Genomic DNA, 144,179 nt, shown 5'->3' with positions numbered 1-144,179 from the left:
GTTTTGGGGCGGAGCCTGAGGAGGGCGGGGTTTGGGGAGGGGAGGGACTTCGATGCCATAGAGTCCAATTGCCAAAGTGGCCATTTTCTCCGGGTGAACTGATCTCTATCGGTTGGAGATCAGTTGTAAGAGCAGGAGATCTCCACCTCGTACCTGGGGGTTGGCAACCCTATCCACAGCATGCATTTTCTGTAGCGCGCCCGTGAATGGCTTTGGAGTCAGGAGGGATTTTGCTTTCATGGGGGGGGGGGAAATGTAGAGATATCTCAACCCAACGCCGATTCCATAGTGTTTATTGATACATTTATTTAGAATATTTCTATGCTGCCTCTTCAGGTGTCTTGCGATTAAAGCCCACCGTATAAAACACTGGCTGTTAGACATCCGCAGTATAAGATCCAGACAACAGAGCGGAGTATTGAACCCTTTATTCAAGCCTGGGTTAAAAGCTGTGTGTTGGCCTGGCACCTAACGGGACACAAAGTAGGCGAGCATCATTGGGGGGGGGGATGTCTCTTGCCCTCTCACCTCTGAAAAGCAGTGGGGGGCACAGACAGCAGGGTTTGAGAGACAGATCTGGAAGCCTGAGACCCCTGGAGAGCTGCTGCCAGCCAATGGTGACCTTGATAGACAAATGGACCAACTCACTATCCGGCAGAGTTGTGTGTTCACGCTTGCTCTTGGTGTCATACACCTTTCAAGTCTCTCTAGCCTCCATAGCTGGCTCTCGGAAAACTCAAGAATGCCCTCCATGGTGTTTCCAGTGATTCTCAGAGTGTTATCGCTCTGCACACAAAGCCGGTGGCTTTTTGTGTCCCACCGCTGCTGGAGATCTCCGACTATAGCTGCAGGACATGCAACCCCAATAAGGGAAGATATCTTCAGAACATGCAGCTGATCCTCTTACCTTCTGAAGGAAAGCAGAGAGGGATTTCAGTGGTGTTCAGTGCTGAGCCCTGAAGCACCTTCTGAGGCTGCATTCAGATCTCATGAAGACACTTTTGGGCCAAAGTACACAACGTGTTGGGTATGGGTCTGCCCCATCTCTTGTCAAACAGACATGCGTGGGGAGCTCCATGTGCACAACTTTATTCCCAGTCATGTGCAGGTCCAGTTCGGACGGGGACTGTGGCAGGTGGGGAGACGGGTGAAAGGCTTTCCCTGGCATCCTCTTCCCAACTAGGGTTGTGCAAAACAAAAAACAAAAAACACAGTAAATTTTGGGTTAGGGTTTATTGGGCCCAATTTTTTTTTTTTTTTGGTAAACCCGGAATAAACCGAATACCCATTCTGGTAAAGGGGTATTTCGGCTTTATTTCCAGGGTAACCGGGGGAAAAATAGGTCCTTTATAGTCTATAGGGATGTATTCCTGAAGCTCCTGTGGGGGCATTTTTGGAGGTCAAGTTCCCAAATGTTCAGGGTAGCTTCAAGGGACTCTCCTTGCATGAACCCCCAAATTTGGTGAAGATTGGGTCAGGGGGTCTGATTTTATGGGGTCCAGAACGGGTCACAAATGTGTCCTCTGGATGCCCTTCCCCCATTTTATCCTGACAACAATTCTGTGAGGGCCGTCTGGCTGACAGTGTGTCACTCACCCATGGTAACCCATCAAGATGTCATGGCAAAGTGGGGATATGAACCTGGATCTCCCAGCTCCAAGTCCAAATACCTATTGGAGGGTCATGATGCTGAAGGAAATCACTCGAGTCAAAACTTACAAAACTTGGATGTGATGAAGAATACTGTAGTGGGCCAGCTAAGCTCTGGAAGGCTCCTGACCAGTGTACTGAACCAGTGGTTCAACCTAGCTGCTAAACCAGTGTAATGGTTTACATTATGGACTCAGACTAGAGTTCAAGACTCCAGGAAGCGCACTGAGTAACCAGGGGGCAGTTGGTCTTTCTTGGCCTAACCTGCCTAAAGAGCGCTGATGTTGAAATAAAATAAAAACTCCATGGAGGAAGGGATGGAGAAAAATAGGATAGATGCACATCAAAGCTGCTTTGGCCGCTGACTGGCAGTTGCTTGTGCAACCATAACCACCGCTGGCTAAAGTCTGTTGTGCTTCAGGGAGGCTCGTGGTAGAGCATCTGCTTGGCATGCAGGAAGTCCCAGGTCCATTTCCAGCATCTCCAGTTAAAGGATAGTAAGTGATGTGAAAGACCTCTAAGACCCCAAAGAGATGCTGCTAGTCTCAGTAGACCATACTGATCTTGCTGGACCAAAAGAACTGTTTCAGTATAACGCAGCAGCTGCTGCTGCTGCTGCTGCTGCTGCTGCTGCTGCTGCTGCTGCTGCTGCTGCTGCTGCTGCTGATGATGATGATGATGATGATGATGATGATGATGATGATGATGATGATGATTCTCCTCTTCATTTGAAGATGCTCTGGGGGCCAAGCAATGTGTGCTGTTGTTTGTTTGTTTTTTTGTTCTTGCCTTGTTTGTTGTATGTATTTATGTGTTCCTGTGTTTGTGAACTGTGATTGTATTTATATCTGTTAACATATATATTTTAAAAAGCAATAAATAAATAAATCCTGGTGGCTTCTTCATTTAGGGTACTGGTTCTCAGATCAGTGAGGGGACACTGTTGGGACATTCCACTGATGGTGATCTTGACAGGATGCTCCCTCCTCCAGGGTCCCCTTTCTCCTTGGACTTTGCAAGCCCCTCATCTCCTGGTCTAACATCCAAACACCTTGAAATGCTCATTTTTGTCAAGCCCAGACGATCTCTTGGTTGCCTTGAAGAGTCTCTCACCAGCAGTATTACATCTGAGGGCTTCCAGCTCCAGGCTGGGAAATTCCTGGAGATCTGGGAGGTAAAGCCTGGGGAGGGACCTCAGGGGAATATAATACCACACAGTCCAATCTCTAGAGCAGCCATTTTCCCCGGGTGAACTGATCTCTCCTCTGAAGTTCATTTAAATTCTGGGAGGTCTCCAGCCCCCACCTGGAGGTTGGCAACTCCTTCTGTGTAGCTGTAGCCTTTGGTGTGAGGTTCAGGAGCTGAGGATGGTGCACTCTTGAGTACTCTGCTCCAGCTCATTCCAGGATCTCTCTTTATAAAGCACCTCCTGTAGCTGGAGGAAAATGCCCTCGCCTTCGCGGAAAGGACCTGCGGTATCCAGCTCAATGTGCATAGTCAATAATTTATATCCACTTAGAAAGAAGGAGTAAAACCGGGCTTTTGTCGTTTTAACAAGGAAAGCCGGTCAGGAGAAGCACCTTTGCCCACCACAGCAAGACGTTCAAAGCCCTGGCTCCTTTGGCCTCAGGATTCTAAGAAAAGCACATTAAAAACTCACCAAGGAACAAAAAGGGGCCGCTAAGTTACAAGTCACCACCACTGCTCTCGAAACGCCTTTCCCATCTCTGAGGGAACAGCAGAACAACGGGAATTGGCCTCCTCTGCAGGAGTCCTAGAACAGAATCATAGAGTTGGAAGGGACCACCAGGGTCATCTAGTCCAACCCCCCTGCACACTGCAGGAAATTCTCAACTACCTCCCCCACACACACACCAGTGACCCTTACTTCATGCCCAGAAGATGGCCAAGGGGCCCTCCCTCTCAGGATCTGCCTAAGGTCATCGAATCAGTGTAGCTGACAGATGGCCTTCTTGCCTCTGCTTAAAAACCTCCAGGGAAGGAGCACTTACCACCTCCCGAGGAAGCCTGTGCCACTGAAAACCTGCTCTGACTGTTAGAACATTCTTCCTAGTGTCTAGATGGAAACTCTTTTGATTTAATTTCAACCCGTTGGTTCTGGTCCGACCTTCTGGGGCCACAGAAAAACACCCTCCTCTACATGACAGCCCTTCAAGTACTTGAAGGTGGTTATCATATCCCCTCTCAGTCTTCTCCTCTTCAGGCTAAACATACCCAGCTCCTTCAGCCTTTCTTCATGGGACTTGGTCTCCAGACCCCTCCCCATCTTTGCTGCCCTCCTCTGGACATGTTCCAGCTTGTCTACATCCTTCTTAAATTGCAGTGCCCAAAACTGAACACAGTACTCCAGGTGAGGTCTATCCAGAGCAGAGTAAAGTGATACCATCACTTTGCGTGATCTGGACCCTATACTTCTGTGATGTCGACCAAGATCACATTTGCCTTTTTAGCTGCTGCAGCTCCTTCAGTTTTGAATATCGTTTTGCCCAATTTTGAATACAGGGCCTCTTTGTGCAAAAGCAACCAAGCTGCCTTCTGCAGCTAGAGCTTGATTTCAGGGCCTCATGAGGCCTCTCATGGGATCTTCACAGCATTTCTGGACAGGGCAAAGGCAGAAAGGGCCCCACCGGTCCATCCACACATCTAAACATCTTCCCTAGTCCAGAACCAGCAGACTGGAAGCCTCGCCAGAGAGTAGACTATGAGAGAGCCGGGGTGGGAGGGTGGCCAGTTCCCTCTTCACCACCGGCGGGAGGTTTTTGGGGTGGAGCCTGAGGAGGGCAGGGTTTGGGGAGGGAATTTGATGCCATAGAGTCCAATGGCCAAAGCGGCCATTTTCTCCAGGTAAACGGATCTCTGTCAGCTGGAGATCAGTTGTGATAGCAGGAGTTGGCAATTTATATAATAAATACACTAAAATGACAATATAGAAAATAAAAAGCAATTAGCCCCATTGGCATTAAGTTAATAAAACGTCAGAACAGCAAACATCAATTTAAGTAAAACATCAGTTTAAATAAAAACAAACCAATGGTGCTCATTATTAGATCATCGAGACCGCCAAAGGGCCTAATAAGCAATCAAAGCCCCCCCCCCCCATGTTAATTCTAACGGGAGAGAGAATAGCCCATGGAGTGGTGAAAGGCTGTGTGTGTGTGTCTGTGTGTGTGTGTGTGTGTGTGTGTGTGTGTATGAGGGAGGGGTAGGGTTGCCAGGTCCCTTTTTGCCACCAGCAGGAGGTTTTTGGGGCAGAGCATGAGGAGGGTGGGATTTCAGTGCCATAGAGTCCAATTGCCAAAGCAGCCATTTTCTCCAGGTGAACTGATCTCTTTCAGCTGGAGATCAGTTGTAAGAGCAGGTGATCTCCAGCTCGTACCTGGAGACTAGGAACTGTAGAGAGGGGGGAGGAAGGGAAGGAGGGATGAGCGAAAAGGAAAATGCCCATGTCTCGCTGTGAATGCCTGTTGTGTTTTGAAGAAGAGACAGTATGTGCAAGGATCAAATGGCTTAATTTCATATTTTTAATTTCCTGGTTTTGTGCTTGTTTTCACAATGTGTAGCCCGTGGCTAACCCTGGATTGTCCAGCAATTTGTCATCCATCCTATTGTCCAGCAATTATGTTATCTGGTCCTTAAAGCAAAGCAATGATGTCACGTGGTCTTTAAACCAAAGGACAAACATGCTCTTTGTTTATAAAGGAAAGCAGGCTACAGTTTGGACTGACTACAGAGCCTCCTGGGGAGGGTGATGGGGAGGCCTTGGGCGGTGATCATGTGTTGTTGTTATTAGGGTGTCCCTGTTTTCATCTGGGCAATGCTGGGAGGCATACTAGTACCAGTGATATGGATCGGCCGATCCCTGTGGTTTACCAGCCTGGGCTGATGCGAAATAACAAGCCACATTATCGACTCCCACAAAAGCAGCTCCCACTCTGATAGCAGGACACCAGCCTATAGATAGAAATATCTGCTTTCCACCTCTTCTGGTGAGGCATGAACCTCGAAAGGTGGTGTTGCACAGGCACTGATGCTCTCCTGTAAAAACGACCACATCCCATCACCAATCACGGCTCATGACGCGTCTGTGTCTACCGTCTGCCCTTTTCATTGAAAGAGAAGCAGAATTAGGTTAACTGCTGGATCTGTAACAAGATCGTTCAGATCAGGAATGTTCAACCCCGCTTTTCTCTTCCTCCTCATCTGACTTGTTTTTGATCTCCGAACTGAATAAAAGATTCCCGAAGGAATGCCATCTGCGCACAAACTGGCTCGCTTGTTCGTGCACCACATATTCGTGCACCACATATTCAAACTACTACTGAAGCCCCTAGAAACTCCAGAGGCACCCTGGCGGGTGATTGGGATGGATTTCATAACTGATCTCCCATCCAGCCAGGGGAAGACAGTTCTGTGGGTAATCACGGATCTCTTCTCTAAGCAAGTTCATCTCGTGCCGTGCGAAGGAATGCCATCTGCGCACAAACTGGCTCGCTTGTTCGTGCACCACATATTCAAACTACACGGATTTTCGTGGAAGGTGGTGAGTGATAGGGGCTCCGTATTTGTGTCTAAATTCTGGAGAGCCTTTTTAGGACTTGTGGGTGTACAACTGGGATTGTCTTCTGCCTATCACCCTCAGACGGATGGGCAAACCGAAAGGGTTAATGCAGTGGTAGAATGCTACTTGCGTTGTTTTGTTAATTACCACCAAGACAATTGGGTTGACCTGCTATCTTTGGCAGAATATGCCTACAATAACTCGATACACTCTGCAACCGGTATCAGCCCATTTAAAGCGGTCTATGGGATGGATTTCGGACCCTTGGGGGAAGTACCCCCCCCCCCGCCGCCGGAAGGCGATCCACCCGAGGTGACTAGATGGGCCAACACAGTGAAGAACACTTGGCCCTGGCTTGTAAAAAACTTGGAACAGGCCAAAGACAGATACAAGGCGCAAGCAGACAAACACAGGGCACCCCAGTGGGAACTGAAGGTTGGAGAGAAGGTGTACCTCTCCACCAAAAATCTCAGGTCTCTACGCCCGTGCAGAAAGCTAAGTAAAAAGTTTGTGGGACCGTTCCCAATCGCCCGAGTTATCAATGAGGTTACTGTGGAGTTGGAACTACCCAAAACCTTACAAGGGGTGCACCCGGTGTTTCATGTGAGTCTGTTAAAACCCTTTATACCGGCCCCCGAGTGGCACCCCAAGCCAGCAACTGCAAACCCGGTCATGGTGCAAGGAGAACAGCACTTTGAGATCTCCAAGGTGTTAGACTCTCGGGTGCGGAGGGGGCGACAGGAATATCTTGTACATTGGAAACATCTGAATTCCAGTCATGATGAGTGGGTGTCTGCGGTACACGTACAAGCTCCCACCCTAGTAGCGGAGTTCCATCGGCACTACCCTGCCAAACCGGGAAACCCCGGGGGGGTGTCTTTGGGGAGGTGGAGTGTCAGCAAGGGCATGCAGTCAAGCCCTGGATAGCAAGCTCAATGATTTCCCCTCCACCTTTTCTTCCCGTGGGAAAGTCTCTTCAGCTTGGGAGAGAGGTGCGATACCTAGAGACCCCTTGAATCCCCATTTCAAAGTAACTTCCCTATTGTAAATTCTGCTCTGATCTCAAGGTGTGAATTCACGGGAATCCGCTCTCTCTTGATGTGGAGATCTCTCTGATGTTTTGCATTTCAAAGCGTTTACGTGTAAACATTCTAGTGTGTGCATCCTATAAAACTGACTTCCACATGTATTGTATCATTCTAACCTTAAGTTCCTTTAGACTTCTGTACTCGTTACGTTTGGGAATAAAGCCTTTTAAACTCTCTGCAAACGTCTGGAGTGAAGTTGATAATTCCTGAGATGCAACGGAGTATAGAGTCTGACAGTCGGGGACCAAGATCTTCCTCCCCCTTTTATTTCCTTTTTAGAAAGCCATGCTTCCCCTGGTGTTTCTGGCCAACCCTTTCCTTCTATTGATCAGCCTCTCCTTTCCACACACACACCCCACACACACACCCGCAGTTGACCGGCTAGAGGAGCGCATCAGCCGCCTGGAGCAGCAGGTGTTCGGCCCACATTAATGTCTCCTGTTTAGAAAGTTGAAATGTTAAACAAAAAATTAACAAAAAGAGTAATGATTGTTTACCATTGTTGAACAAGTTTACATTTAAAACAGAAATTTTTTTTAAAAGGTATGGTTGTGAAGTTGATCTGCTCTTAGTACAGAAAGTTTAAACAGTTGAAATGTTAAGAATTTAAAATGCTTGCACAGTTTTCTAAAAATGTAAAATGGATGTTTATTTTTCTATAAAGTTTCTATGGTTGCACAGTTTATTAAAAGGTCAATGGGAATCAAGCACAGATCACCAAACTTCATCTGTTACCTTGATCTCAAACCCCCCCCCCCACATCCACCAAAGTAGTTTGCAGGAAGCTGGCAAGTGGCAAACTCCCTCCCCCCCCCCAGAAACAGACAGAAAATCCAACAGTGGCCAGGAATGCCAGAACAGCACACAAACCCACATTCTCCCCATGGAAGGAAGGCCTCAGACAATGAGAGGGAGGGGTTTGGTCGCACCCAGATCCTCTGCTGTCTCGCACACCACCACATGGCCCACCAGGTGGAAACTGTGACTCTGCGGCTGCCTTTCATCATCATTGGCTCTCCTATTCCATTTCCCACCTCCCACCCCTGAAAAGAAAAAGAAAGGTAAAGGGGTGCACATTATACATTTCAAACAACCTTTTTATTGGCACACTGCTGTTTTGTGCCTTGGTGTGGCATGGGCACTGGATGAGTATCAGCCACCACCTTGCGGACTGATGTGACCTCCCGTTGGGAGCGGCGCAAGCAGGATGGGGGAGCTGGGAAGTCACCTGGATGCGAGCCACTTGGTGGTTCTTCCCCCGCCACTTGCACTTGGCGTTATGAGTTTGGGAAGGGGAGACAGTGCCAAAGGGCCAAATCAATTGGGGGTGTGACCTGACGCTTCTTTGTGAGGCTGCTGAATTTTTATTAGGGGAAGAGCGCTTCACCCAAACCTCCCAAGCCAGGCCCCGAGGAGATGCCGGCACAAGCACGTGCTCACCTCATGCATCCTCAAAGTCCAGGTCTGGGAAACCAAACAGAGGCAAGTTGATCTTGAGGAATACCAACTGCTCTACGTGCCAGGGTGCCAGGCTAGCGCGATGTGGGCTGAGCACGTTGCCCAAATGCGAAAAAGGCGCTCGCTCTGGACGCTCGTCGGAGGGCAGGAGAGGAGCCTCTGGGCCACTACAAAGAGGTCTGGCCAGACCGACTCCTTCATGGCTCAGTAGCTCAGCGGACAGGTGGTCTGCGACTCATAGGGCTCCTCAAGGTACTCCCTTACCATCGCCTCCACCGTGTCCTGTCTTGTGTGTCTCGCCGACCCCCGGCAGGGGCCAACTGCCCACCCGATCATGTCCATCTCCATCGTCATCGAGGTGGTTGCCTGGGGGGGGCAGGTTGGTGGAGGCGAGGGCCGAGTAGCAGAGGAGCTGCTGCTTGGGCCCCCTGCCTCCCCCTCCCCAGTTGAGCTCCCCCTTTTGGCTTGGACTTGCTGCACACGCCAGGAGAGCTCGTCTCGCCAGTGCAGCAGCTGGTTTGCCCGCTCAGCGATGCTGCCCTTGATGCGAGGGTCACACATGCTCGCCAACATGTAGACTGGCTCCTGGGCGACAGGCAGCAGACGGGTTGTCACACCGTCTTGCAGCCTCCGCACCAGGTCGCACACTGCTGGAAGCAACTCTGCACGTCCATCAGCCGGCTCCAGAAAGGCGCCCAACTTCACATGAAGCCTATGGGCCATGGGGGTGAACAGAGCCAGCATCGCCATGTCAGAGGAGAGCATGTCTGTGCACTGCTTGAAGGGCTCAAGCACCGTGACAGTCTGAGATAGGCAGCCACTCGTCGTGGTTGAGCAGCCTCTCAGGCCCCAGGGCTTCGTTCTCATGGAACATTGCCCTGAGGGCTCTCGTCTGCTCCACCAAACACCTGAGCATGGCATGGGTGGAGTTCCAGCGCGTGTCAGCGTCACCCTTCAGGCGGTGCTCTGGCACGCCTTCTCGGGTCTGAATCACACGCAGTGCGTAGTTGTCCTTCGTACTGCTTGAGAAGTGACTCACAAGCTGCCGGCATTTCATGATGACAAGCCGGAACTCCTGAGCCGCGACATCCTGCCTGGATTCCGCAGAGCCCAGGCCCAGGGCATCCCTCACCTTGAGGTGGAGAAGGTGGGCCGCACAGTAAATCCATTCCTCCAGGCCCAATGCCGCTGCTGCCGCCCAGATGTTTGCGCCGCCATCCATTACCATGAAGCCTTTGGTGACATCTCTGCCTACCCACGACTCTAACTGTGCCTTCAGGGCAGCGGCGATGTCCACCGTGTGCTCCTCCGCGAACAACTACGCGTGGAGCATAGCCTGGTGATAGCCGGCCCGGCGGCTCTCTCCCTGCCTAGCGCTGCTCCCCATGCCCCCACCCTCGAGGTCGTTGGTTTGCCACCAGCGCGCGGTGAGGGAGAGGAACTCGTGCTGCGCATGCTGGCTTGTCCACAGGTCGGATGTGAAGTGCACAGTCCTCCTGGCAGCGCGGGACAGCTGTACCTTCACATATGCCCTGGCGGCCCTGTACAACAAGGGCACAACGGATTGTGCCATCGTGGAGCAAGCTGGGAACTAGTACCAGGGCGCCAGGTAGTGGATCAGCCTCCGGAAGGCAACCTTCTCCACTAGATAATAGGGCAAATCATCCATGGCGACTGTCCTAACCCCACCTCTTGGCGTCCTACTGATGCCACCCTCCCCACCAAACAGCTCGGAAAGATTAGCTTGGCATGCCTTTTCTACTGTGGCCACTGCACGGGGTGCAGCGGGGAGAGCACCAGACGATGGCGGTGTGCTGGCTCCTGGCCCTTTGGCCAACGGAGAACCAGCCTCTCTCTCCCCCTGAAGCAGCACCGCATTGTAGTGCTTCCGGACATGGTTCTGGAGTGCGGAGGTTGAGAGATGAAGGGGGTCTTTCCCTTGACTGACCCGCTCCCTACAGAGCTGGCAGTCAGTCAGTGTTGGATCATCCTCTGACACCTGGAAGTACTTCCAGGCCAAGGATGTGAAGTGGCTCCCATGTGGCTTGGCCACTGCGGGTGACACGGAAGCAGCCTGCCTAGAGGTGCTCAGGGCAGACATGCCATGTCTAGAGAATGGGGGGAGTGGCGGCGGGGGAAGGGGTTGAGATGGCAGGCACACCTCTGGGTGCACCTCCTCCATCTCTTCCTCTTGCACCTCCTCCACCCTCTCCTCCCACGCCCCCATGGAAGAACCGCTGCTGGGGAATGAAGAAGCAGGCAAAGTCGACGGGGAGTCCAGTGACCGTGCAAGCTCCATCACCACCCTCTTTGAAGTGGGGGTGAGGTTCAAGACAGTCGCATCCAAGAACCTCACACCCACTCCCTCCCCAGGCTGTCCCTCCTCTTCCTCCTCCTCCTGCTACTGCAGGAAAGACTCCACAACAGCAGCAGCAGGAGGAGTAGGAGGAGGGACAGCCTGGACAGCAGCAGCAGTCCCCCGCCCGGTGCCAGCAGCACCTGTCGTCACCTGTGCAGATGTGGCAGCTCCAGAGGCCCCCTCAGGAAAGAGGCACCACCGCTGGATCTTGGAGGGCACCTCCGGAGCTGCTCCCAGCGCAGGTCGGGGGCGAGCTGAAGCCCTCCCCCTCCCCTCCACCCCTCTAGTCTTCTCCTTCACTTTCCCCCCACGACCCCTCTTACCTGCACCTCTGCCACTCATTGTTCCCCTGGGCCAAACCCTGGCTACCTGTACTGTGGGGAAGTTTAACTGTCTAGCTACCTGTCCTGGCCTAGGATCAGCCCCTGACCTGACAACTTTTTATGTACCCTCCCCCAAAGATAACTACGGGATTTTCTCCCAAACAACATAAGAGGCCCTAACCTAACCTTAAGTTAATTCTGGTTTGTTTGGTTAAAAAAAAAAAACTAGTTGGTGAGCCTGGCCTAAAGAACCTAAGTTGAACCAGTCACACTGCCCTGGAGATGGATTTGTAAACTTTTTTAAAAGGGGGAAGAGATGCCTAGGAGATTTAGCCTATCTAAATCTGAGCTCCAACAATGGATCCCTCAGGAACCAGGAGGAGGAGTTTTCTTTTCCCTGCAAGGTCACTCTTCCCTCACCGTTGAATACTACATCTACTGGCAGCAGGAGGCTGCCCCAACAACTCTTTGACCTTTTAAGCAATTTAAAAATCAAGATCCCTTGCCCTTTTAAAGACCTATCTGAGCCTAGTTGTTGAGAATGAAGCTGACCGGCCCTACCCCTACAGTTTAAATGTATGCCCAGACACTCCCTAACAGATCTTATTAAACAGAGGGAACAAACACAGCCCTGGCAGAGAGACAGAGACAACCCTCACTCCAGGCACAGTTGGCAACCACCTACAAATGACCCAAGGAGGGGGTGGGGTGGTTGGCGAGTGAAGGGAGAGACTTGAGCAAGCGTGCACCGCCGCACGGGCTCTACTCCAGGCGAGGACTGGCCAGGCCACAGGCCACGGGCAGAAGAAAAGCAGCAGAACGCAACCTCCCGCAGAGGCGAGTGGGCACAAACACAAACACACGGCAGAACCGGCACACCCCTCCCCCTCAAACCAGTACGGCTCGGCTCAACCCCAAATAAAGGCGAGCGGGCACCAAATCCCCCCCCAAGCCAGTACGGCTCAGCTCAAAGCACCTACAAAAGCACAACGCTAACTCCCACAGAGGCGAGCAGCCACAAACACAAAGCCCACAACAGAACTGGCAACCCCCCCTTTGGCTTCCCCCCCACCCAAAGAAACAGCTCCCCCCCCACACACAGAGAGAATATGCTTTCCCCCTCCCCACACATGCACAGGAGAAAAGGTACAGAGGAAAACCTCCAAAATCAAACTGTGTGGATGTCTTCCAGCAGGAGCAGGGACGAGAAGTAAATCCAATCCGGTCCTATTCCAGTAAGCAGGAATCGGGATCTCTCAGAGTCAGGAGCAGCATCACCAAAATGGAAGGAATTCCAGACTCAAGTGGGGGTGGGAGGATGGGAGTTTTTATACTCTTCTCCTGGCTAATTCAAAAGGGAGAATCACTGTTCTGATTGGTCAGGAGAAGACCCGGCTTGGCCACCATTGGCCGCGGGAGAATGCTGCTAGTTGCTTACTAACTGATGGTTATGCTGCTGGTTCGGAGCCCCTGAATTTGCTGAATTTATTCAGCGTCCGTCCGAACTTGCTGAATTCGGCTCATTGTTTTCCCACCTTTTTTTGAATTCGGTTCCATCCGAACTGGAAACCGCCGAAACAGGAAAAATTCGGCTATTTTTCAGTTTAGGACGAACCAAATTGACAGCCATATGCAGAACCACTCCTTGCTGAGAGTGGCACAACCTCAACAAGAACCATATTGGCACTACAATAGGTGACTGATGAAAGAGAATAATGAGACAGAAAAACTACACCGGCAACCTGTATCGCCTGATTGTAGAACTGTTCTTTTTTATGACAGTACCTGGAGACTGGCAACCCTGTGTTAGAGAGATTAATGGAGGAGAGGTCCATCAGTGGCTACTAGCCCTGGTGAGTAAAGGGAACCTCCACATCCAGAAGCAGTGAACTTCTGAACCCCACTGCAAGGAGGCAACATCAAGGAAGGCCTTGGCCTCTGTGCACAGTTTGTTCAGCCCTCCAGGGCAACTGGTTGGCCTGTGTGTGAAACAGGATGCTAGATTAGACAGACCACTGATCTGATCCAGCAGGGCTCTTCTCATGTTCTTATGTTTCAACACATGGTGCAACGATAGAGATTACCTATGGTAGGCAGCATCTATGTTGGATAGTTTAATTTTATCTCTCTGTTTGCAGGAGGCAGATGGGGGCAACATCTAGAGAAATTTTAGTTTGTTTCTCTTGTTTGAGAGCCAGCGTGGTGTAGTGGTTAAGAGCAGAGGACTCTAATCTGGAGAACCAGGTTTGATCCTCCACTCCTCAACAAGAGCGGTGTACACTGATCTGGTGAACTGGGTTGGTTTTCCCACTCCTATGCATAAAGTCAGCTGGGTGACCTTGAGTTAGGCACAGCTCTCTTAGAGCTCTTTCAGCCCCACCTCCCTCACAGGGTGTCTGTTGTGGGGAGGGGAAGGGAAGGTGATTGTAAGCCAGTTTGATTCTTCCTTAAGTGGTAGAGAAAGTCAGTATATAAAAACCAACTCCTCTTGTTCTTCTTGTTGTTGTTCTTCTTCTATATGAGAGCATTTTCTGGTTCTGACCTGGTGATTCTGCAATTCCATTTTGTGCTCATTGCCCCCCCCCCTTCAAAAGTGAAATCTAAAATACTTTGTTAGTATAGTCAATATATACATTAGCACAAGGTGGTTGGCTAATTGGATTTGGGAGCTGATACCTCTGGCTTCTGTTTATACATGTAATTCCTCTCTAGACAAAAATGTCTTTCAAGGCTGCTGCATTTTTAAATCACAGCACACCATAGTATATAGCATACCAAAAGCCAACAACAGCTCTCAGTGGCAAAACACAGCACTGAATTTTTTAGGACAAGAAACAAAGAGTGACATCTAGTGACAGAATACAGCATTAGCCTCTCTAAGCAGAAGAGAGAGATCAAATTGCAAGGAAAAAACAGTTTGCCAGATACCCGAAGAACCTTCTCTGGGAGTCAGATTGGGCTGCGTATGCCTGTAATGTAAAGCTGAACAGGAGAGGAGAATCCACAGCTTACAACTATAAGAACAAATATATGTAAAGGCCTCTGAAGAGTAAAAAAGTTCAGAAGTTAGACTGATTCACTATGCATCTAAAAACTCTGTACTGGAATGACTTGTGTGCCTGTATTAAGGGTGACCGAGGCTTCCCTACATCCAACACAGAATCCCAGTATGGCAAGAACAGCAGCTGACGTTTCAGTACAATATCTTTTTTTAAAAATTATTTTTATTATTTTCTACAATTCAACAAAAATAAACATATCTCAACAATATATTCAGTTGTAACTACTTGTAACAAAAAAAAGCTCATTGCTATTACTGAGAATATGTTATCTATAGTATTCAATGCTATCTGCTATATATGACTTCCCCGCATCTTCTTCAGTCACTAATTCTACTGGTTAACACTTTTGCATTTCAAATTGATTTCTAATCCTTATTTTCTCTCATACAGACTTGCTTTAAGCTATCTATACTACTTCTATAAGCAATTTCAAGTCCTACATAGTTATAATATTATCATCATTGTCTCTATATAAAATTCTATTATTCTATAATGAAGGGATTAGATCAATACATAAACAAATTTTTCCATTTAAAAATTCATCAAAGTAAATCCACCGTGCCTCCCTTACACCCCAAAAATAAGCATCATCTTAGCCATTATCTTGTTTTGGGAGGGGATCTACCAGTCCTTCTTTATTTCCCAATCTCCAACCCCCATTTTTCAGTATAGTAGCTGCAATTCTGGCCTCTAAAAATGTAAAAGAAGATCCCAGTAAGTGTGTCCATTGGCTTCTTGTTAAAATTTCCAGCAGCTTTTTGGTAAGATCCTTCGTCATGTCTCCCTCCATCGCTGGCTGCCAGGAAGTGTTTTCTTGGGATAATAATGTTCCTCCTGTCAGCAGTAACTCAGACAAGTAGATTGTAGAGGTATTGAATTCTCTCATGTTGCTCTCTCTCATTGCCAGCTGGTCATTTGCAGCTACCTCTTTAAGAATAAATTGTTCTCCAGATTTTATCACCATTTCCACATAGCATTCAATAGCCATCTCCTTAGCAGAACCTTCTATTTCCATTGACATAATTGTTGTCATATCTTGGGTCTTCATATCGTGGATCTCCTCAATAATTGTATCCAGTTTTCCATTAATTCCATTAATTGATTTAAATAGGATATTCATCATCTCAGCTAGTTGAAATACTTGATGTGAGAGCGCTTGTTGTTTTTCAAAGACTAAATCTTGTTGCACTGCAAACATGTCCATTTGTTTGAGTAACATCTCTTCCATCTTGTTTGACATATCTGCTTGTATTCTTTTTTTTTTATATAAATTTTTTTATTGCATTTTTATAATAAATCAAAACCAAAAAAAAAGTATACATGTAAAAAGAAAAGAAAAGAAAAAATACATATACATATATAGAGCGTAAGTTTCTATTATACATTGTTATTCATATAAAACTAAATATTACGCCCTAGGTCAAAAACCCTCCCCCCACCACTGTGCCCATCACCAATGGACTTCCGATGAGGTGTCATGACAAAGATTAATAAATCACATTGTTATAGATTAGTTAAAATCACTTTATACTATAATTCGTTAACTAAATTCTTAAGATCCGTTTTTGCCGATTTATCCCAATATGCAGTGGCCTTTGACCATGTAATTTTAAATTTCTCCATGTCTTTACCATGTAAAGATGCTGTAATTTTGGCCATCCGCATATACATCCATAATTTCTCTCTCCATTCTTTAATTAAAGGTTTATTTGTTTGCTTCCATTTTTTAGCAATTGTAATCCTTGCAGCTGCAAAACTATATTGACATATGACTCTGTCAGCTTTATCCAATTCTTTTTCTGGAATGCCCAATAAGCAAAAGGCGGGATCTCTCTTAATTTTTATTTTAATCAAATTATTAGTCTCATTCAAAACTAATTGCCAAAATCTCCTAATTTTTTTACAATACCACCAGCTATGCATAAATGTGTCTATATCGGTACCACATTTCCAGCAAAAAGCTTTATAATCTTTTTTCATTTTATTTAATAATGCTGGAGTTATGTACCATCTATAAAACATTTTATATAAGTTTTCTCTTATTTCATTCGAGATTGTAAACCTAAATTCATTTTTCCATAATTTTTCCCAAATCTCCAACTCTATATTATATCCTAAGTCTCTCATCCATTTCAGCATAACTGGTTTGACCCTTTCCTGTTCTAATTTCATTTCTATAAGTACTTTATAAATCCTTCCTATCAAACCTTTATTACCCTTTGATAATATTATCTCAAGTTTAGATTTGGATCGGTTAAATCCCAATCTATTATCCTTATCAAAAATATCTTTTAATTTATAATACATAAACCAATCTTTTATCTGTAGTTCTTCACGTGTTTTCAAAACCCATATCCCATCTCTGTAATCTATCATTTCTCTATAAATATCACAGTCCAAATTTAAATGTGCACCTCTTCTAATAAATGCTTCTATAGGATTTAACCACCCAGGGGTTTTACTTTCTAAAGCATCTTTATATTTATTCCATATCTGTAATAAATTTTTCCTTATAATATGAGAATTGAATTCTTTATTCACCTTCTGTTTTTCATACCATAAATAAGCATGCCACCCGAACCTTAGCTTATATCCTTCTAATTCTAATAACTTTGGATTCTCTAAGAGGATCCAATTTTTGATCCAGGTAAAACAGGCCGCATGATAGTACATTTTTAAATCTGGTAAACCCAAACCTCCCGTTTCCTTCAATTCTATTAAATTGTTATATGCTATCCTATGTTTTTCTTTACCCCAAAGAAATCTCATAACATCTTTTTTCCAATCTTCAAATATGTGTGCACCTGTCACTATTGGTAAATTTTGGAACAAAAAAAGCATTTTGGGTAATAGCATCATTTTAATTACTGCTATTCTTCCCCATAATGATAGGGGTACTTTTTCCCAATTTATCAAGTCTTTTTTTATTTGTTTCCATTGGTTTACATAATTATCCTGAAATAGATTGAGATTATTATTCGATATCCATATACCCAAATATTTAACTTTATTTTCAATGTTGAGTCCCGTCTTTTTACTTAATATTTGTTGCTGTACACGAGTCATATTTTTCACTAAGATTTTTGTTTTAGCTTTATTAATTTTAAAACCTGAAAGCTTTCCATAAACCTCCAAAATGTTATTCCATCTATCAAACTGTTCAATTGGATCAGTCAAAAAACATACTAAATCATCAGCATATGCTTTAAGTTTATAATGATTTCTCCCTATTCGTACCCCTACTACATCATTAGACTTTCTAAAATTATTCAATAATATCTCTAAAACTAAAATAAAAAGTAAAGGGGAAAGAGGACAACCCTGTCTCGTTCCCCTTTGAATTTCAATCTTTGGTGATAATAGTCCGTTTACAATCAAATTAGCTGTTTGTTGTGTATATATACCTTTTATAGCAGTTTTAAAACTCTCACCAAAATCCATAAACTCCAATACCTTAATCATAAACTGCCAATTAACATTATCAAAAGCTTTTTCAGCATCCAAAAATATCAAGGCTATTGGTGTTGTGTCTTGTTCCGCATATTCTAAAAGATCTATTACCACCCTTACATTCTGACTAATCAACCTCCCGGGTAAAAATCCAGCCTGATCATCATATATTAATTGATTCAATACTCTTTTTAACCTATTAGCTAAAATTGCTACATATAATTTATAATCAATGTTTAATAATGAAATCGGTCTATAATTTTTAACTTCCAAAATATCAGAGTTATCCTTTGGTATTAATGCTATGTTTGCTTGTTTCCATGTTTGAGGGATAATACCTTTTGTCATGCCTATATTCATCACTTCCAGAAGATAAGGAATTAATTGCTCTTTAAATGTTTTATAATAATATGCTGTAAAGCCATCTGGTCCAGGGGACTTATTGAGTTTACTTTTACTTATTACTTGTTCCAGTTCCTCCGTAGATATTGGAGAATCTAAGAATTCTTTATTTTCAATTGTTATTTTCCCCCAGACCGATTTAGTAAGATAGGCTTCCATCTCTATCTCTGAAACTAAAAAATTTTTGTATAAATCTGTATAAAATTTCACAAACGTATCAACTATCTCCTCTTTAATTCTTGTTATCTTACCATTCCTTCTAATCTGGGTTATTGGAATTTTTTTTCCTTTTTGTTTAAGTTGCCAAGCTAACATTTTACCCGGTTTATTCGCGTGTTCAAAAAATCTTTGTTTGTTATATATAACTTTTCTTTCAATCTCTTCAGCAATTAAAAATTCATATTGTTGTTGCCAATTTCTAATCTTATTTTGTTGTTCCTGTTTAGCCCCTTTATCCTGCATTCTAGATAAATATCGTTCCGCCTGTTTTATTTCATCTAATATACATTTTTTCCTTTTCTCCCTTTCCCTATAATATCTTGTATTTTGTTGAATCAAATGTCCCCTAATTACTGCCTTACTGGCATCCCAAACTATATCTTCACTGGTACCTTTATTTATATTTTCTTTAAAATAATTGGATATTTCCACCTTCAATTTGTTAACTATTTTATTATTTTTTTAAAGAAAATCATTAATTCTCCAGGGCTTGTAACCTCTATTTTCCATTTTAATTTTAACTAAAACCGCATTATGATCTGATAACACCCTAGGCAAAATCTCTGAGTTCTCTGATTTCTCTACCAGACCCTTTGACATCCATATCATATCTATCCTGGAATACGTAAGATGTCTCTGTGAAAAAAAGGTATATCCCTTCTTGTTACCATGTGTCAACCTCCAGACATCAAACATATCCCACTGATCTATAAGGGCATCAAAATTCCCTGGTAATTTTCCTTCATTAACTGCTTTTTTCTTTTTTCCTGATCTGTCAATCTTAGGTACCTTAACTCCATTAAAATCCCCCATCCAAATCATTTTTTCAGTAGCATGTTCCGCTAATAGTGATGTTAATTTTTCATAAAAAAACCTTTGATTTATATTAGGTGCATATATTCCCATGAGCAATATTCTTTGAAAACCATACATTACTTCCAGCATCAAAACTCTTCCCTCTATATCTTGATAAATAACTTTTGGTTGCAATGAAACAGGTATATACATAGCTATTCCATTGGTTTTCTTACTATCATTACATGCTGTAAATAGGGTACCCAACCTTGTTTGTTCCAACCTAAATGCATCCTTTGGGAGTATATGTGTTTCCTGTAAACAAATAATGTTAGCATTAGTTTTTTGTAGATGATGAAATATTTTCCTCCTTTTGTTGGGAGAATTCAATCCATTCACATTCCAAGATAAAACCTGTAACATATCAAATTTCAATTAGATCCCATATATTTCCACAATCAATTTCAACATGCTTGCCACCTACTACTGCCACCCCCCTACCCCCCATATTTCCGTTCAGCCTTCTGTATCTTCAATTGAAGAGTCCTCTGATGTTGCTGGGATGTCTCCACCTCCAGAAGCCTCAGATGCCTTTTCTTCCTCTGTGGATTCTCTGGTTGGAACTTGTTTAGCTGATTTGGAAGGTTTAACCAGATCAGTGTCATATCTTCTCAAAAACTGGTCTGCCTTATCAACTTCTGTAAACTTGAACCTTTTAGCCTTGAAAATAAAAGACAGGCCCTGCGGGAATTCCCATCTAAATTGTATTCCACTGAGTCTTAAGCGTTGAGCAATCTCCATAAAATCCTTCCTTTTCCTCAGCAATCTTGCAGGTATTTCTTTCATCAGTCTCAAAGGCTCATCCCCAATCTTCAATGGTGTCTTGTAGTGAGTATTAAGTATTAGGTCTCTGTGACTTCTAGAAAACAATTGAAGCAGGCAATCCCTCGGTACTTTATTCCTTGTTGCATATGCTGAGTTTATTCTATACGCTGTCACTATCATCCCTGCAATAACTTCTTCAGATTCTTGTAAGAAATCCATCAAAAGAGCTGTCAGGTATCCACGTAGGTCCCGATCCTCAATTTTCTCTCTCAAACCACGTATACGTAGGGAAGATTCCTTTATCTTAAGCTCAACCATCGCCAGTTGATCATTTTGCCCCTCCTCTCTGTCAACTACGGATGCTAATGACATCTCCAAGGTATCCACCTTCTTCTTGATTTCTTTAGTCTCCTGTGTATTTTTTTTGAGCTTGGTTTCAACCTTATCTTGTCTGACAACGAGATGAAATTGTATCCTGCAAAGCAGCTATTGCAGCTGAATTCTGAGACGTGGTAACTGTATTCTGGGATAATTCCTGCTTCATTTCTGTAACGTCCTGGTGAGTCTTGGTTAACAGATCAAACACAGAGTTCAAAGTCACTTCAGGTTTAACATCAGGTTTAGTTTTTAAGGGCATCTTGGTGCTAATAGATGTTGTTGCTATTGGAGAAGTCGTCTGTTTGGATATTTGAGCTATTTGAGTTACAGAGGACCGTCTAAGAGGAGGCTGTACCACCAACTTTGTATCCTTAAGTATATCTTTAGTATGCTTCTCAGCCATTGATAGGCTAGGAAAAAAAAACAGCAGCAATTGTAATCCAAAGGAGAGGGGGGGGCAGAGAGTTCTTTTTAGATCATTGTAAAACTCATTCAGATGGAAAAAATCAGTTAGGAGAAACAATCACTATGACCACTGAGATATTTTATGCCATGTCACTTGATTATTCTCCAACTTCTTTCCTTTGAGCCAAAGATCTTGTTTGCAAAAAAGTTTTTCTTTTAAGTGCGTCACTCAACTGGCAAAAAGCCAAAAGACAAAAAAACAGAGCGTAACTGAATTATAGATAGTTCAGAGTTGTCTCTTAGCAAAAAAAAAAAAAATACTGCCACACACCCCAAATTAGTGCTCCACAAATCAGTAACCTTTATTTAATCCAATTTAAAAGAAAGAAAAAAATCGGGTCCCACCTCGCTCTCTCCTGCCGTCTCTTGAAGATGGCGCCGGCTCTTCAGTGAAGTCTGCCAGAGCAACCGCCGCCGATTTCTCGGCGGCTATCGCTCCCATGGCAGTTCCACCACCGGCGCCCGAGTCCACATCCCCTCTTCCACCGAGGGGTGCCACTTGCCGGTTCTTAACGGGGCTGTTTGTATGCCCCAAGGCAGCGAATGGCAGGAGCGCGGCTTCGTGCTTGCAACGGGGGGGGGGGGGGGACGCCCGACCCGGAAGTGTATCTGCTTGTATTCTTATATAGAAGCAGGCTTTGTAATTTTCAAGATATCCTCAATTACGCTTCAAAGCGGCACAGATAAAGAAAAGGAAGTAGACAGGAAACTGCAGTATCATAGACCCTGCGTCGTCTCCTCTCGGTGGTTAAGTGGTAGGAACGATCTGATGGTTACACCGGGGAGATCCACTTCAAGTCTTCCAATCTGCCCTGTCTTTTCGATGGTAACAAAGCCCTTCTTGTTATCTTCTGGTCTTAAGAGGCGACGTGGCTGGATTGATTGAATCAAAGAGAACCGGAAGTAGTGGGGGGAAGGTTTTTGTCTCCCTCCCTCCCCTCAAAACATTTAATTGGTAGTTGTAAAGTCATTCAAAAGTCCCTTTTATTACGTCTACTCACTGATCAAGTTGATAAGGTCTTAGTTGGTTCATTTAATGGCATTTGTTTATTTAAAAAGTCTTGTTACGCTGGGCAGGGAGTCGCCCGTTTTCATAGGTGTTTTTATCGTCATTCAGGTCTTCTCAATCAAGATAAAGGCAAAAAGTGTCTTTTTACTCACACTGACTTCCAAAGGTGAGGCTTCTTGTTCTTTTCATAGATTCTTTGATGTTAATGTATAGAGGAAGTCAAAGCCTAAATCCAAAGAGTCGTCTGTGGCAATGGTAGCCCCTATGTGCCGGCGGGGACAATTTCCAAAAGTCCGAGAGGCTTAATAAAGGCTCTCTCAGAGAATATGGGAGTCCAACCGCTCTTGAAGGCTGCAGGGGAATTTCCTGCTTCTCGATCCACTGTTTAGGACCGAGTTGGGGTGCTTTCTGCACTCCAAATCTAAACGACTATTGGTGTCTCCTGGGAGCCCCCAAGAAACAATGGCGCTAGGACCAAACGCTCTACAGGAAGTCCAGGTTTCAGTACAATATCCATGGCCTTGATACAAGGATGCCCAGCCGAGCATAGGGCAACAGTGCTCGAAGTCATGATATAAATATTCTTTGTCTCAGGGACAGAAGACCCCCAGATACTCCTGCCTCAGGGCCCTGAATCAAAGAGTAGAGATCAACAGGGCTTACTTTAACAACAGTGTGTTCAGTGGGGCCCCTATAATTCTGCTCTGATTTTTGCTGCCCCTCTTCTTTTGGCGTTGCCCCTTAGAAAAGCAAATCCGCAGTCTTTTCCTGGTTACCCTGCTAACCTTTGCAGTTAGGTTTTTGCGAGGGCCCATAAAAGACTCTTTCTTTCTGCCTGAAATGTTTCTCCGAAGCTTTGCAAATAGTCTCTCCCCCATTAATTGAATTGGGGGGGGGGGATATCCAACATGTGTTCAATCTTGTCATAATACTTATAAAAATACTTAAAGAATGTGTAGTAATAGGGGACTTAGAAAAAGTCAAATTAAATCATACAATAAAATATAAAGGGGGGGAGATCTGAGTGACATCTAAATGTACTCAATCCGATTTTACCCCAGGGAGGGTTGCTAAAATGGAGAAGCACAGGCTGTGCTCCAGGGTAGAAAGTGTGTGTAATATAAGCACAGTCCGACTTTTTCTTGTGAAAAAAATAATATTTTGAAGGCTGTTTGATTGCGGCGGGGTGGGGATTGTACCTGTCATTGGTAATGAGGGGAAATCTATCAGCTGTCTAGGTTAGCAGCCAGGAAAATCATGACCTAAAAAAAAAAAAAAAGCAACAGAGTTTTAGAAAAATTCATCTCAAAGCACTTTACCTAGGTGCTCACCGAGAAAGGGCTTGGACCACTTTCCCTTACGCTGATAAAATTCATGCTGCCCTCATCAGCTGAAATTGGGTCTTCCTTCTGAGTTGAAACCATCATGAATCAGGTTGGTCTTGTCGCCAGACTTCCTTCTACCAAGTATGTCTTGTCAAATTCAAATTGGAGGTTAAAATGAGTTGATATAGAACAAGAAACCTGGGAAGAAAAAGGCCACTTCTCCACATGAGTGGAGGACTCTAATCTGGTGAACTGGATTTGTTTCCCCAATCCTACACATTAAGCCAGCTGGGGGACTTACAGTCACCTTCCCTCCCCACAACAGACACCCCGTGAGGAAGGTGGGGCAGAGAGAGCTGTGACTAGCCCAAGGTCCCCCAGCTGGCTTCATGTGTAGGAGTGGGGAAACAAATCCAGTTCACCAGATTAGAGTCCTCCACTCATGTGGAGAAGTGGGGAAACAAACGCGGTTCACCACATTAGAGTCTGCCGCTCTTAACCACTACACCACTCTGGCTCTCAAGAGCACTGCTGCACCAGACCAGTGATGGGCCTATACACCCCTGTTCCCCTGGCAAAGACAGGACGGAAGGGGGGAAAACACCCCAGGGAGACCCTTGCATTCTGTCTTTTACAAACTGACCCTTAGTAACAAATCCATAGTCCAAAGTGTAACATGAAGCACACCTGCAGGTTCATGTGGGCCTAGCATGAGCTCTTTTTCTTTGACTATCAGGTTCTCATGTCACAAACCACTTTTGTATCTTTGGTGCCAAAATGGCTGCTTGCATTCCAGGAAGGGCTGCTGCTTAGGAAAGAACAACCCCAGAGCTTCTTGGAATTAGCTGCATGGGTTTTTGGCTCCTAGCTAAAATATTTTTCTTCCTCCTCCATGATATCACTGTAATTCCATGAGGTACCAGGAATGCATACGCTGGATGCATAAGTTCCTTTGCCCACAAAAGTAGGCTTGCCAGCCCCCTTAGCTCCACCGGCGGAAGCTTTCCGGGGCTGTGGCTGTGGCACGCAATGCACGCACACGCCTGATGCGATGCACCTACGTCACTTCCGAGTTTACCCAGAAGCGACGAGGATGCTCTAGTGATCTCGGCCAAAACTCTATGGTTTCAACCGCTCTTGAAGGCTGCAGGGGAATTTCCCACAGTGAGTCATCTACAGTGGCCTTCTTAAGTAGCCCTGAAGTGGATCAGCTGCTGGGCTTTACCCTGACTCAGCATTCTCTGCCTGGTGAAGCTTGTTAGCCTCATTACAGTCATCTGGGAGTGTCCTTCGCTGAGCTTATAGTCTGGCACTTCTTCTGTGCCCTGAGTCTTTTGCACCTCTGCTCTAGCAGCCCTGGAGGGCTTTCTGGCCGCACCACCTGAGGCCGAGCTTCTGGCACAGGTAACTCCCCTGCACTGGGCAGCTGTAGAATGGGGCTGTTCTGCCTATGGTTGTTCAGCCTGCTGCAGCTGCTTTGTTCTACTGCCTTCCTATGTTTAAAGGTCCTCTTCATCTGAGGAAGCCTCAGCAAGCTGAGTCATGACAGCTGGTTGGATCCAAACCTCTGTGGTTACTGGTTATAGGTCCTGAGGTGACTGGGTGGTAGGAAGAAGCCATGTCATTCATCCAATCCTTGTGGCTCCAGTGGACACAGTCATCACCAATGCAACAGGCAAAATAACTACCTAAACAGAAGAAGAAGCAGCAGCTGTTTTTTATATGCTGACTTTCTCTACCACTTAAGGAAGAATCAAACCTGCTTACAATCACCTTTCCTTCCCCTCCCCACAACAGACACCCTGTGAGGTTGGTGGGGCTGAGAGAGCTCTAAGAGAGCTGTGACTAGCCCAAGATCACCCAGCTGGCTTCATGTGTAGGAGTAGGGAAACCAACCCGGTTCACCACATTAGTGTCCACTGCTCTTGTGGAGGAGTGGGAAATCAAACCCAGTTCTCCGGGTTAGAGTCCACCACTCCAAACCACCGCTCTTAACCAATACACCATGCTGGCTCTCTCCTGTTCTGCGATTATAACATGCTTTGCTTATTTAAGAAGATATATACTGCTTTCCCACTTTTGGAAGCCTGCAAAGAGGTGAATGACAAATCCAGCCATGACAAATAGAAGAGTAAATAAAACCAAAGTCAAAATCCAGCAAGCAAACATTCAAAAGCAGATAAAATCTAAGAAAATGGCTGAAACAGCTCCAACCATGGAATAAATCTGAATTAATTCAGGCTCAAACAGCTGATTCCACCTTGCACACCTTCTGACAAACTCAGCCTATGCGAATTGAAGGAGAAAATGTTAAGGAGGGAAAGGTCAGAGCCACACTATAGTCAAATAGTACCTTTTAAAATAAAATATTGCAACAGTAATAGATTATAGACATATGATCTTTTTAAATTCAACATAAGTAGGTTATGGCTCACCATGAAATATACATCAAAAATATTTCAACACAACTATTATACAGCAATTTAAATTGTGGATGTAACATACAATATCTGCTTATATAACAGTATATAAAATAATCTTACAGGTATATATTCAACAGGTGATTCAATTCAATGTCAAGTCAAATTGTTGATTCAACAGGTAGTGTTCACCAGGTAGTGTTCCATCAAGTCATATTAACAGGTCTATTAATGTAAATTTTGAATTAACAAATGATGTAGTCCTATTGGAGCAAATTGTTGGTTCAACAGGTAGTATTCAACAGGTAGTGTTCCAACAGGTCATGTTGAGACAAGTTCCCGGGTGTAAGCTTGTTTTGTATTAATACTTCTTCAGTTATATTTCTCTCTTACCTAACAGAAAATATTTTATAGAAATAAGCTTCTTAATAAGAAATAAGCCCCACCTACCTCACAAGGTGTCTGTTGTGGGGAGGGGAAGGGAAGGTGATTTTAAGCCACTTTGAGACTCCTTAAAAAGGCAAAGGTCCCCTGTGCAAGCACTGGGTCATTCCTGACCTATGGGGTGACATCACAGCCTGATGTTTACTAGGCAGACTTTGTTTGTGGGGTGGTTTGCCAGTGCCTTCCCCAATCATCTTCCCTTTACCCCCAGCAAGCTGGATACTCATTTTACCGACCTCGGAAGGATGGAAGGCTGAGTCAACCTTGAGCCGGCTACCTGAAACCAACTTCCTTTGGGACCGAACTCAGGTCGTGAGCAGAGCTTGGATCGAAGTACTGCAGCTTACCACTCTGCGCCATGGGGCTCCTTGAGACTCCTAGAGAAAAGTAGGGTATGAAAACCAACTTCTTCTTCTGCATTGTACAACTGTCCACACATTACAGTGACCATATATACATCTGTTGGTAAAAAAAGAGCCAACATTCATTTGCTTTGCAACTGAAACCAGAGACACCTGTATTAATGTGCGGTTTGTATCACAGGTTCAGCTGTGATTGTGTCGAATGTAACATGAGAATGACCCTGTGTCTGTATTAAAAACAATCAAGGGTACTCTGTTCAGGGACTGAACATGTGTTCACTGTAACTTGTGAACAGGGCTGGTATGGTAAATCCAAGGATACCAGAGATATTCAGAGGAGAAGCCGTCATCAAGGTGACTTAACAGAGGTGCCAATTTTGAGGATTCCATGTCCTCCTTACACGGCCAGTGCGTTCATTTTTCTCCTCCTCCTCCCCTTCATCCACAGCATTTGTAAAAACAATCAAGAGTTTCCAGGGATCATGAGTGGAAGCCGTGGCAGCTGAAAAGATTTAGCTTTGAAAGAGCAGCCAATCCGCTTGGATAGCAACGCTCACAGCCTGGACTTCCAATGCAATACATTCCTTAGGAAAGTGAAGCCCACCCATTTTCTCCTTTCCTCAAGCCCCCATGGGGACTCTTCTTGCCTCTGGGATGAATGTGATTGTAATGTATGGGCATCAGTTAAGACCATAGCGAAGGAAGCCCAGGAGCTTGAGTCCTGGGCGAAGGATCCTAAGCCCTGCTCGCATGATTGGCCACAGCCAACACATCCTATTGGCCCTAAGCCAGGTCATGCTATTGGTGACCTGGGGGTTGTTTTCCCCCTATCACGGATCAGGGGGGGAGCGGCCACCTGGGACCAGGGGAGCATATAAGCAGGGCCAGGTTGTCTAGTTCCCCAGTTCCATCTGTTATTGCTGAAATCAATAAAGCTGTGTTGTTGTTGGAACTCCGTCTCGACCTCGTGTGTCCTCCCCACGCGGACTTAACAGTGGCGACGAAGGCTGGTAGGCAGTCCGGCTTGCTACCGAAATCACTCGCGCTGAAATCTCCTGCGAGTCGCCGCGACTTCACGGTGCCCGGTAGGCAGGCCGGCTTGCCCTTGCTGAATTCACTACGACACACCTGAGACGCAACACTTCGCTGACATGGCTACCCGGGGGTCTCTGGAAGAATTCGACCCCACCAAACCGGGCGGCTGGAAGAGCTACGCGAGCCGGCTGGCCTTCTACCTCGACGCCAACGATATCACCGATGTCGGGAAGAAGCGCTCCGCCTTCCTCAGCGTGTGCGGGGCCCAGACCTTCGACCTCGCTCAGTCCCTGCTGGCTCCCGCCGAACTGGAGGAGACGCCATTTCCGGCGATCATGGCGGCGCTGGGGAGCCATTTCAACCCCCAGCCAACTCGGGCCACTCGCCGCTTGGCGTTCCACCTGCGGGACCAGGGACCAGGGGAATCGGCAGCTGCATACATTGCCGCTCTACGCACGGCCGCCCGTTCCTGCGAGTTCCCAGACCTCAACGACCGGCTGTGCGACCGCTTCGTGTTTGGCCTGCTGAGCGACAAGTTGCGGAGCCGGCTCCTCGCCAAGAAGGACCTCGCGCTGACTGCAGCCATCGAGGAAGCCACCGCGGCCGAATCCTCCGCCCGGCCCGGACGTCTGGGTGACCGGGCCACACCGATTCCCCGCGATCCGGTTCCAGTCCACCACGAAAGCGCCAGCGATGCAGCCTCCAGCGACGAGGACGAGGCTCACAAACTGAGCGACCGCGGGGCCTCTCAGGGGCGCCGGGCTCGGGGCACCACAGACCGACCTTGCGCGAGCTGTGGCGGGCGACACGACCGCCACTCCTGCCGGTTCCGCGACGCCTCTTGCCGGGCTTGCGGCAGGGTCGGCCACATTGCCAAAGTCTGTCGCTCGGCGCCGAAGGGTCGGTCCTCGCGCCCAGCCAGGAAAGACGGCGCCCCGCGCCCCACCCACGACTTGGACGCTGACGAGCCCTCCAGCGGCCGCCGGGGTCGCCGCGATACCGAGCTGCACAGCGTCTCCCTCCACAAGGTGCACGGGGCAGACAAGGTCGCCATCGTCATCAAGATCGGCGGTGCGCCTTGCGAGATGGAAGTGGACTCCGGGTCGGCTCTCTCCATTATATCGATGGACACGTACCGCGACCTGGGCCGTCGCTCTGCCTCCCTCCCCGAGCTGCGTCCATCCCGCGTCACCATTTGGGACTATCAGCGGCGCCGGGTGCCGGTCCGGGGGGAGGCCCGCGTACCCGTTCAATTCCGGGCCCGTTCCGGGTGCCTCCGCCTCATCGTGGTCGAGGGGCCTCGCGCGAGCCTCCTGGGGCTCGACTGGTTTCCGGCGCTCGGCCTTCACATCGGCGGCATCCACCACATCAGCCAGGCCGCCCTCAACGACGTTTGGGCGGAGTTTGAGGACGTGTGGAAGGGCCCACTGGGCTGCTACAAGGGGCCGCCGGTCCGCCTGCACGTCAACCCCGCCGCTGCACCCATCCGCCTCAAGCCTCGCCGCGTCCCCTTCGCCCTCAAGCCCCGGATCGACGCGGAGCTTGACCGTCTCGTCGCTCAGGGGGTACTGGTACCGGTCCCCAACGCCCCCTGGGAGACCCCAATTGTGACGCCGCTCAAGCCCAACGGGGACGTCCGCATCTGCGCGGACTACAAATGTACTATTAATACTGCGCTGCGGCCGCACGCCTACCCCGTGCCCGTTGTCAGCCACCTCCTGGCCTCCCTTGCTGGGGGTCAGGTGTTTGCCAAACTGGACCTCGCTCAGGCTTACCAGCAGCTGCCCGTGGACCCCGAGTCGGCTGAGGCGCAGACGATTGTCACTCACCGGGGTGCCTTCCGGGTGACGCGCCTACAGTTCGGGGTCAGCACGGCCCCGGGCATCTTCCAGAATTTGATGGAAGACCTCCTGAAGGGCTTGCCTGGCGTCGTCCCGTACTTCGATGACGTCTTGATTGCCGCAAGCTCCGAGGACGAGCTCCTGGATCGCGTCCGCCGGGTGCTCCGCTGTTTCCGAGATGCCGGGTTGACGGTCAAGCGAGAGAAGTGCCAGCTGGGCCTGCCGCAGGTGGAGTTCCTGGGCTACTTGATCGACGCAGAGGGCATCCATCCCACGCCCGACAAGATCAAGGCGATCCACAACGCCCCGCCGCCCCAAAGCAAACAGGAACTCCAGTCGTTCCTCGGCCTGCTGAACTTTTACCACGCCTTCCTCCCTAACAAGGCGTCGGTTGCCGAGCCGCTCCACCGGCTCTTGGACAAATCCTCCCCGTGGGCGTGGGGTAAGTCGCATCAACGGGCGTTCGAGGCTACCAAAGACCTCCTGTCTCCCTCCAGCTTGCTCGTCCATTTCGATGAGAAGCTTCCCGTTGTGTTAACATGCGATGCCTCGCCCTACGGTGTCGGAGCGGTTCTGAGCCACCAGCTGCCAGGCGGTCGGGAGGCCCCGATTGCCTTCTACTCCCGGACCCTCTCCGCTGCAGAGAGGAACTACGCGCAAATCGACCGGGAGGCGCTCGCCGTCGTGGCCGGCGTGAAGAAGTTCCACGACTACGTTTATGGCCGCCCCTTCTCCATCATCACCGACCACAAGCCACTTTTGGGGTTGTTCGTGCCGGATCGTCAGACACCACAAATCCTGTCCCCCCGCATGCTCCGGTGGTCGATTTTTCTCAACGCCTACGACTTCCGGCTACTGCACCGCCCCGGGTCCAGCATCGCGAACGCCGACGCACTCAGCCGTTTGCCGCTCAAGGACTCCGACCCGGACCCGTCCCCGGCCTACAACGTCATGCTGCTGGAGACCCTGCCTGAACCGCCTTTGCATGCCTCGGACATTGCGGCTCACACTGCGAAGGACCGCACCCTCGCCCGCGTTTTGAACTGGGTGGGGAAGGGGTGGCCGGCGGCCAGGCCGGAGGGCGAATTCAAGCCCTTTTTCACGCGGCAGCATGAACTCTCGCTGAACAAGGGGTGTCTGCTCTGGGGGAACCGCGTCGTGGTTCCAGCCAAACTGCGCACCAAGGTCCTGGACGCCCTGCATGCCTGCCACCCAGGAATAGTGCGCATGAAGGCCCTGGCGAGGAGCTATGTGTGGTGGCCGGGCATAGACGCTGCTGTGGAAGAGTGGGTGAGCCGCTGCCAGCCGTGCCAAGAGTCGCGGCCCGAGATGCCGCGAGCCCCGACCCACCATTGGGAGTCCACCCACAAGCCCTGGTCCCGCCTCCACATCGACTTCGCCGGCCCGTTCCAGGGCAAAACTTTCCTGATCGTGGTGGACTCCTACTCCAAGTGGCTGGAGGTTTCTGATGTATGCTCTATGACCTCGCGAGTGGTGGTTCGAGAACTGCGGAAGCTTTTTGCCACCCATGGGTTGCCAGACACGGTGGTCTCCGACAACGGGGCCCAATTCACGTCCGCGGAGTTCCAAGAGTTCCTGGCCAAAAATGGAATCCGCCACACGACCTCGGCCCCGTTCCACCCTGCCACTAACGGACAGGCAGAGAGAATGGTCCGCACGACCAAGGAAGCGATGCGGCGCATTGAGCGCAACGACTGGGACAGGGGGCTGGCAGAATTCCTCCTGTACCAGCACACCACGCCCAACTCCACCACCGGAAAAAGCCCCGCGGAGCTCCTCATGGGCCGCCGGCCAAAAACGCCACTTGACCGGCTACACCCCGACCTTGCGCCAGAACGCCCTCGCCACCGAGAAGAACCAGCAACCCCACGGGTCGTGGAGCAGGATGCCCCCGTCTATGCCCGTAACTATGGAATGGGCCCAGCCTGGATTCCGGCTACCGTGCAGGACGCAACCGGCCCAGTATCCTATCGGGTTGCCACCCCCGAGGGTCGAGTCCTCCGGCGACACATCGATCAGCTGCGCCGCCGACTGGCTGACGAGCCCGACCGCGCCGCTGCCACAGAAGCTCCAGAGCTTCCCAGAGTGCCGGAACAAGCCACCCCAGGGGAGAGCGAGCCGAGCAAGGAGCGCCTGTCTGCCGGCATGCACAGAGAGCTCCTGGAAGCCGTTTCTCCCACCTCCTGCGACCCCGGGCCGACTGCTGCCACAGACGCGGCCCCACCACCCACAACACCAGTTCTGGTACCGCGTAGGTCGCAGCGGTTACGAACACGACCCCGCCACCTGAAAGACTTTGTGTGCTCGTGAGTGTTTGGACTTAGGGGGGAGGGGTGTAATGTATGGGCATCAGTTAAGACCATAGCGAAGGAAGCCCAGGAGCTTGAGTCCTGGGCGAAGGATCCTAAGCCCTGCTCGCATGATTGGCCACAGCCAACACATCCTATTGGCCCTAAGCCAGGTCATGCTATTGGTGACCTGGGGGTTGTTTTCCCCCTATCACGGATCAGGGGGGGAGCGGCCACCTGGGACCAGGGGAGCATATAAGCAGGGCCAGGTTGTCTAGTTCCCCAGTTCCATCTGTTATTGCTGAAATCAATAAAGCTGTGTTGTTGTTGGAACTCCGTCTCGACCTCGTGTGTCCTCCCCACGCGGACTTAACAGTGATGATTCTGCTCTGCTGCATTCTCCCCCCACACACACACACCTCCAGGGCAAGATGTAGGAGCCAGAGAGCAGCTGCAGAAGCTCCGTACTTAAGCTGCATCTCTTAATGCTTCCCGGGACAATCGTTTGCATTTTATAGAGGGCTGATGCTTCGTGTTGTTTTTCTAAAAGGTCTCGAGGAAGCCCTCTCTTCTGGAAGGCCCACAAAGCTCTCGTGCGCCTCCCCTAACGCAAGCTGCAGCTGGAGCTGTCTGTCCGGAGAGCTGTGTCACTTTCACAGGAGGCGAAAGAAGATTTCCATTGGCCTGAGGGAGTGCGATTCTCAGGTCTTCGCTGGCCGCCTTGATTGGCGTTCCCATTTGGCAGTTCAGCAATATGCTACTATCCCATCTGGTTCTGCGGTGCTCTGAAAGCCCATGTAAATATATCATACTCTTACACATTGGCGCAGTCCTTCAGCCATGGATGAGTGCCATAATCCTGGATGTTCAAGGCTCCGTACTCCTGGATATGCAGACTCTCTCTGCAGTTTCATGACTCTGTTTTATTTTGCTGTTTGACCCTTTGCTTGTGCCAGGGAACAACAACTTGAAAATATAAACACTGTAAGGAAGAGAAAGCAGACACATGCAAAAATGGAAAGGACAGACAACTTTGGATCAGGAACAGTCCAGTCCAGAGTTGATACGGAGACCTTCAGTTGTCCTTGGGACTTCACTCTCCATTTTCATGGTCACTTTTTATGAAGCATTTTGTTCCAAACAACACTGGAAACGTAAGCGGCGAGGATCATTAATCTTGCACGAGAACTGCCAATACAAACATCTGACAACAGGATAAAATAATATCTCATTATAACAAAAAAGGAGGAAGAAGGGGGGGAATATCCACTCAGCTACTTTCTGCAGAAAGTGATGTCAACTGTAAAGCGAGCGATATATTCTTTGTATTGGAAATTAAAACCTCATGAACTCTCGGTACGAGGCCGAGTGAAACCATGCTCTTTTAGAGTAGACCCCAAGGGATGCTGAATATTATTTCCTGGTTTTAATTTTAAAGTAATAAATAAGTGCAAGTGATGGCCGGACACCTAGCAACATCAGCTGATGCCTACAAAGCCGGTCCAGGCGACCTTTGCATTTGAATGGGGATGTCGGCCGTTTTGAAAGGTTTTCCTACTTTATTATGTGGTTTGATAGAGATGCAGTTCTGGAAACAATAACCAACTGTAGCTGCAACAACCAACAAGCTGTACTTTTCCCAAGTCATTTCGGTCACTGGATTGAAGGGGGGGTGGAGAGACCCTTTCCCTACAGCATTATCTCAGTTTCCAAAGCTTCGCTTCGGCTGTGCAGATGATCAGTTGATGGGCTGTAAATTATACTGCTAAAAATCAAATTATCTTTTTCAATAAGGCAAGAAGGAAAACATGCAATGGTTTTAATATACGAGCCAGTTAAACTTGTGGCCTTCGAGAGCTTGCAAAATGTGGACAGTTTTGCTCAGATCTCAAAACCATGCCAAAGGAACCCCCCTCCCCCAAATTAGTAAATAACCATCTGGTCTGGTGGCTCAACACCTCCCTCGGCCATAAATCTCAATCTCAGCGACATTAAGTGGGGTATGTGCTTGGCAAAAGACGCTCCACCTTTGGATAATGGATAAACAAGGTCAGTATTTTTTATTTTTTTTACAAAGATGGTTTTCATTGCTAGATGTAGCTGATTTTGACAGGGAAACTCAAAGGAGGCACCATAGGCCCTGAAGGATAAAGCTCTGAACAATATTGGAGAGTTTCTTCTGGAATTGGACTCGTTCTGCCTCCAGAAGTGGTATGAACACACTAGGGGAGCAATCCTAAGCAGGTCTACTCAAAAGTAAGCCCCATATTATTCAACAGTTTACTCCCAGGAAGAGTTATTAGGATGGCACTGTATACGGGCTGAATAATGAATATTCGACCATTTTCCCTGGCAAATCATATGGCTCATTTGCTCAGCTAACTTGTTTGGTTTTGGTTCCCCAAACCAAATTTACCTGGCCTGGAACCAAGATCACCTAGATAAGACTTTTTTAAGGCTATCCCTGTGATTTATGGTGGAGCTGGCTGACAGGACACTGAATTCTACAAATAAAACACACAAAGAGCCGGGTTTGATTTCCATGGGCTTTGAAGGGTCTAACTTTGATTAGGAGTGTCCCATAAAAGTCCTGTCTCCCAAAGTTTCCAACCAGATGCCATCAAGAAGCCCACCCATAGGACATGAAGGAAATAATGCCCCCTGTTGACTACTTGCTGCCTTCTCCAGCAACTGATATTCATTGGCATACTGCCTCTGAAGATGGAGGTTCCATTTAATCATTATGGCTACCAGTTCCTCTGCATAAATGTATCTGGCTCTTTTCAGAGCCATACTGGTGACCATCACTACATCCACTGGCAGCGAGTTCCACAAGTCAATTATATGTTGTTGGAGGAACAACTTTCTTTTGACTGTCCCGTCATTTGTAGTTTTACAAACTTGAGTCAGATTCTTTGGTTAATGGAGTTAAAGCAGCAAGTCAGATTAGGGAAATCACTTTGAGTGTTGCTTTTTACTGGGTTGCAATGGAACACACACTTCCTGGCACACAAACACCCCTGACTGGGGTGAAATTTTTAAGGATAGCACCCCTCGCCCAAGGGATCCTTCCAAATTTCAAGAAGGAAAGACAAGATGTCCCCATTCTAGAGGCAATTAGAATTCTCCATAGCAGAGAAGGATAACTGATATGTGAAGATGGTTTTACCTCCTTTTCCAGCATTCTCTAGCAAGGAATGAGAGACTCCACAATAACTGTTAGAAAAGAAGGGGCTGTGGCTCAGTGATAGAGCATCTGCTTGGCATGCATAAGATCCCAGGTTCAATCCCCGGCACTCCCAGTTAAAGGGACTAGGAAAGTAGGTGATGTGAAAGACCTCTACCTGAGACCCTGGAGAGATGCTGCCGGTCTGAGTAGACAATGCTGACTTTGATAGACCAAGGGTCTGATTCAGTACAAGGCAGCTTCATGTGTTCAAGGTTTCCAGGTGTTTCTGAATGTAAAAAATAATTTAGTTCAAGTTTGGAATATGCACTGTATTTTCAAATGTCAGATGTCAATCAGTTAAATTTCGGACTGCACATCCTTAGTTAGCAGTAACACTGCTACAAACAGTGCATATGCATGTGTGAATCCTCCCTAAGAAGCAAAATACGTCACACTCAAAAGCAAGCAACCATGCCCTGATGAAAAATTTTCATGAAGGAAGCAGAAGAAAAAGAGCTGGTTTTTATACTTTGGGTTTTTCTACCTTTAAGGAGTCTTAAAGTGGATTACAATCACCTTCCCTTCCTCTCTCCACAACAGACAACCTTGTGAGGTAGGTGGGGCAGAGAGAGTCGGGACAGGACTGTCGACTAGCCCAGCTGGCTTCATGTGGAGGAGTGGGGAATCAAACCTGGTTCTCCAGATTAGAGTTCGCTGCTCTTAACCACTATGCCACAGTGGCTTTCAGCAACTTGGTGAGGCTCCAATTTTGAGCAGAGGAGCGAAGCAGGGGAAGGAAGAGGAACAGACATCTAACTCTTTCTACAACTGTTATTTTCTTGCTCCAACCCTGGCTGCTTATCACACACACATACGGACACCCCAGTTCTCGATGCCACTTTACCCTTACGCGTAGACATTTGAAACCTCACAAGAAGAAGAGTAGCTAGGGGGAGGGAGTGTGGGGGTGCATCGTTCCTCAGCAGCTTCTCTGTTCAAAATCGCTGCCTCCCAAAGCTGCTTTTCTTGAGGTGGGGGGGGGGAGTCAGAGGGCGCATGGCTGTCTACCTGCGCCTCAATTAAACAACACTGCATGGGCATCGATGAATTTCAAGAGATTCCAAGAACATTTTGCTGTTCCCCATCATGGTTTGGTTCACAAAACCTTGAACACAAGACCCTGGTTTATTTTAGCCATGCTTAGCTTAAGAAACCAGGATTCAGCTCACAAATGTTTGCTCAAAACCCTGTTTGCTTTGGCAAAAGCCAGTTTCAATTGATTGCCTTGGTCTTGTAGCCAGGGAGAGCAGTGCCAGCGAACAAGGTCAGAGTAAGCTAGGATGTCCCCATTCATACTTTCCATTGAACCATAGTTAGATAGATTTACTAAATACACTCATTGATCAGCATAACAATAAAAAATTGAACCATCCTTAAGATTGAACAGAGAAGCTGCTGAGGAACGATGCACCCCCACACTCCCTCCCCCTAAGCTACTCTTCTTCTTGTGAGTTTCAAATGTCTACGCGTAAGGGTAAAGTGGCATCGAGAAACTGGGGTGTCCGTATGTGTGTGTGATAAGCAGCCAGGGTTGGAGCAGAGAAAATAACAGTTGTAGAAAGAGTTAGATGTCTGTTCCTCTTCCTTCCCCTGCTTCGCTCCTTCTGCTCAAAATTGGAGCCTCACCAAGTTGCTGAAAGCCACTGTGGCATAGTGGTTAAGAGCAGCGAACTCTAATCTGGAGAACCAGGTTTGTTTCCCCACTCCCTACACATGAAGCCCAGCTGGGTGGCCTTGGGCTGGTCACAGCTCTCTTAGAGCTCTCTCAGCCCCACCTACCTCACAGGGTGTCTGTTGTGGGGAAGGGAAGTAAGCTGGCTTGATTCTTCCTTAAGTGGCTGAGAAAGTCAGCATATAAAAACCAACTCTTTCTAAAAACACTTGGCAGGCACTGGGATGGGTGTCTGTGGGCACTGTGGTGCCCTCAGGCACCCATGTTGGGGACCCCTGGTTAAGAGCAACTGAGGTTAATAAGCCAACTTCAGATCACGGCTCACAGATCCTTGTTACAGGAACTCTAACTAGCCATAGTTACTGGAGTGACCCATGCTTAGATGATCACATAACCATTAAATAATTAAACCATGAGTTTGTGTAATGTGTGAACTGAGCCAATTCCTTTGCGGTCTTTGAGACTGAAAGCAGCCAAATCTATTTTGGACTGCTTTGGGGGTAAAATTCAGCAGCCGGTGTAAAAACACATGCAATTTTTTTCACCATAAACTGGAGAAAATTGCTAATCTTAAAAAAAACAAAAATATCTTGAAAATAGCGTGGAATTTTTATGATTGGTAATTTATCTCCTCACCCAGGAGCCCCTCTTTTTCACAATGGAGTCAACAGGAAGGCTGCTTTAGTCATTCTTTTCAAAAACCGAAGCCCTCTTAAATTAGGTTGTGCGTTACCAGACAGCTTGAGATAAGCGCTCGGCCTTTATGTGAGAGGTTGTTGCCCTGCCAAGGTTGAAGCAGGGGCGCAGTTAATCCACAAAATATTTCTGGCAGCAGCATGCAAAACGGTTGCAGGATTTCTGTATTTGAGAATGGGTCCAAAACTGATAGGAAAAGACGTGAATGAGAAAATTCTCATTGATTGCTGTTTGCTTTGGCTGACACTTTTGGGCGCTGGTCCAGAAAGCAGCTACAATGGACTTTTTCAAAGTTTCTTAGCAAAACAAGCCAGTGTTGAATGGAAGGGCAAACTGAGGATCAGATTCCCAATTACATTCTATTTCATTCACACGATTCAAGCTGTGCGCATGTGTGTGTGCTGTCAAGTCACAGCTGACTTATGACAACCCTGTAGGTTTTCAAGGCAAGAGACTTTCAGAGGTGGTTTGCCGTTGCCTGCCTGTGAATGGGCTGAGAGTCCTTGGAGAACTGTAACTGGCCGAAGATCACCCAGCAGGCTTCATGGGGAGGAGTGGGGAATCAAACCTGGTTCTCCAGATTAGAGTCCGCCTCTTAACCACTACACCACACTGGCTCTCAATAAATATGTCCCATGAGGTCCCACCGAAATATGAACTTGGATCACTAGATTGACATTAGTAATTATTATATCCAGAAGTGGGGCAGCTGTCAGGATCTGCGTTGGGGGAGAAATCTCATCCCCGCCACTGGTGGTCCTCCCCATGCTATCTCCACTTGCCCTCCTTCTCAACCTTTCACAGTACCCACAGCTTCTGCCTAGGGTTGCTAGGTCCCTATTCGCCACCAGTGGGCAGGGGTGGGGAGGGCAGGGGTGGGGAGGGGAGGGACTTCAGTGCCATAGAGTCCAATTGCCAAAGCGGCCATTTTCTCCAGGTGAACTGATCTCTATCAGCTACAGATCAGTTGTAATAGCAGGAGATCACCAGCTAGTACCTGGCGGTGGGCAACCCTAGAGAAAGAGAGGAAATGATCTTCTGCATGAGTCCTGGGGTGTTACACAAATGTGACTCAAAAACGTCCAGCTGCGAAATGTTGAAGGTATGCATCAAATCCAAATAATGGTTTCAAATTTGGGGCGTCCATGTTATTTCAAAATTATTAACTTGTTTTCATCGCACATGTGTCAGCAAAAATCAGTGTCAGGAAATCAGAACCTGTAATACATAGGAAAACAGAAGGGAGACAGATTTTCCTTGTGGATATTCCCCCCCCCCCCCACAAGCTTCCATTCAAAGCTGGTTATCCTGATGATTTTACATTGCTTTGGTTTGAGAGCTCTCCCATATATAAGCAAATGGATTGCTTTAGTTTCTGGGGGGGGGGGAGTTTGAAGCCCTGATTTTATGAATTGCAAATACATCTGGCCCCAGGTTATGTTTTATCCTTTTCCTTTGGGATCTCCCTAAGATGGAAATTAAACAAGTCACTCAAAATGCTGAACAAGTTTGCAGTTGTACTACGTTATACCGGAACCTGGGACAAAGAACGGTTTAACGGCTCCTCGTGTATGAATTTGCCATGCTTTTTTTGACTGACGTTTGTAGAAATATTCACCTGATCCTTCCTATTTATTCTGAAGTTTTCAGGGTCGTCAAGGCAATGCCCATCAAATCTGATAACAATTTTATGATTTACAGAGTTTAAGCCAGTCAAAGCATCAAAGTTGTTTTTTTTTTTACTGGAAATGTTAGCGTCCCCCCCCCCCCATGCTTACATTGTTGGCTCCAATGTTTTTTCTCTAATCTCGTAGAACCGTAAGCAATGTTAGCAAAAGGAAAACAACTGAACGTTTGTAAAATCAACGGAAGTGCATTTCCCTCATCTACAGTTAGATTTCCAAGCTGTGAGTCCAGCTCCAAGCTTTTATCGACCCTCTAGAGAACTAGAGTGTCAGACTAGAACCTGGGAGATTTCAATTCAAACCCCCACACTGCCATGAGACTCACTGTGTGGCCTTGGAATAGCTATTTTATCTCAGCCTACCTCACAGGGTTGTTGTGAGGATTAAAGCAGCGCTACATAAGCTTTCCTGAGCTCCTTGGGGGGGGGGAGTGTGTGAACTTGATGCTAACTCTTCCAGCTCTTGTGCCTTTACCAGCAGCCTGGTGAATGAAAATTTCCTCACCTCCAACCTGGTAAATTCTGCCTGATAAGCAGAATCTGCTAAAAAGTAGAAGCCCAGTCAGAAAAATAAGTTGGCAACTCCAAATGCTAGATTACTCCAATGAGTTCTCAATGTTCTTATGCAGCAGCAGTTTTAAAGGGAGAATCTGAGGTTGCTGCCTGACATGCCAACATGAAGAAGAGGAGGAGGAGGAAGAAGAAGAGTTGGTTTTTATATGCCGACTTTCTCTACCACTTAAGGAAGAATCAAACAGGCTTACAATCACCTTCTCTTTCCTTCCCCACAACAGACACCCTGTGAGGTAGGTGGGGCTGAGGGAGCTCTAAGAGAGCCGTGACTAGCCCAAGGTCACCCAGCTGGCTTCATGTGTCGGAGCAGGGAAACCAACCTGGTTCTCCAGATTAGAATCGGTCGCTCACGTGGAGGAGTGGGGAATCAAACCCATTTCTCCAGATTAGAGTCCACCGTTCCAAACCACCGCTCTTAACCACCACACCACGCTGGCTCTCAGGACGAACTTCTCTTGTATTGTCTTGCCCGCCGGTTAAGATCCCATTATCATGGCCGACTCTTTGTGCTCCCTCATGGAGAGATGAGATGGGTGGGAAACTGAGACACGGCTTTTTCTGGTGGTGGCAACTCACCTTGAAATGCTCTCCCTCTTGAGATTTGCCTTTGTAATGAGAGATTCCTTCCAGCATCCAGTTAGAGGACCTGAACTAAACACTTTTAAAGCCATTGCCTATGTGAAACTGTTAAGCAGAGTACTCCAGGATTTATCTATTAAGGAGTGATTAACAACCTTTAATTCCGATAATACAAAAAATAAAAGGGGAGAGTTCGGTGCTTTGAACTTTTAACAGCAAACCAGGTGGGAAACCTACAGAAATGTTTATCTTTTATTAAGAAAAGAGAGTGTTCTCTTGATTAAGCAAGACAGAAGAAAATACAGGCATTAAGTACAGGCAGTAAAATAATTACTGTGATGATAAAATGTTAAAATTATCAAAGTTCCTAGTGTTGCTTAATCATATTGTAACAAATTATAGTTTTAAAAAATCAAATCAGTTTTCAGCTTTTTGTCTCACTGCTTTTAGGGAATATGAAAAAGCCCAAGTTACTCACCAAGAAGTCTCACCAAGTCTTCTTTTGAGACTTTGATCCAGAGAAATCTGGTTTGCTTATCACAGTAGTGAATATTTGTAGAAAATATCGATCATAACTAAATATGAGATAGTTAACAATAAGTGCAAAGAAGCCAATCAGCAGGTGCATATGAATGACACCTAATATAGCAAGGTAAGATGGCCGATTTCAACTCTTGTGTGCGTGTGTAAAGTGCTGCTTAGTTGCAGCCAACTTATGGCAACCCAGTAGGGTTTGCAAGGCAAGAGACATTCGTTCGGAGGTGGTCTGCCATTGCCTGCCTCCGCATGGGCTGAGAGTTCTGCTCTATCACTAAAGAAGTGCTTAGAGAAGTTTGAAAAAGCCCTTTCCTTATGCAAACGCCTCTTCTCCGTTTCCCATCCTCCAAAATTTCCATTATAGCCTCTAGTCATTCAAAGTGGGCAGCGAAAAGAAGTAGCCAATATTAAATGCATTCAGCACTGAACCCCCCGGGGGCAAATATTCAGAGGGCACTTCCCCCCCCCCCCCGCAAGAAAATTCCTTTAAAATGATTAATTTTATGCCAGTTTCTTTGCAGGCCTCTGTAACTTAAAAGGGGGTGAGGTGTCAGCATAATTTGCTAGGCTTCACATTTGAGGTCAGGGTTGCCAACCTCCATGTGGTGGCTGGAGATCTCCCAGGGTTACAACTGATCTCCCCGTGATAGAGATCAATTTCCCTGGAGAAAATGGCCACTTTGGAAGGTGGACTCTGGTATTATTAGGGTTGCCAGGTCCCTTTTAGCCACTAGCGGGAGGTTTTTGGGGTGGAGCCTGAGAAGGGTGGGGTTTGGGGAGGGGAAGGTCTTCAATGCCATAGAGTCCAATTGCCAAAGTGGCCATTTTCTCCAGGTGAACAGATCTCTACCGGCTGTAGATCAGTTGTAATAGCAGGAGATCTCCAGCTAGTACCTGGAGGTTACTAAAGAAGGAAGAAAGTACCCAAAAACAAGTTGCTAACAAGTAGTGCTATATTACAACAAGTGATGTGACGAAATAGGACAAACATACACCAACATATGTACATACACCTACATGGTATGAAGACCAAAGTATCAACACCTGATATGAATATCAACACAGCAAGTCATCAAGCAATATAAACACAGTTCAAAAGGCAAAAGCCTTTGGTAAGTTCAAATGGGCAAAAAGCCGTTCCAAGGAAGCAGTGAAGGCTTGAGTCCAGGATTGATAATGTGGGGGTCTTCAGGACGTGTTATCCAGATCAATTTGACACGTTTCGCTTTTGGCTTCATCAGCCCAATGCACAATGCAGATAATTACAAAACCATAGTAGGAGAAAAATTTGAGGACCATGAAGGTTCCAAGCAGATCTTTAAAGTTGATATTCATACCAGGTGTTGATACTTTGGTCTTCATACCATGTAGGTGTATGTACATATGTTGGTGTATGTTTGTCCTATTTCGTCACATCATTTGTTGTAATATAGCACTACTTGTTAGCAACTTGTTTTTGGGTACTGTCTTCCTTCTTTAGTAATTATCCTTACAGTACCTAGCCTCTTTTGTAGTTTAGTACCTGGAGGTTGGCAACTCTAGGTATTATACCCCACTGAAGTCCCTTCTCTCCCCATACCCTGACCTCCTCAGTCTCCACCCCCCCAAATCTCCAGGTATTCCCAACCCAGAGCTGGCAACCTTATTTGAGGGATATTCTACTTGAGGCTCTTGGCTACAGCTTTAGCCATCACAAAGACCTAATAGTATACAGTGGCTTTTCTGTGACAGTTGGAGGACAATTATAGAGAAGTCTTCCAGAGGTGGCTAGACTTGCAGCTAGGAGGGGGAAGCTTGCACTTGGTGGGGTTCTTTTCATTATACCATCTCTAGTAACTGCTTTTCTGGCTTGTGCAAAGAACTGGCTCCACTCACAGGGAATGAAGAATTTCTCTGGTAAATTAACAGGGACAGTTGAAGATATGAAGCTGCTGAATCAGATCATTAGCCTATCTTGAGCGCCAGCATGGTGTAGTGGTTAACAGCGGTGGTTTGGAGCGGTGCACTCTAATCTGGAGAACTGAGTTTGATTCCCCACTCTTCCACATGACACTAATCTGGTGAACTGGGTTGGTTTCCCCACATGAAGCCAGCTGGGTGACTTTGGGCTAGTCACAGCTCTCTTAGAGCTCTCTCAGCCCCACCTATCTCACAAGGTGCCCGTTGTGGGGAGGGGAAGGGAAGGTGCTTGTAAGTAGGTTTGATTCTCCCTTAAGTGGTAGAGAAAGTCAGCATATAAAAACCAACTCTTCTTCTTCAATACTGCAGCAACCCTACAGGCTCACACAGACAAAAGCCTTTCCCTGGAGATACTAGAGACTGAACCTGTGCAAAGCATATAGAAGAAGAAGTTGGTTTTTATATCCTGATTTTCTCTACCTTTAAGGAGTCTCAAACTGGTTTACAATCACCTCCCCTTCCCCTCCCCACAACAGACACCTTGGCGGTTACCGCACTTGTATTCCCAGCGATGTATTAAGAGTTTGAAAATGTTATAAAAAATACTGTTTGCACTTTGTTTGGCCCCTTTAGCTGTGAAGAAGTCTTCCAACCATTTATAAGCTGTGGCATCCAAAAACCCTTTTAAAGCGATGTTTTTTATAACATTTTCAAAGTCTTAATACATCGCTGGGAATACAAAGTGCGGTAAACCCCCTTACGTTGGTGGGGCTGAGAGAGTTCCGAGATAATTGTGACTAGCCCAGCATCACCCATCAGGTGTCATGTGGAGGGGCGGGGAATCAAACCCGGTTCTCCAGGTTACAGTCCACCACTCCTAACCACTACACCATACCACACATATTCTCATGTGGATTTTTATATAGCGGTGCCTCATCCCATGGGATTGTCTTTCTTTCTTTTTTCTTTCTTTCAGAATGATGTTAGCATTATCCTTTGCGACTTTTCCTCGTACAAACCTTGCTCAAATTAATGGGAGGTATTCGACTTGCCTTCATTTCATACATGGGAAGCATTCAATTGCCATTCATTTCCACAGGACCGGCACCGAGATGTTCTCAATAGATTGCAACCTGCATGAAGAGAAGGATTACAATCAGGGCTTTATGTAATGAAAATCTAAAGTGACTGAAAAATAAGCTATTTGCATTTTTGAAAAAAATCTGCTTCCAGCCCTGTTTGAACAAAAATGTTCCATCAGTCTCAATTTGGTAAAACCATATTGCGTACAAAGGTTTAATGAAACAATGTCCTTAAAAAAAAAAGAGCGCGATCAGGTTACATTTACAATGCTGGTTTAATTCAGTCCTTTTAAATCAAATTATGTCCGACTGCTTACCAATATCTGTGTGCTTTTCTTTTTGGAAAGAAAAATAAATGAAATGTACATATAAAGATCACAACATGATCTGTAGCCAACAGGAGAAGAGTCTGATGAGGTCGATACACTAAATTGGCCTGATTTCCGTTTCTGACAGTGATCTTCACAGGACATTTACAAAATATAAAAACAAAAAAACATGGGACTGTTTTGGAGAGATTTTTATTTATATGTTAAAATAGTCCCACCCCTCTTTGCAAAAACAGGTGTTGGTCCTTCAGTGGCTAGCAGTCGAATAATAAAACAATCACAACCGAATAATTCATCCCGTCTCAAAATAAATCACGAAAACTAAAACATGACAATTTAATTTACCACCAAGAGCAGAGAAAAATAGACAGGTCTTTGCCTGGCAACCAAGGCATAACCTGCAAAGTTGACTGTTGTGAGAATAAAATGGAGCTGCGAACATCCACATACGCTGCCCTGAGTTAGTTTACATGTCTTTCAAAACATGCACATCTCTCTCACACACAGTCATGTTTTAGTATGTTCACCACACATGCATATGAAACATGACACATTGCTAAAGGTGTGTTGTTAGCTCTGAGATTTAGGATTGCCAGGTCCCTTATTGCCACCGGCGGGAGGTTTTTGGGGCGGGGCCTGAGGAGGGCGGGGTTTGGGGAGGGGAGGGACTTCAATGCCACAGAGTCCAATTGCCAAAGCGGCCACTTTCTCCAGGGGAACTGATCTCTATCGGCTGGAGATCAGTTGTAATAGCGGTTGGTCTCCAGCTAGTACCTGGAGGTTGGCAACCCTACTGAGATAGCCAGCATGGGACAATCTCCAATTATAATGCACATTCGGGTCACTTTATTGTGCAATTCTGCAATTTGGGTTTATTCTTCAAGAAAACAATAACAGTGTACTCAATAGGAAAGTCAACGGCAGTCATGAAGTATCTAGCAAATGCTAGAAAAAAATGCCCCAAACATTTGCCTTCCATAGTTCTTTCTTCATATTTCACATCTTGATATTCTAAGCTAGCTCGATTCCTTATTCTGCAGGACAGCAATCCCCAACGCAGAGCCCACCAACACCTTCCCTGGTGCCCACCAAGCGTTTTTAAAAAGTGGGTGGGGCCAGGTGAGGCTTTTGCCCATCAAGACTTCTGATTGACCATTGGAGATTGGATTGGCTGTGCAGATTTTTTTAAATATTGCTTTGACAACAGCAGCTGCCACCACTGTACAAGGATCTTCACGGAGTGTCCAAAGCAGTGGTTCCCAAACTTTTCAGGCCACCCCCCCTTTGGTTCTACAACCCCAACGCCCCCTACCCTATAAAAAGCATGATTCAAAATAGGGGTTTGCATGACGCATTAAAGAAGATAATAACAATAAAATTTCTAAACAGTGACAATTAATTGCACTTCTATTCAAAATCAAATCAAAACTTTTTAGTTGAAATTTATTCAACAAAACTGATGGACTTGATCCGGTGGTACCAGCTCTTCAAAGTCTGGGGGGAAATTCTGATAGTTTCCATCAAATCTGCCAGCATGGTGCCATGGTAAATTAGTGAACAACACAGTTGAAGGGTCCCACCTCTAGTACCCCCCCCCCGCTGCCCCCTTGCCTCTCAGTGCCCCCCTAGGTAATCCCACCCACTCCAGAGGGTGGTACTACCCACTTTGGGAACCACCGGTCTAAAGGTACACTGTGGCAGTCATTTTGTGGCTGGTTCCACCTCCAGCAGCTATGGTTGCCAACCTCCAGGTGACGGCTGGACATCTCCCACTATTACAACTGATCTCCAGGCGATAGAGATTAATTCACCTGGAGATAGGGTTGCCAACCTCCAGGTTAAAACATTTTTGTTTGCCCAGACTTTGAACTGAATTTTATTCCACCTTTTAGCTAATCATTTCTGGGAGCAGGGGTGTGGGAGAGGGAAGTAGTTGTGAATGTCCTGCATTGTGCAGGGGTTGGACTAGATGACCCTGGAGGTCCCTTCCAACGCTGATTCTATGATTTTTATACTCCGTATGGATTTTACAATCTTCACTCCACCTTATTTTCAATTAGCTTGGATCTCTTTTCTTCTATTACAAGTTCAATTTATGCTTTCCTTGATTTTATGTTGTTTTATTAACGGTATACTGCTAGATTGGGATGGGTTTTTTTATTGCTGGTTTGGTTAGTTTTACTCAGTTGGTGGTTGTAATTTATTTATTTATTTACTCAGTGTGCTCCAGTAGAGGCCCCCCAAGTGGCTAACATTGTTCTCCTCTCCCCCATTTTTTCCTACCAAGAACCCTGTGAGGTAGGCTGGGTGGAGTGTGTGTGACTGGCTCGTGCTCAGCCAGCAAGCGTACATGGCATGAACTTGAGCATTCAATTATGTCTGTGTGTGTGTGTGTGTGTGTGAGAGAGAGAGAGAGAGAGAGAGAGTTCCCTTTGCTGGTTCTTGCCATGGATACACTGTGCAACTCTTAACACGTCTGTTTCTCAGCCATCCATAGGGTTGCCAGCCTCCAGGTGGGGCCTGGAGATCCCCCAGAATTACAAGTGATCTCCAGATCACAAAGATCAGCCCCCCCTAGAGGAAATCGATGCTTTGGAAGGTGGACTCTATGGTATTATACCCCTCTGAGGTTCCTTCCCTCCCCAAACCACACCCTCACCAGCCTGGTCCCCCTAAATCTCCAGGAATTTCCCAACCCAAATTTGGCAACCCTACCATAAAATGGTTCTCCATCCAAGGGTTATTTGTAAGGGTATCCACATTAATTCTGCAAAACTGTGCTACTTTCATATCATGTGACGAAGGGAGCTTTGACTCTCCAAAGCACACCTCAGGTGCTACTGGGCTCAAATCTAGCTGTTTTACGGCAGACCAACATGGCTACCCTCTGAAACTGACTATACTGGGTGATGATAGCACAGTTTGGTACAGACATCAGAATCAAACAGTTACACATTGGAAACACATAATGCAATAGTATTATGTTGCAATAGAACCATGTTGGCGAACCTATGGCACATATGCCGCAGCCGGCACATCGAGCCCTCTCTGTGGGCACGCGCGGACCTGTTGCGTCTGCCTAGGGCTGTGCCGTGTTGCCGTGGTGAGGGTGCTGAGGGCGATGCTCCTTCTCCCCAAGCCCATGCTCCCCAAGCCTGCGCTGGTGCCCTCCCTCTCCTTGCACCCGGGGCAAGCCCCTCGCTGTTTGTCGGGGCGCCCCGCCCGTCTTCAGTTTGGACCGGGAGGCTGTGGCCGAGCAGCTGTTTGTCGGGGGCCCCACCCATCTTCAGTTTGTCTGGGGCCCCGCCCGTCTAAAAAAGCATTTAGAAAATTCTACAATTTGCAGACAATCCTACAAGCCATCAGGAAATCTACAAGGAATTTTCTAGCATTGTAGCAGCTGCAAAGGTGAATTTTAGTAACAGATTTTTACAGTTCCGTAAGATGGAGACAACCCTGTGTTTTCTTACTTCTCCAGATAAAGCCAAATTTGAAGAACTTGATCTTTCCTGCCTACACTGGTTAGATTTAGAAAATCTGGAAATGGAGCTAATAGAAATTCAAGAAAGCTCTATCTGGAAAAATAAATTCTATGACCTGCGTGAAACACTTGAGAAGATAGAAGGGATGCCAACGGACAGCACAGTTCTGAAAATGAAATCCTTAAAGTGTGGAATTCTCTGCCAAATAATTTTAAGTCAATGAAAGCACGGGATTGCTTTCCTTACTTTGTTTGGATCATCTTATGCTTGTGAGCAGCTGTTTTCAGCTTTGAATTATATCAAATCTGACACCAGAAACAGGCTAACAGATGACCTGAGTTGCATGTGTTGCTCTCAAACTTACAAAGTATGAGCCAAGGGTAGACAAATTATCAGCATGCACACAACATCAAAAATCACATTAATTGTTCAAAAAATTTGACGATGTCCTCAAAGATGTCACAAAAATGGTGAATTACATCATGGCTCGTGCTCTGAATTGTTGACAGTTACAAGCACATCTTGAGGAGGTTCAGGCACAGTATAATTGTTTACTTATGTACAATAATGTCCGGTGGCTGAGCAGAGGACGAGTCCTGCAGAGATGCATGCCAAATGCAAACTTTTACCTTTCAATAAAAAGTTGTTTGTATCATTGAAAGGTCTGTTATTGTGTTTTTCTTTTAACGCAAAATATGTGAATGTATGAGTTGTTTTTTCTAAACGAAAACCTCAGTATTCAGGTTAAATTGCCGTATTGGCACTTGGCGATAAATAAGTGGGTTTTGGGTTGCAGTTTAGGCACTCGATCTCTAAAAGGTTCCCCATCACTGCAATAGAATATCCTCTCTTTGTGGGGGGAGGGCGGTAAAGAACAGTACACATTAAATAGTTCCCAGAATGCAACCCACATGCCACACACCCTTCTGTCCCCAGCTGTGCAAAATGTTAAGCGGCAAGGAAAGCCACCCAAGGTTGATCAGCAGAACATCATTGGAGTGGCCGAATGGCCCCAGAGAAGGCCGAGGGTTTTGTGCAGCTGAACGCAAAGCCAACCGACCAGTCTGCATGCCCATTGCCACCGAAAGTCAACTAGGGGGGATTATGCTCCTCTTAATGAAAACTTGACAAGACAGACAACCGTCACTGCTGCTTCTCCTTTCTTTTCTGGGGGAAAATTAACAATATCTCCGCTATATCGTTAATTCCCCCGCTAGAAAGGTTAGGCATCTGGACCTGGGAAAGGAACGTTGAAAAGAAATAGTCACCCCGAGAGACTCCGCAGCCTGGAAATGATTTCACCGAACTGCTATGCAGATGGATTAATTCCAGTACTGTAAAGTCAACATGGCCAAAGACTAGCTACATCACAGTCTTCATTACTGTGAGTCTGGATCAGGTTTTGATGAAGTAATTTCCCTTGGGCTTAGCACTTAGGAAGCATAGAGGGCGTCCTTCTCGGGTTTGATTTTAGAGTTGTCCTCCCCCCCCCCCCCCATCTCTCCTCCCTCCCCACCTTTCCAGCTAAATTGGGCTTTATCAGTTGCACATGGACCTCTATGGTTTGGAGGAGTTTCAAACGAGGGCCATATGTTTTGTGGCACACAATGCCCAAACAATTGGATGCATGAAATGAGATTCATTTCTTTCCTTCTTCTCCCCCCCCCCCCTCTCTTTTGGTCATAGATGATAGAATTAATAACAAATGATAACAGCGCTCTACTGCAACACGTTCAGATGGAGAAAGGCAGTTCGGTAGAGCTTAGTTCTTTGAGGAAGATCCTTCTACCACTCAGGAAGGAAAGTGCTTTCTGACCAAAATTAGTTCCTCGTATGCTGGTATTAAGAATGGTGGTTAAGAGTGACAGACTCCAATCTGGAGAACCAGATTTGATTCCCCACTCCTCCACATGAGCAGCAGACGCTAAGCTGGTGAGCTGGATTAGTTTCCCCACTCCTCCACATGAAGCCAGCTGGGTGACCTTGGGCTAGTCACAGTTCTCTTAGAGCTCTCTCAGCCCCACCTACCTCACAGGGTGTCTGTTGTGGGGAGGGGAAGGTGATGGTAAGCCAGTTTGATTCTTTCTTAAGAGGTAGAGAAATTGGCATATAAAAACAAACTCCTCTTCTTCTTCTTGATTTATACCACACTTTGCTCCCCAATGGGAACCCAAAGTGACTTACTACATCTTCCCCTTCTCCATTTTACAACCCTGTGAGGTAGGTTAGGTTGAGAGTGGGTGTGACTGGCCCAAGGTCACCCAGCAAGCTTCCTTGGCAGGATGGAGATCTGAACCTGGGGCTCCCAGATCCTAGTCTGACACTCTAATCACTACACCACACTAGGGAGAGCCAGCGTGATGTAGTGGTTAAGAATGGTGGTTTGGAGCGGTGGACTCTGATCTGGAGAACCGGGTTCGATTCCCCACTCCTCCACATGAGCGGCGGAGGCCAATCTGGTGAACTGGATTTGTTTCCCCACTCCTGCACATGAAGCCAGCTGGGGGGCCTTGGGCTAGTCACAGCTCTCTTAGAGCTCTCTCAGCCCCACCTACCCCACAGGGTGTCTGTTGTGGGGAGGGAAAGGAAAGGTGATTGTAAGCTGGTTTGATTCTTCCTTAAGTGGTGGAGAAAGTCGCCATATAAAAACCAACTCTTCTTCTTCTATTAGGAAGAACTTTCTGACGGTGAGGGCTGTTCGATGGTGGAAGGACCTGCTCGGAGGGGTGGTGGAGCCCCCCGTCTTTAAGCAGAGGCTGGATGGCCATCTGTCGGAGTGCTTTGATTGTGGGATCCTGCATTGCGGGGCGAGGGTTGGGGTCACTGGGGGTGTGGGGGGGAGGTAGCTGTTAATTTCCTGCATTGTGCAGGGGGTTGGACTAGATGACCCCTGTGGTCCCTTCCAACTCTATGATTCTTCTTCTTTTTCCTGTAGATTCTTTAGTTTGCACCATCAAGGGGGGAGGGTCCTTTACAGGTCTTTGTGACCCAGGAAGATGACAAAGGCTGCAAGAAAGGTGCATCCACCTGAGACTGCGATTTCATAATAGCTCTTATTGTTGCTATGGATGCAGAGGCATTTGCGGTGGCAATGGAGAATCCACACGGCAGTTCCCTGCGCTTTCCTTGCCCCACTACACCAAGGCCACCATTCCACCCTGCATACCAGTGGGTTTTTTTTCCTTCAAACTAGTCAGTGATATATAGCTGTGGTGTTATAACACAGTAGTGATTTGTCACTCAGTTATTTAGCTGGAAGAGGAGAAGACTGAGAGGGGATATGATAACCATCTTCAAATACTTGAAGGGCTGTCATATGGAGGATGGTGCCGAGTTGTTTTCTGTTGCCCCAGAAGGTCAGACCAGAACCAACAGGTTGAAATTAAATCAAAAGAGTTTCCATCTAGACATTAGGAAGAATTTTCTAACAGTTACAGCAGTTCCTCAGTGGAACAGGCTTCCTCGGGAGGTGGTAAGCGCTCCTTCCCTAGGTTTTTAAGCAGAGGCTAGATGGCCATCTGTCAGCAATGCTGATTCTATGACCTTAGGCAAATCATGAGAGGGAGGGCATCTTGGCCATGGAGTAGGGGTCACAGGGGGTGGGGGGGAGAGGTAGTTGTGAATTTCCTGCATTGTGCAGGGGGTTGAACTAGATGACCCTGGCAGTCCCTTCCAACTGTATGATTCTATTCTATGATTCTATTATTTTTCTTTTCTTTTTTAAAAGCCATTTGGGTAGAACCTTTAAAACATGCACCTTCCTGTCTACACCAGTGCAAACCGGTGCAGTTAGGGGCAGACTCAGTGATTCTCAAGCCCAGGCCAAAGTCCAGAATGTGGCCCCAGAATTGCTGCACCCCGCCAGGGTTCACCCCTACTTCCCCCCCTCTGGGGGCAAAAAATGGACAGCTTTTGAACCAGCTGCCAAGGGGGTGGGCTCAGGTTGCCACTGGGGCAGGCCCTGGGGGCGGGCATGGGTGGTGGCAGGAGCCTGTTCCCCACCCACCCACCCGGTCAGGCCTTTCACCGGCCCAGAGACCAAGGTGGCTGCTCCAGATGCCTGGTGGCTAAGAGCACCCTTAGGTGCAGTCTTTCAAAAAAGATAATCTCAAAACAGATTTAGGAAGGATTGCAGCAACGAAGGGGGAAATCCAGCAGGGCACAGATGTACAACGCTGGTGAGCGGTTGCTGGAGAAACGGCTGCTCCCCTTCAGAAGCTGCGGTGGATCAAAACAGACGTGTGGAAGCCCTCAACATTCAGGAAGACTTTGAAAGAAAAGAAAGAGGGAGCGCTAGTTCGCCAAAATCTTGTAATCGGATTCTGATTTATAAAACTATTAATTGTAGAAGTGAGCCATGAAAGAGCAAGCAAATATTTCCCAAACATAGGGAGTCCCCAGTGGTGTCGCATCCAGTGACGCAAGGAGTAATTTGTAAAAGATTTTAAAATCTTCGATCACCTTCGCAACATGTACAGCTTTTCAGCAGGCAACCTCCGAGTGGATTCAAATTGAGGATGAACAAACACGCTTGTTTTGTTTATTGTTTATTTTTTTGTCCCCAGTTTCCTTGCTATGATTTTCTTTTGTTCTTTTTTGGGTGGGGGAGGGGCTGGTTTATTTTTTTGCATGGGCTTTTTATACACAATGCACAACGCGTTTACATGCACGATAGATGTCGTTTACATGGACAACATTGATACAGAAAGGTCACTGGAAAAGGTGTATATTTAACAAGAATAATTTGGTGCATGGAAAGAGAAAAGGGCACAAAAAGAAAGAATCACACAAGGAGGAAGCCAAATCGAAACTGGGATTTTGGAGGCTGAAAGGAGAAGTCCTAACTCATCCTGATTCAAAGAAGAATGTGAAATTTGCAGAAATAGCTCCCATACTTCTCAACACTAACAGTGCATGCCTCAGCAGACTTTTACCCCCTTCTAAGGGTTAAACTAGAGAGCCAGCATGGTGCAGTGGTTAAGAGTGGTGGACTCTAATCTGGAGAACCAGATTCAATTCCCCCCTCCACCACATGAAGCCTGCTGGGTGACCTTGGGCCAGTCACAGTTCTCTCAGAACTCTCTCAGGCCACGCGGAAACAGGCAATGGCAAACCACCTCTGAACATCCTCTTGCCTTGAAAAACTACGGGGTCGCCATAAGTCAACTGCGACTTGACAGTGCACGCATGCGCGCACACAAGGACTAAACTAGATGTGACGGCATCCTTGTGGCCGCCACTAGGATGATGTCACATTTTGTTTGGCCCTAAGTCCATTGCTTATGGCTGCACACTGCACTGTTAATCTCTTCCAGTTAGAGAGATCCAAACCGGTCTTTAATATTTATCATTAACAATAAATTGGCCTTTACTTTTAATCTGTGCTCTTCTCAACGGTGGATGTGTGTGTGATCTGGAAGCCATTCATACATATATCTTAATAATACTGCACATGACAAATATGTCTGTCCTTATAATACCAAGAAAAGCATAGTTAAATGGCACAGATCTGTTTTATTCACCCACTAATATTTAAAATTGCTAATTAAAATTTCTACGCTTTAAATACGCCTTTGCAGCAAAATGAAACAGCTGTTTTTAAAATAATAAAATAAGGAATTTCTATATATCTGACCTGAATTCTTACCTGTTATTGATGTATCGTATGAAACCTGAAATGAAGACAACCTTGAATGTAAGACAATCCCTCCTTTTAAAAAGATTATATACAGAAGTATTTTCATTAATAGATATATCTGTATGTAAATTTAAGACGATCCCCTCTTTTTCTAGATGGTACACGTGGGACGAAAGCTTGTCTTTCTTTCAAGTCAATAGGTGTTTTGTTTTGTTTAAAACTGAAAAGCGCTTTGCAATTTTTAAACTGATCCTCTCCACCAAACTCTGTAGTATTTGTCCTTCCTGGAGTACTAAGGCTGGCTAAGATGAGGTCATTCCCCTTAGGACCACTCAAGGAAGATGCAAAATTTCCAGTAAAATTAGGTCCAAAATAAATGTCTTGCAAAGAGAAATAGCCGACCAATGAGCCTGCTTCCAAGGGGCAACAGTAACATGCAATAGGGCAGCTGTAATTTATTAAATGCCCAGAAAATGTGTCTTTCCTGCAGCAATTATTTCTTCTTTCATCGCTAATGAAAAAGAGGCACAGGGGTCCGTTACTCATGGTGAATTCAAACAGTCTCCCACGCATACTATACATGCACATTTCTCATGCGCTACCGCGCATTACATTAAACAACAAATAATACACACAAGGACACTTCATCAGGATAGCGGTGAAATGTTTTTTAAAAAGAGCTGGAACTCACTGCAGCGGGGGGGGGTGGAGATCTCAATCCACATTTTCTTCACTCAGATTTACTCGCGAAAATTCAAATGTATATTGTCTCACTTTCCTTTTTTCAAAACATTCCCATTTATGGAACCTATAGAAGGAGCGGGGGCTTAGATATCAAACAAGGGATAGATTTGGAACGCAAATACTGAATCTTATTGCTGTAAATTCGTTAACAAAACCCCAGCCAGATTCAAAGCACTTTGCAATTAGTTCTACATGTTCCATGTGCTTTGAATGTAGCGGCTTTCACATGGCAACAAAGCACTGCAAAGCTGCATCCACATGGCAGTTTCCCCTGCATTTTCCTTACCTCAACCCCCACAACCACCATTCCCGCACCACTGCAGGGTTTTGGGGGGGAGGAGCTGTTTAAAAATCAGTAATTGCTGTGTTGCTATAGCATTGTAATGATACAGGGTTATAGCCATTACAGATTTTTGTTAAAGGTCCCAAAGTCCTTCAGTGGTGTGGGTGGGATTTGGCAACCATGAGAAACTAAGGCAAGGAAAATGGTATTGTCATGGGGAAGGCAGCAAAAACATGTACCTTCTAGGGCTGCCAGGTCCCTCTTTGCCACCGGCAGGAGGTTTTGGGGGCAGAGCCTGAGGAAGGTGGGGTTTGGGGAGGGGAGGGGAGGGACTTCAATGCCAGAGAGTCCAATTGCCAAAGCGGCCGTTTTTCCAGATGAACTGATCTCTATCGGCTGGAGATCAGTTGTAATAGCAGGAGATCTCCAGCTAGCACCTGGAGGTTGGCAACCCTAGTATCATCCTACCTACACATGCAAACATGCGTTGACTGCAATCTTTCCAAAAAGATGATACCTAGCCAGGTTTGGGAAAGTTCAGGAGGGGAAAACCTGGAATTAGGGGACAAGGTGGATGCTTTTTTGCGGGGGAGGACCCTCTCTAGTTTGGGTGCAGACCTTCCATGTGGAAGCAGCTGGTGAATATTTGTCAAACAGCAACCCACCTGGAGGTTGGTGACTCAGCTACTAAATCTTGAACATATGATATGTTTTTTGAGTGAGGCCACTGCTCTTTCAGCCCAATACTTTATTAGAGAAAATACTTTATTAGAGAAAATTAGAAAAGATTAAAACGAGGCATACAGTTCAATGATGACAGGATGCATAAAAAATAGCAAAGCTAATTTGCTGACTAGATGGATACCACTTGAAGATGGATACTCTCTTGACACATACTATGATCATGTGATCTTAGGGTAAGTCCACAAATTACCAGTTCCTATTAATTATAAGGGAATGTCTCTAAATTGTAAATTCTAGCACTACAAAATCCTTGCAAGCAACATTAACATTTGGACAATAAAATAAGGCAAAGTGAAATTGGAAGCAGCAGCAAAAAATGCAGGATTAAAATAAGCAAAAAAAAAAAAAAATCCCAACAATAACAAAAACGATTTCATCCCAACAAAAGTCTGGCAAAAATAAAACCAGGTTTCACATGACGAGAGACATGTAGTCACTAAGGAGCCAGCTTTGGGATGGGTGTTCCACAAACAGCAGTTAATTCCAGACCTTTGGAATATTTTTGGGCAAGATGGCCAATAGCATACTCTTAGCATCCATAGTAAATTTAATTTTTAAAATTTTCTGGATTTCACCATGTATTTTTCCCCAATACCTTTTTTTGTCTTTTTACAAGTCCACCACATATGATAAAAGGTGCCATCCATCACTTTGCATTTCCAACATTCCCCTTTATAATTCTCACCCATTTTCTCACTATCCTTTGGGGAAATATACCATCGATAAAACACCTTGTACCAATTTTCTTTTAGTGTTTGACTTGCTGTAAATTTTATATCTTTCATCCATAAGATTCCCACTGTTGGAGAAATATCTCTTCCTCAAAATTTTGTAACCATCTAATCATACATGTTTTAACATGTTCTGTTTCTGTGTCAAATTGGAGTAATAAGTTATACATTCATCTTAATAAGTGTTCTTTTTTGTTGCTTTATCACATTTTCAAATTCTGTCAACCCCCTATTGCCCCTCCTGCTGTGCAAATGTCCTTTTTTAAAATCTTGAAACTAGTTGAAAGTATAGTAACCATTGTATATTTTTGCCGTCATCCTTCATCTTTTGCTAAGATTTAATTTCTCCTTGATAATTTAGCATATCTCCACGTTATAAAATCATTGTTTTTTCTCACATTTTTATCATAATATGTTTCCATGAGGGACATTAGTGGAGATAATGGAGGACTGAGTCTTCTTCGGGAAGATCCCCAAATGCTCAGTCCATCTCTGTTTACATGACCTGTTTTGTGTTGTAATTGTTCTAAGTGGTTTTTTAATCCATAAGTAGTTATGTAAACCTTCTTCCAAGCCCAAACTCTTCACAGTTTTGGAGCCAGATGTCTTGGGATGCTTACGCAGAGAGGGCTTGACTCCTTTGCATCCCCTTTAGGGTATCCACACTGAATTTGAGTTGGGGAATTAGTTACGTGAAAACATGAAGTTGCCTTATATTGCATCAGACCATCGGTCCACCAAGGTCAGTATGGTCAACTTGGACTGGCAGCAGCTCTCCAGAGCCCCAGGCTGAGGAATTTCACATCATCTACTGTCTGATCTTTTTAATTTGGAGATGAGCTTGGGATCTTCTGCATGTCAAGCAGATGCTCTGTCAATGAGCCATAGTGGGTTGCAGATCCTTTGGGTTTTGATAACATTGTAACCCATTTTATAACCCAGACCTGCGTAGTTCTGTTTACTCCATGTCTTCCTGCAAATCTCCACACAAATATAAAGATACCAGTCATGATGCATGCCTCTTCTCTCCAGGATCGGATGAGCATGCCTATTATATTAGGTGCTTTGGAACACAGGCAGGATAGTGCTGCTGCAGTCGTCTTGTTTGGGGGCTTCCTAGAGGCACCTGGTTGGCCACTGTGTGAACAGACGGCTGGACTTGATAGGCCTTGATCTGATCCAGCATGGCCTTCCTTATGTTCTTAAGATATAAAGAGCTGGAGACAGTTCGCACATTTGGCAGTTGAGTCCCCAAACATTGGGTAGTCCAGTGATAAGAAAAAGATGCACATATTGTGTATTCCCTGTCTTTCGCTTCCGAGCACCCAGTTACACCACACTGTGCATTGCCAGGTCTGCCTCTGACACCACGAGTGACTCATCAAACCATTGGATTGTGCATACATCGATGCCCTTCCTTTGCTGTCAAAAACAATGCAGCTTTCAGGTGCTGCACACATGCGGAGGCTGGCAGGCATTTAGCCTCTCATTAGAACAAGACCAGCTGAACACATGGATGCAAAAAAGCCGCTCCTGAGAGCCCGTCATTCCCACGGTCCTAAATTTAAATGGGACTGTGTGTTTTATACTGCCCAGGGGGATACTGCTGAGGATTGTAAAGTTTAAACATTTCTGTTGGCTGGAGTCTCCTTCCCCACCCTGGTTGGCTGGGCTACGAATGGGACGGGGAGATTGTTCGGTGTGCTGTTTTCTGTTCGGAGAACCCGTGGTTGTCATCGCTTCATATATCTCCAAGGGCACTGCTTTTGGTCAGCAGACAATTTCATTACCTGAAAACAACAAGAAATTGCCCCCACCCCACCCCCATCCACTCTGGTTGGATCAAGTTTCCTGTTTTTTCTCTTTGCCGAATTTACTCTCAACGTTCCTGCTCTCAGTAATTTACAAATGTGTGAATATGCAAATGGTGTTTAATGCAGATGCGTTTTAAACTGATTTTTTTTGCATTGATTAATTGTTTAAAGTTGGACAATCCACCATCAAAGAATTGTTGATGTGGTGCATGGCCCTGATTTTACTAAAGACACAAAGAGAGGTGTGAATTGTATTGTGGTAGATGGGGTGGTAGAAGAAGTTCTCTAGGCTTCACCCAAATAGAAATGTCTTTTTTTTTTTAATGTCACAACTGAAATGTGGAGGGTAAGATTCTGGAGCAACTTCTCTTCACCTGACATGTGTTCATAAAATTTCACATCTTAATTTTTCCAATTTGAATTGTTTTCACCTTTCCCAGTTGGATATTAAAGATGTGAAGAAAACCCAGCATGAAAAAGTACTACATTTTGCTTCTGGATATATTTTGACTTCAAAATCACAGGCAAGCCATATACTTTAGGGTGGTCAACATTTCCCTGGAATCACATTTTGCATTTGAAACATTTTAACATTTGAAAAACTAATTTTTGATTTTACCAAAAATTTAAATCTTCCTGTGCGATCTGTCCTCGTCCCCCCACCACCACCACCCAAAAAATAACCTCTCTCCATGAGGATTTTGGGACTCATTAAAAAATTAAGGAAACTGCATTACTACATCTTTTGGCATATGTCTCCATTCTGTTAAAATTAGGGCTATGACCACTTGTATACCTTTATTTGTTGGCTCATCATTCATTCAGGGCCCCGATCCCACATCTTGGACCTACATATGTACACACACATGTGTAGGCTCCTGTTCACGTTATTTATTTATTTAGATTAGTGTGTCCTATTTTTCTTCTCAATGGGGAACCAAGAGAGCTTATACTCTTCCCCTCCATTTTATTCTCACAGAAAATCATCCTGTAAGGTAGGTGAGGCTGAGAGTGGGTGACGGGCTCCCAAGGTCACCCAGCAATCTTCCATGGCAGAGTGAGAATTTGAACCTCGGCCTCCCAGATCTTAGCCCAAACCTCTAGCCACTAAACCACACTGTCTCACATCATACCAAATGTATTTTGGGGTGGGGTCAGCAGGTGTCATCCCAATTCCTGGTCCCCTCTTGTGTGTTCACTTCCCCCAAACTGGAATGTGTAAACAGTCCTTCACAGGATGGTCACACCTTTCTCGGGCAACTAAAAGGTAAGCAAACTTCAGAGTTTATCAAAGAGTGACAAAGCCCTCTTTTGAACCCCCCTCCCATGCAGGCAGAAGTTGCAGGTGTTACCAGAAGAAGCACTGGAGCAGCTGTGGATTGTCAGCAGCCCAAATGTCTGAGGAACAGGTAGGGTTGCCAACCTCAAGTTACTAACTGGAGATCTCCTGCTATTACAACTGATCTCCAGCCAATAGAGATCAGCTCACCTGGAGAAAATGGCAGCTTTGGCAACTGAACTCTATGGCATTGAAGTCCCTCCCCAAACCCCGCCCTTCTCTGGCTCCGCAAGTGGCGAAGAGGGACCTGACAACCCTAGGAATTGGGTGGTTTGGTAGAATGTGAGTGGACGAAATAAGACTTTAAAAAAAAAAAAAAAACTCCACCTGGTTCAAGGAGAAGATCAGGGCAGTCTCTTTACCTTTACACTTTTCTAGTGCTCTTCCTGTTGAATGAGATTTTTCATTTCTGATAATACCATACCGAAATAATTGACTGCAGGACTCTGCAGAGAAAAAGCAAAGGGGGGGGGAATCGAACCATCCTTTTTATATAAAAAAGTAGCGTAATTTTTGTTCACCATTTACATTTACCATTTTAAATTTGGCATTAAACTCTTTTCCACGCCAACGCAATGGGGAAGAAAAAGACTCCATCCCATGATGAGCTGCGTCCCTGATAGCTCCACAGACAAGAAATTCTCCGCTTGCCTGTGGTGTATCTCCACTGCAAACTAAAGTTCTTTTAAAAGTCATAAAATGTGGAAGGGAAAGCCAGGCAGGCACTCTGAACTCCTTGGAGGCGGGAGAGGATAAAAATGTGTTACACAGACAGGAAGATAGATAGATTCAAGTCCAGTAACACACCAGAGACCAATGAGTTTCAGGATATAAGCTTTTAAGAGTCAAAGCTCCCTTCACCTGACACCAGATAGACAGATTCCCTCACCCCAGAGAACCCTTGAATCTCTGCCTAAGGATTCACGGCACCATCCCCAACAGGGGCAGACCGGAAGATTGAAAGAGCCCAGGAACAAGACAAGCTATGAGCCCGCACTGCCAGATTGGTTGTCAACCTCCAGGTGGGGCCTGGAGCTCTCCTGGAATTACAATTGATCTCCAGACTGCAGAGATACGTTCCCCTGGAGCAAATGGCAGCTTCGGAAGGTGGCCCCTCTGGCATCCCATCCTGCTGAGCTCCCTCCCCAAACTCTACCCTCCCCAGGATGCACCCCCAAATCTCCAGGAATTTCCCAACTCAGAGTTGGCAACACTACCATCAGGTCACTTAGCTCAGACCCAGCCAGCAATGCCAACAGTGGGCATCGGCTCACTAGGGTTGCCAGCCTCCAGGTACTAGCTGGAGATCTCCAGCCGATAGAGAACCGTTCACCTGGAGAAAATGGCTGCTTTGGCAATTGAACTCTATGGCTTTGAAGTGCCTCCCCAAACCCCGCCCTCCTCAGGCTCCACCCAAAAAACTTCCCACTGGTGTAGGGTTGCCAACCTCCAGGTAATAGCTGGAGTTCTCCTGCTATTACAAATGATTTCCAGCCAATAGAAATCAGTTCACCTGATATCGGTTGTTACTGACTCTTGAAACAGCTCCAGAGCAGGTTAAGATATGTATGTTAAAATGGATGCAGAACATTGGAGAGATGATCCCCATGCAAACCTGGGGAAAATGTGGATGACTGAGGTTAAATTTTCAGTGTCGCAAGCTGTTAGAGAAAACTGGTACAAGATGTTCTATAGATGGTATTTTGCACCAAAAGACTTGCAAAAGATGTACAAAGCCAGTCAAGCAAATTGCTGGAAGTGTTCAGAAGTCAAAGGAACTTTCTTTCACCAATGGTGGATGTGCAAAAAGTCTCAAAAATACTGGAAGTTAATACACAAAGAAATACAGGGTATGTTGCACACAAACTTTGACTTAAATGCTAAGTACATGCTGCTTAAGGAGCCCCGTGGAGCAGAGTGGTAAGCTGCAGTACTGCAGTCCAAGCTCTGCTCACAACCTGAGTTTGATCCCAACACAAGTCGGTTTCAGGTGGCCGGCTCAAGGTTGACTCAGCCTTCCATCCTTCCGAGGTCGGTCAAATGAGTACCCAGCTTGCTGGGGGTAAAGGGAAGACGACTGGGGAAGGAAATGGCAAACCACCCCGCAAACAAAGTCTGCCTAGTAAACGTTGGGATGTGACGTCACCCCATGGGTCAGGAATGACCCGGTGCTTGCACAGGGGACCTTTACCTTTACCTTTTTTACATGCTGCTTAGAATAATTCCAACTCAGATACAACCCGTTCACAAGGAACTTTTCCAATATGCGACAGTGGCAGCAAGAATTCTGTTTGCGATGCACTGGAAAGACAAGAAAGTGCCAGACCTATCAGAGTGGATTACAAAAATGCATGAGTTTGCAACTATGTCGAGTCAAACAAATTTGCTTCGAAGAAAACTGATCGATGACTATAAGCACAGATGGCAATTGTTTTTTGATAGATACGCATGACAAAATATATTTAAGAAATGAAAAAGATGGACAGAAATAAGAATTGAAATGTTACATAAAACAGATTTGAGTATTATATGTATATTATTAAGATGGGTTTTAGAAAACGGATATTAGTAGAAGTTTAAGTATACAGTGGCTTTAAGGATACTATAGTTTTCTTTAGGTAAAGCTGTCTGATGAATTAAGATGCGTAGAATAGAGAAGAAGCAATATCAGTGTAGATTATTGATCATATTTGGTATTCCTAAAAGAGATTTAAGTCGGGGGTATAAATGAAAAGGTGGGCTATACTGGGCATGGACATGAAATGTTATGCTTTCCCCTTTTCCATTTTTCTTTCTTTCTGTATCCTCTAAAAACCAATAAAAATTCCAAAAAAAGAAGAAGAAGAAAAGAAATCGGTTCACCTGGAGAAAATGGCCACTTTGCCAATTGGACTCTATGGCATTGAAGTCCCTCCCCTTCCCAAATCCCACCCTCCTCAGCCTCCACCTCAAAAACCTCCCACCGGTGGCGAAGAGGGACCTAGCAACCCTACGCCGGTGGTGAAGAGGGACCTGGCAACCCTACTGATAGCTTCCACTGGTGGCCTGGAAAGAGGCAACTAGGAAGTGAACATCGTTTGGGCTTAAAGGTCTGAGACGAGCAAATCCTGTACCACTGGAGTTGCTGGGGCTCGCCTATGCTTATTTCTAGCTGCCAACAGCCCTCCAAGGAAATCACCCGCTGGGAAGATTCCCAGTAAGCTAGATGGCCCGTCTACCCCTGCTCCTCAAGCTATATTTCCCAAGATTCTCTAGAGGAAACCATGACAGTGAAACCGGTTCAAAATGACAGTAAATTTGTAGTATAGATAAACACTTCTCCCTGTATCTTCTTATAATACTTGTGAATATTGATTATCCTTTACTATTGGAAGCTGCGTTTGTTTCACAATCCACCCCCACCCCAAAAAAAAGTAACAGCACATAGTAATACCATATGTCGTTACTTTGCACAAAGTTCACTGCCGGGATTAGAAATCAAGTTTGCATCTGGAGCAATATATTCTTCTCGGTTTTATGCCATTAAAGGTTTTTTTGCATTTTGTATTTGTATTCTTCTCGGTTTCCTTCCTGTAATGCCAAACATCAGAGCTTATTGTCGAAAAAGAGGAGGCAAAGCAAAGCGACGTTGTGATGAGCACGGCCAGCGTCAGCGGGGCGCACATCATGTTTGCAAGTGATCAAAAATTATCAGCTTTTCTCTAATGCCTCGAGATAATAACAAACGATTTCTCTGTGTCTGCTATGCGATTTATCTTGCTATCTGCCAAAATAGATATTTTTGGCAAGGGCTGGGAGTAGGAAAATTGAAAACTGTTTTGGAAAATATGAATAGAGCAAGAAAGTTGAAACATGGCCTTGTGGATAGATTTTGTTTCTGCAGACTGGGAAAGGAGAAATCATTCTTACTCCAGGCAAACAAGCTAGAAAACAGAACACAAAGGAAAGCCATCTTCTTCGGTTTGCACAAAAGTGGCACAGCATGCGGAACATGCAGAAAATGGATCAAATGACAGAGGCACAAACTCATTTAAAGATAAAAATATACATGAGCAGGATAAGGATTTCCCTTTATTGTATCTGCAGGCCAGGAAAAAAAACCTTTCCTTGTTGAACTATTGCCCCTTGTGTAACTGCAAAGGAAGCCCAACTCCATGGTCCAGTATGTTACTAATTTTGAATCCGGTGAGTGAAAAGGTGGTACTTAGGGTTGCCAGCTCCGGGTTGGGAAATACCTGGAAATTTGGAAGGGCTGTCACTTAGAGAAGGGCAGGGAGCTGTTCCTATTGGCAGCAGAGGATAGGACTCGCAATAATGGGTTTAAATTGTGGGTGGTGAGCTCCCCCTCATTGGCAGTCTTTAAGCAGAGGCTGGACAAGCACTTGTCAAAGATGCTCTAGGCTGATCCTGCATTAAGGATTAGATGGTCTGTATGGCCCTTTCCAACTCTATATGATTCCATGATTCTATGATTTTGGGGGTGAAGCCTGAGGAGGACGGGGTTTGGAGAGGGAAGGGACTTCAATGCCATAGAGTCCAATTGCCAAAGCGGCCCTTTTCTCCAGGGAAACTGATCTCTGTCGTCTGGAGATCAGTTGTAATAGCAGAGATCTCCAGCCACCACCTGGACAAGCTCCAGATACTTTGTGCTGAGTAATGGCAGTGAAAGACAAAAGACAGCACTGATAGCTAATTGGTGATTATTCAAAATAACAGGCAAAATCAGACATTGCAGAACAAAGGTATGGTGTCAATAGAAACTCCCGAGTAAATATACAAAGTGAAGTTCAAAGTTCTGAGAATTAACAGGACACAAGATAAACTTCCAGACGCTTCGGGTGAACACGTCTGCCCGAGCTTGAGGGTGATAAGAAAGCGCCCGGTCTCATGCACTGAGAGTCAGGTTAGAGCACGTGGTCAAGATTGTAATCCCCGAGATGGGAACCCGGTGCAAATCCCATTTCGCAGAAGCTTTGTCTATTGGGAAACTTTGAACTTCACTTTGTATATTTACTCAGGACTTTCTATTGACACCATACCTTTGTTCTGCAATGTTTGATTTTGCCTGTTATTTTGAATAATCACCAATTAGCTATCAGTGCTGTCTTTTGCTTTCAAAAGCTCCAGATACTAGCTGGAGATCTTTGCTATTACAACTGATCTCCAGCCAATAGAGATCAGTTCACCTGGAGAAAAGGGCCACTTTGGCAATTGGACTCTATGGCACTTAAGTCCCTTCCCTCCCCAAACCCCCCCCTCCTCAGGCTCCACCCCAAACACCTCCCACTGGGGCCAAGAGGGACCTGGCAACCCTAAACCCTACTGATCTACCAAATGCCAGGAGCGTAGAAGGGAGAGTGGATAATGGATGATGCTAGGGATGAACCCACATTAGCAACAAATGGAGTGACCACATGCTGGAGGCCTTGTATTTAGGTAATAAGCAGTAGGCCTCTTCCACAGGAAACAGTTTTTTAAAAATTTCATTTAGTCTTCCTCTTCATCCTTGGATCTTCCCCCTGTTGGAGAAGAACACTTACCCACCTGGGCTGGGAAATGAAATATTCACTAATCAATGGGACTGATTATTAGGATTAATTAATTTTGTGTGAGCACCAAGTACTGTGATTGTTGCGTTTGTGTATAATACAATGTGTGTTTATTTTTGCAACCTTGATACTTGGATTTTTCTGTGTCAGCCTTTGAATAACCTCCAGGTACTAGCTGGAGATCCCCTGCTATAACAACTGATCGCCAGCCAATAGAGATCAGTTCACCTGGAGAAAATGGCCACTTTGGCAATTGGACTTTATGACAAGGAAGTCCCTCCCCTCCCCAAACCCTTCCCTCCTCTGGCTCCACCCCCAAAACCTCCCGCTGGTGGCAAAGAGGGACCTGGCAACCCTAATTATTGGCGGCAAGGAAAAGCAAATTGGGTGTGTGCAAAAAAAGAAGAAGTGATGATTGCTGATCCAGCTCTTTGGGAAATAATAATAATAATAAAACGATTGCTGGCCTCCAGCTTTCACAACAGATCTTCTGTTGCTGAGATGTTGACCTGAAGACCTCCATGAAAGTGGCACCTCCAGCATTTTAGGTTCTAATTTTTTTATTTTTGCTGACTGAAATGCCTCCCTGCCCAGACATCTTGCTTTACCTCCCACCCACCCCCCATAAAGAGATTAATTCTAGCCAGAGGCTGAAGACTAATACCTTCCCTCCCCACATTTCCACAGCACACTGCTCTAAGTGGTTGTTGCCTGTTTTGCATACCAAGGGTCTTCCCAACAAATTGCTTCCACACTACTCTCTTAACATTTTGGGGGGGAGGGGGGGGAAGAAATTTTTGAAGACCAAGGGTTAAGAAATTTAAACGTTTAAAGAGTCATGAAATGGACCGTTTCCGCTTCCCATCTGGCTTTTATCAATTGCTAAGTCTGTTTCAGAAGTACAGCTACACAATCAAAACATACAATCTCCCTTAGTCGGATAATTCAATTTTATAAATGAATTACTTATGTGCCTATAAGTGAGTACATTCCTATGCAGGAAGATATTGACTGCTGTCAATGAAATAATCAAGTCTAGGGAGGGGAAAATCTGTCCTTAGAAACATTCTGGGCTCTAGAAGTCCCGTGGTGAACTGGGACTCAGGTACAGCGAGGAAGAATTCATATCTGTAATTTAAAACAAAAAAAAAAACTAGCCAAGTCCTTACTAGCAAGCCACAAGTCTAAAGACCCTTGTAAATCTTCAATATGTAGGGTTGCCAGGTCCCTCTTCACCACCGGTGGGAGGTTTTTTGGGGCGGAGCCTGAGGAGGGCAGGGTTTGGAGAAGGGAGGCACTTCAATGCCATAAGAGTCCAATGGCCAAAGCGGCCATGTTCTCCAAGTGAACTAATCTCTATTGGCAAGGGGTCATTTGTAATAACAGGAGACATCCAGCCAGGACCTGGAGGTTGGAGATAGGGTTGCCAGGTCCCTCTTCACCATTTTCTCCAGGTGAACTGGAGGTTGGCAACTCTATCAATATGACTGCTTATGGAGGGAGCCTAATGATTCCATACATGGCTGACAGGGGTTTGACTATACAAAATGCTGTTCCCTGGTCTGTTCCAAGGTCCATCAATTGTCTGTCAATAGGGTTGCTGGCTCTGGGTTGGGAAATATTTGGAGATTTTGGGGATGGAGCCTGAGAAGGGTGGGGTTTGGGAAGGGGAGGGATTTCAGTGGGGTGTAATGCCATAGGGTCCACCTTCCAAGGTGGCCATCTTCTCCAGGTGAACTGATCTCTGTCGTCTGGAGATCAGTTGTAATTGCAGGTGATCTCCAGCCATCACTTGGAGGTGGGCAATCCTACCTGTCAAGCAGATGTGTCCAGAGTTTCCTATCAATTATCAAGTGTTGGGGGCTAATTTGGATCAGGAACAAAGTGTGCAGAGAGAGGAGGCTTAAGCCTTCCCCACCGCCATTTTCCCAATCTGAAATGGCCATGGGAAACTACTGTTTGTCCCATTGGGGAAACTTACCTGAAGCCCTTCGATACACATAAGTTTCCCCAACTAGGCACATACCAGCTTCCTGGAGTCTGGGGCATGTTGTTAAGCTTCCCTGCTAGGGGCTTGTGAGATACAAATGGAGAAACAAGGATTTGTTCCTCATAGCAAATAGAAATTTTTAGAACCTTGTTGCCAAACCCAATGGTCTATGTGTATTTTGGTCTTTCTTGTGGAAACATAAATTGGCTAAAAACATTGATTTTTCCCCCTGCTTTACTGGCTTGTAAAGGAACAAATTATATCTGGAATAATTTCCTTAAGCAACCTTTAAGGAATCCTTAAGCAACCCTTAAGGAAAGAGAGCCAGCATGGTGTAATGGTTAAGAGTGGTGGTTTGGAGCGGAGGACTCTGATCTGGAGGACTCTGATCCCCCACTCCTCCACATGAGCGGTGGCGGCTAATCTGGTGAACTGGATTTGTTTCCCCACTAGGGTTGCCAACCTCCAAGTACTAGCTGGAGATCTCCTGCTATTACAACTTATCGCCAGCCGACAGAGATCAGTTCACCTGGAGAAAATGGCCGCTTTGGCAACTGGACTCTATGGCATTGAAGTCCTTCCCCTCCCCAAAACCCACCCACCTTCAATGTCATAGAGTCCAATTGCCAAAGTGGCCATTTTCTCCATTTTCGGCTGGAGATCAGTTGTAATAGCAGGAGACATCCAGCTAGTACCTGGAGGTTGGCAACCCTATTTATACCCCACCTTTCTCCCCAACAGGGACCCAAAGCAGGTTACAGCATCTCTTCTCTTCCATTTGAACCTCACAACAATCCTGTGAGGTTAGGGTTGCCAGCCTCCAGGTACTAGCTGGAGATCTCCTGCTATTACAACTGATCTCCAGCCAATAGAGATCAGTTCACCTGGAGAAAATGGCCGCTTTGGCAAGTGGACTCTATGGTATTGAAGTCCCTCCCCTTCCCAAACCCTAGAGTGACCATGATCCTAAAAAAATTTGTCCCCCATCCCCCGGGCCAACCTTGGCCATGCCCTCCTTCCTTAACAGAAATAAAGGCCCTGTTCTCCATTCACAGGGAGATATATATGAACAAGATATCCCCTGCAGTGTAGACAGTATGGATGTTTAAGCATTAATATCACCATTTTGAACTTCTATTGGAAGCTACACTTCTTAAAGCATATTTTTAGTTATTGGGGAACTCCACTTCAAGAAAAGTTTGACAGGTCTAGGCGCTGCAGTAGGTTTGTAATGGTATTATTGCTTGCCTAATTCAGCTTCGGTAACAAGAGAATTGAAGTTATAAAAATGTATTCATCCCAGATCTAGTACATTTAACTGCCTAGCAAACTCACTTTTCTTTCAGACATTTACAGCACTTTTCAAGGGTTGTGAGTGTTCATCAACCCTGAACTGCAGCTGTCTCCAGGGGAAGACTTAAACCTTCCCTGCTAAATTTCCTTTGCAAACGATGTTCACTCAAAAGAGATGGCAGGCAGTGTCGCCTACTGGCTACTGGGAACCACAAAGCCCCCAATTCAAATGCTGCCTTTGCCATGCTGAGAAATGTAATTTGGAAAAGATGCTAAGAAGCGTATGTTTCAGACCTCTAATTTCTCTCCCAAAAAAGATACAATATCCAGAGACCTCTAAGGTAAAGGAAAGACAAATCTGTTTGTCTGTAGTGTAGATCGGCCCTGAAAAAGACACAGGAGGAAGTGGGGAGAGAAAATGGAAGTTGTATTTATGCATTTAAAAAAAAATTAAACTCAGACCCATGTTGTTGGTTTAGGTTTATCTGTTTTCAAAGGGCACAAACTAACTTAATGAAGATCACAGATCTCTAGCAGCCTTTCAAAGATAATTTACAGATGCATGTGGCCACGATTCAGATCAGAGTAGGGTTGCCAAGTCCCTCTTCGCCACTGGTGGAAGGTTTGGGGGGCAGACCGTGAGGAGGGCAGGGTTTGAAAAGGGACCAATGCTGTAGAGTCCAATTGCCAAAGCAGCCATTTTCTCCAGGTGAACTGATCTCTATCCGTAATCTCTGTCACTTCTGTTTGTGACCTAAATGTATGCACAATGCCACAACATTAAAATCACACAAACATTTAAATAGCAAAAATGCAACTAATGTTTTAAAAATAATAAAAAATCCCATTTATCAAAACATACCTAGAAAAACAGCAAAGACGGCTTCCCGGAACCAAAAGGCTAACTTCCAAAAGTTGATTTGGAAAGAAATGTTTACAAGGTTCTCCTAGCCAGGAGAACTGTCCATAGCATCCAGTATTCCTGATAGGCTTACCAGGTCCCTCTTTCTGGGTGTAAAACGGCATCACAAGGGGGCATTTTCCACTCAAACTCCCAGTTTGAGTGTAAAACGGCCCCTTGTGATGCATTTTACACCTGGAAGTGCTGCATCGCAGCAGGCCTTTACCACTCAAACTGGGAGTTTGAGTGGAAACCAGCCCTTTGCAATTCAGCACTTCCGGATGTGAACCGGAAGTGACGTGAAACCGGTTGCACGGATTGCCCGCCGACCCTCACCTGGTCAGTGGGCAGCCAGGTGGAATGGCGGGGGGTTTGGCCGCCACTACCTGGCACTTCCAAAACAAAATGACTCCTAGTTGTGCTGAAATAGTTCCCCCGCTATTACAACTGATCTCCAGCCGACAGAGATCAGTTCACCTGTAGAAAATGGCTGCTTTGGGAATTGGACTCTATGGCATTGAAGTCCCTCCCCTCTCCAAACCCCGCCCTCCTCAAGCTAAACCCCTAAAATCTCCCAGTATTTCCCAACCCAGAGCTGGCATCTTAGTTCTGAGAGAACTGAAACTAGCCCAAACGCACCCAGCAGGGCTCTAAATATACTGGATCCAGTGACAGGGTTTCCATAGGTGACTGTAAACTGTGGGGAGGTTCAGCTGTGAGTAGCGCTTTTCTGAGAGAGGCCTGTCCTGGCTCTGAAAAGGTGGGAAACTACAGTACTAGGGTTGCCAGCTCCGGATTGGGAAATACCTAGATATTTTGGGAGGCGGAGCCTGAGGAGGGCGGGGTTTGGGGAGGGGAGGGACTTCAATGCCATAGGGTCCAATTGCCAAAGTGGCCATTTTCTCCAGGTGAGCTGATCTCTATCGCCTGGAGATCAGTTGTAATAGCAGGAGATCTCCAGCCACCACCTGGAGGTTTAACAATAATAACAGCACATAGGCTCATATGAATAATCCACTTTACTGAAATAGAATTTCTACTATGTAATGCCAATTATGCACAATTATGTACACCAAGTATATTGAACAAAATTCTTTCCAGAGGAAATAATGCTCACATACACAGACCACAATAAAACAAAATATCCTGAGTACTAATCCAACATAAAAGAGGTTACTACACCTATAATAATTGGTACATTAAGCAAAAATTCTTCAACAGCAACAAAGACGACTCCTCTAGTTTGGTAGTCGTTTCGCAAATTGCTTCTTCAGTTATTGTCGAAGGCTTTCACGGTCAGAGTTCATTGGTTCTTGTAGGTTATCCGGGCTGTGTAACCGTGGTCTTGGAATTTTCTTTGCTGACATTTCGCCAGCAGCTGTGGCAGGCATCTTCAGAGGAGTAACACTGAAGGACAGTGTCTCTCAGTGTCAAGTGTGTAGGAAGAGTCAGAGAGGGGTTGGGTTTGAGCTGAGTACTGTCCTGCAGAAGTAATGTGCTAATCATTGTCCTGTAAGTATCAAGATAATGTGCTAATGAGGGTGTAGTATGTTAATATGGAACCATTGTATCCTGAAGTGATCTGTTAATGTGTGAAATCCAAAGCTAATCTGCATGGCTATTGTTGACTGTAGCCTTTGTTAGTCTGGAGGTTTTTCAGGGCAGTGTATAAACCCACCAAGAAAATACAACAAATGCTACGATCAGCAAAAGACAAAAGAGACCCCCTCACCTCTGCAGGAGTATATCGTATACCTTGCAGCTGTGGAGAAGTTTACATCGGGACCACAAAACGCAGGATACAAACAAGGATAAAAGAACATGAAAGATACTGCAGACTGGGCCAACCTGAGAAATCAGCAGTGGCTGAACATGGACTGACACAAACAGGACACAGGGTCTTATTCCAAGACACTGAAAGACTGGACAATTCTACCAAATATTTTGTCAGATTGCACAGAGAAGCCATTGAAATTCATAAACATCAGCACAACTTTAACAGAAAAGAAGAGAGTTTAAGAATGAATAAGGCTTGGCTTCCTGCCCCATCATAAGAACCAACCCGGTTTACCAGATTAATGTTCGCCGCTCATGTGGAGGAGTGGGGAATCAAACCCGGTTCTCCAGATTAGAGGCTACTGCTCCAAACCACCGCTCTTAACCACTGCACCACGCTGGCTCTAATGGCTCGCCAACAATAAGGAGAGCACAATATACACCGATTCAGATCTGATCAGCAAAATCTGCTGACATGAGAGAACCTGTATGCAACACAGAGGTTCTGTTTAGCCCTCGGGACCAACAACCATCGTTGGACAAATCTCCATGAAATTGTCTATCTCCTTCCGAAAACCATTTAGATTTTGCAGCCATCATGGGATAGCAAACACCGTGAGGACATTACGCATTGTGTTTATTTCGTGAACATGGCTTCTGATATCCAATCACATCTCGCTTCTTTAAACTAAGGAGGCTCAAACTCTCTCACTGTACAAAAGATGCGTCAGCAGATTTATTTAAAAAGCTGTCCTACGATGCTTTTGTGCTGCAGAATTACTAGGGATGGAGTTTAGCAATGGCTGAGAAATCGAAAAGTACAGTTATACATGCCCTCCGGGCGGGAAAAAAACCCTTTCCAAAAGTCAGCTCTCTGCAAAGTTCAGAAGGTCCCTATTTTCATGGGGGAAGTGCTTTAATCAAGATGACGACCCCCCTCAAGTAACTGGAGCTCTTCCTGAATTTCCCTCCACTTTCCTTTAGGATGAAATTATCAAATTTCCACGGCAATTAAATGGAAAAGTTTGAACATATGGATCGTTCTGTACAATAGATGGTATGAAACAAGTGAAATTAAGTTCCTCGGATGGAAGTATCCTCGGGAACAGTTTTCAGCTGCTGAAACGCCAATCTGTTCTAAATCTGCGATTATCAAAGCCACTTCAAATGCATTTCCTTCTATCAGTTCTAATCTTTTGTCACTAGCTAAACAAACTTGGACTGAAATATTGGACGATGATCTAAAACACAAAGCGCAGAAGGGAATGAATTAATTAGGCGATCAAGAGGGAAGCAAAATAGGCTGCCCGTTAATGTTGGTCAGACTGGAATAATTTTTTTCTGCCCCCCCCCCCCCCAGGAAGGCTATATTTCTTGGCAGGAGCAGATTAGAGGGCTTGGAATAGTAATCATCCTGGGACATCCCTAGGGTGTGATGATCTTCCTGCCTTTCCGAAATTGGCCATACTTAGTGCAGAGTTCATGGCAATTAAAGGCATTGTATTTTAGTTATGCTAATTTGCCCTCTTGATTACAATGACATGAACAGAACTTTATGGCCATCCCAATGAGTTAAAGAAAGAAAGAATAAATAAACAATAGATATTTGTCTCACTCTAATGCATCAACTGCCATTCTCTGTAGCTTCTTTCAGAAGCGTGTTGGGGGCAATGTTACGTAGTGGTTAGAACGGTGACTCTCACTCAGCCTAGGATTGTTGTGAGGGTAAATGGAAGAGGAGGGAGGTTTATATGCTACTCTGATCTTCTGGGGAGAAGGGTGAAATAAACATTTTAAAGATAGCTAATTGGACGGCACTGAAGCACATTGCAGTGCATTGAGGGGTTATTTCATCAAAGTCCAGCAGGGGGTGCTACCCCCCTATGCCACTCTGTCTCACAACAACTGAACAGCAATCCAGTGAGGGCCCTTGACATAACCAGGAAACAGGGAGGAGCAACCTATGTTGTTGCCCAAATATGCTCTCTGATAAATGTGGCCTTGCTGTATTCTTCCGTTTTATGGTCTAATCTTTTCGTTATTAGACAGTAGGGATTATTTTCTTACCATACAGAAAGTTGAACTAGATGATCTTCTGCTTCCTTTCAGCTCTCTGTTTTCAGGACTGGTTGAGTAGTACTACATGGCTAGCTCCTAAGCTCCCTTGTCCTAGGGTTGCCAACCTCCAGATACTAGCTGGAGATCACCTGCTATTACAGCTCACCTCCAACCGATAGAGATCAGTTCACCTGGAGAAAATGGCCACTTTGGCGATTGGACTCTATGGCATTGAAGTTTCTCCCCTCTCCAAACCCCGCCCTCCATTGAAGGTGGGTGGGTTTTGGGGAGGGGAAGGACTTCAATGCCATAGAGTCCAATTGCCAAAGCGGTCGTTTTCTCCAGGTGAACTGATCTCTATCAGCTGGAGATGAGTTGTAATAGCAGGAGATCTCCAGCTAGTACCTGGCAGTTGGCAACCCTACTACCATGGTAAGTTTGATTTTCAGATGACTTATTTGTGAAAATCAAATCCCTGCTACGGGAGCTGTAACTATTTGAACAATAAGAAGTGAGGGTCATGAGCTTTAGCAAGTCTTATGCCCCAAGGAACACTGTTTACAAAGTTGAATTTGTTTGAGTGCATGAGAACGTTTCACTGGGACTTGAACAGAAGTTTGGCTCAAAAAAGCAGTATAAGAAGACAGTGTTTTTGGCAGCCACAGCTGGAGTGTCTTTGTGGCTGATGAATATTAGAGCAGGGACCCTTAGGATTCGTTTGCTGGCATACGATTGCTGGGGATGTCCCACTAATGAAGTGCATCCTGATACGTTTCAGGCAACCATTAAATACAGCAGCTGTCTCGTTATGATTTGGGGCCCTAGCCATTACAGGTAAACCAACCCAATCCAGAAAATCATTTTGAACAATTAAAAGAAACAATTGTATCCTGGCCATCGAGACTTGCAGTTGAGAATTGGTCGATTAGTGTACTCAAAGCAGAAACGGATCGGTCCTGGCTGTAAATCATCCTGGAACTTATGGGAATAAAGGAATTATTTAACCACGACATCTGGAGGCAGCCTTTAGTAAAGAACACACAGGCTTATATCCTATCACTGTGTTCGGTAACAATTAAGGCCTTCCTCCTGCTTAAGACGCCTTCTGTCGGGAGACTTTGCTGAGCAGAGGGGTAGGATATGCTCCAAGCTGTCTTGCTGAAGAAGTGATGTTTCATTGAAATATAAGGGATCAAATATATTCTTTGTTTATTTTAAACAATTTTTTCCCTTTGGCAAATGTAGCCTCAGTAGGATTGCCAACCTCCAGGCTGGATATCTCCTGCTATTACAACTGATCTTCAGCTGATAGAGATCAATTCACCTGGAGAAAAGGGCCGCTTTGGCAATTGGACTCTATGGCATTGCAGTCCCTCCCCTCCCCAAACCCCGCTCTCCTCTGGCTCCACCCAAAAAACATCCCGCTGGTGGCGAAGAGGGACCTGGCAACCCTACTTTAAGATGGAAAACAAAAGTTAGGGTAGGGAGGTCAGCTGAAATGGAAACCATTGCTGCTCTCAACCGTAGGTCTGGCAGAACATCTTGGTCTTACAGGCCCTGCAGAATTGAACTATATCCCTCAGGGCCCCTAGTCTCACTAGAGAGAGAGTTTCACCAGGCTGGGGCCAGGGCCAAAAAAGCCCTAGCCCTGACTGAGGACAGCCAGATATTTTTCGGGCTGTAGACCACCACCAGGTTATTATTAGCAGAGCGTAAGGCTCTCTGGAGGTTCTATGCCCTGACCTGGATGGCCAAGGCTAGCCCAATCTCATCAGATTTTGGAAGCTAAGCAGGGTTGGCCATGGTTAGTACTTGCATGAGAAGACCACCAAGGAAGTCCAATAGGTTGGCCAATCTCCAGATACTAGCTGGAGATCTCCTGCTATTACAACTGATCTCAAGCTGATAGAGATCAGTTCACCTGCAGAAAATGGCCGCTTTGGCAATTGGACTTTATGGCACTGAAGGCCCTCCCCTCCCCAAACCCCACCCTTTTCAGGCTCCACCCAAAAAATCTCCAGGTATTTTCCAACCAAGAGCTGGCAACCCTAAAGTCCAAGGTTGCTACACAGCGCCAGGCAATGTCAAATGACCTCTGATGTATTTTGGCTTGAAAATCCCATGAGAGGTTACCCTAATTCGGCTGCGACTTGATGGTACTTTGCACAGACGCACACACACCAGGCAATTAGCATCACATAGCTACTGCTGAGACTGGTCTGGCAGAAGGTCCATGCAGTAGATGCAGGAACAGATGAGTGTCTATGCCAGCATTCCTGTGTAGTGTTGTATGCACATCTCACAAAAGACCTCAGTTTGTCATGCCATTTCCACTGCCCAGGCAGTGACTCCGTGGAATATTTTCCTATTTCCTCTATTGCTCCCGCAGCTTTCAGTCACAACATATTATTTCATTAATTATTTTATTTACTTCATTTAATGATTTGTTCCATATGTGGTGGGTATGCAGATGAGCATCAAACTTTTGGAAACAGGTTGTTAAAATTATGTCAATCGGGTTGAGGAAGCAAATTCCTTTTAAGACAGAAACCTTGTTGTTGAACTATCTTGTTGAACTATTGGAGTAGCATCCAGACTTTCCTTTTCACTTACCAAACGAGTGCAGGAGTTGACCATATAAGTTTGTGGACTTTACTTGCTTACCACATATGCACAGGAATCTTAACATGCTGTGTACTTTAATCATTTAGGAATACTGCATTTGTGCATCCTTGTCCATGTACATATTTAATTTTGTTACATTTATTGCTTGAGTCCATAACATTGTAGCTATTATAATATAGCATATATTAGCTCATACTACTTTGTACAGTTTGTTTACTGTGTTTGGCAACAGTGCTGTTATTTTTTTTTGCTTAACCACCAGGTAGTAGCAGAAGATCTCCTGCTGTTTCAACGGATCTCCAGCTGATAGAGATCAGTTCAGCTGGAGAAAAGGCCACTTTAGCAATTGGACTCTATGGCATTGAAGTCCCTCCCCTCCCAAAACCCCGCCCTCCTCAGGCTCCACCCCAAAAACCTCCCGCCTATGGTGAAGAGGGACCTGGCAACACTAGCAGTAGGGTTGTGCATATCGATAAACCCGAATTGAAAATAAACCCAAAATTAGCCATTTCAGTAAATTTTGAGCTTTGGGTTTACCGAAAGTCAAAACCTGGGGATAAAGCTGAAGCTGAATAGGCTTTTCGGGTTCGGCTATTTGTGCTTTCTCCTCTTTCTTTCTTTCTTTCTTTCTTTCTTTCTTTCTTTCTTTCTTTCTTTCTTTCTTTCTTTCTTTCTTTCTTTCTTTCTTTCTCAGGTTTTGTTAGGGCCCTTTTGAGATAGGGTTATTTAAAAGACGGGGCTTTCCCATTCCTGTCTGGAGGGATATACCCTGCAACTAAAAGAGCCAGCTTCAACAGCCACCCACCAGGCTTCCAAAGGAGATTTCTTCATCCACGTGGATGAGCAATCGCCTTCAGACAGCCCCCGTGGTCATGACTTCAGTCAGCTCCAATATCACCCCCCCATTTAAAACCTGTCTTCCAAAAGAAGGTTGCCCTGAGTAGAGACTTGGTTTCCCGTATCGTGACCATCTCTTGGAATCAGATTTTTCATGACCACAATAAAGGATTGCTCACAGGATGTCATTTGTCACCAAAAGGTATGTTTTCTGTGCCTTATTTCTCTTGCATTTAAGCCTTTTCCCTCCGTTTGGAAGCTCATTTGCATGGACATCATGCAAAGCGACCCAGGAACAAAGGCAGACCCCAGACTGAGGCACCAGCCTGGAATCGGCTCTTTCCACCAGTCCTCGGCAATGCTGAACTTTTGAACCTGAAAACTGATGGACAACTCAGCTCGCAAATGCCTGGAGGATGGGGCCGACCCCTTTGCCGGCCCATAAAATTGGACCCCAGTCCCAAAGTTCACCAAATTTTGGTGACTGTCGAAGGAGAGTCCCTTGCAGCCACGATGCAAATTTGGGGAATCTACCTCCAAAAATGTTCCCCAGGAGCTTTGAAAAAATCCTCAACTATAATGGGCCCGAATTTTTCAGGAAACCCCAAAATAAGCCGAAACCCCATATTTACCAGTATGGGTATTCGGCTTATTTCAGGTTTACTGAAAAAAATCAGGCTGAAAAAACCCAAACCCAAAATTTACCCCCCCCCCCATTTTTATTTTTATTTTGCACATCGATATCTAGCTGTTGGGGAAGGCACTGGCAAAACACCCAGTAAACAAAGTCTGCCTAGTAAACGTTGGGATGTGAAGTCACCCCATGGGTCAGGAATGACCCAGTGCTTGCACAGGGGACCTTTACCTTTTACCTAGCAGTTGCTGATCTTACCCATTTATAGCGCCCTATAGCATAGATTGAAATGTTATTTACACTCCGTTAAAAACATGTGCTTTGCAAAATCCTTGTTCCCCAAACAATGGTATTTTCAAGTCTTTTGCTCTCTCCAGAAATTTTTGTTTCTAGCATCACCCTTGTTGCAATAAGACAGCTTTCCAATTCTGGAGTTGATGACTAGCGTACACATTCCTGGAGAAGTGAAAGACTCTAAATCATGTCCTCAGATGCCTTTGCAGGACGCATCAAAGACTCAAATCTGTATCTTTGGCAGAGGGAGAAAGCCTTAAGATGCTCCAGACTCCAGGAACTATGCCAAGCAGAGGAATCTCTGTCATGCCGTGCCATTTTCTGTGGCAGATGGTTGTGGGATCAAAACACAACAGCAACAATCCCAGCAAATACTTCACTTGCCAATCTTTTATATGCCTGTTTCCATATCTCCAGAGCTGAACAGCATGCTTCTTTGGTATTGGTTAAACAAAGGCGGGCAGAAAGCAACTCTGTGGCTGCATTCAGATGACATGACGAACCTTGGGCACGAACGCAGTTTGTTCCCTTCTCCACCCTCTTCTTTCCCTTGTGCTCAGAGCACGACTCCTGATTTTGGGAGCCTTGAATCATCTCCAGTTGTCAGTTTCATCCAGGATTTTAAAATGGAATTATAGTTCAGCATAGCCGTTTGTGGGGAAGAAACAAATTCCAATTTGCCTGGGCACCTGCATTCAGGCATCAAGGTAAACTTACCTCTCTACTAGGGTTGCCAGGTCCCTCTTCGCCACCAGTGGGAGTTTTTGGGGGCGGAGCCTGAGGAGGGCAGGATTTGGGGAGGGGAGGGACTTCAATGTCATAGAGTTCAATTGCCAAAGCGGCCGTTTTCTCCAGGTGAACTGATCTGTATCGGCTGAATATCAGTTCTAATAGCAGGAGATCTCCAGCTAGTACCTGGAGGTTGGCAACCCTACTTTCTACTCACATTTTTAAAGGAATAATTGGATCATGGGGAAAAAGTCTCCTCCAGGGTTGGCTCCACCTGCCAACACTTGACTAGCCTTTGCCCAAAGTGTAGGGTTCACAGCTCCAGGTTGAGAAATACCTGGAGATTTTGGGAGTGGAGCCTGGGGAGGGCAGTTTTTTGGGGGGAGGAGAGGGACTTCAATGGGGTATAATGCCATAGAGTCCACCTTACAAAGCACCCATATTCTCCAGGTGAACTGATATCTATAACCTGGAGATCAGTTGTAATAGTAGAAGATCACCAGCCACCACCTGAAGGTTGGCAACCCAACCAGAGAGCTAAACAGCAGGGCCATGTCTGCAAGGAGGGAAGCATGTGGAAAGCCAGGCAGCAGCCAAGTAATGGAACAGGGAGCAGCCAGGCAGCAGAACAAGCAGCACTGTCATAAAGGGAAGAGGGCTGGAGACAGAGACTGATGTTGTTCCGGGCATTGGGGTTCAGAGGCCCACAAGGTTGGGGGTGGGGGAAAGTTGGGGGACAGGGGTCAGTGGGCAGGGTCTGTGAGATTTCTGAGGACTACTTAATCTCTCACTGCCAGGAGCCCTTGGCTGAATTTCCAGGCAGCCAGAGAGAAAACAGGAGCAGCCTGGAGGGAAGAGGAGGAGGAACCAGGTAACCAAGGACCAATTTTCTTCCCTGACAGTTACTCTGGGTGGTAATCTCACCTCCTTCTCATGGGCAGGAGTAGCAACTTCAAACCCTCACAAATCTAAACGCTGCAGTGATTGAATACCTTTAATTAGGACCATCACAATATAGCAAGCAACCTTTCAAGCTCAACAGAACACTTCTTTAGAAGTTCGAAGGAAGGAAGGAAGGAAGGAAGGAAGGAAGGAAGGAAGGAAGGAAGGAAGGAAGGAAGGAAGGAAGGAAGGAAGGAAGGAAGGGTATTTCCTTGTTACAAATATTTTTATCTCGCCTTTCCATATCAATGTCTTTAAGGCAACTTACAGTATAAACACAGTAAAAATATACAAATACCACATAAGAATCGAAACCACATCAGAAAAGGATAAAAAAGAACAATTGGAAACAGACTCTCTTAAAACAGCCTAAAAACCACGATTATATGAATGAGATAGATGAAGTTGAAATAGAGGAGCATAAAAGGCTTGAGAGAATTTTTTTTTAAGTCTTTGCCAAGTACCTAAAAGACTAAAAATTTGATACCAGGCAACACACTGTTGGAGGGAGTTTCAAAACCTTAATTTGGAGTTGCCATCCTCCAGGTGGGACCTGGAGTTCTCCTGGAATTCCAGCTCCTCTCCGGACGACAGAGACCAGTTCCCCTTGAGAAAATGGCAGCTTCAGAGGGCGGACTCGACGGCATCACAGCCCTGCTGAGCTCCCTTCCCTCCTCAAACTCTGCCCTCCCCAGGCTCTGACCCCAAAGCTCCAGAAATTTCTCAGCCTGGAGCTGGCAAGCCTGCCTTGGTCCCACAGCTGAACATTTAATTTTTCAGTCATTTTATTCTAGCTGATAACGCTAAGGGCACTTTCACCCAGCCCAAATAATGCACTTTCAATCCCCTTTCAATGCACTTTGAAGGTGGATTTTACTGTGTGAACTGGCAAAATCCACTTGCAAACAATCGTTCAGGTGCGCTGAAAGTGGGTTGAAAGTGCATTATTTGGGCAGTGTGAAAGTGCCCTAAGTTTCACTGTTTAGTTCCTTACTAAATTCAAACAAACATTAGCTCAGAAAATCAAAATGGCTCTCCCTCCAATCCTTCACCTTTCCCGTAAAAAGGTAAAGGTAAAGGTCCCCTGTGCAAGCACCGGGTCATTCCTGACCCATGGGGTGACGTCACATCCCGACGTATCCTAGGCAGACTTTGTTTGCGGGGTGGTTTGCCAGTGCCTTCCCCGGTCGTCTTCCCTTTACCCCCAGCAAGCTGGGTCCTCATTTGACCGACCTCGGAAGGATGGAAGGCTGAGTCAACCTTGAGCCGGATACCTGAAACCGACTTCCGTCGAGATCGAACTCGGGTCGTGAGCAGAGCTTTTGACTGCAGCACTGCAGCTTAGCACTCTGCGCCACGGGGCTCCTCACCTTTCCTGTACTATTCTTTATCCATTGGAAACTCGCACACTAGATAGAAGTTGTGCATATTTGTGGCACATTCCTCTTTCCCGAGTCTCCCTAGGGGGTGTTCGTTGGTGGTGGGTGGGAGACCCTTTTTAAAACAATGGCCAGACACGTTTTCTTTTTCCTGCAGCAATTTGGAAGAGCTCAGGCAGCACCTTGAGGGAGGGAAATGTCTTTTACTTGAGGTCATATCTCAAACCGCAAACTCGTTCAGTCAGTGTTTTGCATTATTAGCAGAAAGGGAATAGTATGAATTGCCTTTCAAGTCCTTAGGTTTTGCCCTTATCAACGGACATCTGAGATGGTTTAGAGTATGTGTGTGGGGGGGACGGGGGACGGGTTCCCCCATTTATCTCTAAGTGGAGCCTCAGGCTACATAATTTAACAGTAACATTATCACCCCAGAGTTGATGCAAAAAATTAGTTTAAAGTACGAGGTCAGCAAGAAGACAGAGCGTCACTGGCTGCTTCCACATGGAGATTGGTTCCTGTGTGGACAGCAGGAAGCTCGACGTTATGGCCCCACAAACCACACGGGGAGAAATATATACGTTGCCCCATTCACACAAAATGGTGACCGCACATATTGAGACGACCGTGGGTAGTGCACACTTCTATTACACTTAGCTCAAAATCTAACATCCAGTGTCTGAAAAGGGCTCTTTTCTACCACCACAGAATTATACCACCTCCTTCTGCTATGTGAGTAGATACGTAGATTCCCTGACACGAGGTAGGAAATAGCCCACATAAAATCAGGTACCGTTTTCTCCAGCATGTCAAATTCAAATTCCAAATACCTTTATTGGCATAGTACAATCTGCAGTATATAAAAGGACAAAAGTTAGAGTAAAATAAAATTAATATAAATCATTCCTTAATGTTGTGATTCTTCTTCCGACTAGATTTCCAGCATGTCAAATCAGCCATGCAGAGTTTTCAAATATTCACAGAGAAAAATTGGGACACGTCCGTACCCGCCCTATTCTCATACCAAAGCCTGTCCCTGCCTATTTATATAGTCCCCAAGGGTCTATTCAATGTTGTATTTATTTACTCTGCAATAGCTTGTCGTCCACTGATGTGGAAGCCAAGAGAGTGTTTGTTCTTTCAGTTAAACACTGTATTCGAAAAACATCATTGTTTGAAATTGCACTTCAAAGGAGATCTCAGTCAGCATCCATGGTGGGTGAACCGGCATACTGTGCCCCAGGCGAAGTAGTTAGTGCGTGTTATCTTAAGGCCTAACAACGCATTGTGTTTTTCCCCAGGTCCTTCCCTTCCATGTGATCGAATGTGTGTTGTCAGTTCCGTGCTTGGAATGTAATCCCAGGCACACACTGGAAAGAGAAATGCCTACCTCCCGTAACCCAATGGACTGCTTGGCATGCAGAAGGTCCCAGGGTCAATCCCCGGCATCTCCAGTTAAAGGGACTAGGCAGGTAGGTGATGTGAAAGCCTGAGACCCTGGAGAGCCGCTGCCAGTCTGAGTAGACCATACTGACTTTAATGGACCAAGGGTCTGATTCAATATAAGGCAACTTCATGTGTTCATATGTGTTCAAGCTGTTGAGAGTCAAAGCTTATACCCCAGAAATCTTGTTCCTTTAATGGCTGGCTGTTTGACAGAAAATCTTGTCAGTCTCTAAGGTGCTATTGGACTTGACTCTAGCTGTTGTACTGCAGACTAACACGGCTAACCTCTGAAATTACCAGGAAGAGGTACAAGGACTGCCCCTTGTAAATAGGGATGGCTGGAACATATCACATATAGAAGGTTCATCTTCCCTTGATCCTGAGCTAGAAGTAGGGCTGCTAACCTCCAGGTACTAGCTGGAAATCTCCTGCTATTACAACTGATCTCCAGCCGATAGAAACCAGTTCCCCTGGAGAAAATAGTTGCTTTGGCAAGTGGACTCTATGGCATTGAAGTTCCTCCCCAAACCCCGCCCCCCTCAGGCTCTACTCCAAAAATCTCCAGGTATTTCCCAACCCAGAGCTGATAACCCTAGCTAGAAGGGTCTAGCACAGTTGCGAGAACACCACATATCTGGATGTGGCGGATCGGAAGCACCTGCTGTCCAAAGCCAGCTCCTTAATGCATGCCGATTAATACTTTTAGAACACACACCACAATGTCGCCTAAATTAAGCAGGTTGTAATCTCTGCTCAGCATATTGTGGAGCCACAGGAAGAAACTCTTGTCCTGGGGTGAGGTTTCTTTCGCCAGAGAAGCGGACATGTTGCAGAAACCTCAGCAGGCAGAAGCATGCTCTTCATTCTTCCAGAGAGTCCAATGAGATTTTAACGTCCATTTTCTCCAGGGGAACTGATCTCTATCGGCTGGAGATAGGGTTGCCAGGTCCCTCTTCTCAACCAGCGGGAGATTTTGGGGGCGGAGCCTGAGGAGGGCGGGGTTTGGGGAGGGGAGGGACTTCAATTCCAAAGAGTTCAATTTGCCGAAGTGGCCATTTTCTCCAGGTAAACTGATTTCTTTTTGCTGGAGATCAGTTGTACTACCGGGAGATCTCCAACCACTACCTGGAGGTTGGCAACCCTAGTTGGGATACTTTTCTTGACCAAGATTATGGGACCCCCAAAATACATCCCCTCTTCCTTTCCCCCTGGCAATGGCCGAAGTTTTATGTCCACGAACGTTCCCGGCACATGGTTCTTCAGTCTTATTAAATGTGTCGTGTTGTTATGGCCGCCGGTCCTCCTTTATGGAAAACAAATAAACAGCAAGAATTTGTCAATCTCCGTCCTAAATGAGAGTGGCAGCAAACTTAATCTGGTGCTAATTAGGCTTGTGGAAAACTAAATCAAGCATCAGAAACCACAGATTATTTTAAGCTTCCTCCAGCATAAACAGAAAAGGCTGAGGATCAGTACGATTTTATTTTCGTTGACAGTCTCCCACTTTCCCCCCTTCTTTATTCCCAGCCTCTGATAGGCCGGGCCTTGATTGCCGATAGCTCTGTCTTCTTTTGGTCTCCGTTCGGCAGTTTGTTAATCCTTCCTATTTATGTGTATTTAAGCAGGATTACAAACTTCAAATACACTGTAAAAGGAACCTGTATACAAGCTTTCAAAAGCACTTACGCTGGCCGCTGATAGATAGACCAGTCTTGCAAGGAAATGCCGACCCTTTTGGAAAAAGCCCATCCCGAGTGTTTATTTGCAAGCCATTTGTAATTACTAAGAAGGGAGGGACGAAAGGAATGGAAAATGTGAAATGACGGAGCATTTAGCAGAGCGTTTCAGCCCAAACAGGACAAGGCAGTGATCAGGGTGCTTTCAAGTCAGCGGAAATGTCATTGTGTGGTTGCAATTTGTTGGCTTATTGGCAGCCTAATACCAAATATATAGATACAGATAGTCGGCCAGTCTGTTACTCTGCTTGCAAGGAGCTCCGCTCTAAACAGAACAAAGGAAATGCCGTGCAGGGATGTGTCTGTTAGGAATGACAAGTTGCGAGGGAATTGCCCATGGGTAATCAATGATGGGGGAATGTCAGCCCTGCAAGCCTGGATCTAGGTATTTTGTCACCCCGAAGGAAAGGGGCACCCGTCTCTTCCTCGGCATGGGCCACTGTTGACTGGGTCCCAGCCAAGACCCTTCATTATTGTGTCTTCAGTAGTGGCTGAGGCCTTATACTACCGAGGACCCCTCCTCACTGGTGCCACCCCAACGTGCTACTTCCATGTCTTCACCAGGGAACATGACCTGTTTCCCCCAACCCAAAGCTTTCCCTGCAGAATACTATGAGGAGCCACTCAACATTCCACCCTGTTTTCCTTTATCCTTAACTGGCACTCAAAGGCCCTCAACGTTCTCTCTCTTGTAGGAAGAAATAAGCATGCTCAGTCCCTTGAGTTGGATCCCAACGGCCTTATATCACAAGTCTTGCCCAATTACCCTACTTGAACATGCATGAAGCTGCCTTATACTGAATAAAGTATAAGTCCATAAAGTATAAAGGATAAGTCCCTTATCATAAAGTATAAGTCCCTTGGTCCATAAAGGTCATTACTGTGGTCCATAAAGGTCATGAATAAAGTATAAGTCCCTTGGTTCATAAAGGTCATTACTCTCTACCCGGACTGGCATTGGCTGTCTAGAGTGTTAGGTATTTCATGTCACCTACTACCTGATACATTAGCTGGAGATACCAGGGATTGAACCTGGGACCTTCTGCATGCAAAGCTGATGCTTTACCACTGAGCTACAGTGCCTATCCCATATGCAGGTCCATGCAGGTCCTATGATTCCCATCTTTTTTGGTGGTCAAAGGATATCCCTTTTTCCTTTTCACCAGCTGAATGCTGGTTGGATCTAATCCCTTTATCAGGACATTTTGGGGAGCGTCATCTTTTTAATTTAATGTTTTTTCTGCATAACTGGGTAGTCCCTTGTGTATGTAGAAACCACTACTTTGACAACGGGGTGGGAACTGTTTTGCTGCCCTATTGACACCAGCACAGAACCATGAAGTTCAGTATTAGAAGGAACAGTGCATGCTTGGTAGGGTTGCCAGGTCCCTCTTTGCCACCAGCAAGAGGTTTTTGGGGTGGAGCCTAGGGAGGGTGGGTTTGGGGAGGGGACCATAGAGTCCAATTGCCAAAGCGGCCATTTTCTCCAAGTGAACTGATCTCTATTGGCTGGAGATCAGTTGTAATAGCGGAAGATCTCCAGCTAGTACCTGGAGGATGGAAACCCTAATGTTTGATGGACAATGAAAGGCCAAAGACTCAAGCTCATATGAGCAGATGAAGCTGCCTCGTTCCAAGTGAAACCACTGGTCCTTTTCATATTGCCGACTCTGGTTGCCAGAAGCTCTCCACTAAGTTCTGTCTGTGTCTGCCAACTGTGTGTTGTGTCTATACCGTTTTGCCAATTTATCAACGGTTGGGAGTGGTCCACACCCACTCTGAGTAGACTGAAGACTCTGTGGCTTTGGCACTCGTGTTTTTTGGTGCCCCGCAATGCAATGGCACACACGTATGGCAGGAGAAGCTGGGCCTACTGGCCTTTCTTTGTAATAACCTCCCTACTCCCGTCAATCTGTTGTTTGTAGCTTTGGATATAAACGTATCTGCCATCTATCAGACAGTTTGGGCTCTGACTTATGACAGGTTATGTTGGAATAACTGTTATTCTTTCAAAGCCGCTCGGCTCCTGTTTAATTTCGCTGCCACGAGCTTACAGAGCTACCCATCTGGAATTATCTCTGAGGACACGGTTGGCAAAGTCAAGATGGAGTTTGGATTGGTTTGTACTCATTACTAGGTTTCTTATCCTTGGGAACTGATCCACACATGCTTTAAGTGAGGATTACAATAGCCAGTGTGGTGTAGGGGTTAAGAGCAGTGATTTGGAGCGGTGGACTCTGATCTGGAGAACCGGGTTTGATTCCCCACTCCTCCACATGAGCAGCGGAGGCTAATCTGGTGAACTGGATTTGTTTCCCCACTCCTCCATGTTAAGCCAGCTGGGTGACCTTGGGCTAGTCACAGCTCTCTTAGAGCTCTCTCAGCCCCACCTACCTCAAAGGGTGTCTGTTGTGGGGAGGGGAAAGGAAGGTGGTTGTATGCTCAGTATAGCCGGAGGCTGGAAACCATGCCTATTGGAGTGCACTGCTTCTAATTTGCACAGTTTCCATGTTGTCTGGACAGTGTCACTGTGCATACTTTGCAGCTGTGGTACATGGGAACCAGAACCCGGGAAAATCCATTGACCAGTCGATACATGCTAAAGCTGTAAGGCATGCAAAATATGTGAGGTACTCCTGTTCAGACAGCCTAGTAACCCTGTGTATCGGGAGCACGCTGCTCCTGATACTCACAGTTGCCAACCTCCTGGCATATTCAGACATAACATTTGTAATGTGAATGGGTATTGTATAATACCACTTGTGTAACTTTCTTACAGCCTCCCTTCCTCTCAAATGTTATGTCATGGTGCAATCAATTTTGCCTGTGTTTTCAAATCTGAGATAAAACAGGTCCCTCAAAATGAGGGCAAAACATGGGGAAACACAGTGGGGGAGTGAGGCGACCTCTGACGGATGGAAACGGCATGCGTAATCCAAACAAAGACCCAAAATCATCGGAGGGGTGATGGCGAGTGAAACAGCCATGCATAAAAGACCTATCTGGAGAACCAGGTTTGATTCCCCACTCCTACAGATGAGCGGCAGACGCTCATCTGGTGAACTGGGTTGGTTTCCTCACTCCTACACAAGAAGCCAGCTGGGTGACCTTGGGCTAGTCACAGCTCTCTCAGAACTCTCTCAGCTCCGCCTACCTCACAAGGTGTCTATTGTGGGGAGAGGAAGGGAAGGCAATTGTAAGCCAGTTTGAGACTCCTTAAAATTAGAGAAAAGTAGGGTATAAAAACCAACTCTTCTTCTTCTTCAGTTTGAATCAGCAGTGTCTTTGAGCATACACAGTTTTGGGGAAACCCAACGCAAACCAGTTTCACAGGCATTTGCATCTACTTGGCACAAACTGAACAGACCGAGCGACCAACTCACATCTGATTGCCTTCTTCAAACACAGTCAGCTCAACAGGTGAATGGAATTTGCCACAAAATTCACAGCATCCCTTGTACAGACTTCTGCCTTGTCACCGAGCAGCCCAGACACAGGCCCATCACCTTGGTGACAGAGAACTGAGCCCCTTAAACAAAAGTGAAAAGGGAGCTAAGGCTTCCCAGCTGCCACTAAAGGTAAAGGTCCCCTGTGCAAGCACCGGGTCATTCCTGACCCATGGGGTGACGTCACATCCCAACGTTTTCTAGGCAGACTTTGTTTACGGGGTGGTTTGCCAGTGCCTTCCCCAGTCGTCTGTCCTTTACCCCCAGCAAGCTAGGTACTCATTTTACCAACCTCGGAAGGATGGAAGGCTGAGTCAACCTTGAGCCGGCTACCTGAAACCAACTACCATTGGGATCGAAGTCAGGTCGTGTGCAGAGCTTGGACTGCAGCTTACCACTCTGTGCCACGGGGCTCTTCTGCCACTAGGGGATCGTATTCCAGGAATTCTAGTCTCCCTGGAAGCCTCAAGAGCTCGGCAAGATGCTGCTGGTGTGCGGTTTATAAGTTTAGTGGCCCCTGTGTTGAGGATAATAGAAGGGGACCCTTGTGTTTGTCACTGTCTCTCAGTCTAGCCTACCTCAGAGGTTTGTTGTGAGGATAAAATGGGGGGGGCACGTATGCTGCCTTGATCTCTTTATGTGATATTTGGGTAAGGTGCGACCGGACTGGGGAGCAGCAGAGGGGGCCTTTGTTAGGGATAGACACGGTAGCTCTTGGTAGTGGTGATGGAAAGGGCCATCAAGTCACAGGTGATTTATGGTGACCCTGTAGGGTTTTCAAGGCAAGAGACATTCAGAGGCGGTTTGCTATTGCCTGACTCTGCGCAGCAACCCTGGACTTCCTTGGTGGTCTCCCATCCAAGTAGTAACCCTGATGGAGCTTTCAAGATCTGAGGAGACTGGGCTATCCTAGGCCACCCAGGTCAGGGTATGGTAGCTCTTGGATGCGCTGATGACCTCCACGCCAAGCTTTTGCCTGTCCTTTACCCAGAATCCCTTTAGCCTGCTGGGCTTCATCAGTCAAGAACTTCGTCAATCATAAACATTAGGAAGACCTTTGGAAAGCGTCTTTGCTTTTTGTCCATTTTTGCTGATGCGAGTGAGGCGGAGCCGGATGATTTCCTCAAGATAAGCATTTCCAATTGGAGATCTTTAAGGACACAACCGGCGTTTAAGTAAAGAATAACAACATGGCGAACGGTTGCCTCAAATCGCCACTACTGCGCCATGCTGTATGAATTAGTAACTCGATATTGCTTGAGAGGGGAACAAAAAGGCAAACAGAGGGAATGATATTTCAATACGATAATTGTTTCCTAGCCGTAATATTTCTCCCGGTGTTAAGTAAATAAAGCTGCTATTGCTTCCTGAACTTGTCAGGGTTTCGCTCTCAGGAATCATCAAAAGAGGATGGCCCGATCAGTTCTTACAGGCACAAGAGATAAATGCAGAAGGAAAGAGGAGGACAAGGGCTTAGAATTCTCCTAGCGTTGTGAGAGGAGTCATGCTTTTAACACAGATTAATAGATTTGAATGAACCCAGGACAAAGGATGAAAGGTGCTGTGCGCACCAGTGGCTCCCTGTAAGGTCTTCATAGGGATGTTTTGATGCACATGGTGAATTTCCCTCCTTACTTCTTTGAAATGCTCGCCAGAACTGTCAAGAGCTGCTGGGACACACACACACACACACACACACCAGCAAAGATTCCCTCTGACGTCTTCCTTCACATCACCAAGATCTTTGCCCAGCTTCATGGCTCCCCTGGGTTACTGAGGGAACTCCGAGTTTTGCCCCCTCTCAGCAACTCTAGCGTTCATTGAGAGCAACTCAGTTTATTGATGTCTATTTTTATTTATTTTATTTGGCAAAATTTATACCCCCACCTTTCTGCCCTCACAAAGGCCACCAGGGCAGCCAACAAACTAAACCGTATATAATAAAATGACACTTATAGAGTTGGAGGGGACCACCAGGGTCACCTAGTCCGACCCCCTGCACAATGCCGGAAATCTGACTACAGAGATCAGTTCCCCTAGAGAAAAGAGATGCTTTGGAGGGTGGACTTATACCCTGCTGAGATTTCTCCCCTCCTCAAACCCTGCTGTCCCTAGGCTCCACCCCCAAATCCCAAGGAATCTTCCACCTCGAGTTGGCAACCCTAGGCAAAAGACAGATACCCATTTGGAAGATTTATTCTTTTAGAAAGGCACCATCTCAAGAAGCAAACTGGTTAATAGGTGTCTTTGCTACATCCTGCCACAAGGTGGAGCATTCAGATAAATCTAAACCGGAGACTGCATTTCCACCTGCCTCCCTTTCTTTTGGAGAGAGGGGAAGGTAAGGGTAGTTTGAAAAAGGGATTGCTACTTATATATCCATTCTGCTTTCCCCCTGGAAAACAGGTTCAGTAGGGTTTTGCTTTGTTCCCCAAACTGGAAAAGCCTGTTTAATCTGTAAAACTTGTGGGACCAGAGAAAATGGCGCAAAAACTCTTAAAGACAAAACAAGAATTCATTAGAATTGTGCAAATGCGAACAGTTTTATTGGGGTGCCATACAAAATGTGGAGAGCCAGCATGGTGAAGTGGCTAAGGTGTTGGACTAGAATCTGGGAAACCCAGGTTCATATCCCCACTCATGCCATGGAAGCTTGCTGGATGACCTTGGGCCTCGACTCTGGCGGCAGCATTGTCCTGCCTGGGTTCCACAACACCTAATACAATAGGCATGCTCCTCTGACCCTGGAGAGAATAGGTATGCATCATGACTAGTATCAATTTTTACTGGTAGCCATGAATACCCCTCTCCTCCATGAACATGTCCACTCCCCTCTTAAAGCCTTCCAAGTTTGCAGCCACATCCTGGGGCAGGGAGTTCCACAATGTAACTAGGCCTTGTGTGAAGAAATACTTCTTTTTATCTGTTTTGAATTTCTCACCCTCCAGCTTCAGCAGATGACCCTGCATTCTATATTATGGGAGAGGGAGAAACCTCTCTCGCCTTGAAAACCCTACACCTGGGGTGTCGAACTCATTTGTTATGAGGGCTGGATATGACATCAATGTCACTTGGTTGGGCCGGGCCATGTGGCCCATAAAATGTAATGCCAGGGAGTGGAGATATAAACTTTACAGAAGACACAGGCAAAACCAATTAATGATATTAATTTTTTACTTTATTTTTTTAAAATTTAAAATACAAACATGCTTAAAACAATAACACTTTTACGGTGTTCTCTTTTATTTACTGGGGGGCGGGGCGGCCTCGGAGGCCGGATAAGAGCTCTCAAGTGGGGAATACCACCATTTCACACGCAGTGGTGAAATTCTGCTGCATTGCTACCAGAATATGGAGATCGCTGATGTTATGTGAAACAGCTCGCTAACTGTGTACAATTGTGATTGTCTTTTTATATTGTTATGCTGGTTTGTCTTAGAATCATAGAATCATAGAGTTGGAAGGGACCACAATGACTGTATTTAATAATAAACTAAAACTAAGCTCTCAAGCTGCTGGATCCGGCCCGCGGGCCGTATGTTTCACACCCCTACGGGGTTGCCGTAAGTCAGCTGTGATTTGATGGCAAAAAAAAAAACAAGAAAATTTGCCATGGCACCACTGTCTCTGCTCGCTGTCTGGTGCTTTTACTTTAACTTCACTCCCTCTCTTCTGTTTCTGGTATGAGATAATAAAAATCTTTACTAAATAAGAGCATAAGAAGAGCCATGCTGAACTAGACCAAAGGACCAACTAGTCTAGCATTCTGTTCACACAGTGGCCAACCAGCTACCTTTAGGAAGCCCACAAACAGGAAGACTTAAGAGCTTGTTTCCCTTCTAGCTTTCCTTGTCATGAGACTGTAGTGCTAAGTAGGGTTGCCAGGTCCCTCTTCATCACCAACGGGAGGTTTTTGGGGCGAAGCCTGTGGAGGGCGGGGTTTGGGGGGGGACTTCAATGCCATAGAGTCCAATTGCCAAAGCGGCCATTTTCTCCAGGTGAACTGATCTCTATCGGCTGGAGATCAGTTGTAATAGCAGGAGATCTCCTGCTAGTTCCTGGAGGTTGGCAACCCTACTTCTTACCCCTGGGCTCATGCTTTTAGGGTATTCACGTGTAAAGAACGTTCTTCATGTGATAGGCCTGACACAGGGATGGATTTGAAGGTAACCATTTACCTGCCAATAAACCATTCTGTTCCGGCGTACCCTGATGAAGAACTGGGTAACTGATCCTTTTAGCATAGCCTTGTTGCCTTTATACTATAAGGAGGTCAGAAGAAAAATGCCCAACAAATTTCATGTTGTTTGGGTTCAGACGGGCATCCGTCTTGGGGGGCAGGGAACCCTGAGAAGCTTGCTTGGTCTTGTGGAACAAACTCAAGAGGTTTCTGGAGACGGTCAGTTCACTGGAAGGCAAGGTTGACATAAATAAATATGTATTTTATTACTGATGTGTGGCTTTCTCTTACTTCGTGGGTTTAAATCATATCTTCAAACTCTCAATAAAACACTGTTAGACCTGGATGGCCCAGGCTAGCCTGATCTTGTCAGATCTCAGAAGCTAAGCAGGGTCAGCCCTGGTTAGTATTTGGGTGGGAGACCACCAAGGATTACCAGGGTTGCCGTGCAGAGGAAGGCACTGGCAAACCACCTCTGATAGTGTCTTGCCATGAAAACCCCCAAAAAGGGGTCGCCATAAGTCGGCTGCGACTTGAAGGCACTTTACACACACACAATGTGGACAAATCTGTCTACCTCCTGACCACTAGGTGGCAATAAACACGAAATAAATAAGAATCTGAGGGCGAAAACAGTGGTCCATTGCTTAAGACAGTGGTACTCACTTGGTGGCTCGTGAAGGCCCACATTCACAAGAGCCACATGGCTACCGAATGCCCTGTGAGCCACCCTATCAAATATGCACATAGAATAATATAAGATATGACTATTAATATTCAGTAGCTCACAAACTTAGACAGCAAACGTCTTACGCCCTTCTGTGTTAGTGTTAATGCCACCGCATCATCAGCATAGTGTAATAAGGGGATGGAGGAAGGAACAGATTGGGTTCTGCTAGGGTTGCCAGGTCCCTCCTTGCCACCGGCGGGAGATTTTTGGGGCAGAGCCTGAGGCGGGCAGGGCTTGGGGAGGGGAGGGACTTCAGTGCCATAGAGTCCAATTGCAAAAGCATCCATTTTCTCCAGGTGAACTGATCTCTATCGGATGGAGATCAGTTGTAATAGCAGGAGATCTACAGCTAGTACCTGGAGGTTGGATAGAGAAATAAACAGCACGAGGTTCAAGGTTACATACACAGATATAATATATCAACACATAACTTTAGACAATATATACAGTGATCAAACGTTCATGGCAAACCAATAGTCCAAATTAGCTTTAATCGGGGTGGAAAAGACCAACACCATCAAAAAGGTCCCAATCCACTGAGAGGACTTCAAGCAGGTAAGACCGAAAGCTTGCAGATCCCAGCTGAGTGGTACCTGGAGGTTGGCAACCTAGCCCATCTAGCCAAGAAATATGGCAGTACTGGTGGGAAGAAACTTTTTGCAGCCTTCCTTGACCTAAAGGGTGCTTTTGATTCTATTCCCAGAAAACCTCTGTGAGAGAAACTGAATAAGACCTCAAATGATGAGAGAGAGACTGCTCTTTCTTCTCCAGAAACTGCATTACTCAGCCAGGTTCGATATGGCCCTCAAGGACTATTAATATTACATATATAGCTCTGTGAGGGAAAATGCTGCCAAGTTGCAGCCGACTTATGATGACCCTGTAGGGCTTTTTAGAGTATTATATGCTTGTTAGAGTATTATAGACTTGATTGTATTTAGAGATTAGAAATTTATTATTATTGTTTTTCCATCTTGAAGGAGCTTTGACTCCAACTTGAATAGAGAGCTGATGAAGACGCCCACGTGGTAGTGAAAACGCGAAGCATCCGGACGGCGTTCCTCCATTTCTCACCAGTCTTCTTCTTCCTGCGCCTGTGGGATTTATAAGCATATGAACTGTACATAAGTCCTAAGGGACTACAAGTGATTGAATGAGATAAGAACTGAATCCTTGCCTGTTGTACATTGTTGTATCGAGTTTGTACTCTTAGCATTTTGTAAGTTTCCTTTGTCAATTTTTGTAGTTTTCACTTTGGCACTAAATTCACTTTTTCATTGAATACTTGTTTGTGTACATTTTTTAGAGCCATTACTGCTCTTTTCCTTTAGTTTAACCTCCAGGTAGTAGCTGGAGATCTTCTGCTGTTGCAATCGATCTCCAGCCAATAGAGATCAGTTCACCTGGAGAAAATGGCTGTTATGGCATTGAAGTCCCTCCCCTCCCCAAACCCCGCCCTCCTCAGGCTCCGCCCCCTAAAACCTCCCATCAGTGGTGAAGAGGGACCTGGCAACCCTGTCTTTTACCCCGCACACAGCAGTATTGGAAGGTTGGTCAGCTTGTTTAAAGAAACAAGCAATTTTTAACGGACAGCGAATAAACCAGGGGTCCCTAAACTTTCTGAGCCTGTAGGCGCTTTTGGAGTTCTGACATGGTGTAGTGGCACAGTAACAAAACGGCAGAACCAGCCGCACAATGGTTGCCACAGGTTCCCATCAGTCACACAGAGAAGATTCTTGTGCTGTGGTGGCAGCTGTTGCCAAATCAATGTTTAAAAAAATGTGCACAGCCAATCAAATCTCCAACGGCCAATCAGAAGCCTTGCTGGACAAAAGCCCCGCCTCACCCTGCCCCCTTTTTAGACACACTCGGCAGGCGCCAAGAAGTGTTGGAGGGCAACATGGTACCCATGGGTACCACGTTGGGGTTCCCTAGAATAAACTAATCAAATGGATAGGTGTACCAACTGGGTCCCTGGGGGGGATTTTTTTTAAATCCAAAAGCCCGCACAAAAATAATGTATGCATGGGCACTTGAACTCACATTCACCCCCTGTCTGACCTGGTTGTTCCTTGGAGTTCTGCACGTGTTTTCCATCCATTAGAAATGACCTTGCTGCCAGCCCTCACAATGTCCAGGTCTTCCCATTCCTCAGTTAACCCGACTCTTCCATTTGCCCTGGGCTCAGCCCGGCTGAAATCTATGTGTGGGCCACAGGAAGATCGGCATCTCTCACAGCCAATCACAAAGCAGCGTGTAAAGAGGTGGGGATTCAAAAGCTTTCCTGCTTCCTCGGGGCTCTTTCTGAGCAAAAGAAAGCCTTTTCAAAAACCGAGGTTTGGATTCCCCCCCCCCTTCAGATTGCTCAGTTTTTTTTGTTCTTAAAATGCTTTTTTATGTGGCAGTTGGGTTTTGGGGTGGGGAATCTTCTCTCACAGTGATCACTACGAAGTAAGCCAATTACAAAGCAGCATTTAAAGGGGCGGGACTTGTTTTGAGCTTGGAGACTGCTGGTGCAGAGATTCCCAACAGGAAAGTGTGAGTCTAGCCAGCAAAGAACCTCAGGTAAAACTTCCATGCATAAATGACCTTACAGAGTGGTTCCCAACCTTTTTTTGGCCATGTCCCACCTAAGCATCTCTAAAATCCTGATGCCCCCCCCCCATGACATATAATTTTTATTATTCAAAAAGTGAACTCCTATTCATGTGGAGGAAGTCTTAAAAGGCCATTAACCTGGTCTAAACAAGCTTTCAAATTGCCCCCTGTGGGGCCTGTGCCCCACGTTGGGAACCACTATGACAAGAAGCAGATTCATCTGTCTTTGCCCTAACATGAGGAGTGGCCCCACCGCTGCTTTTCCACAGGGGCAAGGACTTCCACCCACCCAGCACAGCTTGTGCTCCTGCCTGCCTCTCACCCACCTCATTTGGTTTCTAACATAATATAACACAATGAACTCCAGAATCTCAGGAGTGGGTGGCAGAGAGTTTCTGTACAAAGAGCCTGGATGAATCATGTTTTATTTTGAGACCTGCTAAAATCATGTAGGGTGGATTAGAGCTCACAAGGTCTGTTGGGAGTACCAGACAGGAGGTCACCAGACCACAACAGTGATAAAGGGCTTGTGATATCAGATAGCCCAGGCATCAGCACATCAGAAACATCGTATGGGTCTGAAGATCTGTATGAGGGAAAGAGAAGCAATGGGTCATGAAACCGAAATGTAGATTTTTTTTTTTAACAATCGGTTTTTATTTATATTTAGGAGTAGGGCTGTCAACCTCCATGGGGGGTCTGGAGACCTCTCAGGATTACAACTGATCTCCAGTCTATAGAGATCAGCCGGCTGGAGAGAATGGTCTTTTACGCATGGGGTTTTTACCTGGGCTTCGATGCTCACTCGCCCCACACTTTTCTGTTGCAAATCCTAAAAATGCTATGCAGCAGCAAAATCACCAGCTCAAATCCGGAAGCGTCTGATTCCCTGCCCCTTGAAAACGCTGCTTTGTAATTGGCTGTAGTGCTTACTGTGAGAAAAACATCCAGTTCCCCTCTCCCCCCGGCAGAAACCCAAGAGCCGTGTTGAACACTTGAACACAGGAAGCTGCCTTATACTGAATCAGACCATCAAGGTCCATCAAAGTCAGTATTGTCTACTCAGACTGGCAGCGGCTCTCCAGGGTCTCAGGCAGAGGTCTTTCACATCACCTACTTGCCTAGTCCCTTTAACTAGAGATGCCAGGGATTGAACCTGGGACCTTCTGCATGCCAAGCAGATGCTCTACAGACTGAGCCACGGCCCCTTCCCATTCCACAAAATGGAGCACGGGGAGAGGGGTGGCGAGAAAAACCTAAGCGTCTTTTTAAAACCCATTTTATGTGACAAATGTCTGCTCAGAAAGAACTCTGTGTGGGTGACAAAAATCAGGAAGCATTTGAATCCCCATCCCTTGAAACGCTGCTTTGTTATTGGCTGTAGTGCATACTGTGAGAAAAACATCAACCCCCCACCCCCAGCTCCCTTGTCCCATGCTTTGGCTTATGCATGGAGATAAGGATGATTTGACCCGGGCTGATCTCAGGGGAGATCGAAGAATCGGATTTTAGCAGCATCAGAAAGACTTGGACATTGCAAGGGCGGGTTGCAAGGTGATCTCTAAGAGACGGAAAACTCATGCATAACTCCAAGGAACAACCGAGTCAGTCTGGAGGCGAACGTGAGTCAAAGAACCCATACATGGACCAATGGCTGCTTTGGAGGGTGGCTTGTGTAGTTTCCCCATTGCTGCTGCAGCTACGGATACAGTGCAACAGCAATGCAACTTCCCCATGGCATGGTTCTCTGCCCCAGTCCATTGGCAACAGCCAATTCCTCTCCCCACCCCGCCCCACACACACACATACACATCACCAGGGCAAGTGAGAGATCCTAGACCTCAAGGTGTTTTAGCCAACTCACAGCTGTCTGTCTCTCTCCAGCTCCAAATCTGCTGTGTCTTCATGCTTACACACACCTGGGAAGGCTCGCCTAATGCAAACTCTGATGCAGCCATAGTAGAGTTATCGGGGACTATCTCTTAACCATTAACACCCATTGAGGATTATTAATATTCCTCTGTCACAGGCCCTGTCTCTGAGCAGGCGTGTCATTTGGAATAAGCCAATCCCAGCAAACAGGCAGCAAAGATTGCAGGCAATAAGTGGGTGGGATAATAGCCAACCAACATAAACAGAACATTTTTGCATCCCCTTCTTTTGGTCAGTTTTCAAAGTCATATTGTTCTGCATCTCTGCAGAATACTCCAAGGGCATGGAGGGTTCGGAGAGAACTGTGACTAGCCCAAGGGCATCCAGCAGGCTTCATGTGTAGGAGTGGGTATCAAACCCAATTCTCCAGATTAGAGTCTGACGCTCAGTTTTATATATCTTGAGAAGATATATAAGGAAAACATACAAGGAAGCCCAGGGTCATTATGCAGAGGCAAGCAATGGCAAACCACCTCCAAATGTCTCCTGCCTTGAAAACCCTAAAGGTTTTCCTTGCCAAAAGGAGGCTGCAACTTGACAGCACTTTCCATCACCAAGAGCATATCCAAGTATATATAACTTGTATGGTGTTTGAAATTATAAAATTATAAATTAGTCAAGAATGTGCACCTTTGTTTATTATTTATTTATTTGTTTTATTTATGCCCTGCCCTCCACAGCCAAAGGCCGGGCTCAGAGCGGCCTTTACCAAGTGGGACAGCTAGCTATTGCTGGGAGATGATTATGGGAAGCTGAATTGACTGGGAACTTCTTCTTAGAAACGGCTCCTTGCTTGCGACCTGCTTCTTTTGGGGGGTAAGATACTTTTATGGACTCATGTCATTGCTTTCCTTCAATTATCTATGTAGCAGTAATGGATGTTATAATTTTTTTTCGTTAGTGTAAAAGATGCAAAATAGTTATGCTATAATAAAGCATGAAACTGGAAGCAAATATCCTCTAAAAGTAGCACTTGTGTAATGTGCCCTTAACTAACCTAAAACACTGTTAACGTGTACCTGTTGCCAGGATTTTCTGATATAGGGAAGCTAACTAGACGCCTAGGGTTTCTTAGGTGCATGCCTATATCTGAATCAGGCCTGCCCAGAGTAATTCAGAGTAATTCATTCAGAACAACTAGGGTTGCCAGGTCCCTCTTTGCCACCGGCGGGAGGGTTTTGGGGCGGAGCCTGAGGAGGGCAGGGTTTGGGGAGGGGAGGGTCTTCAATGCCATAGAGTCCAATTGCCAAAGCGGCCATTTTCTCCAGGGGAACTGATTTCTATCGGCTAAAGATCAGTTGTAATAGCAGGAGATCTCCAGCTAGTACCCAGAGGATGGCAACCTTAAGAACAACAGCTTTTCCCTCAAACACTCAGAAAATTATTTTGGCGACACTTTTTCTTCCAGCTCTTACATAAGACTGCAGTTCCCAAGATTTTTTGGTTGGGAGTGAGGACTGTGCCAAGAGAATATTAAAAGAGCCTTGTACCCTTTTCATTAAAAGGGCTTTGAGAGTTGCTTGACAGGCAGAAATTAAACAGAAGATTATTTTCCCCCGTCCCTGCCATCCCACAGCAGCGTCGCTCTGCTGTTAAGCAGCTGGTCACAGGGCTGGAGCCAGGTGGCAACCCAGACACTCCAGCAAGGAGGACCTGCAGCTGCTGATGCAGTCTTTAAAAAAACCAAACACAAAACTCCTTTTACCGCAAACAGAAGGCAACCCGGCAGCTTCCTGTTCTGTGTCTTTTCTCGGTCACAGGCGCACAGTCGTTTCCTGAGCTGTCCCCCGGGCGTCGTTTCATCACAACCCTTCCTATAACTCAAGTTTGCGGCAAAGCAGCCCCTTCTGAAGGGAGGAAGCTGTGGGTTCCCTTTTTGGAAAAAGAAGCTGAATGCTCTGCACCAAAACAAGCACACAAAATAAAGGAGCACGAGTAAGAAAAGGGGGCGATTCGGAAACCTGCCTGTTATGCTCACCCAGCAGGTTTCCTGACTCAGCTCTGGGTTTGGGAAGGAAATTTCCCTCAGGTCAGATTGTAGAGTAACCTTGGGTCATTCTTCTTGTTATTGATGTTTCCTGGTTTCATCACACATGGAATTTTCCCCAATACAACACCTGACCAATTTATGGAACGCACTGCCCAAGTGTGGCAATGCCCTTAAGCTGGAATAGTTTTTAAAAAGATTAGACAAATTCACAGAGCACAGATCCTCAGAGAGACAGTGCCACCCCAAAAATCTCCAGGTATTTCCCAACCCGGAGCTGGCAACTCTAGCCATGGCTCAGTGGTAAAGGCTCTACTTGGCATTCACAAGATCCCAGGTTCAAATCCTGGCATCTGCGGAGAGCTGCTACTAGTCTGAGTGGACAATACTGACTTGGGTGGACCAGTGGTCTGATTCAGTAGAAGGCAGCTGCATGTGATCATGTGTTCAGCATACCTCAGATTACCAGCCTCTGGACAGAAAGTAGTGTTTGGCAAGTTGCCAGGTCCCTCTTGGCCACCGGCGGGAGGTTTTAGGAGTGGAACCTGAGGAAGGTGGGGTTTGGGGTGGGACTTCAATGCCATAGAGTCCAATTGTCAAAGCGGCCATTTTCTCCAGGGGAACTGATCTCAATCGGCTGGAGATAAGTTGTAATAGCAGGAGGTCTCCAGCTGCTACCTGGAAGTTGGCAACCCTGTGTGAAACCTACCCTTCAGGTAGGACCGGCACCACTGCAGAATAGGGTCTCCCAGTCCAGAATGCCAGTCCCAGAAGGATACCATGACTGATGGCATAGAAAGCTGCTGAGAGGTCCAGGAGAACAGGCGGTGGGCAGATGGTGGTGGCAGCCTTGTGGGCTTGAAAGGCACCTGGCAACGGTGACACACACACACCTCTGCAAATGTATTAAAAAGTCAACCTCTGCAATGGCTTCTGACATATCTTCTTTTGTCCCCTCCCCAATCAAGAGTTGCATAACAACTGGCGGTGCTCAGTGGAGCAGCTGGGGGACAAATAGGGAAAAGGCTAGCAACCCTGAAGTGATGTCACCATATCATGTCACACTCTAGTTCTCAATATCTATGGTTTTTACCATAGAGTTTTGGGGAAACCCTGGAGCATTGCATGACACAGTGATGTCACTTCCGGTTATGTAGCCAGAAATGATGTCAAGGCATTGCACGATGCTGCTTCAACGGGTCCTTGCACCTCCACAGTCTCTCACCAGTTGCCAACACTGTGCTGGCAAACCTATAGAAGGGTGGGATGTAAATGAAAGACAGAACCCCAGTTATGGGACCTGCCTATGTGTTCAGCTCTAATTCTGTTCAATGGATCTTGTACAGGAGAGAAAAGCATCACGACATAAATGTGACACTAGTTACTGTGTGGAGCTAAAAGGCCTGTAAAACTGTATCTACAGCAAGCAATATTTGTAAAATAGGTTGCTGGTTTTGCAGGTGTTCTCCAGCATATCTATTTTTGACATAACACACTTACTGGGGGGGTTGCCTTAAAAATGCACTTAGATGTGGTAAAAGAGAATGAATTAACCCCTCCTGTTGTATAACCGGTTCTAGTTGAAAATACTCCAGATGTAGCAATGTTTGGAATGAAAGAGGATGATTGCTGAACTGATTGAGATACAGTTAGTATCTCCTTTGTGTACATGCATGGTTTACACAAAGCTCTCTTCATAACTGCTTTTTTTAAAGCCCTTTAACGATTTTAAAATGGGCCATATTAGCGGGGGGGTTCCTATTTATACTGGTTCAAACATTTTATTAATAAACTGTTCTCCCGAACAGACACAATCATAAAACATATTCTTGCCTGCAGTGTAGAATGTGTGCAAAAAAACCTTTTAAAAACCCCTTGAGAGCTCTTATCCAGCTAGGGTTGCCAACCTCCAGGTAGTAGCTGGAGATCTCCTGTTATTACCGTACAACTGATCTCCAGCCAATAGAGATCAGTTCCCCTGGAGAAAATGGCTGCTATGGCAATTGGACTCTATGCTATTGAAGCACCTTCCCTCCCCAAACCTTCCCTCCCCAAACCTCAGGCTCCACCCCAAAACCTCCCGCTGGTGGCAAAGAGGAACCTGGCAACCCTAAGCTGGAGATCTCCTGCTATTACAACTGATCTCCAGCCGATAGAGATCAGTTCATCTGGAGAAAATGGCTGCTTTGGCAATTGGACTCTATGGTATTGCAGTCCCTCCTAGGGTTGCCAACCTCCTGGTACTAGCTGGAGATCTCCTGCCATTACAACTGGTCTCTAGCCGATAGAGATCAGTTTACCTGGAGATAATGGCCGCTTTGGCCACTGGACTCTATGGCATGGAAGTCCCTCCTCTCCCCAAACCCCATCTTCCTCAGGCTTTGCTCCTAAACTTCCTGCCAGTTGTCAAGAGGGAGCTGGCAACCCGAGTCCCTCCCCAAACCCTGCCCTTCTTAGGCTCCACCCCAAAAACCTCCTGCCAGTGGCGAAGAGGGGCCTGGCAACCCTAGTTGCTACGCCACCTTTTTTGGTGGCACAGCCTCGCTGCAGTCAATGGGGGAATTTTCCTTGTTCTAATGTTTCAATGGGTTTAAATTTCCTTTTGGTGGCTGGAAAGCCTCTGAAGAGGTGGTGCAGCTGAGCCACTTCCAGCCACCGTGTATGAACCACCCCCCCCCCTTGTACAATGGGCTGCCCGTTGCATAAGAGCTCCCTTCTTCCCCAGATTTGTTTTTGGCTAACTCATATTTATACCTGCGCAAACAGTAAAATCTAAAGAGAATTACCCTCTTGTAAGCCATTGACTGAAACGGAAGGAACTCTGTTTAGGACTTTTCCAAAATAGTTTTTGTTTTTACATCAAGCCTTGAAAATAAATCACAGATGTGTCCATGTTTAGGGTTGCCAGCTCCAGGTTGGGAACTACAAGGAATTTTGCGGGTGGAGCGTGAGGAGAGTGGGACTTGGGGAGAGGAGGGACTTTAGTGGGGTATAATGCCATAGAGTCCACCTTCCAAACTGGCCTATTTCTCCAGGTAAACTGATCTCTGTTGCCTGGAGATCGGTTATTTATTGTTTATTTATTATTCTATTTTCTTAAATTTATATCCTGACCTTTCCTAACCAAATCCAGGCTCAGGGCAGCTTACAACAATCAACAATACAAAATACTCTCTGTGTGTGTGTGTGTGTGTGTGTGTGTGTGTGTGTTCATATATATATATGAAATTATGAAATAAGAGACTTTGCATTTGTACTTCCCAGACTTGGACCCCAAGCCGGAATTGACTTTTTTACAGTTGGCATATTTGTTTGTATATATTATTGTTGACTATCTTGCTGTATTGAGTCCGTCTTTAGATTTGATAAGTTTCCGTTGTCACACTATTGCACTTGCACTTTTGTTATTGTCAATATATACGTTTTGCCATCATTTTGAGAGCCAGTACTATATTTACCTTAGCTAGACTATCTTAGTACTTGTGCATTTTTATCTCAGCACTACCTGGAGGTTAGCAACCCTTCCCATGTTACAGATGGAGAATGGAAGCTGAAAGAGTATTTGCCTCCAGGGGCTCACAATGAGTCCATCCCAGTATTGGGACTTGAACCTTCATGGCTTCTTGGATCCAAATCCATCTCCACTGGCTGTTACAAATACATCACGACTCAAATTGCATCATGTATTTTGAAAGTCAAAACTGGTGGTTCCTACACATGGACAGTAGGGTTACCAACTCTGGGTTGGGAAATACCTGGAGATTTGGGGGCGAAGCCTGGGAGGGCAGGATTTGGGAAGGACCTCAGTGGGGTATGATGCCATAGAGTTCCAAAGCAGTCATTTTCTCCAGAAGAAATTATCTCTGTAACCTGGAGACCAATTGTAATTCTGGAAGATCTCCAGGTATCACCTGGAGACTGACAACCCTAAACCACAGTCACAGAGAGAATAAATTTGGCTGGGGTTTCCTTAACAGTTGTAAAAGCAACTGATGCTGCCTATGCATTTTTATCCCACCCTAGCTACGGAGCCCCAGGTAGCACAAATGCCTTCACCTATTTTATTCTCACAACTCTGTTAGGTCAAGAGAGCAGAATTGGCCTAAGTCACCCTGGAAGCTTCATGGCAGAGTGAGGGTTTGAACTTGGTTCTCCCAGGTCCTAGTCTAATACCACCACTACACCTGAGGTTGCCAGTCTCAAGGTGGGGCCTGGAGAACTCCCAGAATGACACCACACAAGCCCAGTCACTACTGGTCAACATAAGCTGCCTTGGTGACCCTGACTGGGCAGAAAGACAGGATATTATACATAAATAAATATGTTAATAAAGAAATCCCTCATCAAATAGGGTTGCCAGACTCCAGGTGGGGGCTGGAGATCTCCAGGGATTACAACTGATCGACCGGTGACAGAGATAAATTCCCCTGGAGAAAATGGCTGCTTTGGAAGGTGGACTTTATGGCTGTATACCCGACTGAAGTCCCACCTCTCCCCAAACCCCACCCTCCTCAGGCTCCAGCCCCCAAATCTCCAGGTATTTCCGAACCTGGAGCTGGTAATTAGGGTTGCCAACCTCCAGGAACTAAATGGAGATCTCCTGCTATTACAACTGATCTCCAGCCGATAGAGATCAGTTCACCTGGAGAAAATGGCCGTTTTGGCAATTGGACTCTATGGCTTTGAAGTCCCTCCCCTCTTCAAACCACATCGTCCTCAGGCTCTGCCCCCAAAATCTCCAGGTATTTCCCAACCCGGAGCTGGCAACCCTACGCATAAAAAATGGGTACTTTTCTTTGCAGAGATACAGCTGGAGCAGAAGAAGCAAAGAAATATCTGCTGAGTTGCCTGTGGAGGGCCAGCAGCCTTGTTCTTCTGTCATGCCACCTTCCGGGCAATTTTGTGCAGCAGCTAAACAAATTGGCCCAGCAGATGTCTTTTCCCTCTGGGCGAAAGGTGAGAGTCCGAACGACAGGAGCTCCTGAGCAAGTGCCTGTTGGGAAACTGAGAGAAGCTCAAGGATACAGAGACCCTGCAGTGGGGCGGTTTGGCAGGTACAGCTTCACTCCTTACATGGGACGGCTGCCATTGCTCCAGAACAAAATCTGGCTGACAGCATGTTGGGATATGGAGTGAGCTGGTTCTAGCCCACCATAGGCCAAGGGAGGGGGGAAATATGATGGGTGGGGATTTGGAACCGTTGAGGTCAGCTGCAGAAGCAAACCTGGGCGAGAGGGGGCAAACAAGACCTCAAGTGACACCTGTGAATGCCCAGGTAAACAAGAGGTGATGGTTTCTTCTGCTCTGCTTGAATCTTTTTAAAAACTTTGAGAGGTGGGGGGGATAGAGGAATCCTCTAAACATTGGCTTGTATCCTACCACAAGTTCGAAGTCTTCCTCCAATGGAAGAGTCATTTAGGGTTAGGAATGCCAGCTTCCAGGTGGGACCTGGAGATAGGGTTGCCAACCTCCAGGTACTAGCTGGAGATCTCTTGCTATTACAACTGATCGTCACCTGTAGAAAATGGCCACGTTGGCAACTGGACTCTATGGCATTGAAGTCCCTCCCCTCCCCAAACCCCACCCCCTCAGGTTCTGTCCCAAAAACCTCCCAACGGTTGTGAAGAGGGACCTGGCAACCCTAACCTGGAGGCTGGCAACCTTATTTACCACAGAGCTGGTTTCTCCTAAGGCAAATCTAGGGCTCCTACAAATGCTGCACAATTCCTAACTAAAAGTACTTTTATGTGGATTATAGTGAGGAACATTGACATAGCCCCTGGTTTCTGATGCACTTATAGGTATAGTTTTTGCATTCGGGCACACATGGTACAGAAAGTGTTGAAAACTCATGGCATTCTGTCACGTGTGCATTCAGAGAACGTCCCATGTGCCAGTTTGAATGATCAGACCATTTACATGTGGATTTCATGCTACTTTCTACATTGAACTGTCTTTTGGCAGGAATTTTGTAATGTTTGAAAGAGCCCAAGACATGAAGTTAATTCTAGTTGTCATTTGCTATGGAGATTTTGAGCAAGTTTGGATGTTCGTGGTGGACTTTTGCCACCCTGCGTATCAGAGTTTGTGAAATGTTCTGTTTCAGCGTTTAACTGAAACACACAATTATTAGACAACTTCAGCCTGTCAGGGATTTTTTTTTTTAAGTTACTTAATTCGGAAGTGTGTTAATCATCTTTTGGTTCTGCAATTAAACAATTCTGTGTCATTTCCGTTTGCAAAGAAACTAGAGTTATTACACCATTTCCCCTCGATTAACATTTCTCTCCCTGGTCCCTTTTTGTGTCATTTTCCAGCATCCATACTTGGCAAATCCAGCACTCCAGAATTTCCAAGTCCCTCGTATAAATTATATTCATTATTCTAATGGCAACCCTGTAAAGCAGTTCAGTGTCCCTATATCTAATAAGAAAAAGGAGCCGCCCTCCATGCCAATCATGAAAACAGCCCTATGCCCTCCACCCCACACAGACAAGGAAAGGGTTACTGTGTACTTGGAGGACAACCCGGGTATGCAGAAAAAATATGAGTGTGTAAATTAACCAAGAGAAATGACAAAAACAAAAATAAAAAATGGTCAGATGAGGACCGAATATGCTTGAGATGATCCCAAACGCTCAGAGCAACTAATAGCCTACTAAATGAAAAGCTGAAGGAAATAAGCTTCTGGCAACTTATAGGGCACTTTACACATGCCAAATAATGCACTGTCAACCCACTTTCAGTGCACTTTGCAGCTGGTTTTTACTATGTGAAATGGCAAAATCCACTTGCAAACTATCGTTAAAGTGCATTGAAAGTGGATTGAAAGTGCATTATTCAGGATGTGTGAAAGCACAGAGTTTTGGAAGAGAGATCTGGATGGGTGCAGCGGGATTTCCTGAAAGTTCTTCCCTGCCACAATTCCTCTTGGGCCCTCAGCTTGCTATGTCCATATTACGGATGTGGGACCGAAATGACATTTGCATTGTAAAGTCAGGAAAGTTGGATGGCACTCGTAAATCAACCAATTGCTTCAGAACCTTCATGTGAGCTCATTTAACATTTTTCTAATCTTTCATGTACACACATCAGTGTGGGGGTGAAAGATGGTGTTAAGTGGCATGTGTGAATGCAGCCTGAGGGAACAGTAGCCTGGTGAGTTCATAACAGAGTGGGATGTGAACCGAGGGTTTCCCAGCTAACTCTCAACCATGATTTTACACCAGATCTCTTGCCTTGCTCCTGACAACACGGAAGAACCACCCTGGTCATCAGGGTGACAATAGCAAGTTTAAACCCTGACCTATATCCATGGAGCCTAAGAGAAATAATCTTGACTGACAACATAGCCAGTTTCAGGTTCATAAAATGTAACGACATGCATGGAATGCCCCAGAGAGTTTTGCAATAACTCTTACTGTATTCAGTGGGGCTTTCTCCCAAGTACATGTGCATAGCCACTCAACTAGGTTTAGCACTGACAAGAGGAAAATGCATTTTCACTGTGTGATTAATTTATGGGATTTACAGCCTCAAGAAGTGGTGGCAGCCATAGCTTAGATGACTTCTGAAAAATTTCTTAGAGGTTAATCAAGAGCTGCTAGCCACGAGGAGCTTCTTTGTTCAGAGGCAGTATATATCTGACAGCCAGGTGCAGGGAGTAAACAACAGGGGAAAACCTTCATAGTCTGCTTGAGAGGGCTCAAAAATCTAGCCACGGTTGTAGAAGACCTTGACAACCAGCATGTGTAATGGTTAGAGGGTTGGACTGGCATCTTGGAGACCCCCAATTCAAATTCCACCACTTTGCAGTGGAAAGCTGCTGGTTGACTTTGGGCTAGTCACATGTCATTCTAACTCATCACACAGGGTTGTTGTGGGGATAAAATGGAGGAAAACAAAATAATGTAGAATCCATGAGTAAGAGTGGAATAAAATAAACTAAATAAATAGAATGCTAGACCACAGGGATCTGATCCAGACACATGGCTCTGATGCCATCCTAAGATTAAGGTCCTCCCATGCTGTTCAGCATATACATGAAACGCTTAGGAAACAGAACCTGGACATGTGAAGCTGCCTTATTCCCAATTAAACCATCTAGCTCTGTATTATCTACTCTGACTGGCAGCAGTCCTCTAGGGTCTCAGGCAGAGAAAGGTCTTTCCCGAGACTTTCTGTGTGAGATCCTTTAACTGGAGATGCCAGGAGTGTCCTGCATATGAAGAATATGCTACACCCCTGAGCTACAGACCCCTCCCCAAAGATTTGGTCACCATCTGTATACTGATGGTACCCAGCTATATTTCACCTGTTCCCCAGAGGCAGGTGAGGTAGCGTACATCCAGTGCAGGTGATCTAGAAGGGTAACAGCCTGGATGACGGCCAAATTAACCTACAGTAGGGAGGGGCCATGGCTCAGTCATAGAGCCTCTGCTTGGCATGCAGAAGGTCCCAGGTTCAGTCCCTAGCATCTCCTGTTAAAAGGATCAGGTAGGAGGTGATGTGAAAAACCTCAAACTGAGACACTGGAAAGCTGCTGCCAGTATGAGTAGACAATCCTGACCTTGATGGATTGATGGTCTGATTCAGTATAAGGCAGCTTCCTTTGTTCAAGTTCAACCCCCAAACTGACATGCAGTTAGTTGGCAGTAATACATGCCAAGGACTTGGGTATCAATTTGTTCTGGGCAGGGTTGCATTCCTGCTTAAGAATGAGATGGGCAGTACAAGGCCGCTATTAGATTCAGATTTGCAGTTGGACATCCAGATTTCCTCTGCCTATAAGCAGCTTTGTCTGATTTGCCAGCTTCAGCCATTTCTTGAGAAGATGGTTATCTATCCAACGGTGACTTCCAAGCTAGGTTATTGTAATGTGCTCTCCTTTAAGTACCCTTTGAAGAAAGTCTACAAACTTCATTTAGTTCAAAAATGATGAAACAAGGCTGAGGACAGGTGTCAGTTATCAAGTCTATTTTATTTATTTATTGCTTAATTTATAGTTCGCCTTTCTTACAAAGCCTCAAGGTGACTCTCTCTTGGTGGTATTCGAGGACAAAGAGCTACACAAGTGGGCTTGATTCAAAGTGCACCTTATCTTTAAAGCCCAAATTGTCTGGAATCAGGGGATCTAAATTACCCTCTTCTTCTTTAGATCCGCTAAAGATCTGTATCAAAGGCTTTCTTCCATATGTCTCTTGGCACCAGGGCTCCTTCAAGGTATTGTTACCCAAGCAAAATACACCCATTTTCTCCTGGGCCGATCCCACCACCAGCAGGGTCCAATCCATCTCCCTGTGTTGTTACTACTTGAGGGGCTGGTTATGCAGGGCTGTTTCTCTTGCGATCACCCCACCAACTGCTTCGGGGCTTCCTTTTGATTATGCATGCCTTTCCCAATCATCAGAGGTTGCCTCATGCTCCCTCCGTGATTTGTCTGTGTTTTCCGGATTCTGGCTAAATCAGCATCCGGCAAACACAGGCAAACCGTGCAGAAATGTGCAAGGAGAGCAAGTCGACCTCTGACGGTCGGGAAAGGCATGCATAATCAAAAGGAAGCCCCAAAGCATACAGCAGGGTGGCCCCGAAGGAAACAGCCTTGCATAAATGGCCAGTGACTTCAGGTTATTCTTTGTAGATGAGGAAGTTCTCTCAATGCATTGAGGATTAATGTTATTTATCAGGTAATATTATTTACCTCCATGCCATGAAAGCTCCAACTGTTCATTTCTACACATTAAGGCTTTATTTAAAAAAAGAGAGCATTTTTCTCCAGGCTAGCTGGCAACCTTAAATCACCCCAGTCCCACCTCACCACTTTTCTCTTACCAGCAGAGGTTATATATCAGACCTTGTCAGAAAAGACTGTATGTATTTTGAAGCTCCCTTTGCAAAAGGAAGAAGAAACAGATAAATCTTATCACAGCAGCCAACTAATCTAAGGCTCAGAGACAGAATGGAAATTTATGACCGCACAATCAAGTGGGGATTTGCTAATCCTACAGATCTTGCTGTCGTTGGGCATTTGTTAAATTTTTGTCTCATAAAAAACAGGCATAGCACTCTTTCAACTCCTCATGATGGCTGTAGGTAACAGACAAAGAAAATGTGGATATGCCCAGGTTACTTTGCCATGTAGGGGCAAAATGGGGTGCTTTTTGTTATGGTGCTGTGTTCTCTCGCTCTCTTTTACTGAGAACATATCAGCAGGGAGAGAGAAGCAAAAAAGGAAGCCAATGGCTGTAATGTTGAGAGAAGCTGCTTTTGAGGCACAAAAGGCCTCTGCTGAACAACTGGCTGCTGCAAAGATCTTAAAGGCACAGTGAGGCTAATTCATTTGCCTTCAGAGGCTTTGAACAGGTTAAAAACTAGTCTGCGACCTGTTCCCTCCCGTCTATGAAGAACACCTTATCTGGCAATTGGCCAGAATGGGAGAAAAATCGGTCATGCCAGTGGAAAACTGTCTAATTAATAACACCAGGAGTGATAGCTGACAGAGCATTCTTGAAGTCATCCTGCCAGTTTTTATTCATCCACATCATTAATGCATTCTGGGAACTACAGTTCCAGGAACACCTGATTTGCAGTCGATCCCAGATGATGATGGCAACAATAACAAAAATACAGCACAGCCAGCTATGTAGTAAGAAGCCCCTAATTCAGACCTTGCCTGGGACATGAATTCAAGCAGGTGTCCTTTGACAAACCATTTTAAATGACCCCCACACACACACCTGCAGTGAGGACAACAGTGTCCTATTTCACCTTCCAGTTTGTAAGGATTATAAAACAATGTATACGAAGTGGTGTGAATACTGTATGTTCGGTACATTAGTTACTACCCCATATTTATAAGTATCATGAATTAACCATTCATAAGTTGGGGTTCTGTATTCCCCTCCCATAAAGGGTCCCCAAACATATTTGCTAATACTATTAGTAGAAAAGAGCAAGTGTCCAGTAGCACCTCAAAGAGTAACAAAATTTCTGGCAGGGTATGAGCTTTCGTGAGCCACAGGCTCACGAAAGCTCATAGCCTGCCAGAAATTTTGTTAGTCTTTAAGGTGCTACTGGACACTTGCTCTTTTCAACTGCTAGTGACAGACTAACACGGCTACCCATCGTGCTAAGACTACTGTTACTATCTATTGTTAGTACCTGAAGAAGTGAGCTATAGCTCACGAAAGCTCATACCCTGCCAGAAATTTTGTTAGTCTTTAAGGTGCTACTGGACACTTGCTCTTTTCTACTGCTAGTGACAGACTAACGCCACTACCCACCGTGGTAAGACTGTTGTTACTACCTGTTACTATCTGTTGTTACTACTATCTGAAGAAGCGAGCTGTGGCTCACGAAAGCTCACACCCTGCTAGGAATTTTGTTAGTGTTTAAGGTGCTACCGGACTCTGGCTCTTTCCTACTGGTAACAGACTAACATGTCTACCCACCACACTTGTATTCTCAGGGATGTATTAAGAGTTTGAAAACGTTATAAAAAATACTGTTCGCACTTTCTGTGTATTCCCACCGATGTATTAAGAGTTGGGAAAAGTTATAAAACATACTGTTCGCGCTTTGTTTGGCCACTTTAGCTGTGAAGACGTCCTCCAACCATTTATAAGCCGCGGTATCCAAAAACCCTTTTAAACCTTTTTTTAAATAACATTTTCAAACTCTTGATACATCGCTGGGAGTGCGGTAACTATCGTTACTATCAGAGGTTACCGCACTTGTATTCCCAGCGATGTATTAAGAGTTGGAAAACGTTATAAAAGAATACTGTTTGCACTTTCTATGTATTCCCAGCGATGTATTAAGAGTTGGAAAACGTTATAAAAAAATAATGTTCGCACTTTCTATGTATTCTCAGGGATGTATTAAGAGTTGGAAAACGTTATAAAAAATACTGTTTGCACTTTCTATGTATTCCCACCGATGTATTAAGAGTTTGAAAACGTTATAAAAAAATACTGTTCGCACTTTCTATGTATTCCCACCGATTAAGAGTTTGAAAACGTTATAAAAAATAATGTTCGCACTTTCTATGTATTCCCACCGATTAAGAGTTTGAAAACGTTATAAAAAATAATGTTCGCACTTTCTATGTATTCTCAGGGATGTATTAAGAGTTGGAAAACGTTATAAAAAAATACTGTTCGCACTTTGTTTGGCCCCTTTAGCTGTGAAGACGTCTTCCAACCACTTATAAGCCGTGGTATCCAAAAACCCTTTTAAAGCGATGTTTTTTTACAACATTTTCAAACTCTCAATCCACCGCTGGGAAGACAAAGCGCGCTCCTCCCCCTCGCCCCTTCCCGCTCGCGCGTGCGCGCTGCCCCTCGCTTCTCTCCCCGTCTCACCAAGCTGCGCCGCCGGACCGCGCACGCGCGAAACACCCCCCCTCCGCCAGGCAAGAGCCGAAGCGCGGCTCCGGACGGGACCGAAGTCCGGCGGCCTTCCTTGGGCGCACGCGCGCTACAGGTCCCCCGCCGCCCCGCCCCTCGCCGAGCGCGACCACGACAGCCGCGTCGCGCCCTCCCACGCCGTCGCTGCCCGGCTAGGCCCCGCCCACCCAGCGCGCGGGAGGTCGGGAAGGAGGGAGGGAGAGGTCGCTGCGCAGCAACCGGAGCGGCAGCAGTAGCGGGAGGCGACAGCAACGGTCGCAGCAGCGGAGGAGGCCCAGGCCCGAGCGCCGCCATGGTGAAGATCGCCTTCCAGTCGCCCTTCGCCCACAAGGACGAGCCCAAGAAGGAGGCGGCCGAGGCCTTGGTGGCCGACAAGGTGAGGGGGAGGCGGGGCCGGCGGCTGGCTGGCTGCGCCATCGGCGGCTGAGGGCCTGCGCCGCCATTTTGAGGTGGGGGAGGGGGCGAAGAGAGAGTGAGGAGGGGGGGGCAGGCCTCCGTCCTCCCGTCCCCACGCACGCCCTGCAACATGGCGGCGGGAATAGCAACATCAACCTCCTCGCCCCGAGAAGGAGGAAAGCTTTGGGCTCTGCGGGGTGGTGGTTGTTTTTGTTGTTGTTGGTGGTGGTGGTGCTAAATCAGAGCCCAAAGTCCTAAGCTTTCCTGAGAATCTCGCTCTGAGCGGCTGTGGGGTTGGGGGGGGGGGCCCTTCTCCCATGCTCAGAGGCACTCTCCCTACCTCCTCGCCGTTGCATTTATTTTTTCCCCCTCGTCCCACGGGACCTTGATTGCCCAACCCAGAACATCTGCGAGTCACCGTTTGGGTGAATCAGAAACTGGAGAAAAAGCTACAGCTGTTAGAGGAATGGATGCTGGCTCCCCGCTTACTAGCGCAGCTCACAATAAGTTTCCATCTGCACGCATGACAGTATGGAATAATCTGACAACGTGGGCCAAAGTTCTGTCAAAGAAATAAGACTCAAAAAGCCGAGCAGAAGGAGCTCTTCTGATTTTTATCAAGATCACTACTCTTGAACACACACACACATATTTTCTGGCAGGGTATGAGCTTTCGTGAGCCTGTGGCTCACGAAAGCTCATACCCTTCCAGAAAATATGTGTGTGTGTGTGATCTTGATAAAAATCGTGAGCTGTGGCTCACGAAAGCTCATACCCTGCCAGAAAATATTTTTGTTAGTCTTTAAGGTGCTACTGGACTCTTGCTCTTTTCTACTCTTGCAGACAGACTAACACGGCTACCCACTGTTGATTATAATAGGTGAGTGTGCATATAGCTTACTGTGACAGGTGCGCATCTTTCAATGCGGCCGTTTATGCATGGCAGGTTTTGCCACTCTACATGCACGTTTTCCCCCACCCGAACTGTCAAACCCAAAAAAAGAGAGGCCCCCATGCAGAGTTCTGAGGATTTGGATGGGGGAAATGTGCAACTAGAGAGCGGCAAATCCAAGGCGAAACCTCCCGTGCATAGAGAGTGTGTAAAATTCGCATGTTGAAGAGCCAGGAGGAGGGCTTTGGCTTGAAGCCCATGGGCATCCCATGGAGAGGCACTTCAGCTGTATCTGGGGTTGGAGAGTCAGAAGCCATTCAGTTATCAATGCTGAGCATACTAGGATTCACTTTGCAGACTGGTGCAATCCTAACTTGGCAGGCTTTAAGAGAGGAGTGGACATGACATATTCATGGAGGAGAGAGCTGTCCATGGCTGCTAGTCAAAATGCATAGTCGTCATGATGCAGACCTACAGTATTATCTCCTGTATCGGAGGAGCATGGCTATTATATTAGGTGCTTTGGAACACAGGCAGGATAATGCTGCTGCAGTCATCTTGTTTGTGGGCTTCCTAGAGGCACCTGGTTGGCCACTGTGTGAGCAGACTGCTGGTCTCTATGGGCCTTGGTCTGATCCAGCAGGCCTTTTCTTATGTTCAGGTTGCTTGGCTGGAGCAAAGAACTGGATGGTGTCAGTGGAAATGTAAATTGAAGGGGCAAAAGGGTTGCAGCGATTTCATTTTGTTACAGGCCTTATTCTCTCCTCCAGGAGGGGGACAAATTTCAGGGTGATCTAGAAAAGTAGCTTGTTTCAGAACTTCCCCTTTTTTACTTCCCTAAAGTAAAGCTGTGTCCCTTTAAAGCTGCTTGTGGCCTTTGTTTATTTTCCTTGAGACGCCAGCTCAGAGGTTGCTGACAGGGTGACATTTTTGAGGGCAGAGAGGGAGGGGATGGATATTGCTGTCCTAAAAGCACTGTGACTCATTCCTCCCTTACAGAAAGTGAAAGCTGTTTTGTTACCAGAACGTACATGTTCATGCACTGTTGCATATGAAGACATTGTGTGAATCTATTTCACTGCATAGTAAGAGCTGTGGGCAGTTGTGGTTCCTTGCTTCATGGGATGTGGCTGTTTCACACATGATGGAGTCCTTACAATCTGGTCCTCTAATGTGTAACATGGTCCTGAATATCTCATGGGTGTATGAGGGCTGCTTTGTGCATTAACTGGTTGGGGTTGCAAACCATCATGTTAGAATTAGCTGCATTTTTCTTCTGTGGGCACATGCAGTAGAAGGCTGGGGTTGGTTGTGGTTTCCCCTGTGGTGTGTTCAAGACACTCTGCCTTCTAGTTGGCATAATGAATGGGGATATTGCAGTTATTGGCTTAAGCCCTTTCTTAGCTTACAGTTGTGCACATGCTTGTAGTAGGTGCTTAAGACGGGTGACTGCCAGTTCAAGTGTATATTTACTGTCCTACATTCTTAATCGGCCAATCCCAAATGTGTACCAAACACGCTTGAGCTAAAATCCGGGCAAGTAAATACACATGGACTCTGTATCTGCATTATCTGATATGTGTGTGCATTAGTGTGAAGAAATTTATTTAAAGATGCAAGACCTAGAAGAAAAATGCAGGGACGAAGTCATCCTAGTTTCACCCTGACACCTTCGTGTATATGTATGTGCAAGTATACTTGGGATATGAAGGTAAAAATTAAAAGCATAAGGCTGGTGCTTTTGGGTAATCTTTTCTTTTAAATGAAGTTAATATTGCCTATTCAGTGTAGCTACACATATAGGAATATAAAATCTCCCAAGGGCTCATAGGATTACACATTGCAAAATCAAATAAAGTAAGTGCAAAATGCAAAAGTCAGCTTTTCATAGCCTCATTTCAAATGCAGGCTGCAATTTTATGTGTAATGTTTCTGAGTACAAGCCCCATTAAATACAAAGCTAACTTCTGAGTAAGCATGTACAGGACTGAGGTGGCTGTAGTTCAGCCTTGATAGAAAGGCATACATTTTCATGACTTCTATGGAACCAGATCCCAAACTGAATGGGTCTCTGGATGCATAACAGCACCCGAATGGTATAGATGCAGACTTGAACAGGACTTAATGTCTTGTCCTCACGCCTTCCCTCTACACACAGAGACTCTCTTTATTTAAAAATATCCAACCTGAGAAAGAGTTCTGGAAAAAGCTCTCACTGTTGTATTTCATATGGTTGGTCCTAATAAATTGCATTACATGGATTGTGTTCTTATTTAAGGATTTTGCTTCTCTTAGGCCACGGCCTTAACACATTTGCACGGAAACAAGGCAAGCCCTAAACACACACATGCCTTGGATCGTTTTGGCAAGAGGTTCCCGTCAGCAAAACTGAAAGATAAAATCAGGTGCCACCTCGTATAACAGGAGTTTCATACCAGATAATCTGGTCTCATTTCCAGTTTGGCAGCAGGAGAGAAGAGATAGAGTGGTGCATATAGATTTGTTTCAAATATCAGATGGGAAAGGTTGCTATTTGTTGCTGCAGAGGTGTTCTTGGCCTCTCTAGTCCATGTTCATTTTAAAGTTGATGTGCATTGTTTTGAAATGTGCATGAACTCTTGCTTCAGTCCCCTTTAAACCTCTTGCTCAAGTGCTAGATCTGCTCCCCACCCCTGTGCTTCACAATTCATTCTCTTGAGATTCTGAGAGCAAAAGCATTGTTTAGAGTATGAGATTTTGCTTTTGTTTTGTTTTTTTGCAAAGCAGTTGTTGTGAATAGCCCTTTTCTCTGAGTATGAATATATGGATTCAAAATAGAAAATCCAGTGCAAATGGGCAAGCTCCCAAGACTGACCCCTGGCATCTCTAGGCAAAGGGTTTGAGAGAGAGTCATACCGACGCAAACTGTTTCAGTCCCATCTGTAGCAGGGCTGAATGCTGTATCCTTTCCATGCAGCGTAACACACACACACCCCAGTCAGGGTCTGAAAAAGAGCTTGTGGGTGGCAGGGAAGGCCTGAATGGAGGGGCTGGGCAACTTCAGAACCTGCCAGCTGTGCTGATATTTTAATTGTATGGCATCAGGCTTAAAATTTAATTCTTAGCGTTAAGATGTGATTGGGTAACCTGGTGCTTAGAGAGGCAGGTCTGTCAATGCTGTTGCCTCAAAATAGAATAGCCTCGGCACCGCTGGTCTGACTCAGTGTAAGGCAGCTGGATATGTTCAAACATGCACTTGTTAATGCTCTAATGAAATGCTGTAGGCAGTTGCTTGAAAATACAAATAGCTGCTTGGGGTTATGACTGCCAGTTACCGTAATTTATGGCTCAGTCAATAGCGTGCACTATGTAGACTCTTGGACGGATTACAAATCAAAAAGCAGTATCTGTTTGGCTGAGAGTTGGCTTGGATGCTTTCAGAAAAAAATGCTGAAGTACAAAATGCTAATGCATACAGTTTTTATCAGCTGTAGACTTGTAAGCTAATATTTAGAGGTACAATTTAGCACTTAGGTGATTGTGCAGTGTTAGCTAGTTCAAAGGGCAGGGGCCAAACTGGATGGATCTCCCAAGTATTTTTATTGGGATGTAGAAGGGTTCTTCCCCTGTGCGATATTCCTGTTCTAACTCCTGTGGAGCTGCCATTCCATTGAGGGAAACATACATAGCATTTCTGAGAGTTATTAGGGATCGGGGTGGGGGCAGATCTGAATTGCGGCATCAAGTTCCTGCTATTAAACAGTTTTAAATGTTCTGTGAATTAATTCACAGATCTCCTAATGCCCTATTTAGCTTGGCCAAGTTTAACGGCTGCTTGAATTTTTCCCCGTCTCACCTGGGGGGTGAGATAAAAGCCTCCTGAAAGTAAGATGAGAGTATCTGTAAAGATGATAACCTGGCCATACCAAACTCAAAATTCTGAGACATCTTCAAAGAGTAGTTGTCTGGTATGTGGCTTTCCAGTTTTGTTTCTTTAAATGCCACGCTGTGCAAAAAGGATACGGTGCAAATAAAATACAAGTTTTCTTAGAATTTTTTTTTTAAATACTGCGTGGAATAGATATATCCCAAGCACATACTGTGTGGAACTGATATTACCACAAACTTACACCATGCAGGAAATCAAAACTGCTGTATAATCAAATTTGTACTTTCATCTGAACCCATGCATGAAAAAGCATTAGTGTACATAAGGCAGACTTCAGTTTGAGTGGGCCAGACAAATCAAATATTTCTGTATGCACAGTGTTTTACTGAGTCCAGTTGGGTTTTAAATAATGTTACCTTCCCTGAGCCGGCTTGCTGGGGAGGGAGGGCTATAAATTTGAAAATAAATGTGGTCTACCAGAGACTGATTTAAGTCAGCTGAGGTAGGCAGAGAACCGCTACCCCTGCCAAGCCTCAGTTTTGCCAACTAGCATTGCCTCTGTCTTGCCTGGATTCAGTTGCTTGCTCTTGATCACAGAATTCAGGCATTAGCTGAGCATGCTATAAATTCTGGTTGCTACAAACGCTTCTGAATTGTGCCAGAACGCTGCATTTGTTTTGCTTGTGCCACTTGGCTTTTTGGCGTCTGCTCTGTCCTTGTTTCTCATCGACTTCAGAGGTCAGATTACTCTGCTGTATGACTTGTGATCATCCATGCTGACTGCATCCAGCTATACCAGGTAGCTGAACTCAGGGAAAAGGTTTTAGATTTCTTGATGCTAGCATAGCATTTCAGGCTGCCTGGTCAAACCAATGAAAGACACTTTCTTGTGTTTTATATATCTGTCCTTGACCACAAAGTCATATTGGGACAGTACCTGAATTTTGAAAATGCCTGTATCCTGCCTGTTTACTAAAGATGTACTTCTATTTTGGCTGTTCGGATCTTCCTTTTTGTCCTTGGACTTCTACCAACAATTCTAATGCTGTTTATTGGCATGTATAGTTGCTTGAACAGCATTTTTAAGGTTCCACAAAATTCTGGATGACTGTATAAGCAATGTTTGTTCAGATTCTGTTGCTGAAACATTTCCCTTTCAGCAGTTTTGGTTCTCAAGGTCATGAGGTTGTTCTTCTAATCTTCGGAGGAGGAGGGCAGGGAAAGACATTTTTTAGCCTCCCTGTGGCTAGTTTTATTGTATTTGACATTCACAAGTCAGAGTGGATAAAATTCAGATGTTCAAAAAACTAAAGTGACTGATTATTAAGCAATGGTAGTTATCATAAATTTCTCAATTGCTCAATTTAAAATGAAGTCTTAAGAAAAGTCTGAATGTGTAATCTTGTAAAACTAAATTGTGATGTTCCATTGAACACATGTAACACTGAGTTCAGTTGTTTTTCCTGCGTAGAATTATGAGATTAGATAATCTGACTGTTGAGCTCGGGCACAAAATATGATCTATTCTTCATTAAGGGTATTACATTAAGAGCCAGGTACTGACCAGCCACTATTAGGGCTGAGAATCTAGCCCTTGCATCTCATCTGTGTCTCACTAGGCTATTCCAAGGAGCTTGCTAGAGTGGGGTCGTATGCCTATCTGTCCTCTTTGTTACTTTAAGATCAACAATTATGACAGTTTTCAACTGCTGAATGTTGATTGTTCTGATGAGCAATAACTCTCATGCATAGCCTGTCACAGGATTAGTTCTCTACTAAGTGTAGGGAGCTCACAGATGAAATGTGTATACTGGACTTCTTGGAGGGTGGCAGTTACCCTTGGGAAGTGGGTGGAAGCATCTGGATTTGTGAACTCTATGGCAGTAGGCTGTAAATGTGCTATGGGCTTTTCTGTCATTTACCTCATAATTTACATTCTGTACAGCACCTGGCACATGGATGCTTACTAAAAGCTTGTAGCAGTACTAGCAGTTAAATAATGGTGTTTGTTCTTACTAGAAGGGTAAACAAGCTGCCCAAAGCACAAGCTTGAGAAAGTGAAAGTAATTATCTCTTTGAATGTGGGTGGCACATAGTCACATGCTTAAATATGTTAACGACATGAAGGTTAACAGAGCAGCTACTTCATTAAATTTCGTCAGGTTTTTTATTGACTTATCAATAACCAGATTATTGCATACATGGCTCCCATTAACTTATCTGAATTACAGCATTTTTACTAGGCTAGTAAAACATAGTTTTGACATTTTAAAGACGAGTATTTCCTCTTGCTGTAATTCAGATAAGTTAATAAAAGCTATTTATTCAGTTATGTTGTTTAAAGATTTTGAAATATATTCTGTTCATGTGACATTAGAATGTCTTAGTCCTTGTTTCAAAGAGTGCATTTTGTCTGGCACTTCGTCTTTCACCTTGAAGGTTGAAAATCCCTTCTTATTCAAGGTAATTGCTTTAAAGCAATATCTCTGAGACAGCGATGAACTTGGTTTTCTTTCTCCTTTCTGAAGGATCCAGAAGTTGCAACTCACAGACATGAAAGCTCATCTGGAAGATGTCTGTTGACCCTTCTGGGTGTTGCATTCATCTTGGCAGGAGTGGTGGTTGGCGGAGCCTGCATCTACAAGTACTTCATGCCAAGGGTAATGGAATTACATTTTTTCTCTTTTTGGTCGGAAAAATTGACAAAATAAAACATAAGCAGAACGTTCCACAAAATACAAGCATGGATGTAATTGAATGTGCAGACGAGCATAAACAATGAACTGTATCCCAAGCCTGTGACACTTCAAAGATATGTCAGTGAGGAATCATGAAACTTAATAGCAAATAACAAAATAGATCTTCAAAACTGCCTCATCTCTCCTGGCTTGTTTGTATAGACAGTCATGTTTGGTTGATTCAGGTGACACGTTTCAGAATCACAGCGTTGGAAGGGACCACCAGGGTCATCTAGTCCAACTCCCTGCATAATGTAGGAAATTCACAACTACCTCCCCCACCCCCCACCAGTGACCTCTACTCCATGCCCAGAAGATAGCCAAAGAACAATTCTCCAGGATCCCAGGCCAACCTGGCCTGGAGGAAAATTGCTTCCTGACCCAAAAGTGGCATTTGGCATTTCCCTGAGCGTGTAAGAAAGGGCCACGAGAGCCAGGTACTGACGCAACCCTTCCTTCCTTCCCTCTCATGAGCTGCCTAAGTTCACAGCATCAGTATTGCTTACAGATGGTCATCTAGCCTCTGCTTAAAAACCTCCAAAGAAGGAGAGCCCACCACCTCCTGAGGAAGCCTGTTCCACTGAGGAACTGCTCTGTCAGAACGTTCTTGCTAACGTTTAGCAGAAAACTCTTTTGATTTAATTTCAACCCGTTGGTTCTCGTCTGAATTTCTGGGGCAACAGAAACCACTCTGCAGTAGAAGTAGCAAGAGGGGCCAGAGGAGCCACTTGACATGCAGGGAGAGTGCCCTGGAGGGCTGCTGGCAGCCAGGAGCGAGCAGGGCCACGTGCCACAGTGGTGCTGGCAGTTTGGCAGGCTTCATTCTGCTTCATCCCGGTGCAGGAAGAAGCAGCAGGTCAGCTTCTTCCTGGCCACATCCAAGCTGAGTAGTCTCTGCAGTGCTGCCATATAGCACTCCATTGACCACTGCGCTGGTCTTGCTCCTGGCCCACTATAACTTCCCAGGCTGCCCTGATATCAAGTCTGTGCAGAACTCCCTTGGAAATAGGGCACAAGAACTGTTTCTTCCACTATCGGGGTTGCAGGTACATGTTCCCATTGCCCATACTGCTCCCTTTGTTCTTGTTTCCCCCTCACCCTTCCTAATGGTGAAAACACACGTAGCACATGTTGAATCCCACAGTCCTGTCTTGAGCTGTGTGTGCAGCTTTACCTCTAAGAGTGCCATAAGGAAACTGTTCTTCATTTTAGCATAAAGTGTTCCATGGACAAATATGTTATGTAGGAGAGGACAATCCAGACAATGCTGCAGAGCCGTACTTCCTACCCATTTCTGAAGTTGCTGATATCCGGGAGGATGATAACATAGCAATCATCGATGTTCCAGTTCCAGACTTCTCCGACAGTGATCCTGCAGCTATCGTTCATGATTTTGACAGGGTGAGTTTTTAAAAGTCCTGTGCTTTCTATGGTCTGACGCTATAAGAACTTGACTGGGAGAATACATCTTTGAGGCAGCAATGTTCACTTTGGATCCCACTTTAGATTCCCGTCCCTAGAGCCTCTGGCTTCCCAAAGTCAGTGGTTCCTCTTGCATACTTACATCAAATATTTTATATCATATTTAAAGAACTGTGTGCTGAGTCTTGGAGTAGAATTGAGTTTGGAAGAAGTTAAACAACCCTTGTGGACCATCCACAGAGCGGTTGTCTATCTGGAGCCAGCACCTAAGAATAACTTGAATAGCTCAGACACTGTTTACAGTAGGACACGGAAGTGCAAAGACACATGCTAGTCTTCATATCCAAACAGTTAAATGTGCATGATGTTTGAAGGTTCTTGGCCCCCTTTGCCTGCTCTCTGCTTGCCAAATACTGGAGGCACCCTTGGCTTTATAGAGCAGGCCTTGTCAGTTTTTCTTTGGCTTTATGAGCCACCCTGAAAATTTAGGAGCCAGGCTTATTTTTCAGCCTTCAGAGTTTAGTATTTGAATGACCATACTTCCTAACTATTGCTATCACAAAACTTAATCCTGAACCTTTCAGTTTCTTGTCCTTAAAAAACACACACATAAGCTTTGCAGTGTATCAATACATATGGGGTAACTTTGGTTCTCGTTACAACAAAAAGCTAATTTATAATCCCTCACCTAAATAAGCCTTGTACTTCTGAGAATCACCAAGAGGTACTTAAAGTAAATGACTACTGAAAATACTAGGTGCCACAATGAAATTTCTAGGTGCCCTGGTGCCTGGGATTTGTTGAGCCCTGTTATAGAGATACGTGTTCAGACATTCTTTTCAATCCAGTTTCCCTGTTTAAAGAGCAACAAGAAGAAACAAGCGCTAAAGCATTTCTTGCCATGGCTAGAATAAGACTTACTTGGAAATGTGAGCTTAAGGCTTCACATGCATGTGTGTGGCCCCATAGCTGCCCTAGAAAGCAGTCTACTGTTCAGCCTCCGGCTTTGATTAGGTTTTTCTCACAAGCCCCATTGAAAAGAATGCAGGCTGTTCAACTACAGATCATAAGAAGAGTTGGTTTTTGTACCCCACTTTTCTCTACTGAAAGGAAGCTCAAAGCAGCTTACAATCGCATTTCCTTCCCCTTCCCACAACAGACACCTTGTGAGGAAGGTGGGGCTGAGAGAATTCTGAGAGAACTGTGACTAGCCCAAGGTCACCCGGCAGGCTTCATGTGTAGGAGTGGGGAAACCAACCAGGTTCACCAGATTAGAGTCCACCTCTCATGTGGAGGAGTGGAGAATCAAGCCCGGTTCTCCTAGCATGTAGAACTGCTAGGATAGAAGCTACCAAAACGGGTGGTAATGGTAGATTTCTCTCCCCATTAGTATCTACCTGTATTACCTTTCTCCAAGGCCACTCTATTTTTTAAAATAATGTTTGCACAAGAATCTGCCAATAGTCTTATCTGTACTTCTCAAAAACTGCCTTCTTTATTTGCAAAATTTATATCTTCAGAGTAGATCTCAAGTTTTATCACTTTCTGTCACTCTAGTGCAGGGGTCAGCAAACTCATTAGTCAAATGAGCCAAATATCAACAGTACAACGATTGAGATTTCTTTTGAGAGCCAAATTTCTTAAACTTAAACTATATAGGTAGGTACACTGTTTATTAACTTAATAAACTTTAATTAAAGTTTTAAGTCTTAATTAAACTATAGGTACACTGAATAAAACTTGATATCATACTTAATAGTGATCTTATTTATTGATAAAAATTAAATTGTAAGTCCCTGCCATTTCCCCTCCCCGGTTGGAGTCCTCGTCTGGAGGCCTGGTCTACCGCCATAAAAGCCTATTGGTAGACCTGGCCTCCGGCTGAGTCCCAATGGGAGGCCAGGTCTACCCATTGGCTTTCTTGGCAGTAGACCTGGCCTCCGGAGGCCCATAGAAGCCAATCGGTAGACCTGGCCTCTGAAGGGGGACTTTTTCCCCTCCTCGGAGTCCAGGTCTACCGGCAAGAAAGCCAGTGGGTAAACATGGCCTCCCAATGGGACTCAGCCGGAGGCCAGGTCTACCAAAGGAAGCCCGCCCCACCCAACAGCTGATAGGCGGGGGGGGCAGGAACCGCTGAGCCGCCCGCCCAGCAATCGCGCAGCTAGAGGGGAGGGGAGGCTTTAGCCTCCCAACCATTGAGGGCAAAGGAAAGGGGGACCCGGCCATTCTCCACGGCGGGGGGGAGGGGAGAGACAGCTCGCCTGCTCTCAGGCGCGCCGGCTCCGCAGCCCGGCTGCCTGCGCGAGCGGGCGCAAGAGCAGGGGCTCCGAACCAAGTTCGGAGAGCCGCACTCAACCGGCCAAAGAGCCACATGCGGCTCAGGAGCCGCAGTTTGCAGACCCCTGCTCTAGTGTGAGTAGAATTGCTATGCTTGAAAATCTCTGTCTTCTCTACTTGCCAGATTCCCCCACACACACTACTTCCAGCTTCATTGCTCTCTTCAGCTAAGTTTGACAATTTCATTGAGCGTTTGTAAAGCACATAAAGGTAGTGGGAATAAAATAAGTTTTCAGAGTCTACACACGACTGACATATTCTTGTATTTCTTTTCCTAATAGCTTCTGACAGCCTACCTTGACCTGCAGCTGGGTAACTGCTATGTGATTCCTCTGAATACTTCCATCGTGATGCCACCACGGAACCTGATAGACCTCTTCGCAAAATTAGCAGTATGTATTATTTTATCTCTCAAATTAGCCCTGGAGAAAGGATTTCTGTTCTGTTAAGGTGGAATTGCTCATTCCCCTTGCTGCTGTAGCCTGTATTTCCACATATGTTCCTGGGCTTTCACTTCGGCCTGCTCTGGCCTTATGAGCACTCAGGAACTGGCCGGTGTTGCCCAGCCAGTTTCTTGTGTGTGTTTGTGTTAAGTGCCGTCAAGTCGCTTCCGACTCATGGCGACCCTATGAATGAAAGTCCTCCAAAATGTCCTATCTTTGACAGCCTTGCTCAGATCTTGCAAATTGAAGGCTGTGGCTTCCTTTATTGAGTCAATCCATCTCTTTTTGGGTCTTCCTCTTTTACTGCTGCCCTCCACCTTTCCTAGCATGACTGTCTTTTCCAGTGACACTTGTCACGATACGATACGATAGCTTTAGTTTAGTCATTTTAGCTTCTAGAGTCAGTTCAGGCTGACTCTATAATCTAAAAAATCTATAACCCACTGATTTGTTTTTTTGGCCAGTGTTTTACTACAGTTTTATTGATACTGAAAATAGGCCTGTTATCCAGAAGGGCACAGGCGACGCCTTTCTTTGAGCAGGCTAGCCTGGTAAAGTACCAAGCTTCTCAATTTGCATGGAATTCTTCAGGGAGAAGGGAAAATACAAACTGAATCTAAAGGCATGTAAAAAGGCCTCTGCAGGTATTTTATAAATGAAGTTCTCAGACAAGTACCTTAAACATGCCTGTTCCAGGAGACAGTCCTGTTAATCAGTGCTTTATTTATGAAGTTCTTAAGATGTTACGAATTCTCATATAAGACATACAAAACAGTTCAGAAAGGCATCTCCCAAAATAACTGTGTACTTCACTTGCTTAAATACTGCATGAAAAAGTTGCATGTTTTTAATAAGTATGGGAGTGAAATTGCACCAAGAAATTCATCAGTACCGTATATACTCGCGTATAAGCCGAGTTTTTCAGCCCCAAAAATGGGCCGAAAAAGCCGGCCTCGGCTTATACGCGGGTCAATACGGGGGGAAGGAGGGAGGGGAAAAACTTACCGCCGTCGCTGCCGCCGGGCCCGTGCCGCTTCCTGCCGCCGGGAGCGGCCTGGGGCAGCCTCCTGCAGCCGCAGGAAGGCTGCCCCGGCCCTTCCCACCCCCGCCGCCATTTTTCCCGGACGGGAGGGGCCTTGGGCAGCCATCCTGCGGCTGCAGGAGGCTGCCCAAGGTCCCCCCCGCCGCCATTTTTTTCGGGCGGGAGGGGCCTTGGGCAGCCTCCTGCAGCCGCAGGATGGCTGCCCAAGGCCCCCCCCCCGCCGCCATTTTTCCCGGGCGGGAGGGGCCTTGGGCAGCCATTCTGCGGCTGCAGGAGGTTGCCCAAGGCCCCCCCCCCCCCGCCGCCATTTTTTCCGGGCGGGAGGGGCTTTGGGCAGCCTCCTGCAGCCGCAGGATGGCTGCCCAAGGGCCCCCCCCGCCCCCGCCGCCATTTTTTTCGGGCGGGAGGGGCCTTGGGCAGCCTCCTGCAGCTGCAGGATGGCTGCCCAAGGCCCCCCCGCCCCTGCCGCCATTTTTCCCGGGCGGGAGGGGCCTTGGGCAGCCATCCTGCGGCTGCAGGAGGCTGCCCAAGGCCCGCCCCCGCCGCCATTTTTCCCGGGCGGGAGGGGCCTTGGGCAGCCTCCTGCAGCCGCAGGATGGCTGCCCCGGCCCTTCCCGTCCCCCGCCGCCATTTTTCCCGGGCGGGAGGGGCCTGGGGCAGCCTCCTGCAGCCGCAGGAAGGCTGCTCCGGGTCCCCCTGGGCCTCGCCGCCGCTTCCTCCCGCCGGGAGCGGCCTGGGGCAGCCTCCTGCAGCCACAGGAAGGCTGCCCAGGCCCCCCCGGGCCGCGCAGCCGCCGGACCCTCGCCGCTGGAGAGCCTTTCAGGTAAGCCTGCGGGGGGGGAGGGGTTATAAGCCGACCCTCAGCTTATACGCGGGTGCCTAATTTTTCCCCATTTTTGGGGAGAAATTAGGCACCTCGGCTTATACGCGGGTCGGCTTATACATGGGTATATACGGTATGTGTGTCATCTGACCTTCTTAAGGAGACTTGAAGAGAAACCCCAGCAAATATTCCACCACTGCAAAACCCCAGTTGCTGTTTACATCATTTTTTGCACAAAAGGGCTTGGAGATCTGTCTTCTAAGTAATCGCTTCTGGAGTTATGAAATGTTAAATCCTTAACTTACTGTATGTCCTCAAGGCTATTTACATAATGGTGGATCAGTTAAAATATCACCATAACAGAGCAAATGAGGCCACTCTTTGTAGATTGAACTGGATCCAGGCGCCATGGAAGCATTCCTGGCTACTGCCTCCCTTCCCTCAGGTGGCCTCAGCTGACTTCACTAAACTGTCCAAGCTGCTGTGCCAAAGCCCAGTGGCCTGTTGGCTTCAGCCAGGGGAAAAAAGACAAGAGCATCCCCAGAAAGCTTATGGTGGCAGAAGTGAAAAGGCTGTTTCCTTTTGGTTACTGTGAACTGGGTCTGCCTGTCATTGGTGTCCAACAGCATGATCTGGAAAGGCTGCTGTTTCTAAAATATGACCTAGCATTGGCCCCTGACTGGGCTTTGGTTTCTTTCCGTTCAGAGCGGTTGTGGAATAATTTTTTTTTTTTTAATGGGTGACGGCATGAAGTCACTCCCAGGGAAAACACAGAAGTAACATCAGAATCGCTGTAAACTCTATAGTTTACCATAGAATTTCTGGTGATTACTAGAGAGGTGTGATGCCACTTCCAGTTTTTCCCAGAAGTGCCAGGCCATGCCTGGCAACTGGACCGTGTGTGTGTGTGTGTTCAAGAGTAGTGATCTTGATAAAAATCCAAAGAGCTCCTTCTGCTTGGCTTTTTGAGTCTTATTTCTTTGATAGAACTTTGGCCCACGTTGTCAGATTATTCCATACTGTCATGTGTGCAGATGGAAGATTATTGTGAGCTGCGCTAGTAAGCAGGGAGCCAGCATCCTTTTCTCTAATAGCTGTAGCTTTTCCTCCAGTTTCTGATTCACCTAAATGGTGACTTGCAGATGTTCTGGGATGGGCAATCAAGATCCAGAACTTTTCAGTTCTCAAAAGTTAATGGTGCAAATTGTGTTTTCTCCCCCCTTTCTTTTCTTAGACTGGTTCCTATCTGCCTCAAACATATCTTATTCGTGAAGAAATGGTTGTGACAGAAGAGATTGATAATGTGTCGGATCTGGGCATTTTCATTTATCAGCTCTGTGCAGGGAAGGAAACTTTCAGACTTCAGCGCAGAGATCGGATCATGGGTGAGTACTTCAGGATGCCAACAAGCGGGCTTGACCCACCAGTAGAAATCAAAAGCTAAAACTGGAATTTAGCCATCTTCCAAAATGTCCAGAAAATAACATTGGGGTTAGATCTAGCCAGCTTTTCCGCTAGTGAAAAAGAAAAGAGGGGACCCCTTAGTTGAACCCAAAACATACTGTGCTGGGGATCAAAGAACTTGCATGGACAGAAACCATCTATAGGAACAACTGACTGGACCTGACCCATCATGATAGCTAGATGGGTTACTTTCATTACTAGAATGGGAACTGAAAATTTTGGGCTAACTGGCTTCCTCTCCTCTCCTTGTGTGTTACTGGGAAAATGAAAACATTGAAATCCTGGCTTACAGGCAAGAGGAACAAAACCACAACAGGAAGTCTTCAGCTTCCTGGCATTTGTGAGCAGAGGGTGGAAAGGCAGTACAAGAGCCCTCAAGACTTTGTTTGTTTCTAATGTCCCAATGGAATGCTGGACTTCCTATATGACTGTGACAGGGGTGGGGAACCTTTTTCCTGCCAAGGGCCATATGCATATTTATAACATCATTTGGGGGCCGTACCAGGCGTAGATCTCCCGGCGGGGGGGGGGAGCTAGGGTTGCCAGGTCTCCACCCACCACCTGGAGGTTGGCAACCCTAGGAGAGGCTATGCAGAAAAGCAGGGAGATAGAGGGAAGGAAGGGGAGGGAGAGAGAGAAGCCTTCCCGGCTCCCTACACACACACACACACCTGGCCACACACACGGGCCCACCAAGCCGGCAGCGCCCTGGCGGCACGAGTCTCGGCCGCCCCCTCAGCATTAGTCCGCAGCGCGGGGGAGCGGCTAGGGGTGTCGAGCAGGGGGAGGGCTGTACAGGGGCCCACCGAGCCGGCGGCGCAGCCAGCACGCAGGATGGCAAGGCCCCGGCAGCACGAGTCTCAGCCGCCCCAGCAGCGTTAGTCTGCAGCGCGGGGGAGCGGCCGGGGGATTGCCCCGCCCCACAGACACAGGCAAGCTGGGAGCGGGAGGAAGGTTCAGGACCGGCATGTTCTCCTGCCTCCCAGCAAAGCCCAAAGTTCAGAGAGGAGGCCCTGGCTAGCGACAGCTAGCTCCGTGGAGGTCCCAGCCTCGGCAGGTGGGCCGGGGGCCAGATGAAATTAGCTCGCAGGCCGGAGGTTCTCCACCCCTTCTCTATAAGGCATTATAGGGCTGCTACTGAGACGGCTCGAACAGAGGGAGGTCTCTCTGGTGTACGTTCAGCTGTTGATCTCGTTTTCCTTTATTCCTTATCAGGTCTCCAGAAACGCTCTGCTGAAAAATGCCACTCAATCCGGCATTTTGAAAATGCGTTTGTTGTGGAAACCAAGATTTGTCAGCAGTGAAAAATACAGGCTGGAGAGTGATGATCTCGCATCTTCACCAGGAAGTCCAAGCTTTACATTTTAAACTTCAGAATTAAAGAAGTGCAGTGATAATCAAAAGCCTTATGCTTTTTTTGTGTATTGCTTAGATTTAAGAAAAGAGAAAATATAAGCACGCTCCAAAGTCGTCATGGTTTTTTGTTTTGTTTGGGGTTTTCTTTGGGCCCCTGATGTTGCTCACTTTTCCTGATACTAATCTGGAATGGAAATTTGCACAACATTTAAAGTGATTGCCACTCGTCCAATGAGCATCTGTTTCAGTTTTTTTGGTTTGTTTCTTAAAGCAGAGAAATTCCCCCCCCCCCATGTAAACTGTGCCCAATTCCTGCATAGGACTGTAGCCTAATCATCAGCTGACTTCACAAAATGAAACTAACTTTATTAATCTGTGGTTTGCACATTTCTTGAATAGCTTGGCAAATAGTTCTGCACTCCATCTCCTGGTAGGAAAAACCACATCAAGACTTCTAAGGTTTATTTGAACTTCCTGTGTGAAGCATGTAAATTTTAACCTTGGTAAATCATCAGCAGCTAACATGGCTTTTTTCATTTTGTGCAATTACTGTATTGAACGTATGTATATTTGGAACCTTTCCTGAACTTACCTTACAACCTCTTTTCTCTCTCTTTCTCTTTTTGGTGATAACTTAGTTATATCCTGGTACAGTTGCTCTTTAAAGCTTTTATGTTATTTTGGTTAGTATGGTATCTTAAAACTGGTTTAACACTTCAACTACAAGCATATGTAATTACAGCCTGATTTGGACCAATTGTCAATGTTTCTGTAGCCGTAAATTCCCTCCCAGGTCTACATATTAAATTTTTTAGATCAGAACTTATGAGCGAGAGAGCATCGTTAACTGCAGTCGAAAGTATTGCCCTTGTTCAGGGCTGCAGTACAAGATGGCAAAGGGATTGCTAGAGAGCTGCTAAGCTGAGCATTTTATAAGGGACTTTATATTTCACACGAATCCTGCAACCCTCTAATAAATGTTTCTCTAAGACTATGGTGGTGGCCTCTCTTCTTGATGCGAACTCGGTGGTCATGGGGAAGGCTCTGTGAGAATGTCATGTTTGCATCACATTGCTCAGCAAATGAAGATACTTGAGCCATTCGTGTTCTGCGGGGGACCAGAAGAAGAGCAGAATGTGGTTTTCCAGAGTATAGTCCAGTTCTGGCTCTCATCTGGGAGATATGCTTGCAATTGTGTGGACTGCATCGGAATCTTAAACAGGGTCTAGGTAGGATTTCAGGGAGCTGAGGGCAGAGGGCCCCTCCTCATTGGCAAGCAGAAGAATATGATGGTGCAGCTGAAAAAACATTTTATTATTCCACTCGAAGTGAGTAGAAGGGTGAGGAGTGCATAGGAAGGGGAAGCTGAGTCAGGAAGGGCCAAGAGAACTGTGTCCTCCCCTCTGTCTCTCCTCTCTGGATTAAAGCGAGGAGGTGGACAGGGAGAAGCTTTTTTCCCCCCTCAATACCAGAATCCGGGGTCATCTGTTGAAGCTGGAGGGCAGGAGATCGAAAGCAGATAAAAGGATTTCTTCACACAACACAGTTAAATTGTGGAACTCCCTGCCCCCGGATGTGATGGCTGCCAACTTGGAAAGGGCTTTAAGAGGAGTGGACATGTTCATGGAGGAGCGGGCTATTCATGGCTACTAGTCAGAATGAATACTAGTCATGATGCATACCTGTTCTCTCCAGGATGAGAGGAGCATGCCTATTAGGTGCTGTGGAACACAGGCAGGACAATGCTGCTGCAGTCGTCTTGTGGGCTTTCTAGAGGTACCTGGTTGGCCACTGTGTGAACAGACTGCTGGACTTGATGGACCTTGGTCTGATCCAGCATAGCTTTGCTTATGTTCTAAGGTTATGAGGAGAGCATGCTGAGAGAAGGTTGCTTTGCAGATTCCCTGACAAAGCAGCTCACGGATCTTTGAATAAGATATAATGAAATAGCAAATTGTTGAGTACCCTTTCAAAGAACTTTGTTCAAAACATTTTCATGTTTTTTCCCCCTGCATGGTAGGGGTGACTAGCCCAAAGTTACTCAAGAAGCTTCATGGCCGAGTTAGGGATTTTTGATCATTTGGCACTGCTTGAATGAGGATATGAAGGTTGTGTGGTTTTGTAGCTGTATCTTTCCACACATAAGGAAGGTTCTGCTTCCTTCAACTCTGACTCTTTGTGGCAGGTTTGTGGCCTGGCTGTGGTGAACTGACAGGCAGCTATAGCCCAGGTTTAGCTTTAAGCCACCAACTGGAGAAGCAGAAGGCTATTAACGCGATCCTTTTCTTTCGCAAAGCTGATGCCTCAGGACAACTGCAGTTGCAGTGGGTTTGCTGGAGCTGCAGTAGCCTTCAGGTGGGTGTTTGCTCCAGCCCACCATTCCCTGTCTCATTCTTGCAAAATTGCAAGATAGTTGGTGTCTTGTGGAAGGTCGTCCCTCCTGCAGCTAAGCTTGACACATTCTTGAGACAACAGCATTTGTCCACTAGATGGTGCAAGCATCCAACTAAAGAAAATGTAAAACCCATTGTATTGGACAAGGATATGAACAGTCAAGTTTGCATCAAGGGAAAAGCGGATGCTGCTTCGTTGGGGAGAGTCTCTAAAATTTTTGGTGTTCTGCTCTGAGGTCTTCCTGCATGCCCATGCCCAGCACTGGACAGCCAGCGTGGTCTAGCGGTTATAGCATGGAACTAGGAGACCAAAGTTCAAATTGCAACACCATCTGTTGTGGTTCTGAACACATGAAGCTGCCTTATACTGAATCAGATCCTTGGTCCATCAAAGTCAGTATTGTCTACTCAAACGAGCAGCAGCTCTCCAGGGTCTCAGCTACTTGCCTAGTCCCTTTATCTGGAGATGCCAGAGATTGAACCTGGAACCTTCTGCATGCCAAGCAGATGCTCTGCCACTGAGCCACAGCCCCTCCCCCAATGTTCTGGAGACTGAATTGTTTGCACACAGTGTGGCCATGTTTGCCTTTTGGACTGCATGTTTCATGGTGTTTGTTGTTGTTGTTGTTTATTTAATTTCTATCCTGCCCTCAATCCCCGGACAAAACCGGGCTTAGGGCGGCTAACAGCACTAAAATGTAACAATTTTGTCGATAATAGAACCATGCATACTGAGCTAACGTCCTCAAAACGTCAATAAATAGCCATTCTAAAATTAATAATTACAATAAATCAAGTGATGTGCTATGGAGAGCAGTAGCCAAGACGTTCAAAGCCACAATCAACATCCCCCAATAATATCATGATGGGATGGGGGAGAGAGAGGGAGGCTGGATCTAATAGAATCGTTGCTGCATTCAACTATAGACCTGGCGGAATATCTCTGTTTTGCAGGCCCTGCGGAACTCTCTAATGTCCCGCAGCAGGGCCCTGGTCTCATTAGAAAGACAATTCCACCAGGCCGGAGCCAGGGCCAAAAAGGATAGTCAATGCCAGAATTATGCTGCTACATGAGATGATTCCTCTATGGCAGGTGGCGGGGGGGAGCATCATTTGCATTGGGAATTGGGTAGGGAACTTTGTATTGGACCCCCCATGCTAAAAATCTTGACATTAACTAGTAAGTATTGTGAGAGCTGTCTAGCATAGTGTCCAGGAACTGGAGCTAGGGTTGCCAGGTCCTTCTTCACCACCGGTGGAAGGTTTTGGGGGCGGAGCCTGAGGAGGGTGGGGTTTGGGGAGGGGAGGGACTTCAATGCCATGGAGTCCAGTTGCCGAAGAGGCCATTTTCTCCAAGGGAACTGATATCTATCAGCTGGTGATCAGTTGTAATAGCAGGAGATCTCCAGCTAGTACCTGGAGGTTGGCAACCCTAACGGGAGCGGTGACCTGGCAAGGCTCATCTAAGGAAGTGCCTAGGTGGCTAAGTTAACCTCAACGCTTTCAGCTTCTTCCTCTTCCTGGTTTGCAAATCAGGGTAATACTGAACTACCTTATAGGCTGGTGGTAAGAATTACAGCAAGACGGTAAGTTGTTAGCTCTGGTTTTGTTAATGCTCCTTTGCACCCTTAGTTTATCCACTTGGGTTACTGTGAGAGATCCCCCTCTCTGAGTTTGCTTCTCCAAATCAGTTGCTCAGACGTTGATACAGAAACAATCGATTTATTGAAGCCTTCAGGAGATGAGACAGGCACAGGTAGAAAGTTGCAAGTGAGGGGCTATACGGGTTTACAGAATATATTGACTCCAGGGCACTGGGGCACTGGGGTTCACACTTATTGTTATGGGAAGTTACAAGCTTGGCATAATACAAAACATCAGACAGATCCCAGGAAGTCTGGGCGGCTATCACACTTCCAAGGCCGCATCGGCCTGAGGGAGTACTGGCAGGAAGAACAGCGGGGGGGGGGGGAAGATACATGGGCCATCAGGCCTGGCGCCTGAGACCAGAAGGTGTGAACTGCTTTTACGAGTTCACTGATAACACAGCAGGTGATGGAAAGCAGAGACACAAAGACAGAGACCCTCACATTCTGCCCCCCTTAAGGCCCCCCCCCGGGGTCCCCGAGAGGACGAGGCTTATCGGGATAAGCAAGGTGGAATTCCCGGACTAAGCGAGGAGCCGCCATGTGGGGTGCGGCCACCCATTCGTCATGAGCGGAGCCAAGGTTTTTCCAGCGAACAAAGTAAAACAGTTTCCCTTTCTTCCATTTGGAGTCTAAAACCTTGGATATTTCCAAATGGGTGTCCCCTCCTACTACGGTAGGAATCTCGTGTGCGGGAGGGGGGTGGAACTGGGGGGCTGCCACATAGGGTTTGAGGAGGCTTATATGAAAGACTGGATGGACTCCTTTCAGAGTTTTTGGGAGGTCCAGTTCCACAGTAACCTCGTTGATTACTCTGGTAATGGGGAAAGGTCCCACATAACGGTCGCTCAGTTTTTTGCAGGGGCGAAGAGAGCGGAGGTTTTTGGTGGACAGATAGACTTGCTCCCCCACCTTGAGTTCCCATCCCGGAGACCGGTGTTTGTCTGCTTGTTCCTTGTACTTGCTTTTTGCCCTTTCCAGATTTTTGAGCAACCATGGCCAGGTGGATTTAACCACCTGAATCCACTCCTGAAGGTCAGGGGTAGACTGGAGCTCTGGCGAGACGGGGGCAGAACCGAAAGGGCCGAAATCCGTCCCGTATATAACTTGGAAGGGACTAAAGCCGGTAGAGGAATGAGGCGCATTGTTATACGCATATTCGGCAAATGGCAGCAGGTCGACCCAGTCGTCCTGGTGGAAATTTACATAGCAACGCAAATAACATTCTACCACCGCATTTACTCGTTCTGTTTGACCATCCGTTTGGGGGTGATAGGCGGAAGAAAGGCCCTGCTCTTCCACTCCCATTAACTTTAGGAAGGCCCGCCAGAATTTGGCAACAAACTGGACCCCCCGGTCGGAGAGGACCTTCCTCGGGATCGAGTGTAGCCTGAGGACGTGTGTGATGAACAGTTTAGCTAAGCCCTGGGCTGAAGGAAGGCCTGCACATGGAACGAAGTGAACCTGTTTGGAAAAGAGGTCTGTGATAACCCAAAGAACCGTTTTTCCCCGACTCGGAGGTAGGTCGGTGATAAAATCCATGGCGATGACTTCCCAGGGACGGGAGGGGCTCTCAAGCGGTTTGAGAAGCCCTGGGGGTTTTCCCATCCGTTTCTTGGCTGTGGCGCAGGTGGGGCAGCTGCGCACATACAACTCTACATCAGATCTCATACCGGGCCACCAGAATTGTCTTCGAACCAGGTGAAGCGTTTTTATGAAACCAAAATGACCCGCTAGCCTGGCACCATGTACAAGTCCCAATACTTCCTTGCGAAGAGAGGAGGGGACGTACAGTTTCCCCCCTTGCACCCACCAAGTGTTGGTACGTTCCAGACCAGTGGGGAGGAGATGATGCTCCTCCTCCTGCAAGGAGGCGTCCCGGAGTCGCTGTTGGAAGGCTTCCGGGATGCCTTTGAGTGTAGGGGGGGTCTCCGGTGGTCGGGCTTGGGACCGGGTGGTGACGGCTAAGCTAGGAACTTCCCCTCGCTGCTCGGGAGTGAACAGGGAGTCGACTGGGCGATCGAAATCGTTGCGATACTGGGGAAGTCGTGACAAAGCGTCGGCTAGGGCATTTTCTTTGCCAGGGACATGTCTGAGAGTGAACCGGAACTTAGCGAAAAATTGGGCCCACCGAACCTGTTTGGCATTGAGTTTTCTAGCCCCCTTGAGGGCCTCAAGATTCTTGTGATCGGTACACACTTCGAATGGCAGTTCGGCCCCTTCCAAGAAGTGTCGCCATATGGTAAGGGCATGTTTGACCGCTGCTGCCTCCTTCTCCCAAATGGCCCAGTTGATTTCAGACTGGGAAAACTTCTTGGAGAAGTAGGCGCATGGTCTCAACCGTCCCCCCTCATCCCTCTGCAATAGGGCCCCGCCCATGGCTACATCCGAGGCATCCACTTGCACCACAAAAGGCTTGGTGCAATCTGGGTGAGCCAAAACGGGTTCGGATGAAAAAAGTAGCTTCAAACGTTCAAAAGCTAGCTGGCACTGGGGGGACCATTGCAAACGGGCTGAGGGAAGCGCGGCGCTAGCCCCCTTGTCCTTGGTACGCAACAGGGCAGTGAGGGGAAGCGCAACTTGGGCAAAGTTAGGAATGAAGTTCCGGTAAAAATTGGCAAACCCCAAAAACTGCTGAAGTTGGCGGCGGGTAGTGGGGGGTTCCCAGTCCCGCACTGCCTGGACCTTGGCGGGGTCCATTTCCAACCCTTGGTGGGAGATCACATACCCCAGAAATGTAATGGAGGGTTGGTGGAATTCACATTTGGACACCTTAGCATACAGTTTGTGCTCCCGCAGCCGCTGGAGCACCTCTCGCACTAGGCGCACATGGTCTTCCATGGTTTCAGAGTAAATAAGGATGTCATCGAGAAATACCACCACCCCCCGAAACAGCAAATCATGCAAAACCTCATTAATTAATTGCATAAAGACACTCGGAGCCCCCGAAAGTCCGAACGGCATGACTAGGTACTCAAACATCCCAAAACAACTGGAAAAGGCCGTTTTGGGTTCATCTCCTTCTTTGATGCGAATGCGGTGGTAGGCTTCTACCAAGTCCAGTTTGGTGAAGATTCGGCCCTCCTTTAATTGTGCTAGAAGGTCAGGAATAAGAGGGAGGGGGTAAGCATTAGACTGGGTGACTGCGTTCAGTCTGCGAAAGTCAATACACAGTCTTAAATCTCCCGTCTTTTTCTTTACAAAGAAAGCTGGGGCTGAATAAGGAGCCTTGGAGGGGCGTATGAAACCCCTCGCCAGATTGACATCCAGATAGTCTCGCAACACTGTCTTTTCACTAGGGCTCATGGGGTAAACCTTTCCCTTAGACAGTTTGCCTTCCCCTACAATCTCGATGGCACAGTCCGTTTCTCTGTGGGGAGGCAGTTCGTCGCACTCTCTAACATCAAAAACATCAGTAAATTGCGAGTACTCAGAGGGTAATTGAGGAGAGACTGGGGCGGGGGACCCTACCAGTGCGGCGGCTGGAGTCCTGAGTACCCGTTCCTTGTCATGCAACCCACAGGGGTTTTCGGGGAAGGAAAGCACCCGTTTAACCCAATCAATGGAGGGATTGTGCCCCCTTAACCAGTTCATCCCTAACACCACAGGGGTTACAATAGGGGCGATAGTGAAATACAACCGTTCCCAATGTTCCCCCACGGACATAATCACGGCTGCAGTTCTGTGGGTCACCGGGCCCCGTTTAAAGTCACTCCCGTCCATTTGGGAAAAACGGAGGGGTCCCGGAAGCCGCTTGCGCCGGACACCCAACTTCTTGGCAGTTTCCTCATTTATCATGGTGCGGGCACACCCCGAGTCGACCAACGCGGGGACCTCTAACGGGGGACCCCCTTTGGGTAGGGACAGATGGACACGCACAAATACATTGTCCTCTTGGGCGCTTACCATCGGTGGAGCTCCTTGCACAACGATAGGGACGGTCTGCTGCGGAGCCCCCTCTACAGCAGACCGACGGCGTTTTTTGCCGGCTGTTCCCACTCTTCCTCCTCGCTGGAAGAGGGGGACGGGGTAGTGGCCTCCGGGGAGCCGTCCGAATCAAAGACGGTATTTGTAATCCGGGACCCCGATGGGACCGTAGAGTCGGATGCCCCATCCTGGGGACGTGCGTGGAGAGCGGAGGGTGCGCCGGAGCGCCGGCTCAGTGGTCCACTTCTGCGGCGAGGCTGGCTGTCGGCGGCCGGTTTCGTCGGCTCGGCCTGGGTTTGGCGGGGAGGGGTCGGACGGCCTGAGCGAGAGGGGCATTGCGATGCAAAGTGACCCTTTCCCCCGCAGATCAGGCAGACGCCGGCCTCGAACCGCTTGCGGCGTTCCGCGGCCGAGAGGACCCCGCCACCCCCTTGCCGGAGTTCCCGGCCATGGTCACCCCGGGGCCTGGGGTCTCGCCCAATCCGTTGCTTGGACAAGTTCAGGAGTTGTTTGCGATTCTCGATGTCAGCAGCATGGCGAACCCAACCTTCCACATCCGGGGGGTTCCCTTGCATGAAGGCCCAATGTTGGAGGTCTGGGTTGAGACCCTCCCTGAAACATTGTACCAAGGTAGCCTCACTCCAGTCCAGAATTCGGCTAGCCAGTGACTGGAACTCACTTGCATACTGCGCCACCGACTTAGTCCCTTGGCGCAGTTGCATCAGGGAGGCTTTAGCCCGCTCACCTAGAGTCGGGTCCTCAAAACGGTTTCGGAGTGCTACCATGAACTCGTCCAGGGTTCGCAGCACCGGCGAGCGGAGTTCATACTGCAACACCATCCAGGCAGCCGCCTCCCCTTGCAGTAAGGAAGCCACGTACTGCACTCGGGACTCCTCAGAAACGAAGGTTCGGCCTTGTTCCCGCATAAAAATGTCTACTTGGACCATAAAAAAGGTCAACTGGTCTCCCGACCCGTCATACGTGACTTTCAGGTCCCGACGGGCCGGGGGGGCAGGGGTTGCGGGCGGAACTACTGGCGCCCCGTCTGGGGGAGCACCGGCTGGAGGTTGCAATTTCAGCGCATCTAGGGTCGTGGCCATCTCACCCATTACGCGTTGCATGATCTCCATCTGCTCCTGCATAGCCCGGCGGTCTTCCTGCCACTGTTTTCGTTCTTCCTCCATGAGGGCCTCTTTGCGGGCCGGGTCCCCTTCGAGTCCCGTGCTGGGGAAGGCCAACCGGCGATCCTTCGCCGCAGTCCGCGAGAGCGACCAGCCCTTGGGAGAGTCCAGCCAATAAGTGAGCCCCCGGGGACGTCCGTCCCGATCTTGGTCGGGGGCGCGACCCCTCGGTTTCTTTGGCTTGGCTCCCTCCTCTTTAGGGTCCGGCTTCTCCGGCTCGTCCGGTTCCTTGGGGGCATCGGGGTTAGGGGTGGTGTCCTCGTCGGCTGACATTCTGTCCAAAGCGGTACAGCTGCAGTCCGAGAGGCAAGGACTTGCAACTTAATGTGAGAGATCCCCCTCTCTGAGTTTGCTTCTCCAAATCAGTTGCTCAGACGTTGATACAGAAACAATCGATTTATTGAAGCCTTCAGGAGATGAGACAGGCACAGGTAGAAAGTTGCAAGTGAGGGGCTATACGGGTTTACAGAATATATTGACTCCAGGGCACTGGGGCACTGGGGTTCACACTTATTGTTATGGGAAGTTACAAGCTTGGCATAATACAAAACATCAGACAGATCCCAGGAAGTCTGGGCGGCTATCACACTTCCAAGGCCGCATCGGCCTGAGGGAGTACTGGCAGGAAGAACAGCGGGGGGGGGGGAAGATACATGGGCCATCAGGCCTGGCGCCTGAGACCAGAAGGTGTGAACTGCTTTTACGAGTTCACTGATAACACAGCAGGTGATGGAAAGCAGAGACACAAAGACAGAGACCCTCACATTTACTACCCCTGCAGGTTTATGGATCATTGCTGAAAATCGCGAATATTCACTATACTTGCTTTGAACAAATAGTATTAAGTGCTGCTGAATTTTTGCTTTCAGAAGAGTTAATGTTTAGAACAAAATCCGAACTATTTCTGGTAATTAAGATACTTATACCCTACTTTCCCTCCCTCATTGGTCCTCCAAAGCAGCTTACAATGTTCTCCCTTCCATTTTATCCTCATGACCCCTCCTGTGAGGTAGGTTAGGCTGAGTGTTTGACTGGCCCAAGGTCACCCAGCAGCTTCCATGGTGGAGTGGGGATTCAAACCTGGGTCTCCCAGATCCTAGTTATATGCTGTGACCACACTGAAAGTTTCCAAGGAGCTTGTGGAGGTCTGGCTTCCTTCTATAACTCATGGAGAAAGGAAGCTGGGTGAGTTGCTTCAAGAGGATTTGCAGACAGTGCTTTAACATGCAAAGCAGGGCTTCCGCGATTGAGGTAGGGTTGCGGATGCCACAGGGAGTAGTTGTCATACCAGCTATTTCTGAGAGTTAGCTGTCCAAATTAGGATCTGGGAAACGGATCAAATCCCCACTCTGCCATTAACATTGGGCATCCTTGGGCTAGTCACTCACTGTCGGCCTAGCCTACCTCACAGGGTTGCTGTGAGGATAAAATGGAGAACCGTTTCTGCGGCTTTGAGCTGCCCGCAGGATGACTGGGAGAATCGTGAGCAGTAGAAAAGGTAACCAAAGCTCTTGCACTAGAAGCTGGAGAGCTGCGTGGGAGACGGAACTGTGCTGGGGGGGGCGCACGGGGAACCAGTAGCTATGCAAAGTGATGTGTGTGTGTGTGGTAAAGGATCTGATGCTATTTGTGCAAGGGGGAAAACCCCAGGGCAGAAGGTGGGTTGACTCTGCTGTGGGCTTTAGGTTTCTTGCCAGCAGCTTGCTCACGAAACCAGTTTTTCCCCAACTCTTCTGCAGCAGCAAGCCAGGTTGGGTAATATTTTGTCCTAACCAAGTATCTTGTCAGGCCTCCTCGAATAACCTTGTGATGTGTGCCAGTTTATAAATATCTGTGGGCTACTAACTTTTTCCTCTCTCTGGTTTACACTTAAGTATAGCTTTGAACCTAGAAGCTAAAATGACTAAACCAAAGTTATCGTTACATCGTGAGAAGACAAGAGTCACTGGAAACGACAATTGTGCTGGGAAAAGTTGACTTCAGCAGAAGAGGAAGACCCAACAAGAGATGGATTGACTCTATAAAGGAAGCCACGGCCCTCAGTTTGCAAGACCTGAGCAAGGCTGTCAACAGTAGGACATCTTGGAAGATATTAATTCATAGGGTCGCCATGAGTCAGAAGCGACTTGACGGCACTTAACATACACACATAGCTTTGATCCAGGCCAATGTCCAATGCTTTCAAACAGCTTGCAAAGTCATGGGATGCAGAGCTAATAGTCCATATCCTCATGGGCCATACAAAGTGATCTAGGGCAGGGAGTAGACAGGTCTTTTCCAGCGCAATCCATCAGTATGTCTTCAATGTTTGTGTCGTTTCATGAGGGCTGCTGTGGTCCAGTGGCCAAGACCGGTTGAATCTCACCTGGACAGTAAACTCTCTCTCAGCTCCCTGCCCCCAAATATGATGATGATCCTTACCTTTACAGGCTTGGTGTGGTGCAGTAGTCAGTGTGCCACGTTAGGATCTGGGAGACTCACATTTAGATCCCTCCTCTGACTTGCAAGCTTCCTGGGTGACCTGGGGAGGGGCTATGGCTCAGTGGTAGAGCATCTGCTTGGCATGCAGAAGGTCCCAGGTTCAATCCCAGGCATCTCCAGTTAAAGGGACCAGGCAAGTAGGTGATGGGAAAGACCTCTAGCTGAGACCCTGGAGAGCCGCTGCCCGTCTGAGTAGACAAAACTGACTTTGATGGACCAAGGGTCTGATTCGGTATAAGGCAGCTTCATGTGTTCATGACCCTAGGCCAGTCCCACACTCTCAGCTTAACCTACTTTGCAAGGTTGTTGTGAGGATGAAACGGAGGGAGGCTGACGGATACTGCCCTCATCTTGGAGGACAACTAGGATAAAAAGGTACCAAATAAATTTGTTCATTGGTATATATAATATGCTGATTTGCATATACAAGGAAATAACCATTCTTTTCAAATATCTTTGTGGGGTTGGGTGCATACTCACTTGAGATTAGATTCCCATTTAGACTTTTACATTCTTGATGGAACAACAGGCACCCATTTTAACTAGAACTGTGGTCAGGAAAAAACACAATTTCATCCCCACTAAGGAGAACCCATCTCAGAAACTGAGATTTTGTATGTTCAAGCAATTTTACCACATCCCCAGTGCTGTATTTTGGGACTAGCAGCTAAAAAAAAAACCCCATTACATCTACCTGGCAACTTGGTGTCTGATAATACAGACTTCCAACACACTACAACCATGCTGAGTAGGCTTGGATGGATTAAATTTTTAGGCTGTCTTTATAATAATAATGTATTAGATTTTAAGGCTCAGGGTGGTGTACAACCCTGCATTGTGCAGGGAGTTGGACTAGACCCTGGTGGTCCCTTCCAACTCTATGATTCTATGATTACTATACAATTAAAATCAGTACAGTATATAAAGTTAAGCTGAAATATTAGTTAAAAATGACAGCGCCCTTCTTTTATATCATCCAAATAATAGAATAAGAACAGCAGGAATTAACGCCGTTTATTTGTGTCCTAGGAGCCCCATGGCGCAGAGTGTTAAGCTGCAGTACTGCAGTCAAAAGCTTTGTTCACCACCTGAGTTCGATCCCGACGGAAGTTGCTTTCAGGTAGCCGGCTCAAGGTTGACTCAGCCTTCCATCCTTCCGAGGTCGGTAAAATGAGTATCCAGCTTGCTGGGGGTAAAGGGAAGATGACTGGGGAAGGCAATGGCAAACAAAGTCTGCCTAGTAAACGTCGGGATGTGACGTCACCCCATGGGTCAGGAATGACCCGGTGCTTGCACAGGGGACCTTTGCCTTTATTTGTATCCTGCTTGTCTTCTAAGGAGCATAGGTGGGGTTTTCCTGTCCGCCCTCCCCTCCCAAGAATCTTGGGTGGTCGAATAGGCTGACAGAGAGTAGACCAAGGTCATAGAATCTGAACTAAGAGTGATCCCAAATTTTGAAAGATGTCTGGTATGATTCAAACATCCCTGTTTCAGTTTCTCCCTTGTGAGAAAGGAACCTGTGAGTGTATTTTCTCATCGGTTTTCTCACATCATTTGCAATTAGAAGAAGAGTTGGTTTTTATACCCCGATTTTCTCTACCTTTTTAAGGAATCTCAAACCAGCTTACAACCATCTTCCCTTCCCCTCCCCACCTTGTGAGGTAGGTGGGGTTGAGAGAGTTCTGAGAAAACTGTGACCGGCCCAAGGTCACCCAGCTGGCTTCCTGTGGAGGAACGGGGAACCCAGTTCACCACATGAGAGTCCACCACTCATATGGAGGAGTGGGGGAACAAACCCGGTTCTTCCGATTAGAGTTCACTGCTTTTAACCACTACACAACGCTGCCCCACCCCACCCACCCCGTGTTACTTTTACAGTGTTATTGGTTGGGTGTAAGATATAATCGGTGTAAAATGGCATGAGAGAGACCACAACACTAATGTTGACAACATTTGCCACCCAGCAACGGCTTCACCTGTTGCCCCACAAATCTCCCCATCTCTGCCCTCCCCAGGCTCCACCCCCAATATCTCCAGGTATTTCCCAACCCAGAGCTGGTGTCATTACAAACCTGGGGAGGCATTGCCCCCACTGGAAAATCCTGGGGGGAGCTTGAACCCCACTGCCCCCTCATGTTTTTGCCTCTGTCCCATGCTGCTGTAGAAATCTTCTTGAGAAGAGGCAGATGATTTGATCTATGCAAGTTCTGCCCCACCCTTCTTCCAAGGATTATACACGGAGGCCTCTTTCCCCCGTTCTCTACACACCACTCCCTTGTTAGGTAGAACAGTAAGATTTGAGTCCAGTATGAACTTAAAGACCAGCAAGATTTCCAGGGTATGAGGTCTAGAGAGTTGATACAAGTAGGAATGGAGATCCCTGAGCCCTTATATCCCAGTTAGAAGGTGGGAAGGCTTTTGTTAGGTAACAGGTTGAGAGTTGGGGACTGGCCCAATGTGAGCTTCATAGCTGTGGGGGGATTTGAACCCCGGTCTCTCTGGCTGAAGTCCAGCCACTGGGCTCACATTGGCTTTCCCATACATGTGGGAGGTGGTAAGCTCTCCTTCCCTGGAGGTTTTTAAGCAGAGGCTAGATGGCCATCTGTCAGCAATGCTGATTCTATTACCTTAGGCAGATCATGAGAGGGAGGGCATACTTCTGTGCATGGAGGTGTGGTCACTGGGGGCGTGGGGAGGAGGAAGTTGTGAATTTCTTGCATTGTGCAGGGGGTTAGACTAGATGACCCTGGTGGTCCCTTCCCACTCTATGGTTCTATGATTCCAAGAATAAATCCCCTTGGCATGGAAACCCTTGGCCTTTCCCACACAGCCTTTGAAACATGAATTGTGAAATCTCTTCCAAACATGGTGTAGAGTAGGGTAACCAAGCTCAGGGTGGGGGTTGGAAATCTCCCAGAATTACTACTGATCTGCAGACTACCGAGTTCCCCTGGAGAAAATGGCTGCTTTGGAGGGTGGACTGTGGGGCATTAGGCCCCACAAGGGGAGCACACCAGAACATATCCATTAGAAAAGTCTCTGCACCTGTAAAGCAAGAGGATTTGAGTAGGGTTGCCAGGTTCCTCTTCTCAACCGGTGGGAGAATTTGGGGGGCGGAGCCTGAAGAGGGAGGGGAGGGACTTCAATGCCATAGAGTTCAATTGCCAAAGCAGCCATTTTTCTCCAGGCGACCTGATCTCTATCGGCTGGAGATCAGTTGAATTAGCAGGACATCTGCTACTACCTGGCAGTTGGCAACCCTAGATTTGAGAGAGTGTCCGACATAGGACTTTAATAATCACATCTAGTGTATCTTATTGTTTGTAAATAGTTGATCTAAATGTTGTAATTTTGGCATTAATATATTTTTGCATTTTGTCATACCCCTTGTGTATATTGGTTTCTGTGTATGATTTTGTACTAAGTACCTGGTGGTTGGCAACTCCACTGGAATTACAGGTGACCTGTAGACTACAGACATCAGTTCCACTCAAGAGGGAAGACTCTGTGGTATTACACCCTGCCCTTCCCAGGCTTCACCCCCAAATCTCCAGGAATTACCCAGCCCAAAGTTGGCAAACTTAAAGCTACCAACTAACATGGCTACCCTTGGATTCTTTCGATGGGAGCCCAGGACAGTTCAATAGACTGCCTTCTAGGGTGTTTGTAGGGTTGCCAGCTCTAGGATGGGAAGTACCTGGAGATTTTTGGGGCGGAGCCTGAGGAGGGTGGGGTTTGGGGAGGGGAGGGACTTCAATGCCATAGAGTTCAATTGCCAAAGAGGCCATTTTCTCCAGGTGAACTGATCTCTATTGGCTGGAGATCAGTTGTAATAGCATGAGATCTCCAGCCGCCACCTGGAGGTTGGCAACCCTGGATGTTTGGGAAGAGTCCAATCTCATGAAATGTGCACATGCCATTGGATCTCCATAGGGAATCAACTGGGCCTCTGGCTGTGCCAAAGGCTTTCAGTTCCCCTCTCCCTTCCAAATGTAACTGATCACCAAACATGAAGCTGGGCAGCAATTTAAAGAAGGCCTGGCTGGCTGGTGCCTTTGCGTTGCATCTCTGGGTAGAAGGCTGAGGTTGGTTCCCCGTTCCCAGTTTGTTCCCAGTTCCTTATTCACATTTCCTGTTCCTGAATGTTATTGAGGACAATTTAAAAGCTCTGCACCCCAAAACAAAGTTGGGACCACCACCACATATCATACACCCTCACATTCAGGGGACTGGGCCCTCCGAGGGGGCATGTGCTGGGTCCTGGTCCAAAGTCCGGTTGTTGTGCCAGCTGTTCCCAAGTGGGCTGCCCCCAGGACAAATGCACACACAGACACTGAGGCTCAGCTACACCCCGAAAAAATGTTTAGACCACCCCACATTACATATCCCTACACTCCAGAGACCATCCCTTGCAAGAAGACATACTGTGGTGCCCAGTCCAAACTAGGGTTGCCAGGTCCCTCTTCACCACCGGCGGGAGGTTTTTGGGGTGGAGCCTGAAGAGGGTGGGTTTTGGGGAGGGGAGGGACTTCAATGCCATAGAGTCCAATTGCCAAAATGGCCGTTTTCTCGAGGGGAACTGATCTCTATCGGCTGGACATCTGTTGTAATAGTAGGAGATCTCTAGCTGTTACCTGGAGGTTGGCGACCCTAGCCCAAACACTGGTTCTGGCACCACTGGCTTCTTTTTGGGTGTTCCCCCCACCCGAAACAGCCTCTTTCTGTGTGTGTGTGGGGGGGGGCTTCCTGTGACACATGACATCTATCACTCCTCAGAGCCATCTAAGTGTGCTCCCTCTTGCCACTGCCTATGCTATTTGTCATCGTTCTTTTGCAACTGAGCATTTCACACATCTTCGCATCTCTGTTTTCTTTACCGCAGTGGTTCTTTTCACCTTTTTTTGCTTGCCCTGTGGTTTCCTGCTTGCCGGTTATTCGGGCGACAGAAGAGAAACAGGCATGAGCAGAGAGAAACGAGAGCTGTCACCCCTCGCCTGTTCACAGAGCCCTCGGAGCAGGTGTTTGCGTTCCTGCTTTGAAATCGGCCTGTTGGCAGAGAGGCGGTGATGGAGGGAGGGGGGCATCCATGGTGAAAGGCAAGCCGGCCTCGATCCGAGTGCAAGTAGTCAAGTACTGAATTTACTCAGTGGTGTGCTACTGAAATTAAGTTTGGGGAAGGGGATAGATTTGAAAATGGCCATGTGTTAAATTACAGACCAGTCATACCTGTAGATACACATGAAGCTGCCTCATACTGAATCAGACTCTTGGTCCATCCAAGTCAGGATTGTCTACTCAGACCGGCAGCGGCTCTCCAGGGTCTCAGGATGAGGCCTTCCCTGTCACCTACTTGCCTGGTCCCTTTAACTGGAGACTCCAGGGATTGAACCTGGGCCCTTCTGCGTGCCAAGCAGATGCTCTACCACGGAGCCACAGCCCCTCCCCAACCTC

At 46.5% G+C, this 144,179-nt stretch overlaps 2 protein-coding genes across 2 annotated transcripts; both read left to right on the top strand.

Moving 5' to 3' along the window:
* The first annotated feature begins 27,764 nt into the window (after positions 1 to 27,764).
* LOC130485820 (uncharacterized protein K02A2.6-like) lies at positions 27,765 to 110,555 on the top strand. Its single transcript, XM_056858965.1, has 4 exons — positions 27,765 to 28,123; positions 28,661 to 30,728; positions 30,777 to 31,816; positions 110,279 to 110,555. Exons 1-4 carry the CDS (start codon positions 27,765 to 27,767, stop codon positions 110,553 to 110,555), a joined length of 3,744 nt encoding a protein of 1,247 aa, XP_056714943.1.
* Positions 110,556 to 110,597: 42 nt separating this feature from the next.
* ITM2A (integral membrane protein 2A) lies at positions 110,598 to 127,233 on the top strand. Its single transcript, XM_056859420.1, has 6 exons — positions 110,598 to 110,695; positions 118,004 to 118,135; positions 119,426 to 119,614; positions 122,254 to 122,364; positions 125,515 to 125,665; positions 126,960 to 127,233. The coding sequence occupies exons 1-6, from the start codon at positions 110,612 to 110,614 to the stop codon at positions 127,046 to 127,048; spliced, it is 756 nt and encodes a 251-aa protein (XP_056715398.1). The 5' UTR covers positions 110,598 to 110,611; the 3' UTR covers positions 127,049 to 127,233.
* Positions 127,234 to 144,179: the final 16,946 nt, after the last annotated feature.

The sequence above is a fragment of the Euleptes europaea genome, chromosome 13 (assembly GCF_029931775.1).
Source record: "Euleptes europaea isolate rEulEur1 chromosome 13, rEulEur1.hap1, whole genome shotgun sequence".
NCBI lineage: Eukaryota > Metazoa > Chordata > Lepidosauria > Squamata > Sphaerodactylidae > Euleptes > Euleptes europaea.
The sequence above is the reverse complement of the archived record's forward strand: the minus strand, read 5'-3'. Positions and strand labels throughout refer to the sequence as shown.

Bases quoted from the DNA above. Each gene is read 5' to 3' on its own strand.
- LOC130485820 (XM_056858965.1), top strand. From the start codon at position 27,765: ATGGCTACCCGGGGGTCTCTGGAAGAATTCGACCCCACCAAACCGGGC. The intron at 28,124-28,660 runs GTTCCCAGACCT...CGAGCTGCACAG, and splicing joins ACGGCCGCCCGTTCCTGCGA to CGTCTCCCTCCACAAGGTGC. The intron at 30,729-30,776 runs GCGAGGAGCTAT...GCTGTGGAAGAG, and splicing joins TAGTGCGCATGAAGGCCCTG to TGGGTGAGCCGCTGCCAGCC.
- ITM2A (XM_056859420.1), top strand. From the start codon at position 110,612: ATGGTGAAGATCGCCTTCCAGTCGCCCTTCGCCCACAAGGACGAGCCC. The intron at 110,696-118,003 runs GTGAGGGGGAGG...TCCTTTCTGAAG, and splicing joins AGGCCTTGGTGGCCGACAAG to GATCCAGAAGTTGCAACTCA. The intron at 118,136-119,425 runs GTAATGGAATTA...TCTTCATTTTAG, and splicing joins ACAAGTACTTCATGCCAAGG to CATAAAGTGTTCCATGGACA.